This window comes from Lytechinus variegatus, chromosome 19, assembly GCF_018143015.1.
Source record: "Lytechinus variegatus isolate NC3 chromosome 19, Lvar_3.0, whole genome shotgun sequence".
In the NCBI taxonomy this organism is placed as follows: Eukaryota; Metazoa; Echinodermata; class Echinoidea; order Temnopleuroida; family Toxopneustidae; genus Lytechinus; species Lytechinus variegatus.
Genome location: NC_054758.1, coordinates 6,943,184 through 7,048,218, shown reverse-complemented (window position 1 = coordinate 7,048,218; position 105,035 = coordinate 6,943,184). Strand labels below are relative to the sequence as shown.

Here is a 105,035-nt window from a genome sequence, read left to right as displayed (position 1 = left end):
GAGTTTTCTGGACACGCCCTCACAAATCATGATGGGTATTTATGACCCATTCCAATTCAATTCATGGGAGTTCAGTATTATACTCCCTTATTTTCTATTATTGTCATTAGGTTGTCAGTTTCGTAAGGGATCAATGGGGGTGTCATTTATACAAGTACACCATGCTCGTTAATCGAATTTCAATAAAAGAGTTTTTAATCTTCCCTCGAACTCAGCTAGAGTTTGTGTTGATCATAATTACACTCGCACCCCAGCACTGGACCTACGCCGAAAATTCTTTAAAAATCAACAAATATTTGGTGACAATTTAGCTAGACACCCATGAATGAACACCTCGTCATCTACATCAAGGGCCGCGGAAGCGGGGGGGGGGGGGGGGGGGGGGGGGGGGCTTTTTTCCAAAACTGTGTACAAAAACGTAAAATGACAATATGATTGTGATTTTTTTGCATGGTTAGCTCCCAAAACAGTTATTTTTCTAACAAAATAGGCTATTTACTACATGTACAACAACATGATATAACAAAGGGAAGGGGGGGGGGGGGGACTGACTTCGACACCCCCACCCCCATGAGAGGATCAGGCCTTGATGTGCCAACATTTTGTTTTATGTAGCTGATAAAGAAAAGCCTACTCTTAAATCTACAAGACGTTAAAAAGCGGAGATAATTGCATTTAATTTTAAACTACCGGTAAACATTATACATCCATGTATTATACATGTTATACGTATTAGTCTAAGGAAATGCCTACAAAAAGCAACATTTCTGATATTGAAGAATTCAAGTTTGACACCTTATAAATTCGTTAAACAAAATGATACAGACTTGAAATTTCATACACGTCATAATAGTATATCAGTTAAGTTTTCCGGAATATTTCAAGGTAATTGATTCATTTTTCTTAGAATTATGTAAATTCATGTATTTGCAAAATTTTCAATTTTTGGGAAAAAATTACCAAAAAAGCAGTTTTCTACTTAAAATCTCAGCTAAATGACCTACTTATCCCCCATAAATGGTATCAAATTGTAGGAAATTTAATTGGCTTTCATACGACACTAATTTCATGGCAATTGAATGCTTGTGTCAAAATCTATGGACGAATATTCAAATTTTATGAAAATTTGGCGGCCATTTTGAAAAATGGCCGCCATTCCACTTGTTGAAGAATTAACAATTTATCCAATTGGTAATTAAACGAATTACCCCATGCAAGTATACCGTAGTTCAGATAAGGTAGTATAAGTGTTGAGTATAAACCTTTTAAAATATGCATAGGAAATGACGATTTTAGTTTATTGATTACCCCAACATTCCTCGCAAGCGTTTTATTTAAATTCAAATTATGCTCTATCCAAGAAAGCTTATTGTCATTAATAAGACCAAGAAATTTTAACGAATCAACTATATTTATACAGCATTATTAGTGTAAAAATTACCGGGTAACTGTGAAATAGAATTACTGAAAAACATACCTTGAGTTTTATTAGTTTATTAGCGCATATCCATTCTGCGACAAGTCTGAGTTCAATATTAACTGTTTCTAACAGGATATTTGGATTTTTATGGGAAAAGAAAACGGAAGAATCATCTGCGAATAAAGTAAATGACAGGACCCGAGAAGAGTTTTGAAAGTCATTCATATACAAAATAAAAAGTAAAGGTCCAAGGAGAAATCCCTGAGGGACATCACAAAGTAGCTGTTTAAAAGACGAATTAACTCCCTTAATAGAAACGAATTGAGAGGTTCCTATGAGATAGCTTCTAAACCACTCCAAGGCCTTCCCACGGATACCGTAGTGAAAGAGTTTATACAGTAATATTTGATGGTCAATAATATCGAAGGCCCTGGAGAGGTCCAAAAATATTCCGAGTGTATGACAATGATCATCGTTAGCGGAAGCAACATGGTTAACGAATTGTAAAATTGCATGAATCGTGGAATGTTTTTGTCTGAAACCGAATTGCGAATCTGCGAAAACATTATTACTTACAAAGAACGACATAGTACGATCAAAAATAAGTTTTTCTAACACTTTAGAAATTGACGATAGCAGTGATATTGGCCTATAATTATTGGAGTCTAAAGGATCACCTTTTTCAATATCGGAATAACTTAAGCGATTTTCATTGCATCGGGTACAACACCTTGACTTATAGATAAATTGAAAATGTGCTCTAGAGGTTCAGTAATTTCATTTATGATATGTTTCAGCAAAAAATTACTGACTTCATCATATCCCATAGGCCTACTTGGCTTGTCTTTCATATTTTTCACAATTCGTAAAGTTTCTGATGAATTGGTTGAATTGAAAAATATTGAATTCTGATTTTTGTTCTTCAAAAAATTATGAAAACTTTTTTTTACGTTAAGAATTTTCTTAGCCAAATTTGGTCCGATGTTTGCAAAGTATTCATTAAAGTGATTGGATATAGATTCATTCTCATCTAAAACTTTATTTCCCTCACGGATTTGGGTTATATCTTTAATAAGACTCTTCCTATTTAAAGCATTATTTATTATACCCCATGTTTCTTTTATGTTGGACCTTTTCTTTTCAAACTGATTACAATAATATTTCCTTTTCTCAATCCGTAAAATTCTTGTTAATGTATTTTTATATCTATTATATTTCTCACGACGTTTTGGAGTAGGATTTGCTTTAAGTTTGTAATATATTGTTTTCTCTGTTAATGGATCTCAGTATAGACTTGGAAACCCATGGGTTACGGAGTTCGTGTTTGTAATTTGAAAACTTACACTTCTCCAATGGAATACACTCATCAAGGGCGTCTTTTAGAATGTTATTAAAATTGTTATAGGAGCCTTTAATATCATTATTATCCAACACCTCTGACCAATTTGAAGTTGAGTTGAGTTTCTCTTTTAAATTATCAATTTCAGGAACCGTAAATTTCCTTATCATTTTTGAAGGAGGAGGCAGTTTTGTAGTACCTAAAAAACTATCAATTTTGCAGAAAAACTGGGCAATGGTCCGAAATATCAGAGAGTATAATTCCTGATTCTACCTTAACATGATCAATATTTACAAATATATTATCAATAAGAGAACAAGAGTGTGATGATAACCGTGTAGGTTTTGATATTGCAGGAATAAATGAGTATATAAACTGTCATGATGAGAGATTTTAAAGGACAAGTCCACCCCAGCAAATAGTGGATTTGAATAATAAAAGAAAAATCCAACAAGCATAACACCGAAAATTTCATCAAAATCGGATGTAAAATAAGAAGTTATGACATTTTTAAGTTTCGCTTAATTTCACAAAACAGTTATATGCACATCCTGTTCGGTATATGCAAATGAGAGAACTGATGACATCACTCACTCACTTTTTCTTTTGTATTTTATTATATGAAATATGAATTATTCTAATTTTCTCCTCATTGTCCTGCGAGAAAGGTTTTATTCCTCCCTGAACATGTGGTATTACCATTCTTATAACATCTTATGGTTCAGTCAAGTTGGTCCTTTATGTCAAATTGGTAAACATTGAAATATTGAATAATTCAAATAATTAAAAATAAAAGAAGTAGTGAGTGATGGACATCACCGTCTCTCTTATTTGCATGTCACTGAGTTGTGTATATAACTGTTTTGTGAAAAATAAGCGAAACTTTAAAATGTCATAACTTTCTTATTTTACATTCAATTTTGATGAAATTTTCAGCATTATGCTTATTAGATTTTTCTCTATTGATTCAAATCAACATTCTTTTGGGTTGGACTTGACCTTCAAGTAGTTTGCTAGAATTCATATAGAAGGTAGCTTAAACATACTAATGTAAATGCGAGCACGCAGCGCCAGCTGATAAATTTTGACGATCAGACCTGAAAAGGAATATTTTGAGAACTTCATGGAATACATGAATAGAATAGGTACTTCAAACGAACCTTATTTCGTTTCCAGACTAACGAACCTTGGGAATTGCGAACCTTATATTGTTTTCGGACCAACGAACCTTCGAAACCACGACCCTTCGAAATTACGAACCTTCGGAATAACGAAGCGTCGGAATTACGAATATGCGTGTTTGTGTGATATGCATTTAGTTGTAAATTTTTGTAATTGGCTATAAATTGTTATAATAAAAACAGAATTAAAAAATGAATAAACATATAATTTCATATAATGAAATACTAAAGAACAAGTGGGACAGTGGCGTAATGAGCCAAATATTTTGAGGGGGCTCGATATATGGCGCATCGCGTAAAATTAATAAAATGGAGCGAGCGAAGCGAGCAAGCAAAAATTCGAGCATTTTTATTACAAAAAAGTCTGTGATAATATTCAGAAAATAATATTGTATTTCACCCTTATCCCTTTCATTTTATCCTTTTTTATCGGTAGTAAAAATTTTGGGGTCAAGAACCCTCCCCCCCCCCCTCATCCGTAGGCCAGTGAGTGGGGGAATATGACATCATTGGCTTCCTCAATTAATAAACATGAAGACATGCATACAGCATACTATCGGACAAACTTTTTCACCGAAATATATAATACCATTATTATTAGCTTTTTTCAAATTTTGATCAAATATCGGAGGTGGGGTTAGCACAGAGAGCCCCCTCCCCCAGTCTTTCTTTTTTCTTTTCTTTTTTTTTTGCTCTATAGACTACTAGATTTGAGTTCAAATTGTATTAGTAGATATTTTTTTTCCAATCGTCCTTGACACCAACCCCTACTTGAAAATGCTGGACCCGCCCCCGAACTTCTTAGAATCATATACCATGCCACTTTCAAATCCCTTCGACGGGCTTGAACAAAATTATTTGACGCTCATGCTGGCGGATATGAGATATATCTTTATTAAAGGGGAAGTTCACCCTGAAAAAAAAATATTGTACAAATATTGCATAAAATACAATTTAAAATTTGCGAAAGTTTGAGGAGAATCCAACAAAAAATAAAACGTGTTATTGGAATTTTAATTAATTGAATTTGGCCGTCGTGCGGGCAGCTTTCCTACATAACGTATGGGGCAAATCAATGAAATGCCATTTTCTCAGAAAATTGAAAATGGGTTTTATTGTACATTCAGTATATCAATACTGAATTCATTTCACCTGAACATAAAAGAAAAATAAGTCACCATGAATCATTAAAAACTATTTTTTTGCATTTCCTATTAATTCTAACTTTCTTAATATTTAATTGAGTTTTCCCAAAACCTTCACCAATACTTTTATATATATTTATTCATTCCTGCTATGTTTACAACAAACTTTTCGTCAGGGTGAACTTCCCCTTTAAGCACTCTGACAGCATGAACAGAATGAAGCCATGTCAATTAAAAACCCCATTAGTCGCCCAACAAATGACATTGGAAGGAAAGAGTAATATCAAATACTTAAACTTCCCTTTTGTCATGATTGTACCGACGTTTTCCAATTACGTATCCAAGTCATTTTTTAAATGGATTATTATTATCTTGGCAAGCTTAAATTAACTCGCAAAATGCGGGAATCTGACTGATGTTGCATTAGGCCTCACTCAGAGAGATATAATATACAACAGAGAATGGGTAAAAGCCAGGGGCGGATCCACGTTTCCAAGGGGGGGGGGGGGCAGTGGCGTACCTAGGATTTTCCACAAGGGGGGGGGGCAAAACCGGCCGCCAAAAAAAATTGAGAAGCAAAAAAAAAAAAAAAGGTTTTCAATCACAAATAAAGGATATTGTACCAGAAAAAAGTGACAACCAAAAAAAAAAGGTCTTCAAGCTCGTCAATGGGGTGGTGGGAATGAAGGTATTCAAGCTCATCAGGGGGGCAAAAAAGGTCTTTCAAGCTCGTCAGGGGGGCAGGGAAACGCCCTTTGCATGGGTTGTGACTTGTCAGGGGGGAGACTGCCCCCCCCCGTAGGTACGCTAGTGGGGGGGGGGGGCATTTGTGCAGGGAAATTTTGACAACAACAACAAAATAAGGTTTTCACTACCAAATCCAGGTCATTTTGTTCCAGGAAATAATTTGTTGGACGTGCCTCCCCCCAAAAGGGGTTCCTCACTTGCGTATATACATAACATATTCCTTTTTTTTGGGGGGGGGGGCACGGGCGGGTGTGACCCGACCCCCCCCCCCCCCTCTGACCCGTTACTGGTATAAGAAGAGCACGTTTGCGAAGGTATATTAATGAGACAAATATCACAAAGAAATCTGAACGTTCATTTAAACTCATTGGTGATCGGATTGAAAAATCTTTCCTAATATTGATTTAGATAAATACTCTGCTACGCTTGCATAAAGTAGTACATACTTGGCTGTCATAATGATAAAGATTGTAGATGATCCCTCTTAATTGTCTTACAGCAGCTAGCTCTGTACTAATCACTGTTTGATGGATCATATTAATATTACCACTCTCCTCAATTTTAAAATGACAGCTTTGTTAGTTATCGCTTCAAAATTGGCGTCTCTTTCATCCCAGCGACATTGAAAGAATGAGCATGTGGAAGTAGAAGCGACAATGGACCCGATTCGTCTGATGGCGTGGATGATGCGATTTTAATGAACTTGAAAACGAATGCACGAAACCACCCCCCCCCCCCCCTATATGTTTGGTACGTGTGCAGTGATGGCGCTGGTGATTTCGTCTGAGTAATTCCTAAACAGTGAATAATTAAAACTTTTAATCGTGGAACATTTTTCTACGATTGATTTGCCTTGGCTAATGTACTATTAATTGGAGAAATCAAGTGTACGATTAATTGTTATCTTTTGTATAAAGGTAATGAAGACCGATGGCTTAAAGTCCTCTCCGAGGAAACTGGTGATGAGGATATATGCCTAATTGCTAAAGGACGCTAGCGCACAAACATGGGAAAGTGGTAGCGGAGTTACCCGCGTCATCGAATTGCGAAACTCTCACTCTGTCGACTGAGGTATCTCGCCTCCTTGCTGTACCATCATCTGTGAGTAACATCACCATGAACATGTCTACAGCTTCAATATCATTCAATGTTTCGGCTACATCTTCTGATATGAACAACCCTACATTAATTGGAACATTTAACTTGATGTTCTTTTTTATGAACACGTTTCAGGAGCAGTATGTTTGTTCACTCTCTTATGCATCTTATTCCACAAGAACCTTCGGAGGCAGACCTATATTATTCCTTTCAACATTGTTCTTTGTGATTTCATCTCTGTTGCTACAAGATATTTCGGAGAAAGGGTAAGTGACTGTTGAGAAAAAAAACTATCTTGTCACAAAGCGATGAAAAAATGATTTAGAAAATGTTTTAATTTTTTTTAGGGGCCATAACAGAAGGGACAATCCTTAATCTCATCTTGTTTCTTTTTCTTTTTGTAGTTCATGAATTTTATTCCATGAGTTATTTTTGATGAGAGGAATTTCGACCTTTAATCATTCATTCATGGTTGACCATTGTGCCGACGAGAATGATGCTGATTACCGAGCTAAATAGCTAACGTTGGATCAACGTTGAAATCCAAAAACTCGAAGGACGTCGGAAGCACTAGCGCAAATCCTTGCGTCACACCTATTGCTTATAGGGGGATGATTTATTGTTCCATCCCCTCCCCCTTGATTAGAATGACTTCAGGAATTGCCGCCCGCGGTTGGAAGACACAGTTGTGTCAACGCTGGAGCAAAGTTGGATAAGGTATGTTGGAGTGTGTGTGTGTGTATTTGAGTTTTGCCAGACGTGTTTCAATCAGATATGATTATTTACGTCTGGGACCGACCTTTAACAACCATCCGAAAGACGTGACCAGGGGAGCGTTTCATGAAAGGACTTGTCGGACGTTTTATCCGACAAGTCTCATTTTATCCGACAGTTACTATAGAAACAGTGCCTCTCAGTCAATCAGAATCAAGGAAAGATGTCAGATCTGACATCTTGTCAGACAAAAATGTTGATGAAACGGTCCCCAGGGCTCGAACCTCTGCATCAATTTGTAACTTCCCCACAGCTAGGATTACAGGCACACGCCACAACGCCCAGTTGGAGAGTTGTTGGACAACCTATGGACCTATATGTCCATAGGTTGTCCATGGACAACCAGCAATAATGGGCCTACCATGTTGGCAATATTACTTGAAACTATAAGCATGATTAGGTTGGACCCTTGGTATCTCCATGGTTGAATAGTGGATGAACAGATGGCGATGGCACAACGTAGGAAGCTAGTTGTTGAAGAGCAGCTAGCTATTGGCGGTCAACGATGATATGTCATTGAAAAGATGTTTCGTTGGCATGCGGAGTCCAGGGGGCGTTTCATCAACATTTTTGTCCGACAAGTTGTCAGATCTGACATCTTTCCTTGATTCTGATTGGCTGAGAAGCACTGTAACTATAGTAACTGTCGGATAAAATGTGAATTGTCGGATAAAACGTCTGACATGTCCTTTCATGAAATGCTCTCCAGATCAACTTTAAAGGTCAGGTCCACCACAGGAAAATTTTGATTTGAATGAATAGAGAAAAATCAAACGAGCACAATGATGAAAATTTTATCAAAATCGGATGTCAAATAAGAAAGTTATGACACTTTAAAGTTTCGCTTATTGAAAAAAAGCCACAGTGACGTGCACAACCCAGTGGCATGTAAATGAGACAGTCGATGATGTCCCTCACTCACTATTTCTTTTGTTTTTTTTTATTGTTTGAATTATACAATATTTCATTTTTTACAAATTTGACAAATATGGACCAACTTGACTGAACCATATAGTATTAAACAGTGCTAATTCCATATATTCAGGGAGAAATTATTGTAGTTTACTTGACAATGAGGAGAAAGTAGAATATTTCATATTTCATGTAATAAAATACAAAAGAAATAGTGAGTGGATGATGTCATCAGTCTCCTCATTTGCATATTGACCACGATGTGCAACCGTTTGTGAAATTAAGCAAAACTTTAAATGTCATAACTTTCTTATTTCACATGCAGTTTTTGATGAACTTTTAAGTTTTATGCTTGTTGGATTTTTCTCTTTTTATTAAAATAGACTTTTTTTGTTGAAGTGGACTTGTCCTTTACAGGATTGATGTGGACAACATGGATGTGCACTCATGAACATTGATCACAACAGGAAGATAAACATTAAGGTCCGTATTCTGAAGTCAGGTTTAACTTAAACTCAGGTTTAAAGTTGTAGTTTAAGCATTTTAAGTATGGGAAGCCAAAAGTACCAAATTTTTTAACAAGTTGAACGTTTCTTGTGTTTACTGTGCTCTTTCCTGATTCATCGATGGTGAAGACAATCATCTATTTATACTTCCTAGACAATTATGAATGATTTGAGAGCCAAGTGAGCTGAAGTATGATATCTCAACTGTTAGTGATTTATGTAACAATTGGCTATCCATACTTAAACCACAACTTTAAACCTGAGTTTAAGTTAAACTTGCTATCAGAATACGGGCATAAATGTTTTAATATCTTTATGCAATCCACCGTGCAAGGTTTTCGGAAGATTAATGTCACTTAAATGAGATTCATAGCCTTTTCAGTTATTGCACATGCCCAAATACCTAATTGTCTATAAAAGAATTTTAAAAATCTTTGAAAAAATCAGAAACAATAGGTTACAAATAGTCATGAGGAAGAGAAATTAAAAAAAAAACAAATCATGACAATGTCCTAATTTGATATTTTGATTTGATTTGATTCATTGTTTTCTTCTGCATCCATGGAACATTCGTATAATACATTTTCCATAACATAATAAACATAATATGTTAGCATTTTTGGCATGAATCATAAATAAAGTGTACTAAAAAATAATTCCAGACAAAAATGATTAACTACCAAATTATTATATAATATTCACAATTTGCCAATTTGCAGGAAAAGGATTGTCATCATAGGCAGATTGCTTGATGAACAATCCCAAACTAAAACTAATTAAATTAATTGATACATTTATAAAGCAGAATGGGCATATATTTTTAAATACGAAACATCAATTCATGCAATATTTTTAGTATGAAGATGAAGATGAGGTGAGGGTGACGGTGATATGATGATGATGAAGGTCATGGAGATGATGGTGGTCATGATTGAGATATTGGTAATGACTAAATCGAAGGAGGAATGAATTCACGATAAAAAAGGATACAACGACACAGAAATTTAACTTCAAATATAACATAGATTTAACGTTTGTCTTAAATGAGTGAAGAGACGAAGATTGTTTTACAGACTCTGGTAGAGAGTTCCACAAATCTGGACCATGGTGTCTTATGGATCTCTGCGCAATAAGCAATTTGGGGTTGATTAAATGGAAATTAGAAGAGTTACGGGTAGGGTATGGATGAATAGATGTATTCAGAGTTATAAAAATTGTTGAATGAAGGTGGGAGCATGTAATCTACGTACTTAAACATAAGTAGAAGACTGAAGTTAATTTATATCAAATATAAAGTCTTTAGTTAACGGAATAACGGAGTTTTGTGTGATAAATGGGAATCAGTACAGATTCGAATTTTTTTTCTGTAATAAGTATATTGTATAAATTTTAGTTGCCCAAACTATGTTGCAATGCGAAGTATAAGGTAATATAAATGAATTGTATATGATAAGAGTTGTATGTTGAATTAGGTTTTTCATTTTGTAAAGTATACCTACGTTTCTAGAAATACTAGTAGTTATACAACGTACATGTTCATTCCAATTTAAATTTTCATCTATTGTGACACCTAAAAAACTTTTCCTTTTGAGAGGAATATTATCTATGTTTATATTGAAAGGATATTCGTTACTATGTGAGTGCGTATACTTGAAATATATAAAGTTTGTATTATCTATATTGAGTGAAAGCTTTTTACACTTAAACCACAAAGATAGTTTTGACAATTAAACTGTTAATTATATCTACTAAAGTTTCTAAGCTATTATGTGAACAAAAATGTTGGTGTCATCTGCAAATAATACATATGATAACAAAGGTGTTACAGTAGTCAAATCATTGATATATTTAAAAAGCAAGGGGTCTAGGATTGATCCTTGTGGAACTCCTCATTGTATTAACTGAAAATCAGAAGGAATATTATTGTGAATTACATATTGTTTTCTATTGGACAAATAACGCTTAAACCACGATAGTGTAATTCCGCGAGTTCCATATTTTCAAGTTTTTAAAGTAATATCTGGTAGTCAAGAGTGTCAAAGGCTTTGCTTAAGTCCATGAATACTCCTATTATATGTTCTGATTTTTGCCATTGCATTTGTAATTTTGTCGTATTTTTATTAAAGCCTGATCAGTCGAATGTCCTTTCCTGAATCCGTATTGGTTTGAATTTAGAAAATGAAAAGTATCTAGAAACTTATGAAGTCTGTCGTAAATAATCTTCTCTAATATTTTGGAAATGCTGGGAAGAATAGAAATAGGCCTGTAATTTGTTATTTCATGCGGATTGTATTTTTTAAAAACAGGATTTACCTTCGCAATTTTTAGGGAATCAGGACATATTCCGGTGCTAATCGACAGATTAAAATATGACACAAAGGAGAGGCAATATAGTGTATTATCTGCTTAAGAAGCGAAGTACTAATTCTATCATTCGCCTGTGATTTGCTTGAATTTAGATTTTTTGTTATTTCAATTGATTCCTGAATATTTGTTGGGTTAAAGAATAAAGAAAAAGATAATGGGTGTGGGGAGAAATTTTTCAAAATTTTCATCAGGTTTGTCAAGTTTGTTTGCCAATGAGGGTCCTAAGTTAAGTTAACAAAAAAGAATTAAAGGTATCAGCTACATCTGAATTTATCGCAACATCATGAACTGTGAAATTATCTTTGGGTAATATTTTTGGTTTCTTGCTAATCAAATCATTTATAACTCCCATGTGGCTTCCATGTTTGATTTAACTTTGTAAAGCTTCTCAGAAAAGTTTTATATTCATTTTTTTAATAGAAGGGTTCTTTAAAAATGCCTTGTAAAGTTTATCTCGGGTATGTATGGATCTTAAAATTGCTTTAAAAATCCATGGCATTTTTGCCTTCTTTCTTTTGACCTGTGATATCAGAGGAAAATTTTTATCGTAATATGTCTGCAATTTATTGTTAAAATTTGTGTATGCAAAGTTTGAATTAGACTCATGAAATGCATCCACTGCAAGATCACTTTTGAACGATTCAATGTTATTAGAGAATTCTTTTCTATATATTGCCGATTTGAGTATATTTTCTTTTGGAATATCATCATCACAAAATGTAAAAACCGGTAAATGATCCGATATATCAGATATTAACAATCCGCTCGTAAAAACTCTGTTTAATATATTAGAAAAAATGTTGTTGATAAGTGTTGATGAATGGCTATCAATTCTGGTCGGTTTATGGGGATAATAGCCAAATGAATGCACTGTGTGTAGGAATAAATCGTCTTCATTGTTTTGGGATAACAGGTTGAGGTTAAAATCACCCATTAATTATTTGTTTCTCTTCTTTTCTAATAGTATGAAGGCATGTTTCAAGGTCTTCACAAAATAAATCTACTGTAGCATGAGTGGGTCTATAAATCAATCCAATAATTACATTTTTGCCTTTCGGCTTCATGATTTCACTCTGTTTTAATGATATTTCTTTCCTTACTTTGTATTGTAAATGTTCACTGATGTAAAATGCTACACCTCCTCCTCTTTATTCTTCACGGTAACGCCTAATGAGATTATAGTTTTGCAAACTAAATATATTAAGTGAAGTGTTGTGAAGCCATGTTTTCGTGACTCCAATAATGGAAAATTTGAAATTATTTAAAGTGAAAAGTAATAATTCCAATGACTCAAAATTTGTGTTAAAACTTCGAGCATTAATATGAAGCAAACTGAATTTATGTTCCATGTCTCTAAATCTGGAAATAAAATCTTCAGTTGAGTTATGGTTATTATCAGATGATATATTGTTTGTATTGAAAAAAGAAAAAAAAAACATGAAATTACTCACGAGGAATATTTAATATTACCAAACACTTAAGATTATGGGTATGATATGTACTTTGTGTGTAAATTTTCCATGTCGTAACAGCAAGATGTTGGTAGTAATGGTGATGAGATAAAGACAGGATGAAGTTTAAAAAAAATAATAAAGGATGAATGTGAAATCAATGTTGCTGTTTGTGATGATGATGATGATGAAAATGATGATGGAGGTGATGATTGGAGAATCGAAATCCTGCAACCGGAATCTGATAATGATTATTCATAATCGAAATGTAATGAACAGTCTAATCTATGAGTATCTCAGCCATGATTTGTATGCGAAGGAACCTTTTAAACACGAAGTATCAGTGGCTTTGTAATAATAAAGATACAAAACAAAAGGTTTCGATCCTATCGAACAAATACATTTATATAAATTTAATTGGCCATCGACATCACGAAGTGACTCAGAGGTCAGATTCAAAACAGAATCAAAGAATAATTTTAATTTGTTTATTGTATCAGACTGATATATCCATATCAGTCTGACACTTTGAGATTGGTAATTCTGAACTACACGTAGATACGCCCCGGGATCAAAGTATATTGCTGTACACATGCATGGCCAAAAAAAACTCGTTTAAAGGAGGTGTTCGTCCAGTTTTGGACGCGGGCCGCGCATGCACTCGTCAAATCGTCAAATCAACTCTTCAAAATAATGATGCACAAATACGAGTTTACTCAAAAAATGTCTATGTAAACCACTATTTCTTATATGAGGAATCGAATTGTGAATTAATAGCCAGTATAACAACATAAAAACAAACAATATGGTGTTGATTTTCTGGGTGTAAAATTGGTTAAACAAAAAAAAAGTTATTGGGCACGTATAAGTGCCAATGGCATGAGAGGGCTAAGGACACGCACAGCTGCCAATGGCATTTAAAGAGTTAAAGTATAAAAAAACACCGATTTTTTTTTCAAAGGGTGGTTTTGAAATACTGGTCATTGGTCAATCGTATTGACATGATTGAGGGTATGTTTTTTTCCACTGCTTTTTTTTTATAAAGACTATAGCCAAACGTGTTTTAGAATATGTCGTTCCCCGAGCTTTATCCCGGAGTCACGCATGTGTACAGTAATTAACTGACCCCCCCCCCCCGGAGATAAGCCTACTACAAGTCTACAACTGTGTCTTTCGACAGAATGGACAATAAATTACGAAGTTTTATGAGTGGACAGAGGCCTAAAGTTCTTCCTACTGCTTGTTTTTTTTTCCAGAAAGGAGTAATTGGAATCATCGCCTACATGGCAGTTTTTGGAAGCGACGTGACGTCCCTGTTGAGCATTTTCCTCGCCGCTGTACATCAGTTCATAACCATTCGGATCGATCCTTTCGGCGCACGTCGCATCATCACAACGCCACGCTCAATTGCTGCTTGCATCGTTAGTTGGCTAATACCTGCACCCATCCTTACTGGCCTCTATGTATCCAACGAGAAATACTATTCATATTATTTTGGGGGCATTGACATCGGGCTTCTCTTTCTCACAGGCATGTTTTATCTTTTTCTCTATCGGGCTGTGGCGGGAGGACCTCCGGGTGTGGCCATCTCAGAACAGAGAAAGCAGGAAAATAGACAAATCTTCATCACATTGACACTTGTTTATGCGACGACCTTGGTGTCTCGAATTGTTTACAGAATAGGATATGTCGTCGGGGAGAATCGTAAGTTAGGACACTCGAGCCAAATGGTAAATATTATTTACGCTCTTTGCGCCCTCTCAAATTCCGTTGTTTATTGGTGGCGCCTCGCAGAGTTTAGGTCCATATTACTTAAGTGTGGGAAATGTAGAAAGCGAAGAATTGAGGTACGGGTCTAAAGTTTTTATTGTTAATGTTGCTGCAAATTTATATTTCCGAATGTCATATATGTGTTTTTGTTTTGCATTTAAACATGCTATATTTGGTGAATATTCAATAAATATTTTATGTGGTTTTATTTACTTTGGGGAATAATCGTGGTACGGACCTTAGGCCTCCGTCAATTCGCTCCACAATTTCGTAGTGAATATGTTTCATTTAAATGTTTTATTATTGTATATATATACAGTGCGTCCCAGAAAAAAACGAAACCGAGATTTATCGATGATTTATCATAACTTAATCACAAATAAAATAGACAAATGACCTACCATCTTAAAGCTAAGAATCTCCTCTTTCATCTGATATTGCTTAGATTATTTCTCATTCACGCATGAGTGAGCAAAAACAATTTGAAAAGGGGATACCAAAAAGTCACTTGGCGGGCCGTATCTGGGGTTTAAAAAGAAAACCACATTTCTAAAAAGTTCAATATCTGCTCTTTAATATGATACCTCAATTACAGAAAATGGCCAAGAAATAACAAAGTTCTGGTTGATTGAAATAAGGCTTGAATTTCAATAATTTCATAAAATGAAGAGGTTTTACAGGCTAGCGTTCAAACTCACTCGACACTCCGTTTTGTTGACGATCAGCCATGCATTAAGTCTTTTGTTACCGTGCGATAGCTTCTGTGGGAAACCGGTGAAAACACGTTTATTTGATGAAATTATGGAAATACAAGCATTGTTTCGAGGGATCATAACTTTCTTACTTCTTGACCATTTTCTGTGATCAAGGTACCAAAGAAAAGAGCAGATATTGAACTTTTTAGTCATGTGATTTTCTTTTTGAAATTCAGATACCCCCCGCCAAATGAGTTTTTGGCATCCTTCGAATTGTTTTTGCTCACACATGTGTGAATGTGGAATAATCTACGTAATATTAGATGAAAGAGGAGATTCTAAGCTTTACAATGGTAGGTCATTTGCCTATTTTATTAATGATTAAGATATGATAAATCATCGATAAATCTCGGTATATATATATATGTGTGTGTGTGTTATACATGTACAACAGCTTTGACAACTCTTTTTGAATATTGTAAAGAAATGGATGAAGACAACAATGGTGGGCGTAGCTTAAGTGAAGGTTCCCCTGAGCTATCTACCCTTTGACAAAATTGGTGATGCCGAAAAAATGTCTCTGCCGGGAATCGAACCCGGGCCCTCAGCTTTGAACGCCGGTGCCTTAACCACTGACCCCAATCCGATTGACCGTCAGATAGACAGATTTTCGACATTATACCAATTATTCAAATAAAAAAAAAACATTTATTTTCTTCCATGTCATTACATTTTTAGTAAACATAAATTCATACATAAATCAATTTGTTATAAAAATATAAATATGTACATATTGGGTTTATAATTTCCCTGTCGGGTGAAGGTGAGGAATTATAATTGGTATAGTGTCGAAAATCTGTCTATCTGACGGTCAATCGGATCGCGTTCACCCGAGCCACTAATCCGTCTCTGTGGTCTAGTGGTTAAGACACCGTCACCGGCGTTCAAAGCTGGGGGCCCAGGTTCGATTCCCTGCAGAGACATTTTTCCAAAGGGTAGATAGCTCTGGGGAGATCCTTGATTTAAGCTATACGCCTACCATTGCTCTCTTCATCCATTGTTTTACAATATAGGCCTATATATATATATATGTGTGTGTGTGTGTGTGTGTGTGTGTGTGTGTGTAATCAGGCATCTACTCCTTAACATGACTAGGGGAAGGCGGGGTAAGTTGTGACACTTTTTGCATTTTGCATGTTAGAATTAATATGACTAGTAATATTGTAGAAATGAGTACCTTGCCTTTAAATTTGATTATTGGGAAATGTTTTTCACCTATATATAACTTTCTACCCCCACACTGAAAGTCATCGTGACCTTTGAAAAAAAAAACAATGTCAAATGGCTCAACTTGCCCCATATATGGGGTAAGTTGTGCCACCATCTGGGGTAAGTTGTACAAAATGTATGCGGGAAGAACCAGGATGTCAATTTTTCATTTAAAGTATTTTCACTTGCTAATTCTCAATAAATACTAACATCTTCTAAAAGCAAAAGAACTGTCATGTGAATTTGCTCCTTTCTGCCTGCATATCAATGGCTTTTTACATTTTTTAATTTTTTTTATTATACATCACCATAAGAATTAACATGGCTCAACTTGCCCCATGTTGATTTGGCTTAAATTACCCCAGTCCGAACTTATTGCGATATTTTCACATCCACACATTTCTTATGCATTCATCATGTAAAAAACTATGACAAGAATGAGAATCCATGCCTGGACTAACAATATTGTTCGTATTTCTATAATATATTCAAAGATGTGTGTTGGTCAAAAGCACTTATCTATTTCACACCCTTTTTTACTTTTTTGGCTGAAATTTGTATTTTTCCCTCTAAAAAAGTACTTTTTGTTCAAAGTTGGAAATAAAGTGGTTGGGTTAAGGGTTATGCAATGGGTCATCAATACATGACACCACCACAATGTCTGACTCATTCATTATTAGCCTGGGGGTGGTGGCTCAACTTGCCCCTATGCTCAACTTACCCCGCCTTCCCCTACTGTGTCTTGCACCAAATTCTGAGGCGAAAACAATTGACAAGACGATTGGACGTAGCTGATACCACAATTTCATCCGAGCTTTCGGCCTTGGGCCTTCTTCATGGGTTATAAAATCGAACGAAACATATCAATCATTGTCAATAGTATAGAGGGAGCAACAGGGCGATTCCACACTAGAACTTAAAAAATTATCACAAATTTCAACATGCTTTCAATAAGTCATAAATAGTGTAATATTTTACTATGATACCTAAATTTTATGAAAATTATGAGTTTTAACCAAAAGTGAAGACAGATATAGTTTTAATTGGGGGGAACAATGGAATTTTAAATTTTCAATAATTTTGCTCATTGAATAGTCAAGTACAAACACCGCCTGAAACAATTATTTGCAAAGCAAGAGAAGATTGAAAATATTGCAGGTCAATAGAATAATATATCATTGATGGTTCCAAATAATATCTACAACATTTCCATGATCCATGATAGGGGCAGCCCTGATTTTTCCGAACCTATTTTTGGCAATGTCCCGTACGACACATGACAATGCAAAAGTTTTTCCTACAATTTTATTTTTGATGATGCAATTTCATAAAATCAGTTTCTCTTTGTTTGACCCATGGGTGATCGATTTATCCCATAAGGATCTAATTACTGCCCTTCATTTTTCAATTATTGTCCTATCAAAAGTTGTCCCGTACGACACACGCTGTGTCGTACGGGACATGTCCCGTACGACACACAATATAATAATGCATTTAATTGCAGGATTTGGATTCAGAAACCATAAATAATGGGCATATTTAAATTCATTTAATTAACATAAAGTAAACTGAAAAAGTACTTTGTTTACCTCCATAGAACATGAAATAGGTGATTCCAAACATTTCAATTGATTTCATGTAGGCTTATATTCTTTTGTGAATCCCTCCAGCTAAACTGGTGATTTTCACTGATCAGAGCAGGTTAATTTCTTTTCATTGAGCATGAAAAGAAAACCTTTATAATTATTTCAACCTAGCCTGGAAGATGACTTCCTCTTGCATGCTAATGTGGAATTATACAAAAAAATACATATTAATCATCATGATCATCTATTTGGACTTCCCTTGATGATCACTATGTTGTATATATTTAGTATTGAAACGCCTTATTTTGTCAAGTTGTAAAAAAAAATCTGGAAAATAAGACAAACCATATGGTTTCATGAAATGCAGATGGGTTTGAAAAAGTAGAACCGCATTTCTTTAGAAAAAAAAATTGTGGCAAAAAAACACACAAAAAAGTGACAGTTGTGACATATATCATGTAGATATACATTTTATATAAAAAATTATAACATTTAAGCCCCATAATTTACACAAAGTTTCATTCATTCATTGTTTAAATAGTGTTTGGAAATCATCAATTAATTCCCTAAAATATAACTTCACACAAAACCTCAAGTTTTTCAGCTCGTAAAAATGCTGTGAACACTTGTACATTTCCCATCATGAAAAAAATTATAACATATTGCTCCCAATTGTATATATTGAGGTTACTTAATTATATTGTCCTGAATGACTACTTATTAAAAGATTTTTCATAAAAAAGGAAGAATTTAGGGGCAATGCTCCTTCTGATTGATAAAAAGTTCATTTTTTTATTCAGGCTGCCCAGTACAACACGCAAGTGCCTGTACGACACACAATTGTCCCGTACGACACATTATTTTGTTTATGATATATTGACAGAAATATTCAGCTAATAGCGGTTTCTAACCTAATGAATGTCTTAGTTTGATAGGATTATCATTATCATCAGCCAAATAATGTGATTGAAGAAGTCAAAGTGACATAAAGTAAGAAAGTTTGGCTTCAATTTAGAGATGTCCCGTACGACACATTTTGGATGTCCCGTACGCCACAATGTTCTCGAAAATTATAATTTGCTTTATTTATTCATGAATGTTTATTTTGCTTTCTTTTATAAATGTGTTTGTTCTTGGGTAATTGAGTGTCAATTTGAGTTCAGTTTCTATGAAATTTATCTGCCCAACTCACAGACTTTTGAGTACAAACTTGAGGTTTCTAAAAAAAAAACAACACCTTTTCTGCGTCCGTACGACACATTACTATTTTAAATCTGTATTATACAGGATGTGAATTCAAGTCATGTTAAGTCTTGGTTTTTCTAACACTCTGGTAGTACTTGATGATCACCTATACAGTGCGTATCAAAAAAAACGGGACAGATTTGAAAAGTCTATAAAATTTTTGTTTCAAATAATGATGTCTATATTTTGGTGTTAATAGATGCTCTAAGGTCTTATCTTTGAAATGCAATTTAAAAAAATAAATTTTATTCATGCTTGAGCGAACACGGGACATTTTTGTTGGGGGTTCAAAAAGAGGCTTGCGCCAGAATTGCAGAATATGTGTAATTCCATGATCAGACTTCTTGCTAATCAGGAGACTTCCTCTTGACCTTTTCATTATCTGTGCCTCAAATTTCATTTACAAAGTTATTTATTTAATTGAATTATTTCGTTTTTTCATTTAATCTTCTCTTACCTTTTAATTTTCCTTCATAAGTAACTGAGAAAAGAAGATTTTTTTGTCAACCCAAGCAAGAAGATTTGAATGATTAATTGGGAAAACTTGTGATTATTAAAATCGTTTTATTATGTGAAACAAATAATGTTATGTACCTTTAAAAGACATGAATCTATTTTTCAATGGGTCATTAATTCCTTGACCAAGTTTAATTGCTTGACAGGAAACACAGGAAGGGATTTATGTCTTTCAATGACAATGGTGTATTGAGTCAATTTTGAAGGAGCTAGATATGGCAGATCGGGTAAAATGTATTAAAAAGTTGTGAGCGAGCGAAGTGAGCACGCAAATATTCCCACTTTTTTAATTACAATATCAAATTTTGTGATAGATTTTGACATAATATTCAGAAAATAATATCATATTTTACTTTCTATCTGTCCTTTTATTTCCTGTCCACTTTTTTTGGTCATGATTTTTTAATTGGGGGGAGGGGGGGGGGCAACCCGAGCGCCCACCCATCTGTGTGGCTTTGTTCAAAAGGCACCATAATCTTTGTAGCACATAATGAAAGGATTTGAATAAAAAAATCCATGCTCTCCCATAATTCGGTTGAAAAAAAAATTTAGCTTGAAGAAGGAATATTCAAAGCTAACAGAGAGCATATTAAAAAGAAATAACAGAATAATTCAAGCAAATAAATAGATCTGAAAATGAATTTTGACCGCATGATTTGAAAATTATGGCAAAGATAATGAAAAGGTTAAGAGGAAGTCTGCTAATAAGCAAGAAGTCCGATCATCATATTACTCATATTCTGCAATTCTGGCGCAAGCCTCTTTTTGAACCCCCAACAAAAACGTCCCCTGTTCGCTCAAGCATGAACGAAACTAATTTTTTTAATAGCATTTGAAAGACCAGACCTTAGAGCACCTATTAACACCAAAATATAGAAATAATAATTTGAAACTAAAATTTTATAGACTTTTCAAATCTGTCCCGTTTTTTTTTGATACGCACTGTAGTTACTGGAATATTTTTTGTTTTTTCTTGTCAAAACTGTCAAATGTTCTCTAAATGTCCCGTACGACACGTATGGAATCACCCAACATAGGACCTCGATTGGACCCATAAGACCTATTAAAACCTATTGATACTAATTGAATCCAAATGAAACCAAATGAAAATTTAATGAGTGCTCAATTGGAATTTTATCCTAGAAACGCATCGATTCCTTTGAAAAGCAATTAAAATCTCAATGGAGAGCACAGAGGCTTTTGTCTGAAGTTGGTGGACTGGGATAGCAGATCATCCGAAGATGCCACGGAAGAACAATTGCAATTATGTTGTTGTCCAGAGTCAAGAGATTCCGATACTGTCTCAGTCCACCAAATTTCGACAAAAGCTGTCCATTGTGATTTTATTTGTATTTTCAAAGGAATTGGTGAGTTGTAGAGAGTTTCCCCCTACGAAATGAAAAAAAGTCCGAATGTGAATTTGCCAGAGTGTTGCGCCAAGTATAAGAGAACAATGAATGAAAAAAAGAAGAGGATATTTGCAACGGGGAAAAATGGGATTTTCTTCTTTTATTTTATTGGTGATGCGCTGGAACAGAAATTTAGATTGAAAATGGGGGTCCAGACCGCGGCACATATAGTCATACACTGTAAAAACTGTTGTGTTAGAACTGACACCAATTGGTGTTAATAGAGGACCACACCCTGAGGTGTTAAAATTACACCCTAGATATTGAACATAACACCAAAGAGTGTAAATGTAATAACCAAAGTTGTTGTAATAACACCTATAGGTGTAAAACTAACACCATCAATATTTAACAACGGTGTAAAATAACTGGTGTGGCCCTCCATGTACACCGGTTAACACCACAGTTTTTGCTGTGTAAGTAACGTCCCTCGGATTTGGTGTAGAATCTTTTCAGACAATGTGTACACAAGCAAAACGTCAGAGGAAACTAAATGCTACACCTGGGCTCCGTAACACAAAGGTTTGCGATGAATCGAAAATATGAAAGAACACTTCTGATTGGTTTCTAGACAGTATTTTGCGACAAATGCGCATGGAACATTGACCTTGATTGGTCAGTTCATTTAGCGATTGATCGCTAATCTTTGTGTTACGGAGCCCTGGTCAATTTTTCTCATATTGGTAAAAGCCAAGCTTTGTTGGGGGTTAGTTGTGAATTTCATGATAACGTAACTATGAAAACATTTCCTTTGATGAAAGTTCCACTTCCACCTCTTTTTCTATCTTGGGTCTATATTTCGCGCGGTGTAGGCCTTTCCCCTTAGGCATTTCGTTAGCAATCTCCCAAATTTGCAAGCATTCCGTCGATATTTGTTTTGCAGTAACTGCATGAGAAGACAGTTATTACAAAATATCAATTAAGTTATTACGAAATATCGATTCCAGTTATTACGAAATATCAATTCCAGTTATTACGAAATATCAATTAGAAGATGTAATTATACCTTAAAACAGAAGCCTGCAAATATAACGCAATAAGGGTAGATAATGCATTGTTTGCAGTCACTTAGGCTAACAATGTTTATTCATCAACAGTTAATATAATCTATCGATTTTAAAGTCTTGCTAGTACGTAACCAAAAATCAATTATACGTATATTCGTAACGTTCCATGTATTCATGATTTTATTAATGACATTTATGTACTCCCATCTTCATCTAATTAGAAACCGGAAAATGGAATTTCGGAGTGAATAGGAAGCATAAACAATGAGAAGACACGTTCAGTCCGCCTATTGCCTACCCGAATTCCTTGGCAATCAATTTTTTGAATGATTCGGCTTTCTGACCTATGGGCACTGGACTAAGCTCTCCCGTGAAATTACCGCCAATAAAAAGCCCGGACCATTGCTAAACTCTAAAGAAGTCTTCAAAGTTCATCGGGACGTCCCAAAGGTTGTTTCTCGTTTTCGCCAGTACTTGTACCACACTCACAAGAGGGCGTCCCGGAGGCATTGAATTCGTAGAGGTGAACTACTACTACATCACTCATATCCATACCCTCATTCAGCGTTCAATGTTGACTTCACTTTAAGTGATATAACTACGGTGTGCTTCATTCCCATTTTTAATATCTTGACTTGCATAGATTGCTTTTCGAACTTTGAATTGACCTGCTGCCTGATATCATTTGAAGACGAACATCAACCTAACAAATTTGTAGTTAATTTTGATACACTTGACTCCAATCATGTCGATCAACACGACATCAAACGCCATAAACGTTTCTTCGTTTTCTATTGACGGGGAACTTTTTGACGAGGATAATTTGTTCAGAGCTTTAAATATGATTTTTCGAGTCATGAGCGCGGCTTCAGGAGTCCTCAGTTTATGCACCATGCTACGCATTATCCTCCACAAGAACCTTCGGAAACAGAGTAGCATCATTCCTTTCAATATCGTCTTGTGCGATTTCATCTCTATCGCTTTAAGATATATCCCTCCGAGCGTAAGTGATTATCTTTTTTTTAATGATATAGGAAAACTTTTCTCATAATAGATTGATGAAGATGATAATATAATAATAATAATATTATTTTCACCATTTTGTTATTGTTTTTTATATTATTATTATAACTATTACTATTTTGGAAGTGATAGTAATTTTGATTTTGTATCACTTTATTTCAATATTCATAAAGGATCAGATGACATAATATAAAATAGAACGATTACATAGGAGTTTACAAACACAATTAACAAAGAAAGTAAAAGTAGCCCAGGTACTGGCTTGTTACTGCCGAGGCAGGATATACAATAATTATAACATAATACAAGATAGGAAAGAGTACTGCAAGATAGAAAAGATAGTACTACAAATATCAATGTAATTGTCATTATTATTACTATTATTATTACTGTTTTCATTATGCACTGCACTTACAAGTAGGAAAGGAAATTGTTAACACATAAAATGAATTCTTAAAATCCTAGAAATCTAGTTTGGAAAACATATATATGTTTCAAGATTCCTTTCTTTAAATGAAGTGACTTATGGTGATCGCATGAGTGTTAGAGGTAACATATTCCTATTTCAATTGAGAGAATGAAAATGTGGCACCAATCTCAGCGGTAAATATTGTCAATAAAATTCAACACGCTAAATTCTAAAATGTTGATAAAGAAATATAATGAAACAAAAAAAATCAATTGTACGCAGATTGCATGCCTTCCTTTGTTTAATGTTTTTGGTGGCTGCTGCAAAGCCCTCAAAATGTGGAATGAGAATGGGATTCCTATAAATTGATTAACCCTTTGATATTTTGTAATTTTAGACATACATTTATAACTGATTGTCGTTGTTTCACTCGATTTTCTATAATGCCATGTTTTTTTCATTGCTATCATTTCAGTGTTTTTTTATTAGTGAATAAATTATACACTTGGTAATTTTATAATTAGTAACTGTTTCCTTTAGATAACTTGAATATTTCAGTTTGATTCATATCATTTATGTAAAAAATATTTGTTTAAGTTACCAAGCATTGTTATCTTTGACTTAGATTTTGACCTTATTTTCTTGTATGATATTATGATTTATGTTGTTCTTTATAGGTCATTGATGAAAAATAGTTTTATGCTGATCTTTTGTACCTGAATAAATATTATACAGATATTGACTAATGGGGAGTGTAATATAAACATTCTTTGGACCGCTGGATTTGTATTTTCCCCGAGGGGTTATATTTTCCCGAATGAAATAGCGCTGAGGGAAAATATTAATCCTTTAGGTGGTCCAGGGAATGATTTTTATTACACATCCCACCCGGGGGGCCACTTCCATTCACGAGTGGATACCATGCGCGACCATGGGGTCTCGAAAAGCACCCTAAACACGTAATTTCCATATTCTGAAAATGCACCCCTTAACAAGTATTGACGTGCGAAAACCTACCCTTAACAAGTATTGGAAACAAAACGATACTCTTGGCAAATATTCCCTGAAATGAACCCCTAAACAAGTAAAGGAATGTTTTATTGTTACGGGTCCTTCGGTCGTCGGCTTTACCTTATTTGGTTTAGTACGACCCCACCTTCTACACCTCGCGCAAATCAGACTCTAAACACGAAGTGTTGGCGCAAAAAGGGCATCCTTTACAAAACATTTTAATTTTATTTTACATCCCCGCAAATTTGACCCTAAACACGTAATTTTCTTCGCAAAATAGATACCCCGTTTTTTCATTATTTTTGTGTTTTTGACACCCTTATCACGTTACGTACGTTACGTGCCCTATCGTGAAAAAGACATCCTTTTTACGTGTTTTTTTGGTCGCGCATGGTATCCACTCCTCAATGTAACTGCCCCCCCCCCCGGGACATCCCATCAGTCAATATCTGTTATATTAGATAGCCTCTAATGATGAAGATAAAGTTAGGCCTAACGATGCGTGCAGCATATGTTTATGATATTCACAGTGATTGATTGAACTGGTATAGATCTAACGTTAGATCTTGATCTATAGATATCTAAGTTAGTCTAACGCAGTGAATTACCCTTTTCTATTCAAATCAACTTTGTCTAGGCCTAGCCCTAGATCTAAATCTTAGTTTGAGCCCAGTCCAGGTGCAGGACCCAAGGCAGGCCGATAATGCATGGTAACATCTAATCCACAAGAGGGCGCCATACACGTAGAAAAATATATTCATGGACCGGTTGGTCAATATATTCATCGAAGGTGGACCGGCTGGGAAAATACATTGATTTCAATCATATCACGTGACGCGTTATGGACCAATCGCGCTTGGCTATCTGTCTTGGCTATCTTATATATTCTAATAAATAAATAAATAAAATATACATGCTTTTGAACACCCGGCCCCTAATAGAACGTAATAAAAAAATATAAAATAATAACATGTTAGTAAAAATATGCGAAGGCCTTTTTGATAAATTGTTAACCAGGGCATGCAAATATACCGGGGTCTTCTCTGCTGCGTCAATAATTCCATCCATTTTGACGAACTAAGTTTTGATCCCGCCAAATCGGGAATTTCTAGGATGTAGAGCATATAACTTTATAAGGTTTGGAGTGTCCAACGGCCCAATGTTTTAATTTCCTTCTCTCTATTGATTGCTCCCACAGAACAAAAGACAAATAAATGTTATCATCTACACAGCACTGTTAGGCAGCGACTTGACTTCCCTTTTAAACATTCTTCTCGTCGCCCTGCAACAGTTTATCACCATAAGAGTGGACCCGTTCGGCGCCCGTGGCATCATCACAACGCCCCGGACCGTCGCAGCCTGCGTCCTCAGCTGGATTGTACCCTTGTCCTTCACTGCCCTTCTTGCATTAAACCAAACTGGAATTGCGTCGATCTTCCTTATCATGGACACGACGATCCTCGTCACCATCGGAATATTTTATCTCTTTCTCTATCGGGCGATCTCGAAAGGCCCTCCTGGTGTGCATATCTCCAAACAAAGAAAGCAGGAAAATCGACAAGTTTTTGTTACGATAGTTCTTGTCTACGTCACAACTTTGATATTTCGAATGATGTTTCGACTTTTACATTTGGCGATGGAGCTTTTCATCGGCTATCAATTTCTGTGGCCTCTGACGAATATCGCTATCACCTTCAGCGTGGTGTCCAACTCACTCGTTTATTGGTGGCGCCTGGAAGAATTCAGATTAATATTATTTAAGTGTAAGAAATATACGAGTAGACCCAAGAAAATCGATGTTCTTGGATAATCACATTTTGATGATGTAAATCATCAGTATAATGTCAGTATAATGATAATATTCCGAAATTTGTGTAGAGCATTTTTACCCAATATTTTTTAAGAGTGTATTGCTAGTCATGTTGCTGGGTACCCATTTAACACCTGGATGAAGAGTGGTAAAATGTGAATTGACGCCTCGCCAAAAGACGCTAGGCGCCGCGATGGTATTCGAACGCAGTAATTACATGGCGGGAGCCAAGGCTCGGGATCATAAATCAACAAAGAGCAGCCAGCTACGACAAGACTTTTTCAAGTTATGAATATACTTACCATCTGGTAGGTTAGACTTAAAGGGACATTAAAATATCCAACTGAGAGCCCTACCTTTCATTCATTTACTCTTATTTCCTATCATGAAAACAGTGTTATGATTATATTATTCTAAAAAGTTGGGCTTATTAGGATAGATCACTTTGTTTAACTTTTTTTTTGACGCAACGGTAGATAGCAATTAGAGGGGAAGTTCATTCTGACGAGAAATTAATTTCGATGAATACAGAACAATACAAAAGAATGTTTGGTGAAAGTTTGAAATGCATCAAAAAATAAGAGAGTTATGATTTTTTTTTCAAAGATTTCAATTCAAAATATGATATAAAGTCAATAATTTCCATTTCTGAATGGTCTATGGTGAATGAAAACGTTTTCTCTTTGTGTAGGAGAGAGGAGGTATGAAAAGGTTCCTTAAGGTAGATTCCCCGGTTCCACGAATTTTTGTCCGTCGACAATAAGCCAGTTCGTAGTTCCTTTCTGCGCATGATCAAAAGATTCTACGCATGATCAGAGGAAGGTCATTTGTACTAAAGTGACATGGTGGTTTAAAATCTAATCAGATAAGCACTAAGTTTGATGTCTTGATTATTCATATATTCTTTGGAATAGTGGTTTTCATTTACATCCACAAAAAAACAATGCGTCCACGAACGACTGGTATTTCACAGTTGGCCAAGTACATTGTGCAACATGCTATGATATCCTTTCAAAATAGGAATGCACCAAATACCTTCATAAAGTGTTCATTGGTGTGCTATTCTAGTCACTTGGTCTATTAAATTTATTCATCCTGCTATGTAAGGCAAGCTTACGTAATATCTTGCTTTGAAATCTGCCTATCATAATGAAAGAAATGAAAGGTCATTTGACCAAAATTGTCCGTGAAGTAACTACGAACTGGTCAATTGCTCCGCTCTTGATTCGGAGCAGATTACGTGTCACTCTATTGTCCACATGCACAAAAAACATCTTGTAGAAATTGGCTTTTCTCAAAATTTAACTCGCACATTATCATGATTATGGAAGAGCTGCTCGATTGTCGTTATAATTCTTCGATGCATAATTAAATGCATTGCATTTCGTAATGACCCACGGTTAACTAGATTTAGAGAAAAATGTCATCAGTTATGTAATAAAATCCTTCATTGAAAAAAAGATGTAATCGGCGTCTTGTGTAACCGTGTGTGTGTGTGTGTTGATGTAGATCCGTAGATTGTACAGTTGACGGTTGATGATTTCTCCCAGTCAGTCTTATAAAATATAACCTGCTTACGCATATAGTTGAAAACTGACGGAAACAAGAAAAGTTATATAATTTCTTTATGGCCATTATCATTTTGTGACTAACAATGATTCGTATACTTGCCGAAAAGATTGATGAACAATGGTGATAGCTATCCAGATATTATGCAAGAGCCTTTTATACCGTTCTGGCCCATTACCACGTTCTTAAAACTGTGTAAACATGTTAACTGCAAATTCAATTAAAATGACTCTTTGTGTTCTCCGGTTAATATGGGAATATCACCTTTTATGCAACTCAATTTGTTAAGTAACCGACTACTCTTGTTTACATTACCTGTTAGCCCTTAAGATCCTTTTCCGATGTTTTCTAAATTCTTGGTTATGTTTGAAATCTTAGTTTCGGATTTCGAGGTCTAACACATTACCATGACAACGTGAAAGATCAAACGGGATAGATCCTTTAATACTAATAAATGATAGTTTTTAGCACAAGTGAAGTATAGAGCCAACGGATATTTTGTCCAATAACCAACTCGATCGTCTACTATCATTTGGTCTACCAGCAGTTCGTCCATTATCCACATGGTCTTATTGCCATAATTTTGTCAACCCATCATCTCGTCTAATAGCCCGGTTGGTCCTCATTGGGCGAAATGAATAACAAGAAAATGGGTATTAGAGCAACTGGTCATGAGACGAAAAATCATAGACGAACTGGAGAAACTCCATATAGCATTAGTGATCGCAATATTCAAACGCTCATCATTTTATCATTATTTGTCCGATTTTTCTCAAACTTTCTTTGATCCTTGTATTCTTTTATTTTTCCACAAAAACCCACTTGTTTCGAATGTTTCATTCCCAGTTACTTCTTTAAGAAAGCATACTGAGAACGGGATCTATGTCAGTCTTTATGCTAGATTTTTCAGAAGAGAGTACAATATTATAGGAATTCATATCCATTTTATTAAAAAAAGACAGAATATCAGATTAACATATACAGGTTATACCTTCTTCACATTCAGCACCATTACATAACTTCCATGTAACTAATGAAGAAATGATAATTACGACATGATAATAATAGTAATAGTGATATCAAATTACAATGAGCCATTACTGCTGTACATCATTATAAGTAGAAGTAAAAAAGGTAAAAAATTAAAAATTTGCAAAAAAAATGCACAACAGAACAAAATAACTATGCAATTGGATGGAAACGAAGGAGGTAGCTTAAAGACGATTTAGATTAGTCCGCAGGGCAAACTCTTCACTTCAGCCAAGGGGTCTGAAAGCAAAGGCTACAATGACTTTTGTCCTGAAGGCCCTTTATGGTCTAGTCTATGTGTGAAGACCCTCTTATTGATAAAAGTTTCAATCAAGGTCTCTGAGCAGCCTGCTATTATCGTCAGCTTTCATTTCCATAGATTCAATGGCAAAATATGCACATACATTCGTAATTCCGAAGCTTCGTTATTCCGAAGGTTCGGATATTCCGAAGGTTCGTTATTCCGAAGGTTCATATTTCCAAAGGTTCGTCATTCCGATGGTTCGTTAGTACGAAAACGAAATGCGGTTCATAATTCTGAAGGTTCGTTAGTCCGAAAACCAAGTGAGGTTCGTAATTCCGAAGGTGCGTTAATCCGAAAACGAAATGAGGTTCGTAGTTCCAAAGGTTCGTTAGTCCGAAAACGAAATGATTAACGAACATTATTTCATTTTTGGACTCAAAAACCTTCGGAAAACAACGAACCTCATTTCGTTTTCGGATTAACGAACCTTAGGAATTACGAACCTCACTTCGTTTTCGGACTAACGAACCTTCAAAATTACGAAGCTTCGGAATTACGAATGTATGCGCTTTTGCTCACCCCTCGATTGCAAGATCTGGAAATTGTAACACGCACAACTTTTCAGTGATTTATTTCGTAATAACATGTGAATATGATTAATAAATTGAATAGCATCAAATAAAAGGCACTCTAATAATGAAGAACTCATTTAGTACTTGAAGAACTTTTATAGTGACTGCACCTCGGAGAGCTGATTTTCTGGTTCGAATTTGAAGGACTAAATCAACACTCCGAATTGCAGTCACTATACAAGCTACTTAGGTGCTAAATTAGCACTACATTTCTGGAGTGTAAAATCATGACCAATGACTCGGCCGCACACAAACTGATAACCGCAAACTAATCAGATCATCATTCATTCCCATATACTAGTAGGTCCTACATTCTTGCCTAAATTATTATAAGTTGATCTCTTGCTCAGTTCACAGGCTATTCTATGATATATAATAATAGACATATAATATATCGGCAATTAAAAACAATAAAAATCAACTCTTGTCCAATGCGTACGTGGCAAGAATCATTTGCTTCAATATTACGGTTGGTCGCTCGACAAACACTAATCACATATAATGAAAGCCATTTCAAATCCACAAGACAAGTCACACTTCACAAATAATCAAATTTTCATATTATATGCATACACCTAACAACATACTTTGGTAACAAAATATTTGGAATAATTTCATAATGAAATTCAAGTATGATGGTACATACATAACTGCTATATCCATAGACAAGTAACACTTCACAAATATTCAAATTTTCCTATTATATTACGTTTTGATGTAGCAGCTGCCAAGACTTGGAATGCTATCCCTCTTTCAATAAGAAATGCTTCCAGTGTTGTTGGCTTCCAATCTTCCCTTAAAGCCTGTGTATAGCTTTGGTAAAGGGTCAATAATGTGATTGATAATCGAATATCATCTAATATGACAGTCTTACTGAAGCGTAGAGACTGTTAGATATTTTTCCAACTGCACTTCTCTGAGAAAATTTCAAATATTCAAATCTTGGATATATAGCGCCCTCTCTCGGCTATGCATGTCTTAAATTAAAAAAATGGGCATTCAAGCACTTATCTTATAAATTTAGTGATTAGATATCCAAAAGTTACAGACAAAGAACATATCTTGAAAGTTTCAGCCCATTCCATGATTTGGAATAGGATTTAATTGAAAGACAAAAACACACAGATATTTTAATTTGATCGGGTGACCCGATCAAATTAAATTTCCATGTAAAAACGCAAAATTTATCCTGTAAAACACATTTTCATTTCATATCCTCCACATCATAACTGTTATAGGGCATATCCACTCAAATTAGCTAGCAATGAATTGGAATAGTGATAGGTGCATTTTGGTGGATTTACCAAAACTATACACAAGCTTTAAGACATACCTTTCTCCTCAATAATTAATTTCTCTTTTATCTTGAATATTGTAGTAATTTTTGCAAATGTTAAATTGCTATTCATACATTGTGCGCGCTATGGTACTTTTTGTTTTAGCGCCTCTAAATATCCATCATTATTATTATTATGCATTCACCTAAAAACATAGTTTGGGAACAAAATACATGTAATAATTTCATAATGAAATTCAAGCATAACTGCTATTATCAGGGTGTACACAACAATTTGAAATTTTATAATATAGCACTTAATGCTGTAAGGAGGGGGGGGGGCTGGCTAGGAGGCCCCCAAATGTCTCTTCCACATCTTATAATATATATAATACATATTTGTACGTGGTTCAGGAGTTGCGCATAATTACTTCCCTGGTACAATATGTGCATGTTACATCAAAATTCAATTTCGATACATAACATGTTTTTTCAGCCCACAACCATGAAGGTATGAATCTTTTTTCTTATTACCCTTTCAAATTTATTAATTTATGCTATTTATGATCGCAACGCTGTCGCCGATAGATTCCCTTGAAAAAGAAATAAATGGACGGAAAAATAAAGAAATGAATAAAAAATTGAAAAAAATATTTTTTGGAGGTACATTTGCTAAATATAGTGCAGAGTATCAAGACATAAGCATGTTTTGAGCTTTATCAAGTGATTTTTAGTTAAAACTGATTTGACACATAGCATAATATGAATCAAAGGACCTTATCAAAAAAAGTAAATAAAAATTTGGAGAGTACATGTCAGGCAAAGTGCTTGCCCACTTTCATCGCCATTGCGCGGTCGACGGTCGAGATCGGGGAGGGGGGAGGCTCCGGGTCCCCAGTATTTTCATGGAGCTAAATAGATCAGTACAGTAAGGCCGAGTCAATGTTCTGTTTTATGGCGTGGGGTTTCAGCAATTTCACCAAATATTCAGTGAATAGGGAACATAAACACATGTTTGGTAAAAAACAACAACAAAAAACAAGGTAACCAACATGTTTCATGACTGACATTGTGTAAACTTTACACAGAATCAGTCGCATTTTACCAAACAATTTTTACCGATGGGCCTTTATTTCCACAATTTTTGCAGCTTTTCCCTAAACACACGCAATGAGGAATTTGGTTTGTGAAGAGCACGTTCTTTACTCTGGTATAAAATGGCATTGGCCATGATGCATTAGAGAAGTCCTTTAACCCTATAAGGATTAGGGGAGGGCATATTTATATGAATACATTCACAAAAAATGTATCTTCGTACCATCTCAAAAACATTAACTTGTAAACCATCCCACTAAATACAATATCAAATGTTGACGTCTTGATCAGTATTACACATTTACAAATAAATAAGATGGAAGGAAGGTCTCCTACAAGGGATGGAGTATATAGATATGGGTATTCTCCACTCATTCATTTTCTACCTCTTCTTCTCGTTCTCCTCCGAGCTTCAACCTCCTCACTGACCTCTTCCTATTTTTCTTCTCTTTGTTCTTCATCCCACCTTCTCCCTTCGTTTCTTCTTGTTTTTCTAACTCCTCCCACTCTTATTTAGCCTTCCCCTTCTCGTTTTGTGTGTTCTCTCTTTCTTCTTCATCTTCTCTTCATTATTTTTTGTCTCCTCTTCTTTCTATTATACTGTTTCTTCTTTTTTTTCTTCTCCTGCTTCTTCTTTTGCATCAACTTCGTTTTCTTCTACCTTCTCCTCTTCTTCTTTCTCTTCTCCTTCCTCTTCTTATTATTTAACCTTCTTTATCCCCTCACTTTCCCCCTCTAACTCACATATATCACATAGTAGTAGGTCCATGATCACAAGCCTCAAATGACAATTGCAAACATTCACTCCTACATCTACATCAACTCTCTGCATTGGGGTTATTGCCATTTTGACCCATCATAGGCGTGGCCACTGAATCGTAAGTGGGCGGAGACTCTTCAGGGGTAGGGGATGGTGGTTCGTAGGGCGGTGATGGATTTTGCGATTCCGCACAAACCCCATCAACATGATCATCGTGGGTATCATTTGTAGCTGCAGCTGTGTAGGCAGCGGAGGCTCCCGTGGTGGTGGCGTTGGTCGGCGTGCGTCGACTGTGATAGCAGCAGCCGATGATACAACAGGTCGGTACGACTACAGCGATGGCGATTAGAAGGACCTCCCAGCCGGATAGACTTCTGCTATAACTAACATCTATAAAAGCAAAGCCAGAGCAGTACAGGGTTTAGTCACCAAAGTATGATTATTACGCTTTATTATTTCATTATGCCCTTATACATTATAATGCTTGTCCCAGCTTTCTCCACAAAGTAGAATTTTTAAAAAACTTTCAATGCTTGTATTGCGTTTATCATCAAGTTTTTATATATAGCTGTAACCTATTTTGTACAACATGTCCCCTTATGTATGTATGTGTATATATATATATATATATATATATATATACATACACATACATGTAGACATACATATATATAATTTCATACATTTAACTTCAAGTCACTATTATCATTATTTCACTTCATGTATTTAGATTCACTTATTTCACTATGCATCTATGATTACTTTGTAATCTGTTTGTATCAGTCTCCTGATTGTTTTATCGAGGATTTTCTTTGCAATAAACCAAAATGAATTAGGAATCTGAAACCATCATACTATGACGTTCATGTATCAGGAATTCCATTATCTCTTGCAACCCCGGTGAAAGCGACTAAACTGACTAGCAAAACCAGTGTCGGTGTAGCGGCGGATTCGGTATCTGGCAGAAACGGTACTTGGCACACAATCCGCCGGCGGATCGTGTTCCAAACTTCCAACTATGGCACATTCTGTACCAACTTCTTTTTGGCAGATATCGTTATTAATGATATTATTCCCCATTTATATAACACTTACCACATTGGAACGACATCTCAAAGCGCTTTACAGATATATCATATGTACTGCTGCTGTTCATGTACGTACCTTATATTAACGTTTACATCATGTGGTACGTGGCTGCGCGCAATAATATATCTCAAACTAAATTACCCCCCCCCCCCCGTATTGCCAGAGATGAGCATGCACTGCCGAGGGCGACGTCATAATGAATAGTATACACGTAGTCAATCTGAACCAAATATGCAATCAACAAATTGCATCAAATCCGGCAGATATGGTTCGAAGTTTGAATGGTATCTGCTGTTAAAAGCGATACTTGCCAGCAGATACCGTATCTGCCAGTGGCACAAAATCCGCCGCTACACCGGCCGCACAGAAACGTTTTTAGCCTTACAGAGCGCTAAAAGTAAGCTAAGTCACATCTTTTGGATTGTTAAAGTCAAAACATTGATTAAAAATGTGTAATGCATTACGATTGTAACAGAGCCTCTGTTAGCGCACTTCTGGCGCTAACAACATTTCTGTGAGGTCAGTCCTTAGTAAAAATTCATTTGGTTTTATGAGGGCGTTATTTGCACAGGGTGGGTAGTGTTTTCGATCTCAAATTGTGAAGGGAGGGATGGGTACGAGGAGTATTTTTTTCATTAAGTTGTCTTAGGGGTAATATAGGGATACCTGTCCATGGGTTTTATAGTAGTAATAACAAGATTGCTCAGTTACTATTTTGCGTAAATTAGGACTATATGTTAGATCCCTTAGAACTCTATGTATGTAATCGTAGCTTTATTCTTTTTGTCTATTCGTGTTAATTGGCAGATATGCCCCCAGAACCCCTGATAATAATGATAATAATATAAAACAATAATAATAATAATAATTAATAATAATAATAACGAAACTAACAATTGAACTGACCTGGAGTTGTGTCATAATCTAACGACTGGTCCACATACACACATCTGGCAGTAGCTAGATAATCTCTGCTGCAATCGCCGGAATAACCCCACGGACCATGTCTGCATTCATAGATCTTGTCGTGTTCAACACCATATGACGAAGAGTACGACGGGCAGTATGACAAACGGAACCAGATCGGACCATCAGATGTGTACTTCCCATCGTAGTTCATTAGGGTGCCTCCTTGTGATATATCTTTATGCCCGAGCTGACGACAAAGGATCTAGGGTAGAGGGGGGAAAGTCATCATCTTCCAGCTTTTTCACATAAAACAATTATTGTCACAGGTCCATTATTTTGGAATGATCTACTAACCGACTATAAAGATTGCAATTCTATATATACTTTAAAACGTAAATTGAAAACTTACATTTTACACAAATATCTAAATGACAATTCATCGGCTCCCTAGTGTTCCTCTTAACTATTTTCAGTCCACCTCCCTCTGTTTTTCTGTTTGTTTTTTTACACTCCTTCTTTCATTTTTTTTAAGAAACATTTTTTTCTTTCTCTTTCTTTTCTTGTAACAAATTAATAATAATAATAATACATAAGATTTATATAGCGCACTTTCCATCTTGATTAGATGCTCAAGGCGCTTCAGAACAGAACAACAAAAACTATTTACATATACATGTAATACATGTCTGAATGTCTGAACAATAAGTCAATGTCTATCAAAAAAACGCTTTTATACAGGTAAGTTTTCAGGTTGCCCTGGAAGGTGGTCGCTGAAGTCTGGGTTTGATTGATATTAAAACAAGTTGACAACTGCTTATAATATTAATAATAGAGAAACGATGAATTACAAGCTCTGCTTTTTAATAGTTTACCCTTCACATCCTCATCTTATTGATAAATCTGTCTCCAATCTGAATGTTCAATTGTATAACATTTGTATTATGAATAATGGTGATGTATTGTAATATTTAATTTTCCAAACTGAAACTGAAGGATGCTAATTATGCCTTTTTGCTTTTGGTTGTTTCTGTTTCTGTTTGTGGTAACTCCCGTAGGAACTCGGCAGGACAGCATTTTGCTGGTAAACGCCAAGCTGGTATATAACCAATTACCTTGGAAACATTTTACGTCTAGGTTAATCAGTCATAGTGGCTGACGTTATAGACGACAGATATCACTCTCGGGCCTTTTTATCAAAGTGGAGACAATGGCAGAGTTGGGATTCGAACTCACAACCTTGCGATTATGAGTCCAATGCTCTAACCACTGGACCACACGACCCGACCAGGAGACCATGGAGCATACATGGTGATATATTTTTTTGGCAGCTGGGAGGGGTAGAATCTCAGGCCCCTCCCCAATCATGCGCCAGTGCCTTGTAGGCCAACCTTAATAATAATAACAGGCATTTATATAGCGCCATCTATCTAGAAATATTCTATCCTATAAATATTCTATAAATTTTTTAATTGCAATTACTTTTCTTCTCAAATAGAATTATGATTATGCCAACTACTACTCTGTCTTAATAACTATTTCAATAGGCATATTTTAAGACTAACTATTTACCCTATCTAGGCCGGGGGGGGGGGCCTCGGAGGCCCCCCCTCAACGAATAGCACGATATTTTCGCCGTGCAAAATTTTTTGACCGCGCCGCTCGCTGACTTTTTACTTTCAAGTCTTGCGCAACTTTTGAGACCAATTTTGCGTCACCCGGGTATGTGGTTCCGAAATTACGCAACATTGTGTAAGTGCATGTCAGACCGAAAATGGCTCAAAAACGTGATTTCGTGTACAAAGTCAATGCAAATTGTGTTTTCAACCAAAATTCATAAATGTATGATTATATTTAGTTTTGCTGGTCTAAATGTATTCATTTTATGCTTTTTATGATCACAGAAGAGTCCCCGACATATTTCATTGAAAAAACAATGAAAAACAAAAGGTCAAAAAAACAAAGAAATACATAAGAAATTGCAAAAAACAATAGATTACATAAGAAAATGATTTGATATCACAATTTTTTTCATGTACACTTGCTAAGGACACCACAAAGAGTTTCTATACCAAAAATTTGTACATTTGGAGCTTTATTTAGGGAGTTAGAGGAAAAAGTATGATTTCGCATACTAATTACCCATAAATCAGCATAATCACTTAATAGCGATTCGCTTGAAATAAATTACTATACAATCTTGTAGATTATGTCCCAGGCAACCCGCGTGCCAATTTTCGGCGCGGTCGACGGCCGAGATCTTAGGGGGGGGGCTGGGATGCCCCCCCGGCCATAGGAACTCCCAAAATACCCCGGCCTAGATAGGGTTAACCCTAAAAAGACTCTCCCGTTCACCTCCCCCTTTAATAACACAGTCAATGAGAAACCACAAAAAGCGCTGATCAGTTCGATACCTCTTACAACGTGTTGATGCATAATGCCTTACTATTAAAATCAAACAAGAAACCTATTGCCCGTATTCTGAAGTCATGTTTAACTTAGACCATGGTCTAACTCTATGCTTAAATTATGGGAAGCCAAAAGAGTCAAAATGTGTTACGTTGTATGTTTCTGATATTTACTGTGCTCTTTCCTGATTCATCGATGGTGAAGACAATCATCTATTTTCACATGCTTGCTAGACTATTATGAATGATTTGAGAGTCAAATGAGTTGAAATATGATATCTCTACTGTTAGTGATTTATGTAACAATCGGCTATCCATATTTAAACCACAACTTTAAACCTGAGTTTAAGTTAAACCCGACTTCAGAATACGGACCTATGAGTCAAACTTGCATCGCCAAATCTTGTTACTCACCTCATATTGGTAAAAGCTAGAGTCGCAAATTGGACCCCATACTCCATCATGGTATATTTCAATGACTCCATAATTCCTGTTCACCACTCCATTTTCATCTCGAAACCTCATTGGGTGGTTAGCGACACTTTCTGTGGAATTCAATTTTAAGAATAATAAATCATTATAGCTCCTTCAGGAAAGAAAAGCATATATTTTTAGACATGTTTACTCCAAAAAGTGTAAATCCACTCTCAAAAGACCAGGGGGTGTTTCACAAAGATATTTTAAGTATGACTTAGGGCCGCACTTAAATACAGAGTTGCGTATGGTACGAAAGGCTTGACCGCATTGGTCAGATCGTGTCATGAGGACGCGCACTAATTCGTATCTGTTAATAAGATCGCGCGTTGCATAACATGCATGCGTGGACATGTAAGTGCCACTTAAGTCATACTTAAATCTTTGTGAAACACCCCAAGATTAGCTATTTTGCATTTATCATTGTTTCCTTACAAGTTCTTAAGTTAAGTCATCTTCGTTCTTGAAATTCAATTTCTTCTCCGGAAATACCATTATCCGTTCTTGTTTTTGTTTTTCCTTCCTGTTACAGACTTAATAAACCTCACACACAACATGGCAAACAACATTTCTTTAGAATATCTGGGGAACTAGGGTTTTCACTTATTGGATTATAATCCTAACATTTTGCCAGAATTATATTTTCAGTGATGGGAATTTGTCAACTTTCTTACATACAGACTTTGTGTCAACCTATTAAAAAGTAGCTAACACTATTTATATTTTTTTTCTTCAGACAACATGCAAAAAGTACATCATCAACATACTTGTATGTACAGCATCCTAGGTACCTGTATGGTGCATGACATTAAAGGTCAAGTCCACCCCAGAAAAATGTAGACTTGAATAAATGGAGAAAAATCGAACAAGCATAACACTCAAAATTTCATTAAAATCGGATGTAAAATACATTTTACATTTTTCATAATACAGTTCTATGCACAACTCAGTGCAAATGTGCAAATGAGAAAGTCGATGATGTCCATCACTCATTATTTCTTTAGTTTTTTTTTATTGTTTGAATGATAGTAAAATTTCATTATTTACAGATTTCACAAAAAGGAGTAACTTTATTGAACCATAAAATATTAAAGCACAATGGCAATTTCATATGTTAAGGGAATAATAAAACTTTGATTCACAGAACAATGAGAAAATGAAAACATTTCATATTTCATATAACAGAATACATGGGAAATTTGAGTGCCGCCATCTGTTCTCTCATTTGCATGCAGACCAGGATGCGCATATAACTACTTTGTGAAATTAAGAGAAACCTAACAATGTCGTACCTTTCTTATTTTAAATCCGATTTTGATAAAATTTTCTGTATCGTGCTTGTCAGCTTTTTGTTGGGGTGGACTTGTCCTTTAAAATTGTTTTAAAAATATAAGTATTAATCATATTGTCAAAGTGTAAACATCACATAATTTTTTTTACCATATGGAAAACATAGCACACTGGCTTCATCCGATTGTTGGCGGGTCGAATTGGGTCCACTCAACTTAAGTCTGTAGCAATCGGTTATCTTCATATCGCTATCAGAACACAATATATCGTCTATAAGAATAGGCCGAGAAGACCGTGCGAAATCGAATTCGTCGTACGTATCGTACAGAGCTCCCGCAAAGCCAAGATGGCGACACGCCGTATCTTGGGAAGCACGTGAAAAGTATCCTGCAGCTACGTAGCCCCACTCGCCTTGGAGAAAGACCTCAAGACGACCTTGCTCACTGAATCTGCTTCCGGTCATTCGAAGGTCAAAGTCTGACATAAAAAAAGAAAATAATCATTATCACTACGATATCAAATCACCAAAATAGGATCGTTATTATTTGACACATCTGAATGCATGCTTCCGGTTTATATATTTTAACGATTTCAAATGAGGCGGTGACGATAACTCTTGGATTGGAATGTTCGTTAGCATGAATCATGATTATGTACCTCTTATTATATGGTATTATCCTGATCACGATCCATCATTCTAGCCGATCTTCATGATGGCTCTTATTGCTATGATCGCAACCTCTAGTCGAGGTACCACTTTATATCAAGTCGTTCCTCGACGAAAACGACTCCAGAATTGAAACCAAGAGCTCTATGTTATAAGGTACCCTACCACAGAGAAAATGAGACCTTTAAAATCAGAAAGGACATGGACATCTTGACGGTCTGAAAGCAAAAATGCGTCAGATTCTACCTATTGTAAAGGTGGAGGAGTTTATTGAGCGTGAACATATATGTTACATAATACTGAACACACAATGGCGTTGAACCAAAATTTGGTAAGGACATGATAATCTCACAGTTCACCACGGAATAACATTAACAACACTTGAACTATTTGAACATGCAGGTCTCCATTAATACTTTGGAGTGGCGATCGCCTCATATACATGCCTGCTTTAATACTTAAAAAAGAGTGTGGATTCATGGCCCCTTTACTGCCTTTATAAATATCAATACATAAAATTGAGGCATTATGTACATCATTTGCTTGTATCTATTATGTAAACATGTGTTCAATTTCACTGTGTATACTTTTATGTAAGAATAGCTTCATATGTTTGATATGGTATTTAGATGTTTATTATTTTTAATCGGAAGTTGTGAACGAAACAAGTTTCCGACTTGGATGAATTAAGATGAACTTTGAATATTTACGACACCGTACTCACCGATTGGTGGCCCACAAACAACCTGCGCTATATGGTCAGAGTTGCATCGGTCAGCTCTGGGCACTACTGTAAATGTACAATCTCCTATCTGGTCTTCTGTGCCGATGCAATGATAGTCATGGTAATGAATGGTCCCAGATAGCGGTCCAAGAGAAACAGGCTTTTCATTGGATCCATGCTGGTATCCTAATTGTCGACAGAGAATATCCGCTTCTATATCACTCCAATCCGAATCGCAAATCAGACCAGGCTCTGATTCAAATCGGTATTCAACGACGCCTTCGAAACTACCGGATCCGCTCAGGAGTTTTACAACAGCTGAAGGCTCTGTAGTTTTCGGGGGGGGGGGGGAGAGAAATAGACACAATATGGTTTGACACTGGAATACTGTGATACACATCGCACTTTTGATTACTGCTTTGATCCATCTATTTTCCTTCGGGTATACATTTAAATATTAAATATTCCCTCTGTAAAATGATCATGTATTTGGATTTCCCTGCATTGCCACCTGAGGTTAAGACTGACATGAGTACAGAGCAATACTGAGTAGGCCTAAAGTGGGAGACAATAGATCTCCAACAAGACTCTAGTGGTCAACTTGTTTCGCTTCTTGCTGCCTGAGCATACGTAGTAGAATCCCTTCTCACTAGGGAGTTGTCCCAGCCACGACGCAGACGCTTTCTGGATCAAAGAGAATCTATTGTCGAATATCTGTTGTGAAAACTCTCTACTTACAATTCCCTGGAACATTGCAACCAATTAGGAACGTATAAGCATGGACCTGGTATAAGGCAGTATCAGCGTTAATTTGATACATCCACAGCTTTATCATTGGTTGTCTAGTCTTATATGTTTACTAATATCTAAAATCCCACTACCCAAAATTTACACCACAACTAAAACGATGGTCTTTATCGTGGAGTAGGCCTAGTCGTAGTGAACGTATACATCTGGTCGTATCAGATCGCATCAGATCAGTCGGTAGAGCAGAGGTTTGATTCCCACTTGGTGCGTTAGTACCCTTTGGCATTTAAATCCTCATTACCAGGTTGCTCGGTCCTCTTGTTTCCTGCTTACAAGCATTCATGCTTTCTTAGCAGTCAGGTGAAATCACCACCGTTTATCATTTTATTTTAAGATCAGTCATGGCAATTGCATTGATCGTATATAAAATTTTAATGGATCAAAAACTTTATGACAGACTTTGGGTACAAGGTAGGCCCCTATTATATTTGTTTACTTCATTTTTTTCAGTATTAAATGAAACCAATTATCATCACTCAGGGCAAGATATCACTTTATTGCATGATATGACATCTCCAAAATCTAGGAAATATTGGAATCTACTGGACTTACTATTGCAGATAACGCCTGCTCCTTGTGTGTAGTCTTCAGCACAGTTATGTACGTTGGCGAAGCCAGGGAATATGCAGTCAGTCAATCGGGTCTCATTCCCTTCACATTGCATGTCGTCCATTAGAAACGGTCCATCGCCCCCATCAAATAGCTTTGTCTTCCGAGCTCCAAGGGGGTATCCTAATTCTCTGCAGACAACGTGGGCATCCTCTATGGACCATTCGGTAGGGCATATTCTTCCCCACCTACCCCCGTAGTAAACCTCGATCCGACCTTCATCATCGTAATCTCCATCTACAAGTCGTGTAACTGTGAATCACCATAAGATTGATAAATATTCTTAAAAAGAGAGGGAAAGGTATTAGTTTAAGGATTAATTTCAGAAAAATTAAATTGAAGAGATGACCAAATCACAATCCAGAAAAACTAATACTTTTCCTTCACATTCAAATATTAAGAAATAGATCATCCTAATGTCAAAAGTCGATGACAGTTACTATTATTCTAATTGAGTAATTACAAATTACAATTATTCTAATTGAGTAATTAATTATTAATAGTAACTGTAATAGTAATTATTCTAATTTACATGATTCATTTTTAGAACAGATTCTCGACCTAACAATCCCTTCAATATGAAATCAGCCTTGGGTAAGAAGTGAAATGACAATGGGCAAAGATGCAACAAGAGAGGACCTACGTTTGGTGTCGCATTCCATACCCGCGTCTTCGCCATGGACACAGTCGTGGATCCCCCAGCCTTTGGTTACACTGCAGTCTCTCAAATGCCGCTTGTCGCTAGTACAGGCAAGTCCGTCAAGAAGAATAGGACCGGTTCCAGGACCAAAGTATGGCTGCGAGTGGGGATAGTTCCGATTTACATACACGTCTACAGCATCTGGATACCCTAACTGTCTACACGCCACTCCTGCGTCAATCTTATCCCACAAATCATCACATATTGTTCCCCATTCTCCAGATCCTCCAAGAATTTCAACACGACCTTCTCCAGGAACGGTTCCGTTTGCTAGACGAAGACTTCCTGTTTTTAGCAAAAGAAAAAACTAGCACATCAATGATGTGGAGCTCATCCGGCATCTCGCAACACAATTTAACACAATTTTAATTTCAGCCCAGTTGACACTGTAGTGAATTATATTGGTGACATAAATTGAGGATATAGAACTGAAATTGATGAAGAAATGACATAGAAGCATTTTTGGTGATCTATGAATAAATTTCATATGAATTAAGTATTAATTATTATCTAGTCAAAGTTTCTTAACTCTGTGTAGAACCTTGGTGAACCTAATGTAGCTCTCAGATGGAACAAAAATAACCAAAATCAATCAACAAATAAGTAATTTTTGTGAGTTTTGAAAATATATGAATAAATAGCAAGATTCAATGAGTTTCAAAATTCTATGTTCAAATTTTGTATCACCACCTCGAGCTATCATATAAAGCAAACAAAATTGAAATTGATCAACAAATGAAGAAGAAAAAACATTTTTTGTGATTTATGAATAAATTTTGCATAAATTAAAATAAATAATTTTCCAGACAAAATTTCAAAAATTTGTGTACAAATTTGGTGGGCCTCATGAAGTTCTACCGGATGGAAGAAAAAATATCAAAATCTGTCAACAAATAAAGAAGAGGCATTTTCTGTGATTTCTGAATAAATTAGCATAAGTAATTTTCTACTGAAAATTTCAATATCTGTGTAGAAGTTTGATGAACCTCATAAAGTTCTACAAGATGGAAGAAGAAAAAAAGTAAAAATTGGTCAACAATTAAAGAAGAAAAAGCATTTTATGTGAATTTTTAAAAATATGAATAAATTAATTTTGCATAAATTAGCATAAAAATTGTTCTAGTCAAAATTTCTAAATCTGTGTACAAGATTGGTGAACCTCATGAAGCTCTACCAGATGGAAGAAAAAAAATCAAAATCGGTCAACAAATAAAGAAGAAGCATTTTATGTGAATTTTGAAAAATATGCATAAATTAATTTCGCATAAATTAGCATAAAAATTGTTCTGGTCAAAATTTCAAAATTCTGTGTAGAAATTTGGTGAACCTCTTGAAGCTCTACCAGATGGAAGCAAAAAAAATCAAAATCAGTCAACAAATAAAGAAGTAGCATTTTTTGTGAATTTTGAAAAATGTGCATAAATTAGCATATTTAATGAATTTCAAAATTCTGTGTAGAAGTTTTGAATGCCCCACCTAGTGCTATCATATAAAGCAAACAGAATTGAAATCGGACTTGAAATGGCGAAGAAGTAGCATTTTGAAATTGTGGATGGACGACGGACGCCACGGCATAAGCTCATCTTGCCCTTCGGTCCGGATGAGCTAAAAAAGGTGAGATGACGTGTAGATGTGGGTGCGCGTGCAGGTGAAATACTTGGATATCAGGGGGCCATTTCATAAAGCTCTTTGTAAGTTAAGAGCGAATTTAAGAACTGGTGATCCTTTCTTACGCGCAAAACCATCACTAAGCCTAATGAATAAACAAGATGGGATCACCTTTCGTTCTTAACTTATGAACAGCTTTATGAAACACCCACCAGATCGATTTTTCAGTTTACCAAGAAATCCTATCAAATAGAATGTCTACCTATACTATAGGTGATGATTGAGAATTGGGGTCCAATGTAGACCTGTAATTAAAGAAAAGAACATGAAGATATTTCAATTAAAATGCAATACAGTGCAACTGAACAATTGTGTGTCTAAACTGAACCAACTTCCAAGCAATTCAAAGGCATGAATTCCCGAAGGCGGATTCTTCAAAGTTTGCCGCTGTGAATTCGGGCCGGAGTGTGGCGATTAGCCCTTTTAGTTAGTCTTACCTTGACTCGTGCAGACGACACCAGCATCTCTAGAATGGCCACACCATGTATCTTCCACAAGATCGAACTTACAGGTTGAGAGGTTGCTTTCCATTCCGTTACATTCCATGTTCGTCAGCCCCACGGCTCCTTGACCTCCGCCGAACAGCCCTGCCACCAAGGCCAGGTCGGCTCCACTGTAATTCAGCTGACGACAGACAACAGTCGCGTCTTCAATACTCCACAGACTGTCGCATATTGTCACCCATTGGCTGTCATGGAAGACTTCAACCCTGCCTTCGGATTCGTAGATACCACCAACCAGACGAACTGACCACGGGACTGCATCTAGAATGAGGGCAGAGGAGAAAAGAAGGAAATTGTCAAAAAGATTCCTGCCAATCGTGCTACCATCAACCCATTACTATCTTCAACAGGTAAGTCAATGGAAGGTAAGATAATACGCCAGTGGCGGACTGTACCAGCCTGGAAGAAGAAGAAGGCAAGGTTAAATATCAGTCTAACATGCATGCAACAGCAACCAACACCCTTCCCCTGGTTATAGGTATTGAAGGGTCTTGTACCTTGACATTATTCAGAGGCAGAATTAAATGATTATGAAAACCCGAACTACTGCTCTTTTATACATGAAAATTACAGAGAATGAAACCTTTGGAATAATATAGCTTGTGTGAAAAAAGAAAAATCAAAGAAACAGATCAACCAAAGTTTGAGAAATATCGGACAAATAATGAGAAAGTTACGAGCGTTTGAATATTGCGATCACTACTGCTATGGAGATCCTCGCCTCACATTGGCAATGTGACAAAGATGTGTGATGTCACTTGTGAACAACTCTCCCCATTACTTTAGTATATATTTCAATTAAACTGCCTCCATTTTTCACATCTATCAGTAGAGTATATATTTTTTCTATAGGAGGGCATATATTATAGTACATCATGAATAAAGTGTTTGTATCACCATGAAAAAAAAGCAAAAAGAGACATTTTGGGGGTATTTATAGTCCATCAAAGGGAAAGCTGTTAACATATGACATCACACATCCTTGTCGCATTGCCAATGGGAGGATCTCCATAGTATTAGTGATTGCAATATTCAAATGCTCGTAAGTTTTCTCATTATTTGTGCGATTTTTCTCAAACTTTCTTTGTTCTTAAAAACTTCTTATTCTTTGATTTGTCTGTTTCGACACAAGCCTACTTTTTCCAAAGGTTTCATTCTCTCTTTAACTGGTCTGGTCCCATTGATTATTCTCTGAGTATCAGCCCTTTAACTTCTGAAAATAAGAGACAGATAGATCTTGGCAATTGGAAAAAAAAAATTTCAGGAGACTATACGAAAATTCCGTTCGCGATCGCATTTACCCGTCTAATGAGATACATTTCCTATTCAAAAGGATTACAAAATGTTTTAGTCAATTCATTTCATTAATTAGATATTCCAGAGATAAATGTATCTTTTCATCACGAATATACATTATACAATATGCTTCTTTCCATGTTTAGATCAGTATAATGAAATCCTTCAGCTCGTGCTTTGCGCTCGCATAACATCGTTTGTAATATAAGTCCTGCTGATGATTTTTTTCTGCATATAAACTTTCATATGCTTGTTTTCGATAAGGTAAACCAAAAGATTTCAGCTTACGATTTGCGGGAGGCTAATCTTATTCACGATACCCTGCAAACAATCCTTTAAGCTATCATTTTTTTCCAGTCAATACAATGAAAAATTCTAGCTTGCACTTTGCGTGCTAGTGTCATTCCTTTAATGAAATATATCCTTAAATATTTATCCCATTCACGATTACAAAATATGCTCAATGAGGTAAGGACATTTTTTTTTCCAAATAAACATATTTCAGTTCTAGCCTTGCCAGTGGCGTACCTAGGATTTTCCACAGGGGGGGGGGGGCAAAACCATCTGCCAAAAAATCTGACAAGCCCCCCCCAAAAAAGTTTCTTCAATCACAAAAAAAGGATATTGTACCAGAAAAGGTCTTCAAGCTCGTAGGGGGGGGGATGGGCAATAAAGGTATTCAAACTCGTCAGGGGGGGGGGCAAAAAAGGTGTTTCATACTTGTCGGGGGGAGGGGCAGGGATATCTTTTTTAAACTGTCCCACTTCAGGTCTATATGCAAAAAAAATGTATTTGCACATTCATTGCTAAATTCAAGATTGACAAGATATACGTAAAAAACGACCTAGGTTGAGAGTCTCCACATTAATTTAAATTAAGTGTTTATTACCTCTATGCGCTTTGATCAGCCAAAAATTTACATGAAAACACCATCTGCCCCTTAATATCACAAAATTATATACTGTGCAACTTTAAAATTCCTTCCCGGGCCTGTAGTGAATTATTAATATTTGACTATTGGGCAATTCCATGATAAAGTGGACATGACCATCAAATTTTAAAAATGGTCAAACCTGAACAAGTTTGGTATCATATTAAAGCTAAAAGACTGAATTTTTCAATTCTGTCCATAATAACGAAAAATTCGGTCCTTAAGATGCCAAATATGCAAATTAAATTAGCATGATTAATTTTTTTTTTAATGTGTGAAAAATGCATTAAAATTAAATATGTGTAGCAAGTGTTCCATTGAAAGATTCATAAAAATCTAAATGTGTTTTTCTGAGTTTTAGGGCTGAATTTCATAACAGGTTCACCAAAGTTCAAAATTTTCTTGGCGTTATGCTTCAGCGAACATTTAAACTCTCATGATAAATAATGTCACGGTGTTACAGTAAAAACTGATGTTTTTTAAATTTTATGAAAACTACACAAACAATATCAAAATCTTTTAGTGCCCAAATCATTCTCACGTATAACTATCATATACAAGTTAATTAGTCAGTTTGTTAATTAAAAGTTACTTAAGTCATGTCACGGTGTTACAATAACTGTAACACCGTGACCTACATTGCCATTGCACAGAAAGCATAGTAGGTTCCTGCCAAATGATGTTTGTTGAAGTGACCAGCTGATTTCTGTCAGTTGGGATGGAGGCTTGGCTGTTTCCAAAGCAACAAACAAAGCAGTATATAAATATGAATGTATGTATCTGGATCCAAGCACAAAATTGTGGATTGAATTGTTTGTCCAAAATTCTCAATCTGTATGCCTCACCTTTTAATGATTGTCTTTTAATGTTTATATGTAGCCTAATCATGTACATTATTTTTTTTCCATTTATGAGTTGCAAAATTTCTATAACATCTTGGAAATTGAGCGAATATCTACATGCAAGTCTGTAGATGCTGTGTGTTAATTTTTCTTCCTGTAATTGTTATGGGCTCAACTTATCTTTGTATACGTATGTACATGCATAATTACCATAAAGTGGCAATTAAAAGTACATGTATATATCAGTTTACTGAGTGTTTCTAACTTTCTATTAAGCTTTTTTCTTTGTCTTCTTGTAAAATTGTATTTCAATTAATCTGCATATTTACATTAAAGTTTTTCTGCATTAGAGAGAATTCATAACTTTTTTGAGTAAAACTTTTCCCGTATCTTATGAATGAAACATGGGGGCTTACAAGAACCGTCACAGTGTTACAGTGTATATAGTTTTATTTTTTGTTGTTTTTGTTAGTGAAATTTTTAACTAGATTTTTCATCCTCATTAATTACATGTACTCTGATGTATGACATAAATTTTATTGATAAAAGATTGCTCAATGATACCTTTTAGATTACTATTTAGGTTAAGGAAGAATGATGTGAAAATTCTACATACGTTTTGTACATGCAGTTCAGAAGTCACGGTGTTACAGTGCATTTGTTTATAATATGTATCATCATTGTCATGTTTTTTGATTATTTTTCTATAAACACCTTGGTTATTACTGTCAAGTCTCCACTGTATCTCAACAACATAATCTGTTTTTAAAATGTTCAGTAACTTCACAGAGTTTATTAAATGAATCAAGTACAAGAAAATGCATGTCCATTTTGAGTCACGGTGTTACAGTTGTAATTAATTATGCATAATTCATTAATTAGCATGAAGTTAAAGATTTTTGTTGTTGTTGTCGGTTACTTGTGATTAGAGTCATAGATACATAATCCAATTTTTTTCAAAAGATAAATAGTTTGTTGGTATTCCACATTTACAGAGATGCCAAGTTCAAAGACCAGCTATGCGTGAGATTTTCTGTGAATCTGACTGAGATCACAGACATTGTGTACAATGTATATGGAGATAGGCTGTGATAATTGCGTGAGACAGAGATTTGAGGGGATGAACAAGAGTCCAAAATGCTTGAGTCTCACGCATAATGCGTGAGACTTGGTAGCTCTGCATTTAATGAGTAAATAGGTGTTCCAAAATGTCACGGTGTTATCGTGGAATTGCCCTATTACATACTGTAAGCATGTATCCTATATTTATAATCCCTTGGCTTGATTGTCAACATTTTTTTTTAGCACATGTGAAGTAATGGTAGATACAAACTTTGAAATTCCCAAGGTAGTTATTTCTGCCTTATGCACTTAAAGATTTCCTGGCCTTCGGCATGTTACTCGAAGGGAAATGGGTATTAGATACACCGGGAAGTACAAACGGATGTGTTATCGATCACTGCAAATTTGCATGATTAGTGAATGTTCTAATCATTCACATAGGCCCAACAACAAAATATATGCCATTTTCACTCTCTCATTTATACATGTATATAGGCTTTTATATGGTCGCATTTCTACTCATGATGTAGTCATTTTGTCCAGCATATATATAAAACAGTGACAGGCATTTTGGGGGAAAAATGTGAAATTAATATTTGATACTTAATTAGTGCAATTAATATGCATACAATAACAGCTTTAATTATTCAATGATTGAATTATCAATGTTACAAGATTAAAAATGCAACATACTAGGGTGATCCAATGTTGCATTAACTTTTGACACCATTTTACGTGCAGCAGATCCAAGAAGTTACACATTCCAAAATTCATAATTATATTGATGTCTATGCAATAATTAGCTGTAAATAAGTCATTTTAAGAAAAAATAAAGGTATTTGAGACTTAAAACTTTTCATTTTTTAAAGAATGGTAATTAATACCAATAACATATCAAAAATACAATTTTTAAAACCATTTTTATCCTGTTCGCGAAATTGGACCACCTTTATACAAACACACACATATAAATATATATACAGTATATATATATATATATATATATACAGTATATGTATGTAGGTGTGTGGGTGTGTAAGGAAAAAATGTGTCATTTACAGTAGAACTATAAGAAAAAACAAATCTATAGATGCATGACAACAAAAACCAAGGACTGGAGATCAAGTATCCTATCCCATTAAACACAAATCGTTCGGCCCTTACTCGTACTCTGTGGCTAATTGCTCCCACCCACACACCTCTTACGAGGGACTTCCCTCCATAAACAGACCCTCGCAAACAAACTCTGACGCTATTCCTATATAATCATGCTTGCATGATTTAAAGTGAAGGTATCCAATAAAACACTATGGTAGTGTGACTAGATTTGCTTTGATTTTTTAGAAACAGTCATTCTCAATCAATCAGCATGGCCATGGGCAGTAGATGGAATAACATACACCACAAGAAATATCCAGTCATTAGACATTTGGCTGCCCTATGCCATTGACTTGAGTATACCCCCTTATCCTTGCTACATGCATACACAGTCAGTGCTATCAATAGTATTATCCATCTCTCCCTTTAATATGCTTCCAATAGAATGTACGCGTTAGTATTATACCCTAGTCCCTATGTACTGTAGTTCGTTGCATGCAGCTGCAAGAGAGGTATTTATCAGCGCTTTAATACTAATCATGTACAGTACATGGCCCCCCGTATGCACAATCCAATATTGAACATAACACTTACCGTGGTCGGACGTTGTGCTATTCTGTGCACCAGCAAAGAGTGAGAGAGTACACGCTCCTAGAAGTATTACAATGAAAGTATACTGCATTTTTATATGGGCGGCGGACATTTTGGTGGTCTACAAATTCCAGTCCACGACCGTCAATGCACTCCAGCTCGGTATCACAGCACAGCCAAGCGCATACCTTGTCGATGTGTCCTGGATCATGATATTCTGGTGATCAGATTTCAGATGCCTGTGCTTGCTTTCTCTAACGATAACTAGCGACCTCTCGTCCATCCAGCTTCGAGCGCGACTAAAAAAAGATCGAAGGAAGCCGCCACCGCCCACCTCCAATCATAACGAGAAAAGATAACACATGTCATTACGCAATATCATAGCCTATATAGCCTATATTTAGCGGGTTTGTTTTTGCTTTTCCATAGCAATCCAGCTTGCACACTCACAGGTATATACTGAACATGCTGAAGTTACGCTGATCTTATTTTGACAAGCATGTTAATTCTGTAAATTATGTTAATTACCATGATCATATAATGTGTACATTGGTTAAAGTGGAAAATCTGTTTCAAAAATTGAATTTTCGTCATAGAAACCTTTGAAGAGCTGTATTAATTATGTTTTCAAACCGTTTTAGGCAACAGAGTGAGAGAGAACTCTTATATCCAGGCCTATATATATTGCACTTGAATGAAGCGCAGTTATGCTAATTAAAAAGGACAAGTCCACCCCAACAGATCGATAGTTGGTTTGGATAAAAAGAAACAAAAAATATCATCATGAATTGGATGTAAATAAGAAAGTTTTGATTAAAGTTTTGCATAAGATCGCGTGATAGCTATACTCCGTTGCATAATTGTAGCAGGGTAGGATATGAGGGATATGGAGTACACCATGCAGTCACTCACTATTTGTTTGGTATTTTATTATATTCTTATTTTTTCCTGGTTGTCATTTGAGACAAAGTAATTATCATAGTTTTAAAAGTTTTGCCCTTATTGTCACTCTAAAAAATATTGCATAATTCACAATAAAAATAAATAAATAGTGAGTGATAGGTAGACATCAGCGTCTCTCATTTGCATATCAGTGGGGAGTGCATGTATGACTGTTTCGTGGAAAAATAAGCGAAAATTTAAAATGTTATAACTTTCTTTTTTTACATTCGATTTTGATTAAATTTTTCAGTGATGCTCCCTTGATTTTTCTCTTTTTTCGTCATACCAACTTTTTCAGGGGTAAATTTGATATTTAATTACAACGCCTACATTAATTGGTTCAAAAGGGAAATTAAAATGTCATATATGAATTCCTCGTCATAGACAATCATAAGATAGCCGTATGGGGGGCTTTCTCGATCACAAATACACACACACACTCACACACACTTTTTTCAACATGTTTTTATTAAGGATTTCATTCAAATGAATTACATAAACTCCAGATAAATACAAAAAAAATTACAAATCTTTATTTCATATCAACAAGGATATGCAAAAAAAAACATATATATTTACCAAAAACTTAAGCAAATAAGGACGGAATGAAATTCCTTAAAATTGTACTTTTATATCTGAAAAAAAATACTTAACTGAGCCCCGGCCCAACCCTCTATGTATTTTGATAATAATTAGTATTAAATGACAAATGATTTGCAAGAAAACAGAAATCAGCACACTCACAAACACCCTCACCCACACACACCCATCACACATACACACACACACGCAGACACGATGATTGTGCAGATTACATATTACCTTTTTTTAATCTAAGTAGATAATAATAAAGCAATATTGACTGGCCTCGGGGCGATACGACATATATCGCCCAAACTAGATTTATATCGCCCGAGTCGTAGACGAGGGTGATATCAATTTAGTGAGGGCGATATATGTCCTTTCGCCCCCAGGCCAGTCAATATTGCTATTATTAACCAAATCAGACATCTAGAGCCAAATCGTTAAAATTTAGATATTTTGAATTTTTAGAATGAGAATCTAGTTTCTCATGTTGAGCAGACTGGGCTTCTGAACTTTACCATTGTGACGTAATTGAAATGACGCGTCCCTGGCCTAGGGACGCAGTATCCAGCGTTGTCTCAACTTCATTACCATTATGACGTATAGCACTGCGCGGTTCAAGGACGCGAACAAAAACGCGTAGAATAGCCGGATGTAAGCGCTGCCTTTTATTGCCCGCCACATTTCCACGCATTTTCTCATTGACTTTCCTGAGCGGGCAATAAATTGGGCCCGTGGATTAACAATTGGAATTTTATTGACCGGCCATTCGATCCCAGTGTTAAGCAGGCAACAATGTTTCAAAGTTGCCCTGCTCAGATGTCTGATACGGTTAATAATATATGATGGTATCCAAAAACTGACTACTAATAATCACCCAAAATGTCCAAATACGTAACATAAATATTGTCGAATGCAGTAGGCCTAATTGTCGCATACATTCGTAATTCCGAAGGTTCAGTTATTCCGAAGGTTCGTATTTCCGAAGGTTCGTAATTCCGAAGGTTCGTCAATCCGAAAACGAAATAAGGTTCGTTAATCCGAAAATTAAATAAGGTTCGTATTTCCGAAAATGAAAATAATTCATTTTGGTAACAAAAACGATATTGTCATTACAAGATTACACAATATTATGCAATGATCGCTACGCTCGCAGAAATGAAACGTAAATATATAGCGTTAGTGATCACTTTAAAAAAATTGCTCAATTTAATTACTACAAAACACACAACCTCTTGCCCCTATTGGCCCTTTTTTTTTGCTTCCCCCTCCCCCCCCAAAAAAAAAGGAAAATACGTTCCGCCGCCAGTGGTTGAAACACGCATCGTCTTCATGACTAACTGCAAAAAGTTCTTAAAATATCCCCTTTAGATCAGGTCAGAGATTTAAAATTTCTGTTCGCGCTTCTTGCTCGTAGTTATTACCTAAATTTAGTTACATAGGCATTATTCTCGTTTTGAAGATCACAAACATATTGCCCATCATATTAAAAAACAAATATATAGCTCGCGCTCGCATTATTTAAAAAGGTTTATCATGTTATTACATAATTTTATAAAGCTAATTATTGACTGTTAGGACTACCCTTTCAAAGAAACAAAAATCAACTTTAAGCTGCCGATCGAGGAAAATAATTTATGGCTGAAAAAAAAATCCCCCCCCCCCTATTTGACGAAAGTTGGATCCGCCGGGAGGGAGGCAGGGGGCACTTGCACCCAAAGAATGAAATAAAAACAGGGAAATTAATATTTTCCAAAATGGGAAAGTTCCTTTTTCAAAAATAAATATACCGTTTTTCATGTTTTTTCGAAATGAAATACTCTTTTTAAAATATACAAGTTAAGTTAAGTTTTCAGGCTGAAGTATTGCAAATTTTCAGCTTGCGCTTCGCACTCTCATTCGATTGGTGAAATATGCATCCTAAAGAGGTCACTAAATGCTTTCTTTAACAGGTTCCTTTTCTGGTCAGTATGTTTAGGCTCGCGTTTTGCGCTCGTGTTAATTCTTTAGTTAGATGCACATCTTTTTCATGTTTTTAATGACAGCAGAAATCTGCTCGGATTTTTAAAAACTTATTTTCATTTTTTATTGAAATAACCTAAAGTTTTAGCTTGTGATTCACGCTCGCAACACCTCGCAATAATGCCATTTTAAGAATAATTGACCCCAAAAAACGTTTTACAACTTCACCTTTGAATTTGTTTTTACCAAGCCGCTCGCTCATTATACCCTCTCCCGAAAAATAAAGCCTAAATATACATTTTGCCATAATAAGAAGTCACTTCAAAAAAAGTGTTTCTCTACTTAATCACTATCAAACACACAATGACTTCAAGCAGATGATAATCTTAAGGTGAAAATATCACCAAAGTGCCCATTTTGACGTATGAGCTTCATTTTTTGGCTTTACCCCCCAACGAAAATTCGTTCGGCCGCCCTTGCCTTCCCATCCTCATAATAATTGAACGGCAACAGTGTCCCCCGCCCACCCCACCTTGTCCCTGATTCTGCTTTCCCGGTCTTCATTTTTCGGATTAACGAACCTTATTTTGTTTTTGGATTAACGAACCTTCGGAAAAACGAACCTTATTTCGTTTTCGGATTAACGAACCTTCGGAACAACGAACCTTATTTCGTTTTCGGATTAACGAACCTTCGGAACAACGAACCTTATTTCGTTTTCGGATTATCGAACCTTCGGAATAACGAATCGTCGGAATTACGCCACAAATGTTCGGATTAACGAACCCTTTTTCGTTTTCGGATTAACGAACATCGAGGTACAGGCAATTTACGTGTTTCGGAATTACGAACCTTCGGAATAAAGAACCTTCGGAATCACGAAGCTGCGGAATTACGAAGTGTAACCCCTAATTGTCACCCTTAGGCCTATATTACAAAAAAATTATCTCTCCTTTATTGTGTTTTCATTCTTGGTCAAAAAGCGAACCATGACGTTCAGTCATGAATAATCAATTATTTTAAAGATGATTACTTCTACACTTTCCGAAACAAATAAAGCTATAAATTCATATGCTACGCTGAGCCAATGATCTTTTACCTGCTTTTTTTTAAATCGCGGAAAGTGACTGTGCAGATGGCAGAAAACGGCTAAAATTACCTGCGTTATATGTTAAGTCAATGACCTTTTACACAGTAAACTCTATGTTGATTGTAGATAATGATGGGAACGAAATATTAACACATAAACTACTGCATTGTAAAAATCCCAAGGTCATGAAGGTTTAGTATGGGGTAATACCATGGACCTATTAACATGATTAATAGGTCCATGATCTCATGGCAGAGCAATCCTGAGAAACAATAGGTGCTATAATATACTCGGTGGATGAATTGTTCCAAGGTTATTGAATAGACCACAGTGATATAGAAATACATATCTAATACTTATTAATTATATGATTTCTCGCGTCAACTGCTAAGCAGGGTGCTTAGAAAAGATGACAAAGTGTATTTTTTTGTAATTTTCTATGAATAAACATCAGAAAATATGTGATATGTATTCCGGTAGCCATATTTATGTGTTTGGTGTTAAATTTCCAATATCAAACATGTCTAAACTGGCAAAAATTGACATTTTACTAGGGTTTTGTTCCAAAAGGAGCTAAATCCATGGGAAATAAGGTTTTAAAAAATCTGTAAAAATCTATAATGAATACTAAATGTTTGAAATCTTGATTTATTTAATCTAAGATGTTAGTACTACCATACAGAAAAAAAAATAAAAGTGGATATAGCTCCTTTTTTAACAAAACTCTTCCAAATGATAAAAAAAAGGATGTGATAATTAATGAAATGGGCACTTGGTGTAACTGGTCTATTATGGTCAAGAAAAAAAATCGAAGTCTACCTCGAATTATCCCACCTTAAATACATGCCTAGGTGACAAGATATACATAACGTGGCAATCTATGATTATGTCTACCTTACTTATGTGTTTAAATGGATAATGATATGAAAAAAAACTGACTAATTGTTAACCGCAATGTCAAAGCACCTCTCGTCAATATTGTCGAAGTCATTGCCTGTTAGTGACATCAGCGCTTGGCAATTTTCATTCTATTATATCAGTAAAACATCGTTAGAATATTCTCATCCAGCTATCCATCAATTCCTATGGTTTAAACCTAGTGATTTTGATACAACATTCCATAGGCTGCTAATATCCCATCTTCCTTGGGTTTTCTTTCTCTGTCAGAGTACAGCCATGAAGTGTGTAAAGAAGTGGTATTGGTGTCATTTTACCACATTTGGTCACGATGTTGTCATTCTCATAATATTGCTTCCGTAAAAAATAGTTTTTTTTTTCCTTATGGAAAAAACACAACCTCCGGGTGGAGGGGGGGGGGGTGTCTGTTAAATATCCCTATCCATATCTATTAGGAGAAAGTGGGACATCCACAATAATATTTAAAACCTCAAATTAAACAAGGAAATGGAATGTTGATAACACTCCTTAAATGAGCAAGAAAGTGCATGCAATATTCTCAACTCATTAAAATGAACAAATAAAAAACGTGAATACAAGAAAATAAAATCCTTTTTTTTAATCGGAATAATTACTTATTTTGACGATTAAATACTTATAATATGCAACATTTATATACCGCTTAATGCAATGTTTATAAGCGCTGCATACTATTACATCGGCTTTATCAAGGCTGCCCTGATCGAGCTCTCAGGTATTTAGGAATTTGCTTCCTACCGGACACACATTTACTACACGTGGATGGGGAGTGCATGGCGAATGTAGATAAACGATTTGCCAAAGGGCATGAGTGTCATGGTGGGATTCGAACCCCGGACCTTGTGGTTCAAAATCCGGAGGCTTATCCACTGAGCCACAACGCTTCTCCTTTACTTATACACCTTACGGAAAGAGAATAGAGCTATAATCTCAAGAGCTATGCTTAACCATGATCTTTACCTGTTTATGAAAAAAAAAAACGCTGCAGATCAGAGGCAGAAAAGAGCTAAAAATACTTGTGTTATTCTAAGTCAGTGAACTTTTACCTCATACAATTTCATTGCTGATAATAGATAATAATTGGATCTATATTTTAACTCATTAGGCCTACTACTGCATTTGCCGAAATACAAAGAATACACGATAATCATACGCCTGTAGCGAATGTAGTAATACTGCACCTCATAGCAGAGCAATCTTGAGAAATGACAGGTGTTATTATTCGGTGGTTGATGAGTTCGATATACACACTATAGAACATAACTGATATTGAAATACATATTTATGTACTTATCATCCGATATCACGTGTAAATTGTATTCTAATCACGTGGCAGGCCGGGCACGGATATTCAGATCGCAAGATTGAATAAGGGGCAAGAAACAGTCAACTATAGTAAAATTGCCATTAACTGAATGAAGCAAGAGGATGTGAGAATTAACTTAATGGGCATTTGGTCGAGCTGGTAAATTATGGTAAAAAAATGACTCCAAAGATAAATACATACCCAGATGGCAAGATTTGGTAATAATATATGGCATTGAAAATGATGGCAATGAAAGTCATGGTTGTGTCTAACCTTAATTTTTAAATTTAACCAAGTAATAATAGATACATTTAATGATATCCAAATTCTGACTTATAATTACCCCCGATGTCCAGCCACTTGACATCAATTTATTATCGAATGCATTGTTTGTTACTGCTATGTTGATTATACTAATTATGTAAGTTTTACAACATAAAAGGAAAATCATTGTCATAAATTAATTTCTCGTAATAGAGAACCGTGGAAGAATCGTATCATGGATGTTTTTGTGCTTTTTGTATATATATTTAAAAAAAATGTCTATTACCCTTATGCTAGTTAGCTTATTATGCTGGTTGCGATGATTATAATGAATGCTTTACTTAAAAATAAAAACTAGCATCATGACTAAATTCCTCGTCACAGGAGGCCTTAGTAAATTGTATTACTTATGTTTTCAGTCTTTCCTGTTTAAGATTATAATAATATTTCATGTATAAAGTTGACTAATTACATTATTATGCCTATAAAACTTAATTGAAAAAAAAAACGCATATGGTTTGTAATGTGGCAACTACGCTAAATTTACTTCAAAACCCTTGTGGATCACAAATCAAGCAGAAAACCTTTTCCGTGAATGGAATATTTACTATAAGGGAATCTTGGGAAACAACAAGTGTCATTGTACTGGGGGGGGGTCATTTGGATACATACAGGTATTGAATCATCAAACCCCGTGGCTCAATAGTTCTCAGATCAACACTACAGACCATCTAGACCAACATTAATATTAAAGTATAATTTTCCACAGCTGAGTGCATCACGTGTCAAATACATTATGCTTAACACGTGCAAAACACTGCATGATGTACAATTTTAGAAGGTTGAATAAGGGACAACAAACTTTCTCATAGTAATTCCATCACTGAATGCAGGTGACGTTTGAACAGTAGTAAATTTCTCATTAATAAGCAACAGTAACAAGACTTTACTTCGGAATGAAATTCGGGGACTTTTTCTCAAGGAGGTGTCTAAAAATGAAGAAAAAAAATAATTGTTGAAAATCGATGCCTTTCTGTTCATAAGTCAATTTTTTTTATAATTTCATCCCCCTCCTCAGAAAAATAGAAAAAAAATCAATAAACAACCACTACTTTGGCATTTGAATGCTAGAATGACGATAGTCAAGAATCACCATGATCACCGGCGGATGCAGGAGAGGGACACATCCGGTCCCTGCCTCCCCCCTTTTGAGTCATAGCCAATATTTTTAATGTAAATAATATGTCTTTCATCCACAAGTGTGGCCGCCGCCCCTTTTGGGTGTCACAGCGAATACTTCTAATGGGAATATGTCATTAATACACAAATAAGGAGCTTTTTTTTGTAAAAACCACTTTCAATTTTTTTAGAAAATAGCATTGAATTGATTTTGTACCATACGATTATGTAAAAAAGCTGCTTGCATAAGACGTATCAAATCAAACAATCAAAATTATAATAACCTTTTATTCTTTTATCTATTTCTTGGCAAACCTTCGGCAATATTGTCTATAATTTTCTTGCTATTTTGGCAAGATTTTCTTTTTGTCAGTGTGAACTTCCTCTTTTGATGTTTGGCTTCGGAGTGTACAGTTTTAGTTGGTGAAGGGGGGAAGGAAAGTTACTGGCCATGCTGAGTGTGAATACTTGTAGCCTCTAAATGAAACTCCCAATTTTATCCCAGCAATTAAGTTGTTAAATGGTGTGCCGTTTTCAGTGAAGCGAAATCGCTCATGAACATGATGAATAAAGGGTTAGGCTGCACGGGCAGCATATCATTTTCAATCTTTTTCATTAACCAGTCCTTCCGCCCCTCCCCCTCCCCGTTCCTTAGCACACTTTACATGTTTTAGGCGTCCATTTCATTTTTTATTCCAGCTCCCAGCTAGGAGCCTCCATTTACAGAGGGTTATCGGACTTGTTCGTTCTTATAAGCCCCTCATTTCAAAAACAACTTCCATTATTAAGCAAAGTAAGGGTATGGTTCAAGATCAAGTACATTAAAGAACAATTGGACTGCCAACGATGAAAACCATTATTAACGGTTATTTACAGACTCTTATGACCGGGAAAAAAATATTTTTATATTCAAATCTTCTCTTCTTCAAAAACGTAAATTGGTATGGTTAGCATGATTAGTAGTTGCTTACATTCATACAGATATTTACCCCCAATATACCACACGTGCATGCTCACGATTCGTTTGCAAGGGGACGGAAGGGGAAACAAGGGGGGGGGTTCAACTTTTCCTACAAACAATATATACGAATCACGTTTTCGCTGCGTGTTCATGTACATCATCCGAAGTTTTGGCCAACATCAAATTTATCTTCAGTTTTGAAAACGTGAATTAAAGACCTCGTGATCACCTTTGTCCCGATCGACTCTGTACTCAGCATCGTCTTGGGAAAGCCTCATCTGTTACGTTACACCAACATATCCATGATACATACCAGTGAAACCTGACCCCTATAATAGTCTTCCAAGTGACATAACATTAGTAGGACAGGAGTCGGTTTCATTGACAGGACTGTACAATTACTCGGGATTCCTTTTTTGTCAATGATAAAGCTCTAGTGGGTAGTCATGTGAAAAACTAATAACCAACACACACAAAATGTTTATGGGTAAACTATAGGTGAAGATGTTGTGTGTCGTACGTGATGCAGAAATGTCCCGTACGACAAGCTTCATTTTAAGCTAATTCACCTATGGACAACGCATTTTTCGCATTTCTATCCAATATTACCACAAAGCAAATTGAAGTTCTTCGTTCGTTTGGACAGCAGGTTGAAAAATGTAAAAAAAAATGGCCGATTTTTCTGGCATGGAATCACCCATTTGAACATTCTAGTAGAAGGATAGATACATACATGTTGAGTTACTACCACATTCAAATTGCTAATGAAATTACGCTTTTTAAAAAAATGATATACCCCCCCCCCCCATTCAAATCAGCCAGCGGGCATTTAAGGTATAGTATAGACTGAGTATGTAATCCCATCAAAGTGACAAGATATTGAAGATAAATTATTTTCCTTATAATCTACGGTGTCATTTAATGATGTTAAGTATAGTACATAGGCCTACCCTATTGCATTATTTTTGTCACGTCTGTTAAAACTAATTGTATATGTATTTTCAAGTAGGATAAGACAGGATTCTGGTAGCTCAAAAGCAAATGAAATCGACTCAACCATCTATTGAATTACCCTTTGAGATGATGAAATTGGTACATGTAACTTAGAAGAAACTCAATATCATGGCTTTCAATTTGACACGATGCCAGGAGAAGGATTGCGTATTTTAAATTTGAAGGAAATGTGCTTAAAACCGATTTATTGAACTTTTGTAAATAAGAAGCTATAGTTATTTTCCAAAATAAATGGAAGAAAGTCGTATCGTATAATAACAATATATCAGATTGTATAAGGCATACAGTTTCAAATGAACATCCACACACCTCATAAAAATACAAGAATATCGATAGTTCTTATGGTGGCAAATATGTCTAACTTGCACTGAAGAAACATCAGCAGAAAGGGAGCTTTTGCTGATGCAGCATGCAGTGCCTGGAGAATCAACTAAAAAGTTAGACAAAGCAAATAATGATTAGAAATTTAATTGCACTTTGGTTTCTTTTTGAGACATAGAATATAATAGTAATTGCCGGTGGTGATGCAATTCATAAACAATATGTTAACAAGGGAAACTGATGGTGTTGCCCTGTGCATTTGCCCGGAGAATCAACTAAAAATTAGACACAACAAATAGATTAGAAGTTTAATTGGACTTTAGATTGTTTTGAGACAAGGAATATAAAGGTAATTGTTGGTGACGAGTCACGAGTTTTACTCACCTATCACCACTTGCAGGCATCACGCGATCCTTGAGAAAGCTGCATCTGTTGCTTCAGGAAGACTTAAATACAGCTCATCCAGCGTAGCTCATCATCAGATCTGATCAGTGCTCAACTAGATCATCTCTCTGAAGACCTACAGAAGCTTTCTTCCAGATCAACACCCTTGAATCCTGACGAACCTCTCTCTTCGAGATCATCTCTCATCTGAAGCGAAGAACCTGGTGAGTTGATAGATACCTTTCCTTCAACATTTTTCACATTTTCATCCCTCCACCCATTCACCACCATCATCATGTCTCTCCTCCTTTTCCCGATCATCATCATCATTATCGATGTGATTTAGGCAAAGGCTTATGTTTGAAATCACACATGCTTCGTATTGGACAATTTATGTTTTTCTTTAGGGTTGTTATGTTTTTTTTATAGTAAAATTTGATATCATCTCAGCTAGGAATAGTAATGACATATGATGTAGATTTGTGAAATGTTAGTAGTTGATGTGAAAAGAAATATTTTATAGAGTCTTCTCTCTAGATGAAATTGAGTCAGTCTAGTTTCTAGTCCTACTTCCCTCGGTGAGGACAAGGCACCTATTCCTACCGACTACAAGGGTCACAGAGTGTGTGCCGCAGACTTTGTGCCGCAGAGTGTTCAGAGTGTGGCACACAATGTGAAATCACCTTCTTGCTGTTGAATCTGCGCATTTCAACAGCGTGAATCACGTACCACCTGAAGGTTTGCATTGCGAAGAAGAAGAGTGAGAGAGGAAGCGAAAGAGAGAGGGGAGAGGGATGAAGAAGGAGAGTTAAATAAAGAAGAGTGTATAAACACAATTTCAGTCCTTTGTCATTTTTTATCCAAACTCGATTTGTGTGTGTGTTTGTCTTTGCAAGTAATCGACTCTCATTATATACCGTTTAAATAGTAAAAAAAGGCTTAGTATCAGTCATTAAACACCATTTCCTTGCTTATTGAATGTGTTGAATATGAGGTTATTGTAATTTTCATCATTCTAGTTCCCCCCTTTTTCCCCCATTTTTCTCTTTCGGAACGATTTATGTTATCCTATGAGGAACTAATGCTGCACAAGCATTTTGTGTTCTTAACGTTCTTTTCAACCTTTCTCTTGTATTTTACTTTGTACAGATTTAAATAAATTGTATGCATTACTTTATTATCATGACATTTTGTGACGAAACTATATTATTTGTGATTATATGATTTAAAAGAAAATCACGAGAAATAAGAATAACACACCTTTATATTTAAACATGTTTATGTTTACCTGAAGATAAATGTGTTTAAATAAGAGCAGAAAGAATATCCCTGAAGGTTCGACGAAAGTCCAGCACAGACGAACAAACTGCCCCTTTAACGTAACTAAAAATATTTTCAAAATGAATTCCGCTGAATGATTAGTTTTCTTATTTCAGTCAAAATGCAAGCCTTCATAGCTCTAATTCTGGTGGCTGCTACCACTGCCAGCATTGCCCCACTGTACAAGAACACCGAACCCATCCCAGGAAAGTACATCATTAAGCTGCGTGTAAGTATCCTATATTGGTGTTCTATGTAGAAATAGGTGACCAAACCAACAATACGACTTCCAAAATGGTGTATGGAGTATGAAAGAGTTCATCGTAAGCTTCCAAGTAATACATAACCTGTCAAAATTGACAAACAGTAATCCAACCATAGTACAGAAGAATTTCGTTGAATGTCGGAGAAACTAAGCGAGAGGTTTAAAATAGAAAAAAAGTTTGAATTTCAGGGTTCACTTAAGAATAAGATGTGCATACTGTCCAACCAATCTCAAGTAAGCAGTCTGCAATATAATGGTATATTAAAAAAACTCTTATTTCTATTCACTTTTGCAACTTCAAATTTTGCCAGTACAAAAAAAGAATAATTGCTCCTTCAGTAAAGCAATTTGTTTAGATTAATGCTTTTTCAATTCAAATTAGAATTCTCGGTATTTTTCAGAGAACCTTTCCCGGTGACTTGTGTTAGCTGATCACAAGTATTCTTTTATGTACTTCGGTACGTTTCAGTCTGTCCACATGTCTTTAAAAACTTAACCATCCCCAAGCCACCCCACCTTAGCACCACATACTTCGAGATATTATAGAGAGCAATGGAACTGCCTTTAACCTTACAATTTTCAAACTGCCGCTCCTTCCAAAACCTTCGAAAAGGTTGTTTGTTTAACCATCCCCAAGCCACCCCACCTTAGCACCACATACTTCAAGATATTATAGAGAGCAATGGAACTGCCTTTAACCTTATAATTTTCAAACTGCCGTTCCTTCCAAAACCTTCGAAAAGGTTGGTCGTTTAACCATCCCCAAGCCACCCCACCTTAGCACCACATACTTCAAGATATTATAGAGAGCAATGGAACTGCCTTTAACCTTACAATTTTCAAACTGCCGCTCCTTCCAAAGCCTTCGAAAAGGTTGTTTGTTTAACTCCTTAGCCATTTTATTCGCCAATCAATAATTAAATTAAAACCAAAATTACGGTGTAAAAAGCTTTGGAGGTTATGTTTTATGTTTGGCATTTCCATCGGATCGATTGTCGCCGGAGCACATGTCATGATACCGGAAAGAGAACTGGCCAACACTTCTCTTCACTGTCTGTTCTAAACAACCAGTCTTACAAATATGCATTATGAAAATTGTGAGATATCCGTCGATATCCGTCAATCCGTCAAGGTTGAATCACATTTAAATTTTATTCATAGAGAGAAAATAAATTGTACTTGTTTTGCTAATTGGTGATGCATTAAGTGTGGTAGGCATGTACTGAATATTTAATTTGTATGTTATCATTCAATTGGGCCTATACTTTGAGACTACCCAGACAGGAATTTTACATTATGCCAGCAAAATATGAGTAGTTGAGGACTGGAGGTGGCGCTAATAACATAAAGCTGCTAGTTCATTGCTGCATCGAAGGAGGGCCTCTTCCGTTATTTCGTGAATGTGTAAATGGTGAGGTACAAACACGCAACACTTAAGAAAAATCACTTTATATGTCGTTCTAACAAACTATTTTTTTCGCAGGATGACTTTGACATTGACGAAGTTGCGTCTACCGTTCGTCTTTCCGGTGGAAAGGTGGGCTTCCTTTTCAGACACGTCCTTCATGGATTCGCTGCTGAGCTTAAAGACGACATCCTCGATATTGTAAGTACTTCTGGTATTAGACTACTGTCAATCTTTTACTATCGATACATATTTTGAAGGCTTGGGCGGTGTAGCTATGGCGCACCGTTTGTCGACTAATACCAATAAGCATTGTTTATCGCATTATTTGGTCAAAGAGTGCATCACACTTGGATGTTACTCCGCATCTCTTCTGAATTCATAACATTGGCCTGGCTGCCCACTCAAAATAAACATCGATGTCCATGGAATCAGACTGACACCAATCACTTTTCCGAGCAGCTATTTGACAAGGAATTTTTAAAGCCTTTTTTATGGACAAGTCACGTAACAACTGAAACGAGACTACCCATCAGGCGGCCTACTATCTGAAAAAAAAAAATTATGTAACAATTTCGAATATTAAATTACACAAGACATGGTGGGTAAGAATTAGGGATTCTTTTAATTTACTTATCAATACGTTGTGCATGCGACTTTTTTGTGCTGCGAAATTGTTTACGCTATACCCCTTTCTTCTTTCCCCTGTTCTCTTCTAATTCAAATCAGTTTTGCATTTGAGTTAACTTGACTTTTTAATTAGATCAGTGAAGAAGGGATGAACAATTTTCAGGAAATCGTTCTGTTTAAAAAACGTAGAATACGATTTGATTTTATCATTTATTTTCAGACGTTAATATGAGGGGGTAGTATACAGAGCAATAAAAAGTCTACGCTGCCCCCCCCCCCCCTTCTTTATACAGGTCCGTAGAATTCCCGCCGTTGAATATGTTGAACAGGATGGCGTCTACCGTACACAAGTGACATGGGGCCTGGACCGTTGTGACCAAAGGAATCTCCCTCTTGACAATAAATATGATCCAAAGGGTAAGATATTTCTGTCATTCTTAAATAAGGCAAGTTCGACCATAAAAAAGATGTAAGAAATAGCAACCAAAAAATACTGGTAAAGGTTTGAGAAAAATTCATCAAAGATTAAGAAAGTTAATTTAGTATTGTAGCTGCGTAATATAAAATGCATAAATTTCAATTATCTAATGCTTCATGAAAAAAATACCCCCAAAAGGGTCTCTCAGAATCGGGTGCGAAATAGATGGTCTGTTGATATACAGAAGGTACAATAAAAAAAAATCATTTATGAAAATGACATTTCAGTGATATTTTACCGCAAGATATATGGCGAAGCTGCTTCCATACGAATTCACAAATTAAAAGAAATAATCTAGAAACTTTTGTAATCATTGCTTGATTTTCTTGAATCCTTCTCCAGTAACTTCTCATTTTTCTGCAATATTCAAAGATAATTTTTTTGTCAGGGTGAGTTTCTTTTTTTTTTAATTATGATAATGATATTGGTTATTTGCCGATGTTATACAAGAATGCAAGGGTGCTTATTATGTATATGTGTGTGTGTGTGCGTGTGTGTATGTATATTACTACGGAGCGGCTGGCACGTGTTAAAACAAATTGTTGAATAAAATTATTGATAATCGTGAAGATAATGAGGATGATGATAATGATAATAACAACAACAATTACAACAACAGTTATGATAATATTGATGATACTTATAGTAAGAGTTAATATTAACAATAATAATGACAGTGATAAAAAAAGAGAGAAATACACTCTAAGTAAGGAAGTGCTAATTTAGCACTGAATGCACTTTGAGTGCTGATTTTCTGGTTCAAACTTGAATGACTAAATCAGCACTCAAGGTGTTGTCACTATACAACAACATTAAGTGCTACATTATCACTTCATTTTACACTGTAAAAAATGAAGTGCTAATTTGGCACTTACAGTGCTTCTATCATGTCTACAGTGACTGCACTACGAGTGCTGATTTTCTAGTTCAAATTTAAACTAGAAAATCAGCAACCGTAGTGCAGTCACTATACAAACACTGTAAGTGCTAAATTAGCTCTTCATTTTTTTTCAGTGTAGAGTGTTTATCCAGTTATTGTTTAGTGAATATACTCTTCCATTAAGATCTCATTTCTCTTCCACATGAATTAGCGCGTTATTCCCTGGCGATAGTAAGCGAAAACCTTCACAGCAAAACTGTGGTTGTAACAGGTGTACATACAGGACCATGTCATTTTCACCTGTGTTAAATAGGTGTTAGAGAGTTTACACTGTAAAAAATGAAGTGCTAATTTAGCACTTACAGTGCTGTATTGTGACTGCACTACGAGTGTTGATTTTCCAGTTTAAATTTGAACTAGAAAATCAACACTCGTAGTGCAGTCACTATACAAGCAATGTAAGTGCTAAATTAGCACTACATATTTTACAGTGTAAAAAGCACATAATGGCTTTTTAAAAACAATATTTTTTGTAATGTTTAAAGTTTATTGTGTGATTCCAGCACTTTGGGTTTTTGCTCCTCAAAGGACAACGACTGATGGTGTCAATCCTGACATCCGATTTTTAATTTATTAGCGTACATTCAGGGCAGATACTCATTTACCTTACTTGGGATAAGCGCAGTAAAATGTGGATGCAATAAAAAAACGACATGGCTGGAAATCTAAAAATCTTAAAAAAAATCTTTAAAAAAATGAAGACAAATTTGTTTGGGCCATAACCCTCTTCTCCTCATAACATGCTAACAATAAATATAATTCCAAGAGTGATGGGGGTTATGAGGATGGTGATGGAAGTGATTAAAGGACAAATCCACCCAAACCAAATCTTGATTTAAATAAAAAGAGAAAAATTCAACAAGCATAACACTGAAAATTTCATCAAAATCGGATGTAAAATAAGAAAGTTATGGCGTTTTAAATTTTCGCTTATTTTCAACAAAATAGTTATATGAACGAGCGAGTCGCATCCAAATGAGAGAGTTGATGACATCACTCACTCACTATTTCTTTTGTATTTTATTATATGAAACATGAAATATTGTTATTTTCTCGTCATTGTCATGTGAAATGAAGTTTCATTCCTCCCTGAACACGTGGCATTCCATTATTTTAACATTTTGTGCTTCAGGCAAGGAGGTCCTAATCATCAAATTCGTAAAAATTGAAATATTGTATAATTCAAAACAATAAAAAACAAAAGAAATAGTGAGTGACATCATCGACTCTCTCATTTGGATGTAACTGGCTCGTTCATATAACTATTATAAGCGAAATTTTGAAATGTCATAACTTTCTTATCTTAACCGGGCATGGTGGCTCAGCGGTAGAGCGTCCGCCTCATGAACGGGAGGTCGTGTGGGTTCGATCCTCGGCCGAGTCATACCAAAGACTTATAAAAATTGGGACCTTCTGCCTTCTTGCTAGGCGCTCAGCATTTAGATTGGAGAAGGGTAATAATAACATGTTATGTTATGCAGGGCCCGCTGGTAGATTAGTTTCCTAACTGAAGTGGCTACCCTGGGTAAATAAAACGTTGTTATCATTATTATTACATCCGATTTTGAAGAAATTTTCAGCATTGTGCTTGTCTGATTTTTCTCTATTGATTCAAATCAACATTTTCTGAGGTGGACTTGACCTTTAAGGAGGAATGCGAGATGAACGTCATTGCAATGGTCATCATGATATAAAAAACGTCTATATCGTGTTGGTGACGATAACCTTATTTGTCTGTTTCATATTTTCGTTCTTTATTTCTGTCTTTCCTGTCTTTCTTTCTTTTTTCCTCCTTTCTTTCATTCATTATTTCTTCCTTTCTTTTTGTTTGCTTTCTTTCTCCCTTCCCTCTTTTTTTTTCTTTCTATACGTTTCTGTCGTTCTTTCTTTCCATAGGAGACGCCGGAAACGGTATAACTGCTTACATAATCGACACTGGTATAAAAAGTTCACACAGTGACTTCGGCGGACGTGTAAAAGAAGTACACAACTTACTTAATGATCGAAAAGTAAGTGTTACCTGGGCCTTGTCTTTCAAAAAGTTGTTTTTGATCCGATCAACCATAACTATGGAAAGCCAGCAAAATCAATATCTAAAATGCATTTTATTCAAAATGTTTTTAGATACAATATATAGGCCTACTCATACAACCATACTTGTCTTGTCAATTCAGTGTGATTCTCTTATGCATATTCCAGTTATGAAAAAAAAACAATGACAGAGATGGATCCCCATAGTTTGATTCGATTAATTCAACTCTTTGTGAGACGGAACACTGACATTTCATATCAACCTGCTATTAGATGGACTTAACCATTAGCTATATCATCCCAAAGAAAACCTGAATTCTTCTGGTTGGTTTAAGAAATAAACAGAGTGTTATCTTGTTCAGAAGTGGTATCCGTTGCCATGGTTGCACATACCCCTATTACATGTTTCGCAGGGTAACTTTGTTTTCGCTCTTTCCCCTTGACACAGCGTGGAAACGAGCATTTCCGCGCAAACAGATTTCTCACAGCTTTACTTGAGTGCTCACTCAAGTGTGATATTCTATCAAAACTTTTACTTCCATTGCATAGATGAGACCCAAAACCGAGAATATATGTTTAAAAAATTCCCCACATGTTGTATATTTTTCAATTCCCAGGTCTTTTTCAAAGTGTAAACTTTTTTATACGAACTGTATATAGGTGGTTTGAATTAAAATTGATAAAACGGCTGTTTTCGACTCGCCGTACTGCCGCCGTAGAGCAAATGTGACCAAGATATTAGTCACCCCCCCAAAAAAAAATAACAAAAGTAGTTAATAATATAATGAAAATTAATAACATAAATTTTAAGGCACTCCATCGCTATAGACATTGATGGAAAATTGTGAATGAAAATGTTTCTTTTTCTAAAACAAAAACTCATTCATGTCATCCGCAAGTGGAATTATTTTGGTGTACTGGTGAAAGTGTTGTAACATTTATACCGACTGGCGTTGGTTTTAACTCCACACTCAATGAATCGATAGGATATAATTTATTTTATAGGAAGATTGTAACGGTCATGGAACTCACTGTGCCGGAACAGTTGGCTCCAATACCTATGGTGTCGCGCCTGGTGTGCAGCTGGTGGGTGTCAAGGTCTTGGACTGCTACGGAGCTGGAAGCACCTCGACTGTAATCGCAGGTACAATAAACTCCTATGTTAAAAACATAATTATTATGTACATAAACCCCTCAAAAAATTATGTACATAAACCCCTCAAAAATTATGTACATAGACCCCTCAAAAAAGGTTTGGAAATCTGAGTTTGGCCATTAATTTCTCCCAATTCTCACAATGCATATTTGATACCATTAAAAAGAAATCATTTCATTCTCTTTAGAAAGATACCATGCTTGTTATGATCATGCCATCACGAAAAGAGCAGGATTCAAAAGTGATGGATGAGGTCTAAATTGAAAAGCTGCAAAACGAGCAAAAATAGTCATGAAGGGTCAATACAGAATATGGTTCTTTTGTCTGTGTCAATAGAGTTGAAAATCCTTTCAAATCAAGCCCCTGCTTTTCCATTTTTTATGTTTTGTTGTGGTTTATGTAGTAGTGGTTCTGCGAGATAACATGGTTTGAGTCGACGTTTGAAATACCCATGCATGTTTGTTATGTATTTGCTTTGATTTTGATTCAATGTTAATGTTGATGTTAAAGCTTGTGTATAGTTTTGGTAAATCCACCAAAATGCACCTATCACCATTCCAATTCATTGCTAGCTAATATGAATGGATATGCCCTATAACAGTTATGATGTGGAGGATATGAAATGAAAATGTGTTTTACAGGATAAATTTTGCGATTTTACATGGAAATTTAACTTGATCGGGTCACCCGATCAAATTAAAATATCTGTGTTTTTGTCTTTCAATTAAATCCTATTCCAAATCATGGAATGGGCTGAAACTTTCAAGATATGTTCTTTGTCTGTAACTTTTGGATATCTAATCACTAAATTTATAAGATAAGTGCTTGAATGCCCATTTTTAAATTTAAAACAAGCATCGCCGAGAGAGGGCGCTATATATCCAAGATTTGAATATTTGAAATTTTCTCAGAGAAGTGCAGTTGGAAAAATATCTAACGGTCCCTACGCTTCGGTAAGACTGTCATATTAGATGATATTCGATTATCAATCACATTATTGACCCTTTACCAAAGCTATACACAGGCTTTAAGGTGCTTGAAAACAATTAAAAAGAAACCGCTGAGAAACTCACTCATCACCACAGAAAAAAAACCTCCATGTGAACCAAAATCATATATTATTTAGGGTATCATTGTAAAGAAAATTCTATGATCTATTCATTGATATTGATTACACATTGATATTTGCTAAAACCGTGGAGGGATTATCGATCAAAGTCAGATTTACAAACTTTTTTTAAGGATTTTATATATCACTGCACTTAAACATTTTTGTGTTACATGTGATATAAAATATAATAAACAAAGTAAGCCAAGTCACGTAAAGTTATTAGTATATTAATATATCAATTTACTGCCAATGACCGACGTAATATCGACATTCTCAGCAATCATATATCGAATCCTAGAACACAGAAGAAAAATTGGAAATGCAAGTGAAATCATAAGAGATGGGAGGTCTTTTTGTCGAAAATTGCTGAATTGGAATCGCGGTTTCGTCCTACGTTACGGAGCCGACGAAAATGGCAAATGCGTCTTTTGTCCCGAGTCCAGGACAAAACAACTGTTTTGATTTAAAAGATATTTCATTATCAAGGGCATTTTATTATAAATTCTCTATGTTCTTGCAAAAACTCTCTACACTGTAAAAAAATGAAGAGCTATTTTGGCACTTAAAGTGCTTGCATAGTGATTGCACTACGAGTGCTGATTTTCTAGCTTGAATTTGAACAAAAAAATCAGCACTCGTAGTGCAGTCACTATACCCGGTGGGGGGGGGGGGGGCACTTCCATTCACGAGTGGATACCATGCGCGACCATGGGGTCTCAAAAAGCACCCTAAACACGTAATTTCCATATTCTGAAAATGCACCCCTTAACAAGTATTGGCGCGTGAAATCCTACCCTTAACATGCTTAACAAGTATTGGAAACAAAACGATACACTTGGCAAATATTCCCTGAAATGAACCCCTAAACAAGTACAGGAATGTTTTATTGTTACGGGTCCTTCGGTCGTCGGCTTTACCTTATTTGGTTTAGTGCGACCCCACCTTCTACACCTCGCGCAAATAGGACTCTAAACACGTAGTGTTGGGGCAAAAAGGACATCCTTTATAAAACATTTTAATTTTGTTTTATCATCCCCGCAAATTCGACCCTAAACACATAATTTTCCTAGCGAAATAGATACCCTTTTTTCATTATTTTTGTGTTTTTGACACCCTTATCACGTTAAGTACGTAACGTGCCCTATCGTGAAAAAGACATCCTTTTTACGTGTTTTTTTTGGTCGCGCATGGTATCCCCTCGTCAATGTAAGTGGCCCCCGGGCACTATAGAAGCACTATATGTGCTAAATTAGCACTTCATTATTATGCAAGAAGTTGTAGATGATTGTATGTATGTATTTTTTCTATTTTCACTTTTGCTCAAACACGCTGTTCTTTTTGGTTATCACAGGTGTTGATTTGGTTGCAGAGAAGGCCACTTCCGGAAAGTCTGTTGCTTCAATGTCTCTCGGAGGAGGTGCCTCAAGAACTATGGACAACGCTGTCGAAGACCTGATCAGCAAGAACGTTCCAACTGCCGTGGCTGCCGGGAATGACAACAAAGATGCTAGCAACTACTCCCCTGCTCGCGTGGAGTCTGTAAGTGACATCACATTTTTCCTCACTTTATCTCCACAATTTCAAGACGACAACCATTGATTCATTGGGAATTATCGTAAGTCTACAGTCATTCGTAAAAGGCGATATGGGGTTCTCGCAACGCGGTGCAAAACACTTTCAAGAACACAGAAAATATGTGGTCAAATTCGATTTACGACAAAGAGCTACTAAGAAGTCTATGTCGAAATTGATGAATCTTAACTGCAATTTTGTCCTGAACTCTCAACAAACGACTTTTTTTCCTACAGTTTTTAAGCAGCTCTAAAAACTCAGGACACAACTGTTGTTCTTATTCACCAATTCTCAACAATGGCCTCCTAGCTGTTCATTGTGATCTTACTTGCATAAACAATATATGTACTATGTCTTTGAATTCGTTTTGTTTTGCGTCGCAGTAAGAAAATTCCTATATTATTCATTGTATTGCTGTTTGGGGTAACTGTAGTACGACCAGTTAGATAAAGTCTATAAATAAAAAAAAAGCAATTCGTATATATGCACCAGCAGTCATTCTCGTCACTCTCAGCTCCTTAATTTCGTAAAATGAAAACCTTTGAATAATTTTCATCTTTTTCAATATCTAGTAGCAATATTAGGGTTTTTCTACTTCACAAAAAAGTTGCCAAATAAGATTTAGTAAAATGTTTTGTATCAATAGTGTACACTCTCGCAATACTTTTTTTATATATCCATTTCGTACTTATGTCACCTTTTTTTTCAACCTATGTATTTGATTTTAGTGTAATATGCAAAATAGCCTCCACATAAGCATTTGATAGTTAAGGAGACTGTATCTGACAAGGCCATTATTGGCTTTATTTTAAGTCCTATTATTTTATTTCTTCTATGACTTTACAGGCCGAATTATTTCATTTGTGTCTATCTTAAGTTATTTTTGTATGATTTAATCGTTTTATTATTATTCTGTATACTTGAAGTGCATATTTGATTTAAATATGCACTCATTGCTTTTCGAGATGAAATACAAATAAAACTGAAGCAATTATTGCATGAACTAATGAAAGCTTACTCAGAAAACACTAAGGTATATATGTGATTAATGTTTTTTTTAGTTATATTTTGTTACAGGCATACACAGTAGGAGCAACAGACAGCAGCGATAGGCGTTCCTCGTTTTCGAACTACGGTGCAAAGGTCGACCTTTTTGCTCCGGGAACAAGCATCACATCCACCTGGATTAACAATAATTGGGATACCAAGACCATCAGTGGAACGTCCATGGCAACCCCACATGTTGCTGGTAGGCTTATGTTTTTTTAATAGTAATCCAAGACGCGGTTTTAGGAGGGGCTTTGGGGCAGAAGCTCCCCCTCCCTCCCATCGCCCAAGACTCCCCACCCACCCCCTCCCCCCCACCCAAAAAAAAACTAATAATAATAATGCTAATGAAAAAACTATAAAATAAATAAATAAAATGAAAAATAAAAATCTACCAAAAAGAAACAAAAAAATATAATGGTCATGCCAAACTCTCGCAAGTGTCTTGAATATGTATTTTTATAATTGTTGTTGCTTTGTTGCTACACTTTTTAGCGGTTTAATATTTAAACTTTTAATTATCTAGTGTGATGAAAATCTTGCCCATTCTAAAATAGTTGCTGCTTATTTTTTAACCTTACAGGACAATATGCTTCCCGCATTTAATAAAATACTGCCCCAAATTCGTTGGACAGATATAACCCTCGTGGAAATAAAGAATTTACCCAATATTTTTTTTACAGCGTATACATTATACTGCTCTTGATAGGTTTTGTCAAATGTTTTGAATAAACCATCGTAGAAACACTCTCATCCACCATATAAAAAACATCATCTAGGCAATTCGAGCTAATGCTACGTTTCAATAATAGATTTATGTTATAAGTTTTATTAAGAAACAAAAAAAAATGTCTATGGTTATCATTCAGTGTAGTTTTACTTTCCTCACTTTGGCATGTTATCTTAGATTTATGTGCCACCTAGTAAAATAATCATTGCACGCGGAATCAAACCCAAGTCAAATTAAACAAAAATAAATCAAAAAAAGTTTATTATAATGATTGTGATTGTAAATGTATTTTAAAAATCTAATTTCAGTATTTCAAATTTAGTGACCGCTCCATGCTTCCCAGGGGCTGATCCAGCCTCTGCCAAGGGGGGGGGGGCGAATTATTTTTCACCCATATTTTCTCCGATCGGCCGCTCAAAGTTGATTTTTGTTTGTTTCTTGGAAGGGGTTGTCCCAGTAGCGTAATGAGCCAACAATTTTCAGGGGGCTCGATATACCGTATCGCGTAAATCAATAAAAAGTTGCGATTGAAGCGAACGAGCAAAAATTTTGACATTTTATTACAAAAATCCGAGTTCGTGATAGATTTTGACATGATATTTTAAAAAAATAATATTATATTTAACCCTTATCCCTTCCATTTTCTCTCCTTTTTTCTTGATCGTGATTTTTTTTTTTTGGGGGGGGGGAGCAAAACACTCATGTCCTAACAGTAATTTCTTAGCTTCTTTCCTATAAACAACATAAATGTGTAATAATTTAAGCCATATTTAAAACGGTGCGAGTGCGAGCTAAACAATTTTGAAATTCCATGTATTTTACCCTGAAAATTGAACATTCTGGGCAAAATTTGTGAACCTGAATAAGATGCGTATGTAACTAGATAATTACTGCGAGCGCAAAGCGCGAGCAGAAATTTTTATAATGCGTTATGGCCTTGTCAAAATGGGACATGTTAAGGACGTTTTGCAGTTTCCCTTCCATTTTCTCTCCTTTTTTCGCACTATATCGGCTTTTGAATCGGCTCGCGGTTCTGAACCGGCAATTTGCAACACCAAAGTAGTAGGTTCTGTACCGCGAGCCGATGCAGAATCGGCTTTTTTACTACGTAAAACAGAAAGCCGATTCTGGATCGGCAATTTGTGCGCTTTTCATTTACTTTACCATTGTGACTAATTGTAAGCGCACTGATCCAGCGTTGTCTTTATTATGACGTATTTTTGCGTATCATTTCAGGCTTTTTCATCGGCTCGCGGTTCTGAACTGCGAGCAGCTGTAACAACGTGTAAACGCAAACCAAAAGCCGATTCTGCGTCGGCTTTTGGTTCAGAAACAAAAGCTGATCAAGTGTAAACATGGTATTTTGACGAACAAGCTGCGTATCTGAATAAACATGCGTGCGCGTGTTTTAGACTCGACCTTGAATCTTGGCATTCTGAATACATTTTTTCATTTGAAAAGGGGGTCAATTTAAGCTCTGTATTTCAACTACTTTGTAGGAAAATTGTGAGATGGATATGAATCGCAGTTTTGAAAACAACAAAAAAAAGATCTGGGGTCCGTTGCAGAAAGCGTTTAAACGCAAGTCAAAAAATCAATCGCAAGTCCCAAATGCGCGCTGTTGATTGGTTGAAAATCAAGTTGCGCATGATTTTTAGAGTTGCGATTGATTGCAACTCTTTCTGCAGCGGGCCCCAGATATGTTTCATTATTATTACTTTGAATTTTGACATAGGACAGGTACATTCTAAGGACATTATGTCATCATATGAAAATGGTGACTATGTTCCTATTTCTCTTCCTAAGCGGGAGATGAAACTTGTTGTTATTCCATTCTGAAAAAAGGACAATGCGATTATTAAATTAATATCTTATTTATTAATCTAATAAGCCTAATGAGAGCGCGAAATCTGTTAATTTATAATGGCCTGAAGACTGGACATTTAAAGCACTTTTGTCATTATGAATCAGATGCATGAGTTCATGTATTTTCAACAATCAATGCGAGCGCAAACCGAGACCAGAAATGTTTGATAAACTGTCATGAAATGGGGATTTTAAGTAGTTTGCCATAGAATTAATATTGATATATTCATATCAAATCACCAATCAAAATGCGAGCGAGCAGCGCTAGCTGTTACATTTTGACAATTTGACTCGAATGTGGATATTTGAGAACTTGAAAACCTTATGGAATACAGGAAAATAATAGATACCTGACAAATACAAATTTGCGAGCGCGCAGCGCGAGCAGAAATGTTAGTTTTCAGAAGATAAAACTTAAAGTTTTACAGAGCACATTTTAAAAATCAATTTGTAAATAGTGTAAGTTCGATTTCTGAGCTGAAATATGTTTAAATATTGGCTTCAAAATTTGATATTAAAGCTCCGTATTGAGCAAGATATATAAATCACCTAAAAGTCAATGCGACCGCGAAGCGCGAGCAAAAATTTTATACTGTATAGTGACATGAAGGATTTTTAAACTTATTTTCCAAGTCTTCCCCTCATCTTATACTATTCACTAGTCTTCCTCCTCTTATATTTCCCCTTCTCTTTTATTTCTCCTCTCGTTTCCCTTCTTTTTCTTTTTTCCCTTTTCTTTCCCTCTTTTTTCTTTTGCTCCGCCAATATAGGGGGGGGGGCTGGATCCGCCTATGATGCTTCCGATAGAATTCCATTGTTCAGACAAAGCAATAACAAAAAATCCTCGAACACATTCCATCAGATCAAAATGATCATAGAAATTAAATGGATAAAACAAACATTTTAATAAAGCACTCAGTGTGGAAACATCCAATTAAGACCATATCGAAAAAAAAAGAAATTTGATCAACATATCAGAAATGGAAAGAGATAGAGAGTATGGGCATGATGGGTGTGCGTGGATGGGACGATGTGTTTCTGTGTGGTTATTAAAAAGCTAATTTTCACATTAATATATATTTCTTACCAGGGGCTATTGCTATCAATCAATGCGACTGTGCTCAAATGATGAGTGATTGCAGCAATTTTAAGATCGATGATTGCCAAGGTGCTCCCAACAAACTGCTTTACGTCGGAAAATAAGGTAAGTTCTAGAATATGAATTCCAATTATCTTGTATTTTTTTCACCCATGTTTTACGAATCAACAAAAATGCAAATGAAGGTGAAGCACGACATTTTCTTTTTTTAGTTAGTTATTCGCATTTTTTATTTGAACACGTAAATGTCTATCATTTATTTGACATACTTGAGAAAGCAATACCATACGTAAAGTTTATAACGGTATGTGTTAAAACTTTTTAGAGTTTCCAGCTGTTCTACATGTGATTCAATTTATGGTAATGATGTACGAATCTATATTCAGTTGCATTGCAATTTAACTTTATTTTAAGGTGTCCATTATATTGCTTTGTGTTGTCAATTGCACAAGGGTCAGACATAAGCCCATATTCTGAGGAATTTACCCCTCCATTTAAGTCCAGTGTAACGTAAACCATGGTCTAACTTTTATTTTTTGGCTCTGTAAGACAAAGGTTACCGATCAATCGCTAAATCAAATGACCTATCAAGATCACCGTTGCATGCGCCGCTTTTTGCTCTCTAGACTGATTAGAAATAAATCAGAATTATTCTTCCAAATAAGTAATTGAAGGAATGGTCCGGGCTGAGAATATTTATATCTAAATAAATAGAGTAAAATTTACAGAGCTAAATGCTGAAAATTTCATCAAAATTGGATAACCAATAACGAAGGTATTAACTTCAAAGTTTATTAATATTTTGTGAAGATATAGTCATATGCACTTAATCATGAATATTAATTGGGTGGGCTGATGATGTCATATCCCCACTTTCCCTTTTCTTATGTTATTACATGAAATCATAATTGTTACAATTTTCATACATGTGTAAATGATGTGTCTCCGTTATGATTAAGTAAGTTGCAGCAATAAATAATTCATGCACTTAATCAGTTCTCAATCCAATCGTTTTTGGTCTTGGTAGACAAAAATTGAATAAACCTGATTTCATTTAATAAAATACAAGAGAACAAGTGGGGATACGACATCATCAGCCCACCTAATGAATATTCATGACGATGTGCATATGACTGTTTTCACAAAATATTGATAAACTTTACAATTCAACAACTTTGTTGTTTGTTATCCGATTTTGATGAAGTTTTCAACATTTTGCTTTGTGAGTTTTACTCTAATCATTGAGATATGAATATTTTCAGCCCGGACCATCCTTATTTGGAAGAATAATTCTGATTTGTTTCTAATCAGACTACAAAGCAAAATGCGCATGCAACGATGATCTTGAGAGGTCATTTCATTTAGCGATTGATCGCTAACCTTAGTGTTACAGGGCCAAAAATAAGGGTCAGACTATGATTTACGTTAAACCGGACTTAAATGGAGGGATGGTCTCCTCAGAATACGGGCTTATGTCTGACCCTTGTGCAATTGACAACACAAAGTAATATAATGGACACCTAAAAACAAAGTTGAATTGCAATGCAAATGAATATAGAATCGCACATCATTATCATAAATATCTCCAGCCTGTACCATCCCTTTAATCGCTAACCTTTGTGTTACGCGGCCCTGGTCGAAAAAGAAATGGAAAGAAATGGAAAGAAATGGAAATATCTAAAACATGACAGAATTTGAATACTCTAAACACAATCTTCTATATTTTAGTATTTTCAGTGATACAGTGTATATTTTCTTATGTTTATTTTACAGGTTACAGATCTGCAACCTAATCAACCTCGTGCAACTCTGGGACAGTTGTACGAATTAAAAAAAAATGATAATGGGTTCGATTAAATTTTCAAACGATTAATGAAAATCAGCTAAATCCCGAACAGCAGTATACTCTTGGTGGCATTTTATCCGTGTTATATCAAGGAAGGAAATGAAATGCATATGAGCAATATCTTCCAGAATGTAACAAATAAAATTGTCAAGCTTGCCGGTTAAAAAGTTAAATTATCAATAAAGAAAAATCCATTGAAATTGACCTCATTGGTTTAAAAACGAGGTTGCAGTATGACTAAAGGTGCATTTACAGTTTGGAACATATTAATACTTAGGGAAAAATAAAATAACATTGTAAACCAATAGGAACCAATAAAGCCATTGGTGATTGAATAAAAAAACATCGAAAACAAAAATGTGATGTTTTAATGAAATATTTCTATCATTTGGAAAAAACCCAACTCACCTCCGATCGCTTGGTAGTCCTTCATGCCTACCACGCTTCTTGAACATCAATATAAGCTTGATGTAGTCTACATATCCCACGTGATATAACAATAATATAATGTGGAATGTGCAATTATTCAGGCAATAAATAATCGATCAAACTTCATCAAACCCAAGTTAACTTTTACAATGTGTTATGTATTATTGTTGACAAAATTAGTGATAGATGACGTACGAGTGTTGATGAAAAAAGTGACGTGTTTATGTGCATGTGGGCGTACCTGCGCCCTTCAATGATCTTTCCTTTTTGTACCTTTTTGACAAATGATGCATTATTGATGTCCGTGTATAGGCAATATTTGTGGTTGCACTTCGTAATTCCAAAGATTCGTAATTACGAAGGTTCTTTATTCCGAAGGTTCGTAATTCCGAAACACGTAAATTGCCTATACCTCAATGTTCATTAATCCGAAAACGTAAATAGGTTCGTTAATCCGAACATTTGTGGCGTTATTCCGAAGGTTCGTTATTCCGATGGTTCGATAATCCGAAAACGAAATAAGTTTCGATGTTCCGAAGGTTCGTTAGTCCGAAAACGAAATAAGCTTCGTTGTTCTGAAGGTTCGTTAATCCGAAAACGAAATAAGGTTCGTTGTTCCGAAGGTTCGTTAGTCCGAACACGAAATAAGGTTCGTTAATCATTACGTTTTCGGACTAGCGAACCTTCGGAATTACGAACCTCATTTTGTTTTCGGATTAACGAAGCTTCGGAATTACGAACCTCACTTTGTTTTCGGACTAACGAACCTTCGGAATTACGAACCTCATTTCGTTTACGGACTATCGCACCTTCGGAATTACAAACCGTCGGAAATACGAACCTTTAGAATAACGAACCTTCGGAATAACGAAGCTTCGGAATTACGAATGTATGCGATATTTGGGACCCTCTTCCTTTTGTTCTGTTTTTTTAAAAATAAATCTACTTCTCCTCCGTCCTCCTCCTTCTTCTCCTCCTTCTTCGTATATTCTTCATCACGTGGTTCTCTTCTTCTCCCTTTTCTCTTTTTCCCATCTCTGGCTTGCGTTCATTCCTTTTTCTTTCTTTCTTCTGCTATCTCCTCTCGTCATTAACGTGTCTGCAAGCACAGTCTTAACTTTTTACACTTCAACCAATCATACCATGCTTAGGATGAAGACTTCACTGTCTATGTAAAATAACGTTGATAAAGCCTGCAACAGTTCATACACCCTCAGCGCAATCAAACTGATCTGGGTCCCGTGACACAAACGTTAGCGATTGATCGCATGCTTGATTTTCACGATTGATTGTACATTGTAGTCAATACAATCAATCGTAGAAAAATGTTGCTAAGTTTTGTGTTACGGGCCCTAGGTCATTAATCACTCTCCTCGTATAGTGAAAAGAGGGACTAGTTATCTTCAAAAACAGTTTTACTCCCAAAAAGAGCTAAATTCGCTCTCAAACGATATAAATCTTAGTCTAAAAGGACTGTTCCCTCGTGTCAACCTGAGAGGAGTGTTCTAGACTAGCTCTTTAGCATTCAGAATGTTGTGAATCTAGTCTCACTACCTCAGACTTGACACCATGCAAATTGCGAAAAGCAGCAAGGGTCTGTGCCTGTAGACTAGCATGCACAGGGATGCGGAACCGATTCAAGACCGATGAAAGCCATTACGTCATTTCGGATAGCATTATCATCGATCGGTTTGCAATCGGTTACCTTGGTATGACCGCTGCAAAAGTTTGTTTGGTGATGACATGGGGATAGTAAAAAAGTACAAGATTTACCAAGAAATATAATGGTATACATACAATGCAAAAAACTCTGGTGCTGATATAACACCAGCCCAGAATCTAAATACATGTATGTCCACACCAGAGAAGTCTACATGTAAAACAACACCAGTTTATGAAACACCAATATGTATCAAAACAGCATCGGGTTGATTCCAAACTGGTGTTGTTTCAATACTTCTCTGGTGTGGACATAGATTCCGGGCTGGTGTTAAATCAACACCGGAGTTCTTGCAGTGTACTATAGGCATAATTGGAAGCGAAAAGATAGGGCAAAAGATATATATAGAGAGAGAGATAACAGGAGAGGAAGGTGGAGAGAGAGAGGGGGGGGGGAGAGAGAGTCATGCAGGGAGAACGAGTCGCAGATAGAAAGGGGGGATAAGAGAAAGGAGAATACAAAACGAACAATCCTGGATCAAAGAGAGAAGGACTTTGTATTTCTTTAATAATAATAATAGGTCCATTTATATAGCGCAGCTACTATGTACATATACTCTACTGCGCTTTGATAATTGGTATCATATTATTACCCCGGCTGTAGCTGGGAATGAGATAGTTACACAAATATTTTAAATTTTACTTTGAAATTAAAGGAGTTTATGGATGGGGGGGGGGGGCTCTTGAAGGAATAAAAGTGTAGTGTAAAAAGCATAAATGTGTACCGGCAGGTCTGTGCATACATTGTGTGTGGGAATGGCTGCTTGAATCCAACGACTGATTGGGGTAATAATAAAATGTAAACGCTTAGATGTGTGCGTTGTTTGTCACAAGTGCATTATAAGCAACCAGATTAGCTTGCAAAAACCATTATATGAAAAGTGAAGAAATGGGGTCCGAGAATGCTTCCTCGTGGTACACCACAGTTAATATCACATCAAAACTAGATAATATACATATGCATTTCAATAATAAATTGGTGTTAGCGCGAAGCGTGAGTTGATTTTATTTTAATTAGACATAAAAATTAAAATTAAATTAAAATTTTAACACTTAGTAAGCACAAACTTTACCCTTTTTTGTTCCAGATGGATCTGAGGACATTATTTGATCCAAATTAAGGTCTATATCAGATATCTCCAGCATTTTTCACTAAGTTTTTATTATTTAAAGTGGGTTTACATTTCATATTTTATTTAATACTTGTTTTCTCCACACTTTTCCCAAGGTTAGCAATGATTAACAAAATGAAAATCAAGCCTAAGCCATTTCATATAAATCACAGCTCAGTGTAAAACAACTATCGTCACGGTGTGTGTGGGGGGTGGGGTGGGGCGCAATTCACTCTTCGACGTGTTTTGGGCAAGAAAACAAGTTCAAAAAGGTAAAAAATATATCTTCAAATCAATATTTCTGGCTAAATTCCACGTGTTCTTCATGAGTAAGCCAGGTCAACGTTTATTCGCATAACTACATGTATTTCAAAATTCTGCGTAAATCATTTTTCACCAACTTTTCAAAATATTTTTCTACAGTTATATCGTAATTTGCTTAAATGGATCTGTACCAATGTTGAAATGCGGAAAAATCTTCAGGATATTACAAATGTATAATTTTACAGGATTTTTTCTAAGTGTAAACTTTTTTTTGATACGCACTTTGTAAGTAAAGAAATACAGGCAACTCGTCCGCGCACAGTCCTAATTTTATTTACATGTACGTGTACAAGTATGAATCTAAGATTACACATTGGTATTTCACACGATTTATATTTTATGATATAGGAGCCCGTGGCTAGTGGCTGATCACTAGGAGGCGCGGAGTGCGGATTTTTGTGGTCAATTTTATATCCCCTCCCCTGCAAATAAATGCCCCCCCCCCCCCCCTGCAAAACGAAAAAAATCGTACTTCGTTTTAGTATTTGTCTTACTATAATTATTATCACTCGGATAGCAATGATCACCATATCATTATTTTCTATTATCATCATTTTTTTCGTCAGTTCCTCTTCATCAGTATTATCATCATCCTATTATCTCAGACACGATAAACAAATCCGTAAATATAAGTAAATGAACAAATCATAGTTCTTAATAATGAATTCTGTTATTTTTAAAATCCCCGTTGATAAAGAAATCAATGCATGCTCCCAGTTGGACGGTCCCGTAAGGCGCGTCTAGGCCATCCACGCCGTCGTCATTATCGTCGTCGCTATCGTTGTTAGCCTCGTCGCGTTCTATGCGTAGCTCAAGCACGCGCTGATAATACTCGAGCTCATCTCCGGTCACATTGACCTGACCGATCCCTGGGCTGTTCCCTGCTGACCAGTATATTTACGCCATCAAAGACAACGAATCGTCGGAACATATTGCTGCTCAAATTACCAGTTGAGTTAGGGAAATACATCTTCCTGTCCGTCCCATTTAGTCTGACCGATTCGATATTATTCCAATTATTATTTTGGCTCCAGTAAATTCGACCATCTGCAAATGAATAAGTTTTTGTCATCATTTTAAATATGAGAATCCTTTTTCAATTTTGGAAGAAATGTTGTGGCGTTTGCTGTTTTAGAAGGGCAGAGGTAACTGAATTTTGGTCATGTTGTGGAATAATTATGATTAAGCCTACATTCGGAATTTTCTGAGGGAGACCGCACATCTAGCTATGTATTTTTAATGTTGCCTAAAGGTTATTATTTTTTTCTTCAAAATATCAGTTTACATAGTCTTGGCTTTTTAGGAAATATTTTAAAAATTATAACCGAAGCTATTTCAACGATACTTCAAAAAATCGTTTGTATAATGTTTGATTTTTTTTCTTTTATTAAACCTGTCACACTGGACATTATAAAAATGTTTAATAGAAGGAATATTATATATATCATATCAAATAGTATTGCAATACGATTATTTCAAAACATTTGAAAAATGTTGGGGAATGTTATGGTTAGGTGCAATGTGCTAGCTGGTCAGTCTGAGTTGAAATTGCTACTCAAACCTTTTGTGTCGACGAACAATCCTTTCGCCCATTTAATGTTCTCCTTGACAATACTCTCCTGCATGTTACCAATCCTCCGTGAAATGTGGAAGCTCTCACTCCAGTATAAATTCCTGTAAACGAGGGAGGGGGGCTAAAAAGTTTATAGCGTAATGTTTCCGAATAAATATACACATAAACACAAGACAAGATTTACTTTTTAATTACATTGAACAACATTTACATAAAAAATTATTGATATATTAAGAAAACTCGTCATTATCTCCCATCCTCAAGACATTCGAAGCCATAAACAATGTGTAAAAAGCCAAAAGCGGCACCGGACCTTTTTGAAAGAAGGTGAATGCCTGGGGCAAGGCGACTTGTATATATGACGTCGTATTTTTCCAATTTGAATTATATGGCTTTTAATAATAATACTGATAATGAGGGCACACACAGTCCAGAGACGCCCATGGCGCCAGCGCAGCAACAGTTCCTTTAGATGCAATTAGAAATATAAACGTAAACGGAGTCAAATATATCTTACGCAATTTCTACAGATAAGATTTTGCATAATCCACTGGACTTTTATACAAGGAAAAGACATTTAATTTTATACTCTTCATCCTTCCAGTGCTTACTTATTTTTCTATTTAATCTCCCTATGTTCCCTAATCCAACTTTACCCCCCCTTCTCGATTCACTCACTGCGGACCCCCCCCCCCCCCCTGTGGCACATCCTTTGTAAATAGAGACCTGGGGCCCGTTGCATAAAACTTTTACCTGAGAAAACTCAGGTTGTTTTAACCAGAGTTTTTGCTCTGTGTGAAGTAAATGGCAGAAATCAGACTAGCCTCAGTGTTTAGTTTTTACCAGAGTTTCTTCAGGTAAAAAGTTTTATGCAACAGGCCCCCGGACTATCGCCCAAAATTATAAAAACAAAAACAAAAAAAACTCACCCTTGGAAACGATCGAAAAACATTGTAAAAGGATTTGAGATCCCGGTGTCATAGAGAAATTCACCTTCAACGGGAAGCTGATTACTGTCCATTGGGGACATCGAAATTGAGTAAGAATCCCCAAAGATCCAGTAGATTGTTCGGCCATTCACATCCAGAGCAAAGTCTCTAATAACTCATTGTTTGTAAATTAACAACAAACAATAGCAAGAATTAATATTGAGATAATAATTGGCAATGAAATTAATGACATAATCATTACTTTTCATAAAACCTAACTTTTCTTTAATTCCTTCTTATCATCATCATCGTCGTCGTCGTCATCAGTAGGCCTATCTAGTACAACTAGTTATTTTCATCGTTGCTTTCCTAATTTGAATACTTTCATTGTATTTTATGTATTCACCACGGTAAAACTCAAATTCACTCAGAAAATACTGCTTTTCATCGAATCAGTGACATTACATAGCAGGTGAGACCATACGAAAATATCTACAAAGTATTATATGCAAAAATATTTCCAAAGATTTTGCGAAATTACCAAGAGTTCATAAGAACTCGCGCGAATTTGATGTATGTGTATTTATCCAAATGAATATTGCTTTTTACTTATACTCCTGCGCTATATAAAAACATCAAAAACTTGCTATATTGTGTTCTAAGACAGACTTGACTTTTTATTCACTGATTGTGCTTTTCTGACTTTCAGAGGTAAGCAAGTCCAGAGATTCGGGGCTACACAAGCACATGCCCAATCCACAAGTGTTACTATTTGGGAGAACATCAATTGTTCTACCAATGGACATTTTCATAAGGTATACAGATCAACAATATAGCAAAGGTGGGTTATGTACAAAAACGAATGTCTTTGTTGATTGGTTTCACATGTTTCATAATATAACAACGTGTGCTGTATAGACGAGATCTTGACCCCCCCCCCCCAAAAAAAAAAAATAATAATAATAATAAATAAAAAAAATAAAAGCTAAATAAAAAAATAGAAAATAAACTAAATCATACTATTTGATCCGTTGAAAAAAGTTTGTTCCCTTGAGCCATCCCAATGAATCCTGTCGATCCTGGTCCCAAAGGCAAAGTAGACCTGGTCCTGTTTAGGGTCGTATTCCACAGCGTTGATGCGACTTGCTGCAGCTGTATGTACCGCATGGTAAGAGAGATTGAGCAAGTTGACACGTTCTTCATAGTTGTCGGTCGTTACGAATGCAGCTTTATAGATTGTTCGATTGTGACTTAGTAATACCTTCGTCAGTGCTGGGAACATAATTGGAAAGTAAATTAAGACTTTAGCTGATTATTGATGACAATTGACAGTATCATCTAATGTTATCAATATTATAAATGTAATGAGACCCTTATGGAATACCTATATGTATTTCCGCCCCAGACACATCTTCTACTTCTTCCTTTTCGTCTCCTCCTCCACCCCACCTCTGCAATCTTCATGATCTTCTTCTTTCTTCTCCTAATGCTCCTCCTCATCCACCTTTTTTTATCTTTTTTCTTCTCCCTGTTCTTCATGTTTTACCCCTCCTTCTATTTTTTTTCCTTCTTCTTCATCTCCATCTCACCCTCCTCCTTTGTTCCTATCCCCTTCTATTTCTTCGTCGGTATCATCATCATCATCATCGCTGTGATCTTCATGTCCCTCCATATCACCAACATCATCATTAAATAGATATCACTATCATAATTATAGTAATAAAAAGACCCAAATTGCATTGTTTTACCATGTTCGCACTGGTTTCCTGTGAATTCCCCGGAGCACTGACAGGCATATCCATCCAGAATATCGGTACAAGTAGCTCCATTCATGCAGGGTTCACTAACACAAGCTGTAATGTTAATGCAGTGAACACGGCATTGTTTAGCATTGAAAAAAGCGACTCAAATATTACCTTCTACACCACGACTACGCATAACCATAATTAACAACATTTACTATTGCTGTTACTACTAGACCAACTACTACTACTACTATTACCACCACCACTACCGCCACAAGTATCACTTCTGCTAGTACTACTACTAGACATGCTAGATGAGTAAATAAAATTGCGCAATAAATGTACAATAACTTCTACTGCTGATACTACCACTTCTTCTTCTACTACTAGAACTACTATAATTTATACTACTTCTACTACTACTACTTCTTCTACCACTAATACTAGTACTACTACTGACATTTTTTCTTCTTCTTCTTCTATACTACTACTACTACTACTACTACTACTACAACTACTACTACTTCTTCTTCTTCTACTACTACTACTACTACTATCACTTCTGCTACTACTACTTCTACTACTATCACTTCTGCTACTACTACTACTACCTCTACTACTACTACTATTACTACTACTACTACTACTACTGCTACCGCCACTAGTATTACTTCTGCTAGTACTACTACTAGATGAGTAAATTAAATTTCGCAATAACTAAAATAATTGCTACTGCTGCTGCTGCTGCTACTGCTACTACTACCACTTCTTCTTCTACTACTACTACTACAACTCTTTAAATTTAAGTGATTTCAAATACATCCAGATTGGCTGAGAGTAGTGGCCAGGTTTTTTGGTTTATACTTAATGGTAATGATTAACTTTCAAATCTCAAAAGGATTGGAATTCATTTTCAGCTTAAATTTAAATCCACCTGCATGGTCTAAAGCTAAATCTGATTTTTCGACTGTTCACAATACACAGACGAACCGGGTTTAACTGAAATCCTTGAATTTATTGTGTACTCCTTTAGTTATTATTCTCCTAATATTCCTATGTCGAATACTGTTATTATCATTCATCCGGTATCCTTTATGTCATAGAATAAATCTGGATACAATTTCTTTACATTAACTGCACTGACAAGTTGTCATTGACCAACAGTAACCATAGTAACAGTCAGCATGGTCGGACACTTGCGACAACGTTTGATGAAAGTCCTCTCCCCCACCCCAATCAACCATTTCTTTTTAAAAATGACGAATCAATTATGCTTTATCGTACTTCTTACCTGCAATCTCGCAAGCAAATACATATCTGCCGCCAATGTTCAAAACATTCGCTAGCTTCGGGGCAATCTTCTTGAGCGCAGTCGCTTTCTCGGTGCCATTGCGAAGTTTTATCGTTCCACAAAAGGTCTCGACGTTGCAATGCTCGTTATAGCCATGACGGTCTTCACTTGGAGATGATGTGGAATTGATGGAGGCACAGACGACTGTAAAACAATTAAACGGGACTCTCCGTCAAAGCAAATTACTTGCACAATAAAGCCTAGAATACTTAATGCCTGTCAAAATAATATCCGATTACTGGAACTCGCTATTACGCTTGATATGCAATTGGCCTACTTGCATAAAGGATGGCGGAGGCGAGCAACCCCCCCCCCCCCACACACGGCAAAAACGGAAGAGAAATGGATAGGAAAGGGGTGAAATATGATATTACTTGCTGAATAGTATGTCATGTTTTGACATACCAGCAAGTAATATCATAATCATATCTGTCACAAAATTAGATTCGCATCTTAAAAGCCTAAAATAATTGCTAGCTCGCTTTGCCCACTCGCACCTTTACACATTTTTCTCACTGACTCCTTGTTTTGTCCCCTCGAATGTTCTGGATATTTACGCCATTGAAATAAACGTAGATATCTTGCAATGCGTCGTAACACAGAATAAACTTCTTGAGAGCAAAAATGACCATATACCTTTTGATGAGATGAACGAGAAGATGAACAACCAGTTGATTAGCAAGTTCAAGCCAACCTACAGAAAGCAAATTATAGAGAATATGATAATAATATGGTAATGATGATGCAGAGCCCTTGACGGGGGGGGGGGGGGCGGTCTCACATACTGTTTTCAGTAACTTTTTTTTGCCTGCACCAGGCCCGCACTAAATTAGTCCGCACCACAAGCGTCCAGTAAACTAAATAGCACAGTGGCGCTACTTTAAACGACAAGTCCACCTCAGCAAAAAGTTGATTTGTATAAAAAAAGAAATATCCAACCAGCACAACACTGAAAATTTCATCGAAATCGGTTATAAAATAAGAAAGTTATGACATTTTTAAATTTCCCATAATTTCACAAAACAGTTATATGCACATCCTGGTCACCATGCAAATGAGGTAACTAATGACATCATCCACTCACTATATCTTTGTAATCAATTAAATGAAATATTCTATTTTTGTCCTCACTGTCATGTGAAGGGAGTTTTATTCCTCCCTAAATATGTGGAATTACCATTTTTTAATACTTTGCGGTTCAGTCAAGTTGGACCTTATGGTCAAATTTGTAAAAATTGAAATAATTAAAACAATAAACAAAAGAAATAGTGAAGGACATCATCAACTATCCTTCCTTGGGGGTATCCAATGTCCGTCCATTATTTTGTCATGAAAATGGGATGTTATTTTTTTCATCATTTACGCATATTTTGTTTTAGTGCCCGTTTTAGTCATTTTAGTAGTGTAGACCAAAAAGGCAACTATAAATAAGAAGACGATTAGACGAAAAGAAGCAAGGAAAGAAAGAAAGAAATAAAAAATGAAGGAAGGAAAAAAGAAGGAAGGAATGAAGGAAGGAAGGGGAGAAAGAAAGGAAGAAAGAAAGGACAAAAGGACAAAAGAAAAAAAGAAAGAAATAAAGAAAAAAGAAAAAAAATGCGAAAAATTATGAAATTCGCACCATCAAATAAACTTCAATTTAACAAATCAACATGCACGAATATTATGTAATTGTTTTTCTTACGGTCTTATCCTCACATGGAAAGTCCATGCAGGCTGAAACAATATGATTTGAATAGATAAAGAATGCTTGACAAACAAAATGCGGAAAATATGATGATAATCGGACGAGGAATAACGAAGATATGACACTTAAATACTTACATTATTTCTGTGAAACAGTTCTATACATGGCTTCATGAATATTCGGTTACACTTCGTAATTCCGAAGGTTCGTAATTCCGGAACACGTAAATTGCCTAGACCTCGATATTCGTTAATCCGAAAAAGTAAAATGGTTCGTTAATCCGAACATTTGTGGCGTTATTCCCAAGGTTTGTTATTCCAAAGGTTCGTTATTCCAAAGGTTCGATAATCCGTGTAAACGAAATAAGGTTCGATGTTCAGAAGGTTCGTTAATCCGAAAACGGAACAAGGTTCGTTAATCATTTCGTTTTTGGACTAACGGACCTCCGGAATTACGAACCCCATTTCGTTTTCGGACTACTGAACCCTCTGAATAACGAACCTTCAGAAATACGAACCTTCGGAATAACGAACCTTCAGAATATCCGAAGCTTCGGAATAACGAAGCTTCGGAATTACGAATGTATGCGGAATATTCAATGAGCAAACTGATGATGTAATTTCCCACTTCTTCTGTTGTATCTTATTGCATTAAATTATGTTTTTAATTAAATTTTGTCCTCCAAGAATAAAAAAAAAAAGAATTCGGATTGACAACTAAATTTATGCATTAGACTATATCTATGGAACCTATTTTCTTATAGGGAAACATATCATACACACACGTATTAAAAATATGAAATACTAATTGCATGTATTAAAGGAGGAAAAGGGGAATTTGGGAAACATCACCATCAGCCCCCTATTGAATATTCATGATAACGCACGTACAACTAGTAAATAAAGAGGATTTAATAGGAGGAAATCATAATTTGTAAACAAATTTTCGGCATTACTCCTATGTATTAAGATCGCATGCTCGATCTTTAATGAAAATCATAAGTCAGAAAGACTTAGCAGTCATGGCAGTAGATGGCAGGTTCGAATCCAACTGGTTCCCATTTTTCTGACTTATGATTTTCATTAAAGATCGAGCATGCGATCTTAATACATAGGAGTAATGCCGAATTTTTTTTTACAAATTAGCGCGTACAACTACTTTAACAAATTTTCTGAATTATAAAAATTCAGTAGTTTTGTTCTTATTAAACATGCTGATTTTGATGAAGGGAAATTTACTCTATTTTGTTCAAATTAAATTATTTTCAGCCCCGGAATATTATACCCCTTTAAATTGAGCTAAAACAAACAAACACACACACACACACACACATATATATATATATATAATTCCAAAAGAACGACACGATACTAAATTGAAGACAAAAAAAAGAATAGAACATAACATTTTAATAAACGGAACATGTTTCGAGGTGTCGCACCTCATCCTCAGCCTGAAAATTATTAACAGAGTCATTGGTATTTATACAGTTGAGATGTCAAGTAAAAATTTCAAGAATGTAGTTACACAGGATTACAAGGAATGCAATTGTTGAATGGAATGAAGTAAAAAGTTACTTTTTACTTCATTCCATTCAACAATTGCATTCCTTGTAATCCTGTGTAACTACATTCTTGAAATTTTTACTTGACATCTCAACTGTATAAATACCAATGACTCTGTTAATAATTTTCAGGCTGAGGATGAGGTGCGACACCTCGAAACATGTTCCGTTTATCAAAATGTTATGTTCTATTCTTTATTTTTGTGTCTTCAATATATATAATTATATGTAATATATATATATAGATATATAAAATATAAAAGCCATATAAGCCTACTACCAAACGCCCCATCATGCCCATTCTGAAGATTCGCAATGACATTAGAGAATCAAATAGCAAAATTAGAAATGCATTTTAGAAAAAAAATCAAGAAGTGAGTTTCTCCTCACTAATGAAGCTTTCAGTTTGACATGAATTGTCATAAATCATATTTATATAAATATATATATATATATATATAAGCCGACATCGGAAGTATTGGTAGCCTTTGTCATCGCCGTAATACCAGCGTCCACATACATGCATGTCATTCATTGCTTTTTTGTTACAATAGCCTTTTGGTGCTAGGTTTGTGGTTATTAGTATTATTAATGAGCTCATCCTACAGTTTGACAGATACCGTGGTCATCAGCGTGCTTTTCAAGCATATATATTGCATCGGCAAACTATCTCTTTTGGCCTTAGGAAGAGGGCATAAATGAATAAAGATAGGCAAGAGAGGGAGTGGGAGAAAATTAATGAGAGGGGAGTGGGGGAGGGAGAGAGGCTAAATTAAGCCCGTGGCGAGAAAAGGGAAAATGTGGGGTGAGAGAAAAAGAAACGAAGGGAAGTGATTGCGAGAAGGAGAATGTTTCAATTTCATTGATTACATATCAGTATGCTACACTGTAAAAACTGTGGTGTTAAAACTGACACCAATCGGTGTTTAGAGAACCACACCCTGAGGTGTGAAAATAACACCCTCGAGATTGAACATAACACCAAAGAGTGTAAATGTAACAACCACAGGTGTTTTAATAATACCTATAGGTGTAAAACTAACACCACCAATTTGACACCGGTGTAAAGTAACTGGTATGGTTCTCTATGTACACCGGTTAACACTACATTTTTTGCTGTGTGGGGTGTGAGAAAAAGAAAAAAAATGGAAGTGATTGCGAGAAGAATAATATATTTCAATTTCATTGATTGCATATCAGTATGCTATACAATAGAGAAAAAAAAACATTCCATGCTGAGAGATGTTAAATTGTAAAAAAAAATACATATCATCTCATTTTGATAAGGTATACCAGATTAAAGACCTCCGAATGTATCCCGTATTTAAAGCATCCACATCAGTTTTCTGCATTTTACGGTTTTTTTTGTGACGTCGCATGCGCACCACTCTATTTAATTTCATTTTATGCGATATAAACAACATAAATGGTGATTTTTAAGGAATATTATTAACATTGCAAAATTTTCCCACTTCTTTGTCTTATAATAATTGCCTTAATGAATAGGTGCACAAGAGATGGTGATGATGAGGATAATTATAATTTTTAATTATTATTTTTATTAATAATCATTAATATTGTAATTATCATTACTGTTATCATTATTATTACTATTATTATTATTGTTACTACTTTAAATTTACTACTGTTATTTACCTTTCTCAGAAAATGGAAATGCATTGATTAAGGTAAGGGGGAGGGGGGCTGCTCGCATGTGACGTCACAAAAATGTACATGTAGAATATAAAAACTCAGTTTCCTTGATGAATTTACCCCATTCCTTCATAGATACCACCCCTGAAGTCTATCGAAAACCCGGGGGGGGGGCACTTACATTGACGAGTGGATACCATGCGCGACCAAAAAAAGCACGTAAAAAGGATGTCTTTTTCACGATAGGGCACGTTACGTATGTAACGTGATAAGGGTGTCAAAAACACAAAAATAATGAAAAATGGGTATCTATTTCGCTAGGAAAATTACGTGTTTAGGGTTGAATTTGCGGGGATGATAAAACAAAATCAAAATGTTTTATGAAGCATGTCCTTTTTGCCCCAACACTACGTGTTTAGGGTCCGATTTGCGCGAGGTGTAGAAGGTGGGGTCGTACTTACCCAAATAAGGTTAAGACGACGACCGAAGGACCCGTAACAATAAAACATTCCTGTACTTGTTTAGCGGTTCATTTCAGGGAATATTTGCCAAGAGTATCGTTTTGCTTCCAATACTTGTTAAGGGTAGGGTTTCACACGCCAATACTTGTTAAGGGGTGCATTTTAAGAATATGGAAATTACGTGTTTAGGGTGCTTTTCGAGACCCCATGGTCGCGCATGGTATCCACTCGTGAATGGAAGTGCCCCCCCCCCCCCCGGGATCGAAAACCATGCGAAAACTAATGGTTGAGCATGAAGTGACCTTGTATCGCCCGACTGCTAATGGGACTTCACAAACTACATTTGAAATGGTAATTATTCATAATACCTTGGCTGTAAGTCCTATGAAAGTGGTTTATATAAGGATTTCTAACACGCACTCACTTTGAAATAATTAGTTGTTCGGTCATAAAGAGGGCCGTTGATATTTCATACCATTCACCGATCGCCCAGAAAAAAAATGACCTTAGATGTCGACTGAACAAAAAGAAATGACGTACAGGATTGTTACTAAACACTAATGATCCGCGCATGGGATATTCACGATATAATATATTGCTTTTTTTGCTTTTCTCTCACTGGCCTTTTACATGGAAAACTTTGAACGATGATTCTTGTGAAAAATAAGGCTAACGGCGAATATTAGCAAGTGTGAAACCAAACTTGAATATGAATAGAATCACGAACGCTAATCACAATCGCAATCATCATTACAATGATGATTCAAAATTCACGTGTGAAAATGCATTTTCTTAAATATAGTTTGACTGGACTTATACCACCCTTTCACACGTTAAAAAAAATCGTCATTCTAATTACTCCAGTGAAGAATAAGGCTAATGACGAAGTTTAGCACGTGTGACACCAAACTAGAATCACGAACAATAATCACAATCACAAATTCAAATTCTACTCTCGAGGTGAATTCAAGTAGAGTTTCACGCAAATTACGGTACGAAGTTTCCGTGTGAAAGATCCGACTATGGTTCTAAAGACAAATTTCAATCATCATTAAAATGATGATTCAAGATTTACGTTTGAAAAGGCCTTTGGATTTGTGACATTCATGACAGAGCAACACTGGTCCACATCTAGTTTTCCAGAAAAAAAAATGACCTTAGATGTCGATTGAACAAAAAGAAATGACATACAAATTACAGGGTCGTTATTAAACGCAAATGATCCGCTCGTAGAATATAAAAGAATAATTGCTTTTCACTTTCCTAATGATTTGGCAGGACTTAGATTTGTGACATTCATTCATTTGACAGGACAACAATCCATGGACCTCCGTTAAGTTTTAAGGCTGTCACGAATGTGAAAAGTAAATTAATCTAGGTGACCTGGTTTTGAAAGTTAATCGTCTTTGCGCAATTTGCTATTCTGCCAAACTTTGGCAAAAGGAAGCAATTAAGTGACATATCAGTCAAATTTTAGTTCTTGTTTTATCTGAAACACCCTTTTTATGTTGCAAAATTTGGGAAAGAAATGATCGTTCTATGGAAAGAGATTGAAGAAAATTATGCTGGTAAATTGCATTGACGCCTATGTAAATGAAGAACACACATTGCTCATTTACAACTAAATGAAACTTTTGTAGCTTGCTTCCTTTTGCCAAGGTACGGCAGTATTATAAGCTAAGCTAAGTTCTTAGCTGCCAAGTCTATAATTTTGTCCTACGGGTTATCAGCTTTACGCTTCCTCTGAGTCCCCTTTAGGCATTAGCGGATTCAGGGGGGGGGGCAGCCGGCCCGTACCCCTTCTGAGAGGTACATTTAATATTTTTGATATAAAAATGACGTTAAACAGAGGTTTTTGGATAAACCTCCCTTTTTTTGCTGGTCATATTTTTCCTCTGGGAAAATGTGCCCCCTCCTTTCGAAAAATCCTGGATCCGTCCCTGCCCTTAGGCCTATATAATCTATTGTTGTTTACTTTTTCTATTTGTTGTGAAAATTTTGATATAGGATATTCCGCACTATTACACATTTAAATCATCTAATTTTATAACAAATTCAAAATAAAGTTCAAATTATTGTGCATTGTGGCAAAAAGATATTTGTTTAGCCCAAATATGAATTTCTACAATTTCCTTATATGTTTCATTATAGAAAGCAAAGGATTCTGCTTTTCGTTCACAAAGATGTTAAGGGCGATTCTAAATTCTACCCTTTTCACCAAACAATGCTGACCATGATAGTATATTTTCATGAATGTTTACATTCTTCTTTTTTTGTTCGTTTCAACTCTATCACAAGTCCCATGGGCAGATCCAGGTTTTGCCAACGGGGCGGGGGGGGGGGGGGGTGTTCATGATTTTTTTTGACAACCTGATTAAAAAGAGGAGATTTTCGCTGCAAAATAGAGGTCATTTTTTGTTCAACAAGAAAAATTATCCCCAATTGCCTGTACTGTACACATTCTGGTAAAAAATAAATAGCAGGAAAAAATTGTTTGTGCCTCTCAAAAGTGGCTTCGCCACTGATATGTCCCTCTTTATACACATTTCAACTTTATTTCAATGATATAATCCTCTGTGTGTCAAACATAGCGATGATTTGGAAGAGAGACGGCCATTATTGGATGTGCTCTTTATGTGTATGTTTCCCCTTTCCAATTTTGTTTACGATTTGATAATGACATTAGATTTGTTGAGTGCATGTTTTCATAGAGGTACTACGGGCCTAATTGGAGGATGAGACAAAACTCATCAATTAGCCTATACAAGACGTTGTAAGCATATCAGACGTTGCATGGCGTGGCAGCTGTTTAGTCAAACGAATTCTTAAATAAATTTAGGCAAGCATAACACAACTCACTTAGAATGTGTTGATTATTCGGCGATTCTACTTTATGGCTTGTGTAGGCCTCCCGTTATCCTAGTAGTAATATTCTAAAATTGTTATGAGATGTACTACAGCAATAATGATAGTGATCAGGATCATGTAACAAAAAGGTTTAATAGCGATTGATCCTATTTGTTTTCACCGTTGATTGTACATTGTAGTCAGTTGTACTATCCTTGTACGATCAGTGGCGTACCTAGGATTTTGAGGATTTTCCACAGGAGGAACAAAAACGTCCGCCAAAAAAAATGACAAGCAAAAAAGAAAAAGGTCTTCAATCACAAAAACAAACAAAAAACAACAACAAAGGCCTTCAATCACAAATAAAGGATTTCGTACCAGAAAAAATTGACAAGCAAAAAAAAAGTCTTCAAGCTCGTCAGACATGTCAGAGGGTAAGAAAGGTCTTTCAAGCTAGTCAGGGGGAGGGGGGGGTAGACTACCCCATCCCCGTAGGTACGCTAGTGTGTACGATGATTGCTAACCTTTGTGTTACCGGTTCCGGGATCTTTCGAGTTTATCCTTGATATTAACGCAACAGTCAATTTGAATAGCGCCATCTCGTATTTATAATCGCAATTAATTCATCATAAATTATCGGTATATTTCTGAATGTTTTGATTGTTTGCTGCATGCAGAGAGAAACAGGGTTGATGCCAGGGTACTTAAGGAGGGCGGGGGACTTTCTTTTCCACCCCCCCGTCTCTCCCCTTTTCCGACTTTGTTTTCTTTTCCGAGATCAGGGCTGCAGAACTGTTGTAAAAGTTGGGGGGGGGGTCTACAATTAAGCTCATTGACAAAAAGGTCAACTTCATTTTCCTTCTTGTTTACATCCCATTCCGAAATCCAACATTGTTTCGGATGCTAAATTTATATCACGTTTGCATAAAGGAGAATTCAACGCAGGGCGCGTACGCAGGATTTTTGAAAGGGGGGGGGGTTTCGAGCTGATTTTTTTTTTAATCTCCCGCCCAGTCTCTAAAAAGTGATGAGCGGGGGGGGGGGAGGTGATGATTTTTTTTTCTTTTTTTCAGCGCTGCAAATAAGACAATAACATTTAAGTGGGGATGGGTATGTAACAGTGCGGTCATGACCCGCGAGCGAGCAGAAATGTTCTCGTTTTTGCGTTGAAAACATAACCTTTTTGTCAATAGTTTGTTGGTATCATAGTCGATGCTACATGTCCTTCGGATCGTAGCACTCATGATATGGCCAACTGCGTAGCCAGGATTTCATTTTGGAGGGGGCGGTAAATGCACGCGAAGCGCGCTCCCTAGGGGGTGGGTGCAGGGAGGGGGAGTTTCCCCCTCCTTTGCGAAGCGCGAAGCTTTTAGTGTTTTTCATAAATTAAAATGAAAAGGAGCCGTTTCTCTTGTCTCTAGTACCTCCAATTCGGTTGACTATATTGCGATTTTGAACCTTGTTTTCAAAAGTGATTGTAAACGCACAAAAGAGGTATACAATGGAGGAAATTAAAATGATAATAACTCCGCGCGAAGCGCGGAAGCTAAAGTAATTTATCAATTTTTCTTGCCATAAAAAGGGTCCCGAGAAAAGGGTATTCTCAAAGATATATTGAAACTTTCTTTGGAAAGATCAGATTTGATTACAAACAATTTAGCATCAGTGCATATTTTTAACTCGCAAAACAGAGAAGATTGGTAGAGGAAGATATTCCTCCCCGCGATGAGCAATGAAACTCTGAAATTTCAAAGGGAGGACGTTTCATCAAATGTAGATATCTCTAATACCCAATCGTCTCTAATTCAATTGATTTTCTAAGATTATTGAACTTCATTACAAGGAAAATAGTGCGCATAAAGTTGAAACTTCTGTGCTTTATTGAAATTATCTATCTATATAATAAAGGATGATTAATTTTTTTGACTTATCCCTGAAGCGCTTCATTTTGAATATAAAGAAACTTAAGTGTCATTCAAAATTTCAAACTGAGGGCGCAAAACAGGACAGGAGATAAATGTATACAGGGAAATGACATGAAGATTAATACAATTTGATAAAAAAATATTGTACTTTTTTATTTAATACGACACGAAACATATTAGTTGATGATACATGTCCTTCTGCTCGTAAGTCTCATGATATGGCCTTGATCAAGAGACTAGAAACTTAAGAAATTTCATAAATGATTACGAGCGAGCGGAGTGAGCGAGCCGATATTTTCGCGTTTTCCCGTCAAAACATACATTTCTTGTCAATAGTTTGTTAGTAAATCAAGTATTAGTCGATGCTACATGTCCTTCTATTCGTAACACTCATAATACGGCCTTGAACAGGAGAATAGATACTTATGGAATTTCATAAATTATTACGAGCGAGCGGAGCGAGCTAACCGACATTTCAGCGTTTTCCGTCATTTTGGTTTTCATATTGGTAAAACATATTTTGTAAGAAAACGTATGTCTTTGTCTTGGTTCACTTGTATTCATAAGTATACATCATGATAATCATGTATGGCCTAAAATGAGAGTCTTCCAGTTTAAAATTTTGCATAATATTCTATACACCAATGAGAGACTATTTAAAATGAATCAAGTTCAGACAGAACTTTGCACATTGTGCGAGACCTCTGTTGAAACTCCTTTACATCTTTTTTATGAGTGTAAGGTTGCTGAAGATTTAAGACGTACTTTTGTTGATAAAATTGGTTGGAAGCTATCTGTCAGATATGAGGATCTATCTAGGAAAAGAATGATGTTTGGATTCATAAAGGATTGGAAGGGACCACATAAAATATTACTGAATCACTTAATTATCTTATTGAAGAGATATATTTATATTCAGAAATGCAGGAATTTAGTAGTAAGTTTCATAGGTTTTGAAGCGTTCATTTGCAAAATTAGACATATAGAATTGGTAATTGCTAAACAAAAGCACAAAGAAAATACGCACTATAGAAAATGGTCCCCTATTGAGAATTTATTTTAATTATCCATAATTATATTTTGATAATGAGACAATCCAAGCCACCAGAGACTGATATTTTAGCTTTTACATCAGGTCTGTTTGTTTGTTGTTTTGTTTTTTTTTTGGTAATTGTTACAGTGATTCATATTTGATTATTGTTTTTTTAATGTTATACAATTATGTAATTCCTGTATGATTGTTGTTTTTGTAGTGTTACAAAAAATCTTGAAAATCAATAAAATTTGGAAAATATATAAAAAAAAAATCATGTATGGCCTTGTTAATGGCGATACCGTGATCATGTCGGCGACATGCGGAAATAAAAGATATAATAAAATGGAGCGAGCGAAGCGAGCGGAAATTTTTTCTGTGTTTTTCGTCGGAAACATGAGATTCTGTTCATTATTGCTGTCATATACATTATTGGGTAGGGGAACTGTCCGTAACCAGACCAAGGAGTTATCAGGCTCTTGCCCGATAACTTCTTGATCAGACCGACCTCTGGGGAGACAAGCAAAAAAAAAAAAAAAAAAAAAAGGAAACGAAAGGGGGGGGGGTTGAACCCCCAACCCCCCCCCTTGCGTACGCGCCTGATTCAACGCATGGGGAAAATGAAAGAATCAGGTAAATGAAAAATTCAGGCCAATTGGGCAAACAATAAGGAAGAATGTTAACATGTTTGTTATGGATTTCCTGCAATGTAGAAAGGGTTCCATGACATTTTCTCCGGCTTTAAATTTTATTCATCGAATGGCCAACTTAAACCTTGGTTTGAACATTAATCCTACACCCCAAACCTAACATAAAAATCCTGAAACCCCAATCCTACATATTAGACGAAATTAACAATTAACGTAGGATCGAATGTAATATCACATCTTCATTTGGATAAATGGGAATACAATAAAGTACCTCTCTTAATTTACTTAAAAATTGTGAAATTTGAATTGTAGTCGTTATTCTCTGCAATATGGTGGTGGACATTATGACTTGATATTTGTTACGTAAAGTTATACGTAACAATGACACAATTAGGCATCAGTCAACAAGGCTAGCTGTCTCGATTCTTGTCGGTCCTCCTTTTATCTCTATTATGTAATTTTCTGAGAACCGTTATATTGAAGGAAGTAAGAAAAAGGGGGAATTCACACCGGAATCTGTGTAGAGTTGTGTAGACTCAAGCGTGCAAAACGAATAGCGGCGTGTAGTGTTGCGTAGTCTCCACGCTACTCTACGCCGATTTCGGTGTGAAATCCCCTTTAGAGGGTAGGCCCATTATAATGTAACGGTCTGTTGTTACGTAATGTATTGACTATTCCTGACAGGTCGATACAGAGAAATCGTAGTCTACAATTTTAGACCCAAAATCTGCAGTGTGTGCCACAGCTGATTCAACGAGTCTGCATAGCAGAATGGCTCGCTTCGCTCGCCTTTCCAGCATTAGCAAGCTGTGCGCGCTGAGATCCCACCGTACGAGCCAGAGTCTGCATAGCAGACTATAGAAATCGTGAGCATTATTTGACACAAGGGTATCAGTGAATTTATTGAAAGAAGTGGGCGAGTGAGGGAGGAAGGGAGGGAGGAGAGGGGTTTCTTCTTAATATTTCGCAATCAGTCAATTTGACTATTTGCCGTAAGATTTAAAGTGAAAAATAGATTCTACCTTAGGTATTTTTGTTTTATCATGAAGAACATAGGGCAATATTATAATCAAGAAATAAAGAGAGAGAGACGGGGGGGGGGGGGGGGAGGGGGGGGAAGCTCTCTTGCATGTCTTTGAATATAAAAAAATGAACTCCACGTACGGATACACAGCCCCGCCTCCCCGGGGGGGCCACTTACATTGACCTGTGGATACCATGCGCGACCAAAAAAAACACGTAAAAAGGATGTCTTTTTCACGATAGGGCACGTTACGTACGTAACGTGATAAGGGTGTCAAAAACGCAAAAATAATGAAAAAAGGGTATCTATTTCACTAGGAAAATTACGTGTTTAGGGTCGAATTTGCGGGGATGATGAGACAAAATTAATATGTCTTAAAAAGGATGTCCTTTTTGCCCCAACACTACGTGTTTAGAGTCCGATTTGCGCGAGGTGTAGAAGGTGGGGTCGTACTAAATCAAATAAGGTAAAGCCGACGACCGAAGGACCCGTAACAATAAAACATTCCTGTACTTGTTTAGGGGTTCATTTCAGGGAATATTTGCCAAGAGTATCGTTTTGTTTCCAATACTTGTTAAGGGTAGGGTTTCACACGCCAATACTTGTTAAGGGGTGCATTTTCAGAATATGGAAATTACGTGTTTAGGGTGCTTTTCGAGACACCATGGTCGCGCATGGTATCCACTCGTGAATGGAAGTGGCCCCCCCGGGCCCGCCTCCCACACACCCACTCGCTGATAGTCTGCAGTCTCAGACCCAAATTCGATGCGAGAACCTATACCACGTCTAAAGTGAAGACTAGACTTCAAATTCTCTGTCTGTGTCAAATAACAAAGATACAAGTAAAGTACATATTGAATCTAGTCTCACTACTTCAGACTATGCATAATGCATCATGCACTTTGCGATTGGTGAAAATAAAAGGTTTCTGCCCGCAGACTAGTTCTCTGGCGTGCATCCCTTTTCTAGCGTCCCTTTAAACAAAGTAAACAAAACACCATACCAGTTTCCACGTGGACCGTACGAAAAATAGCGTCCCCGATATACTGCGCATGCTCGCTCCAATTATGCTACCGCTCATCTGCTAGCTCCTCGATGAGTTTACGTACGTACGAACGATGCATTACAAAAACCGCTGACTGTGGTATCTGAAGAAGTGATAAAAAAGTGGTATACTTCAAGACTGAAGAGAGAGGTCAACTGGCAAATGGGGCGAACGAATTCTCAGAAGGAGATAGGGCCAACGTGTGGTCAACAAGGTACACCGAATCAAGGGTCAGCTAAACGTCCATTCAGTTGTGTTGTGGCTGATGCCGACGAAGTTTCCAGCGTGAAAAGACAGCTCCTGCAGATGCCTCCTGTAAAATCTCCGAACGGCGATGGATGCGAGCCCGTGGATGCGGTGGCGGGGACTGCCTCCGCCGAGGCCGCCGCGGGGATAGCTCCCAAGAAGTTTCGGTTTACTGACATTGTGGAGAAGAAATTGAAGGATGGAAAGTGGACTGAGGCAGAAATAGAATGGTTTATCTCGGAAATCGTGAAAAAAGACGGAAAAGTGGAAGAGTCGCAAGTCGGTAAGAAAATAGTTTATTTTGTCTCATTCGATTCGGTCAGTATGGTCAGTGGAGCCAGACTCAAAGTGTGAAATCATTAATTGATTTGAATGAAGACACGAAATGACTTCAGATTCGATTGGTTGTAACTTTGATTGTTAATGTAGATAGGAGAACATTCGATTTAGGTTAAAATCTTGAAGATTTGAATTGAAGGATTGGAGATTTGAATAAAAAATCTGATGATATTTGAATGCTAGTACTAGAAAATAGATTCAGTGTCCAGTCATAGTCGGTCACTATTTACATACAGTTTGGCAATATTGAATTTGAAATCCTTGAAATGTAGATTATTTCCTCCATTGTGGGCAGTTTATTATTGAAAGTTGGAGATAACTATCACCTTGATTCCAAGGCCAACCTATGACAGACAATTAGTTGCAAATTTGTTAATACCATAATACCAGTACTTTGAAAACTTTTCATAAAGGCCACCCAGTGGCAGCTAGTGCACAGGAAATGATTAGCAGGCTCAATCACATTTTCCTTTCTGAAGTCGATCAATTTACAGTGGATTGAAAAGGGAAACAGAATTAGCAGTTAACCTCCTTTTGCTTTGATGGTTTAATGACAAGTCCACCCCAACAAAAAATTGATTTGAATAAAAAGAGAAAAATTCAACAAGCTAACACTGAAAACTTCATCAAACTCGGATGTAAAATATAGAAAGTTATGACATCTTAAAGTTTAGCTTAATTTCACAAATACAGTTATATGCACATCCTATTGCAAATGAGGAGAGTGATGACCTCATCCCCCCTCAGTATTTCTTTTGTATTTTAGTATGAAATATTCTAATTTTCTCTTGAGCATTGTGTTAACTGAAGTAACAATTTAACACTATTAAAACTATCATAATATGTTTCAGTCAAGTTGGTCCTTATTTTAAAATCTGTAAAAAATGAAATATTATTTAATTCAAACAAACAAAAGAAACAATGAGTGAATGACATCAGCTGCTGCATGTCACTGAAGTGTGCAAATAACTGTTTTGTGAAAAATAAGTGAAACTTTAAAATATAGCTTTGATATCTTTTACATCCAATTTTGATGAAATATTTAGCAATATGCTGGTTTGAATTTTCTCTATTTATTCAAATAAACATTTATGTAGTGGACTTTACCTTTAAAACTATATTTATTGGTCATTTCTTGTAGTATTTAAAAAATCATGAGAAATGGAATTCTTTCCATGGCCTGATTCAATAACCTTCTGACATTTGCACATTAGTTTGTTCATATAGGATTAAATCGATACATTAGGAGAGCTTTCTATAGCTCAATACAAATTCAGCAGACTTTAAAATGTGTATTGTCTGAGTGGCAGATAAAAGAACATTAAAGTATATAAGATTTATCAGTGTTTTTGTATGTTCAGTATATGGGATTCTCATAATTTAGAAGGGAAAGAAGAGGAGTTCCCCCTTGTGCTCATGCCACAGTACTGCCTGAACAACAGCAAAAATAAAATGGATTAGTTGTCTGTAACGTGTACACATCCTGGTGGGTGTTTCATAAAGCTGTTCGTAAGATAAGAACCACTTTAAGAACGACTGGTGATCCTTTCTTTTTGTAAATGGTATACACCATAGGCAATGGTTTAGCGCGTAAGAAAGGATCACCAGTCGTTCTTAAAGTCACTCTTAACTTACGAACAGCTTTATGAAACGGCCCCCAGAAATTGCACAAGCTAAATTGCTTTTGATTTGAATGGGAAATGCATGTGTCACATAAAAAAGGTCATGGATGGTTGATAAAAAAAGAGAGCAAAGAATGTGATATGTCAACATGGAAGAGGTGGTAGGTATGGATGGTAGTGGATGTGTTATGAATTTGGCAGGTCATGAAGTATAAATATTTACAGAAAATACTGTAAGATGGGGACACCGAGTTTGAAGCCCAAAGCAGGCAGAAAATAGGGTGAAATGACAAGAAGGGGAACTATGAGAAGAAAGAGGAAAAGGAGGATCAAAAGAGGAAGGTGAAGAAGGAGGTC

At 36.0% G+C, this 105,035-nt stretch overlaps 5 protein-coding genes across 6 annotated transcripts in view; 3 read left to right on the top strand and 2 right to left on the bottom strand.

Annotated features, from left to right (window-relative positions):
- The first annotated feature begins 22,703 nt into the window (after window positions 1–22,703).
- LOC121406137 lies at window positions 22,704–26,698 on the top strand. The gene is made up of 2 exons (XM_041597155.1): window positions 22,704–23,440; window positions 26,079–26,698. The coding sequence occupies exons 1-2, from the start codon at window positions 23,183–23,185 to the stop codon at window positions 26,688–26,690; spliced, it is 870 nt and encodes a 289-aa protein (XP_041453089.1). The 5' UTR covers window positions 22,704–23,182; the 3' UTR covers window positions 26,691–26,698.
- Window positions 26,699–32,473: 5,775 nt separating this feature from the next.
- On the bottom strand, window positions 32,474–51,253 carry LOC121405844 (deleted in malignant brain tumors 1 protein-like). The gene is made up of 9 exons (XM_041596813.1): window positions 50,964–51,253; window positions 45,075–45,401; window positions 42,913–43,254; window positions 42,213–42,521; window positions 40,854–41,180; window positions 39,613–39,939; window positions 38,113–38,243; window positions 35,291–35,555; window positions 32,474–33,685 (listed from the first exon to the last, which is right to left on the bottom strand). Exons 1-9 carry the CDS (start codon window positions 51,070–51,072, stop codon window positions 33,354–33,356), a joined length of 2,469 nt encoding a protein of 822 aa, XP_041452747.1. The 5' UTR covers window positions 51,073–51,253; the 3' UTR covers window positions 32,474–33,353.
- A 10,642-nt stretch (window positions 51,254–61,895) lies between these two features.
- LOC121406375 (aqualysin-1-like) lies at window positions 61,896–79,963 on the top strand. Its single transcript, XM_041597415.1, has 10 exons — window positions 61,896–62,128; window positions 63,341–63,453; window positions 64,973–65,095; window positions 65,818–65,941; window positions 68,839–68,951; window positions 69,979–70,117; window positions 72,592–72,779; window positions 73,890–74,061; window positions 77,546–77,659; window positions 79,328–79,963. The coding sequence occupies exons 2-9, from the start codon at window positions 63,346–63,348 to the stop codon at window positions 77,656–77,658; spliced, it is 1,080 nt and encodes a 359-aa protein (XP_041453349.1). The 5' UTR covers window positions 61,896–62,128; window positions 63,341–63,345; the 3' UTR covers window position 77,659; window positions 79,328–79,963.
- A 3,660-nt stretch (window positions 79,964–83,623) lies between these two features.
- On the bottom strand, window positions 83,624–85,655 carry LOC121405747 (low-density lipoprotein receptor-like). The gene is made up of 3 exons (XM_041596701.1): window positions 85,487–85,655; window positions 84,546–84,658; window positions 83,624–84,031 (listed from the first exon to the last, which is right to left on the bottom strand). The coding sequence occupies exons 1-3, from the start codon at window positions 85,585–85,587 to the stop codon at window positions 83,823–83,825; spliced, it is 423 nt and encodes a 140-aa protein (XP_041452635.1). The 5' UTR covers window positions 85,588–85,655; the 3' UTR covers window positions 83,624–83,822.
- A 16,779-nt stretch (window positions 85,656–102,434) lies between these two features.
- LOC121405994 (thymidine phosphorylase-like) overlaps window positions 102,435–105,035 on the top strand; it is a 21,554-nt gene continuing 18,953 nt past the window's right edge. For both annotated transcript variants that reach the window (XR_005968740.1, XM_041596988.1), the window contains exon 1: window positions 102,435–103,000. Coding sequence is in view for 1 of the 2 variants with exons in the window: in XM_041596988.1 (XP_041452922.1) it covers window positions 102,634–103,000 (367 nt within the window). In the remaining variant the exon portion in view is untranslated. The remainder of the gene's footprint in view (window positions 103,001–105,035) is intronic.

Excerpts from the sequence above, each read along its gene's own strand:
- LOC121405747 (XM_041596701.1), bottom strand. The coding sequence starts at position 85,587 with ATGTCCCCAATGGACAGTAATCAGCTTCCCGTTGAAGGTGAATTTCTC. Across the intron at positions 84,659-85,486 it reads TTTTTCGATCGTTTCCAAGG|GAATTTATACTGGAGTGAGA; the intron begins GTGAGTTTTTTT and ends CCTCGTTTACAG. Across the intron at positions 84,032-84,545 it reads ATTGTTCGTCGACACAAAAG|ATGGTCGAATTTACTGGAGC; the intron begins GTTTGAGTAGCA and ends ATTCATTTGCAG.
- LOC121406375 (XM_041597415.1), top strand. The coding sequence starts at position 63,346 with ATGCAAGCCTTCATAGCTCTAATTCTGGTGGCTGCTACCACTGCCAGC. Across the intron at positions 63,454-64,972 it reads AGTACATCATTAAGCTGCGT|GATGACTTTGACATTGACGA; the intron begins GTAAGTATCCTA and ends TTTTTTTCGCAG. Across the intron at positions 65,942-68,838 it reads CAATAAATATGATCCAAAGG|GAGACGCCGGAAACGGTATA; the intron begins GTAAGATATTTC and ends TTCTTTCCATAG.
- LOC121406137 (XM_041597155.1), top strand. The coding sequence starts at position 23,183 with ATGTCGATCAACACGACATCAAACGCCATAAACGTTTCTTCGTTTTCT. Across the intron at positions 23,441-26,078 it reads TAAGATATATCCCTCCGAGC|AACAAAAGACAAATAAATGT; the intron begins GTAAGTGATTAT and ends TTGCTCCCACAG.
- LOC121405844 (XM_041596813.1), bottom strand. The coding sequence starts at position 51,072 with ATGTCCGCCGCCCATATAAAAATGCAGTATACTTTCATTGTAATACTT. Across the intron at positions 43,255-45,074 it reads TGTCGTCTGCACGAGTCAAG|GAAGTCTTCGTCTAGCAAAC; the intron begins GTAAGACTAACT and ends TGCTAAAAACAG. Across the intron at positions 39,940-40,853 it reads TGTTTGTGGGCCACCAATCG|ACTTTGACCTTCGAATGACC; the intron begins GTGAGTACGGTG and ends TTTTTATGTCAG.